Genomic DNA, 144,179 nt, shown 5'->3' with positions numbered 1-144,179 from the left:
TGGTCAAATCCCAGCCGATGGCACTTCCTCCAAAGTCCCATGTTAGTAGAATTATATTGCCTGTTGCACTCATCAACGGCACTCATGGCAAAGAGTTGCCTCTTGTTTCTTGCCAAGAGAAGTTTCCCTTCCCAATGGTCCAGCTTTGACCTACTGGCACGGAGGGGCAGGTTATTGTTAGAATTATAAATGAAGCCAGGGTCATTCCGCCGCGTGGTGAAGGTTTTGCATCGTTCCCGATGTTTCCTGGCATCCGTTTCATACCAGTGGTCAGAGCAGATGGCCACGGCTAGCATGCCCAGAGCACACAAAGCTAAAGAAAGGCCAGCATAAAGTAGCAATCTTCCAGCAGCCATACCTTAGCTTCACAGAAACACCATGGGCATCTTTACTTACAGAGAAAGCCCAGCTCCAGGGCGGGTATCAGAGGGCACCAACTGCTATCAGCAGTTATTACACAGAAGTGAAGACAAAGTCATCAATCACAGTTTTGAGGGGGTGGGGTGGGGAAGAAGAGGGGGGAGATAAACACTTTTGTCCAGAAATAAACAGCCTTGGGCATTCATTCACTCCTGGAGTAAGAGGGTTGTCAAGGGTGGGGCAAAGAAAATTGTGAAGGCTCCACTTCAATCAACAAGGTGCCCAACAAGCCAAGGGTAAGTGGTAAAAAAGCGTGTCCTCTCTGTGGCTGGGCATTTGGATAAGTCCACTCGTGAATTCTTCTAGTTTTCCACGTTTGGAACAACCAGACCAGCAACGGATCTCTCTTTCTTGCTCAGGCGTTTAAGGAGCATCACGTTCCAGGAACACAAGGTCTTGGAAATCAAGGTCCAACCAGCAAATTAAAGAAAGGCCTTTAAAACCTCCAGGCAGCCAATGGTTTAGCTCCAGTCCTTGGAAGAGGATGCGGTGGAAAAGGTGATCGTCCGTTCCCAAATATTGTTTTTGCAAGAATCCCGATAATGGTTGGTAATGGTGGCTCGCTTGCCAGGATGCCCGGAGGAAAGTGGGGGGGAGGGGCGGGGGGAGTCGCCAAGGGTCGACCGCAATGAGAGGCTCAGGAACACACCCACACAAATACCCCTTCCTACCTCCTCCTCCTCCTGCCCACGACCCTAACGCGGGGATCCACTGGGTCCGCAGGCTTCCCGCCCGTCGAGCCCCCAGTTTTTGCGGCAACGCAGGGGCATCTTGGTTGCCTTCCCGGGTCCTTGCCGCCGCCGCCGCCGCCACTCTGCCTGGACCAGTTCAAGGCGCCCCGGAGGCTTGACTTTGCCTCTTCGCCAGAGAGGAAGGCGACGCCAGGAAGGAGTAGCCCCCGGATGACAGGCGATGTGGCTGGCTTCTCAGGGCGTCGGGAGCCGGAAAGACGCAGCCCCGCTTTCCACAGCCTCCCCAAGAGGAGCGGGCGGCAGACGGCTGGGGGGGGGGGGGGGCGAGCAGTACAAGCAGCCCACCCCGGCGGGCTGGGGGAAGAGCTGCGTGGAGCGCGCCGCTTCCTTCTGCGAGACCCAGCCCCGGAATCTTTTGTGCTCGGTGCGCGCCTGCTTCCCCTCCTCCTCCTCTCCGGCAAAATCGCCCCCTCCTTGATGATGATGATGATGTTTTAATACATCTATACATGCACACCCGCTCGCGTTCACAGGCAAGCCGCCGCTTTCTGCGGAGCCCGAGATTGCTGGGCTAAAAAAGAGCCCGATTTGCAGAGCTACGTCGCACACACACACACACACGCACACGTGCCCGGACCGCTGGGGCACGGTTGCTCTGCCGTGCGCTCCTCCGGCGATACAAAAGCGGGGCCTTTTTTTTTTTTACGCGCTAGTAAAGGGGACCGGCGGAGAGCACCCTCCCGGCGCCACGCATCCCGGAGGAAGGCGAGGCAAGGCCCGGGGATGCGATAGCGACGGCGGCGCTGAAGCTCTGCAGCGCTGCCCTTCCCCGAGGCCTGACCTCGGGCGCCGAGCGAGCCTTAGGGGCTCCCGCCGATGAGAGGCGCTCCTCGGACGCTTGCGACCGTTGGCTGGGCTGGAGCTTTGCCTCCATGCATCCTCTACACACACACACACACACACACACACACACACCCGCGGGTCTGGAAGGGGTGGAGGTGGGGGCTCGCTCACCGGCGTGGCCGAGAGAGCCAGGGCAGCCGGAGGCGACGGAGACAGCCCGGCCGCCTCGGGAAAGGCATCGCGGGGGTGAGTGGGTGGGGAAGAGGAGCGAGGGTAGCGTTGGCGGCGGCGGCCGCCCGCGGTTTTAAAAGCTCGGGCTTAATCCGGCGAAGGGATGGGGGGGCAGGTCTCTGCTGCCCACCTGGGAAGCTTGTCTCCGCCCCACGCGCCTCCCGCAGCCTTGGCTGGAACCGACAGCCAGAGAATACCGAATATCGAGCCCAAACCCAGTGATGTCACCTATTAAACGTGAGCCTCATTTCTTATTTCACTTGCCTCCTTAAAGCCACACGCCTTCGTCTTAAATCTGCCCTTCTGCCAGGGGAGCAGAAAGGGGGGGCATCTAATGTGAAGCCACTTACTCCTCCAAAGCGATTGTAGAAAACGAACGTGTGTGTGTGTGTGTGTACGCACATATCCCAACCTCCTGCATATGTGGTACCTTGCAGGCTGGCCTGGAAATGTTATGACTTTGTGTCCTGAAAGGTGCCAATATTCGCCATAAAGGAGCAAATTACGCCCTCCGCTTTATTATGATCTGTGGCTTGCTGTTTATATGTATCCTGTGAGCTTTATACAGCGGAGACAATTCCTGGTGTGTTCAATCACACTTGGCCAATATAAAATTCTATTCTTTGTAGGTGTGTGTTCATATGCGAACACAAATATGAGAATGTTCAGAGTTTCACTGTGGCTGGCTCCATTTCTCAAGCTTAGATTCCCCAGCTGGGGAAAAAAATGATTAATCATGAACCCCATTAGAGTGCTGAAGTCTAAGGAGCATTGCAAATTACCATCTACAGTAAAAGTGTGATCTGCATTATTAATGCCACTGATGCACAAATATTTTCCAGGCACATATGTGGTTACACAGACTTTCTAGCTATTCCACATGTACAGAAAGCACCTTTTATTAATACAATTTTCTTTGGGGGGCGGAGGGGGTATTCTTCAGCATCAAATTGTGTTTAATTTAATTGAAATGGAGTGATGAGAATATTAGGACAATGTCAGGATCTGATTAAAAGTAACCTCAGGTTTTCTACAGACTAGGAGATAAAGCTGGTTTTGTTGACAGTGTGCATTCTACATAGATAGAATCAAATTATTATATAGGTTAGTGTTTGCATCCAGGTCTCCAATGAATAATTTATTCTCTGGAAGGAGGGTAGCCAGTTTTCACACTTAGCTGATCATATTTAGGAAATCATAAAATCCACTAAGTGGAAAATTATGATATGGAATACAGCAAAGGGATTTGCAATGCTTAGAATATTTATTGAACTGTTTCAGGAGCCATAGCCCAAAGTTTTCTTTTCAGTATAAGAATTTATCTCATTTCTTTCCTAAACAATCTCATTTCTGGTTTTCTTCTGCATTTTCCTTTTTGACTAGCTAAGCTGATTCTGTTTATAGTTAAATCACCCAGCTCATTCATGGATTTTTATTCTGGATGCAGATGATGTTGTATTTCCCTTGGAACTCTTCCATGCCTTCTTGCAACTAGTCCTATATATATATATATCCACTCAATTCACAAAACAACTGGGCAATTTGTGCAAGTATAATAATAAGAAACTAAAAATCAAAACACAATAAACATCCAGAACAAAACACACACACACACACAAACACAGAGTTCTGGTGATTAGATAGGCAGACAGACAGACAGACAGACAGACAGACAGACAACTGGATAGATAGATAGATAGATAGATAGATAGATAGATAGATAGATAGAGCTATAGATATATAAATACAAAGGGGTGACATGGTGGCTCAGTGGTTAAGATGCTGAACTTCTCGGCTGGAAAGCCAGCAGCCCAGGTTTGAAACCCAAGTGCCAGGTGATGGAGTGACCTCCCGTCCTTGCCCCAGTTTCTGACCTTCCTATCCTTCCCCACCACCCCCGGGCATGAAACCAACTAGGTAACCTTGAACCAATCACTTTTTCTCAGCCCTGGGAAAGAAGAAATGGCAAACCACTTCTGAAAAACCAAGAAAATGGCAGATTCTTATCCTGTCAATCTCTTGACAAATCAGACACGATTGAAGGGAAGGAAAATAAATGTTTCTGTACAGAAAACATAGTTGTTTGTGTTGTTCTTGTTAAAACATTGGGCAGTCCTGGATTATTGAGTATTGAGTAGACATTCTAATCTGCTTATTCCTACTGTGGAACAGAAATAAGCCACCTTTTGGGCACTCAAGCACATTTGAAATGTTGACTTCTTTTATGGATGCTCTCACAACTGAACTGATAGGAAGAGATTTACCTGTTTACCAAGACTGCCATGTGAATGTGATGATTTATGTTGTCCATTTTAAGCCGGAGATTCTTTATCACATAGATCTTTCTTCCAGGTGGATACCCACATTTCTGGATAAAACATTAGACTGCAGTGATGCATCCAATTTGTTTTCTGATGGTGCCTCTGGAATCTATTTGGGACCTTGAGGCATTGTTTTAACATAGTGGTTGAGGAATCCACCAACATTATTGTTCACATGAGACTAAAATAGAACAAAAGCTTTTTGGGGAGGGTTCAACATCAGCTCTATGAGTTGGTCTTGTCAAGGGCTTGATGATCCTGATCAAAGTAGTGTGACCTGGCAACATTATAAAACAGTGGTTTTCTGATTTTTTTTCTACCATTAATAAAGTGATGTGTATCCCTGCCTAAACAGATCATTTTTAAATTCCCTTCCACCCATCTATCCTTCACACTACCAAGACCTAAGAGAGGAAAACAGGCATAATGGCTCTGGATTAGCAAAGGAATGCAAATTGGGGAAGTACAATGATTATGGAGGAGCTGCAAGGTTGGAAAACCCTTCATATGTGGATTGTGTTTCACACAACATGCAAAACCTGACTTAATAAAAACATAAATGCTATATTTCTATTGCACTTATTTCATCCAAACATTTATGGCTAAACTAGGTGACTGATTCACAAAATATGGTAAGACAATGCCTGGGTTTCCAGTAGTACACTAAACCACTAATAATTCAACTCTATTTTAGACAAATGTGTCATACAATCAGTTTGCTTCAACTAAGAACTGAAACTTGAAACTTATGGCTAAATACCAGCACAGAACAATACTACATTAATTTTTTTTTAAAGGATAACCTGATGAAGAGGGGGAAACATACAAAACTGGTCAGTATTTAGTTAAAACAGCCACAATAGGTATTAATAATCGAAATAATAAAAAGTCAAAGCTACAAGAATATATAATAGCCAAAGTAATTCTGAATAAAGAGAAAATGAATACAATTAAAACAAGAATTATAAAATAGTTTTGTGTGTTTCCTCCTTTTCATCATATGGTACTTTTTAAATTGTAATGTTATATACTGGTTTTGGGGCATAATAAACCATCAGTTAAAAGCTATTTAGAAATCAGCTAGTTTTCAAATCTTTTTAAACACTACAACTGAAGGAGACCCTCTGAACATCATTTGGGAAAGAGTTCCATTGAATAGGTGCTTTCTCCTGCTTTATACCAGCCTAACTTGCCCTAGAGGGACGCGGTGGCTCAGTGGGTTAGGACACTGAGCTTGTCGATCAGAAGGTCAGCAGTTTGGCGGGTCGAATCCTGAGTGCCGTGTAACAGAGTGAGTGCCTGTTACTCATCCCAGCTTCTGCCAACCTAGCAATTCAAAAGCACGTAAAAATGCAAGTAGAAAAATAGGGACCACTATGGTGGGAAGGTAACAGCGTTCTGTGCACCTTTGGCATCTAGTCATGCCGGCCACATGACCACGGAGACATCCTCGGACAAGCGCTGGCTCTTCGGCTTTGAAACGGAGATGAGCACCAGCCCCTAGAGTCGGAAACGACTAGCACGCATGTGCGGAGGAACCGTTACCTTTACCTTTAACTTGCCCTAGAAGAGAACTCTTCTAGCACAAGCAGCTTGGTATGGACATGTTTGCTACCTCAAATAACATGCCCCTTCCAAATTGGCTTAGTCATAAAAAAGGAATACAGGTAATCCCAACTTACAGCTATTCATTTAGTGACCATTCGAAAGTACAACAGCATTCAAAAAAGTGACTTATGACCATTTTTCACACTAACAACCATTACAATATCCGCACAGTCATCGTGTGATCAACATTCAGACTCTTGGCAACTGGCCGCCTATTTATGACGGTTGCAATGTCTCAGGTCATGGGATCATCTTTTCCAGCTTTCTGACAAGCAAAGTCAATGAAAAGCTAAGAAACGACTTCCGGTGGCGGCGCGGCGCCGGAGACAGCCTTCCCGGGCTGCCCACGGCTCAGCTGAGTTATTTTCACCCGAAACAGCGCCGATCAGCTGTTCGGGTGAATTTGAAGCCCCCTCCTCGGGAGAAGAGGAGGGGGTGAGGCCCCAGGTAGGGGTTGAGTTCTCCGGGGCCGCCTGAGCTTGTAGCTTGGGCGGCTGAAGGATCGAACTCCCCCGTAGCCTGGGTTGCTCCCAGCTGGTCAGCGTCTCTGCTCCGGAGTTCATGGAGCAGAGCCAGGCGTTTGCGACCACCCCTGCCTGAAGGAAGGATTATGGAATAAAAGGAGCAGGCAGAGCGGTACAAGAGGAAAAGATGAAGAGGATTATTATATTCTACTCTCTAGCTTGATGGACTTTTTAAACTTAAAGTGAAAGTGCGTCACAAGTGAAAGTAAAAGATGGCGGCTAAACCTCCCTCAAAAACTCTTCGGAGTGCTGGAACTTCTCCGGTGCAACAATCATCATTGCAGGCGTTGCATCTTCCTGATGTATTGACATCGAAGGATTTACAAGATGCTCTTGAAAAACATGCTCAGGTAATTCTGGAATCAATGGGTGATAAATTTGCACAGATGGAGGCGAAATTGGAGAAATTGGAGGAGAGAATGGAAGAGAGGATGGAACAGAAGTTCAGTGTGATGAAGGCAGACATTTTGTCTTCAGTGTATAAAGTGGCTGAATGTGTGGAAGATCTGGAGGAAAAAGTGGAAGATTTGACTCAAAAGAATGCCATATTAGAAGCAAAAGTATTGGAGAATGAAGATTTAAGAGATAAAATGGACAGCGAATTGAGTCTTGCTCAATATTACCAGATGCAGTTTGCTGTTAGAATCAGAGGCTTAAAAGAGAATATTAAGGAAGATCTAAAGCAGCTGATTTCTGAGGCTCTGGAAGTGGTATTGAATCAGCCAGCATCTGAAATAAAGGGAGGCATGGATAAAGTGTTTCGTGTGAATTCATGGATTGCTAGACAGAGAAAGCTGCCTAGAGATGTGGTGGTTTATTTTACTAAGAGGGAAATTAGAGATGAAGTTATACAAGCTGCCTATGATTCTAAAGTGGTGATTGTTGATCAAGAAGTTTTGGTTCTAAAAGAAATTCCTCCAAAGATTTTAAGGAGAAGGAAGGATTTTACATTCCTCGTGCAAGAGCTCAAGCAACGAGATATAAGGTTCAGATGGGAGATTCCAGTTGGGTTGATGGTGATCTATGAAGGTAAAAGGTACCATCTGATTACTGTGATGCAGGCGCGTGATTTTTATAATAACGTTTTAAAAGCAACCTCATTATCACTTCTGGAAGCTGCAAAGGGATCTGGAGAAGGAGAACATCAAGAGGCGGAAGATGGACAGACAGAGGAGAATGGTGCTGGAGGAGATCAAGCTACAATTTCTTTGGATGATCCTGGAGAGCGGAGGGTGACGCGTGCTGCTTTAAAACGATCAAAAAGAAAATAATAAAAGAGCAAGACCAGCAGAAGTCTATGGAACTTCCACAACGAATATCTAGGAAGTTATCGCAATGGACACGTGGGAAAAGATTTGGGTGAGGAACGTAAAATGTACATAAGCTCAAAATTTAAGAGAGAACTTTTATAAAATGCTCTATAGATGGCATTTAGATCCTAAAAAGCTTGTAAGTATGTATCCGGATTATCAGCCAAAATGTTGGAGATGTGGAGATGAAGATGTTACATATTTTCATGTATGGTGGACTTGTAAAAAGATCAAGGCTTTTTGGATAAAAATTTTTGTTGGGGATAATTACGGATGTTACGGTTGTGGACACTAAGTTGATGTTAAATTTAACTATGGCAGCAAGACTTTTGATAGCTCAGTAATGGAAGAAAGAGGAACTGCCGACTATAGGAGAGTGACTTTAAAGATTTCCGACCTGGCAGAGATGGCGAAGATTTTGGCCTATGATCTTTCGCAAGAACGTTATATTATGGAATGGAGAAAATGGATTGAGTTTATCTAGGATAAGTATAGGGTTAAGAAGTTTTATGTAGCATTTGAATGAGTCTTTTTTCCTTTCTTCTTTTTTTATTTTAGTTTTTTTATATATATTTAGTATTATTAAGGTTTGTTTTATCCTATATAAGCTAGAGAGTGATGGATTTTAGAGTTTAAGGTTGTTAGTATATGGTTGTTTATGATTGTTTTTTCTTTTTTTATATATATACCTTGTACTCAGCTCTGGGAAGTCGGGGGGAGGGTGGGGGGGAGGGGGGAGGGCTAGGGGGGGAGGGAGGAGGGAGGGGGAGGGGGTTTTTAAAGAAAAATTGTATGTTAAAACTTTTCAATTAAAAAAAAAAGCTAGATTCACTTAACAATCACATTACTAACTTAACCATTATAGTGATTCATTTAACAACCATGGCAAGAAAAGTCATAAAATGGGCAAAAATTACTTAACAACAGAAATGTGGGTTGTGTAAATCAAGGATAATCTAAACTTTAACACTGAGACTTGTTGAAGCTTTGACCTACCCTCTATTTTGTATATTGTTTGACAATCAGGTCAGTTAGGTTAGGAAGGGATACTATTTTTTTTTCAACATAAATCGCTAAGCTTCATGACTGAATGTGGTGATTATGATATTTTTACATGCTAAAGAAAGGATGGGCTGAGTTTATTCTCCAGTAAGCATCACTTATGGTCTTTCAAGATACATTGGGCACTTTTTAACCACAAACCTAGATTATGGAAAAAAAATAGGTTCTTGTAGACATCCATCATGGATTTCTTTTCAGGCTAAAGTACGTGATTTAGTTGAATAAGCTCTAATATAGTATAAATGGGCAAATCGATCAGACCCAGCTGGCATTTATCTTAAAAGCTGATCTCACAAGTGCACAGAATGTGTCGGTTGGGAGAACTTATATACAAATATGTATATTTTAGAGCCAACTGTGTTAAAATATTATTTTATTTAAGTTTCCTTATGTAGAGAAAGATGTGAAGCTTTTGTTACAATGAACTGACAGTTGAACAGTTTTGACACATGTGATAAAAGGATACTAAAGGCAGGCAAAGAGGGAATTCTAACATTAGAATTGCATAATGCCAAAAGTGACCAGAATTATATATGTTTGACTATATGCACATATGAAGCAAGTTTTCAGTGTGTATGTAAGTCCTCTACGACATGAAAATGCATTTGAAAACCTACAGAAGTCTTCTTGGAAAATAACTGGGTCCACCGGGCTAACTAAATTCTGTACAAATGGGTATAGGACCGTACACTGGAAATGGTTACACACTATGCATATTTACTCAGAAGTAAATCTTATTAAAGTAAGTGGGACTTGCTTCTGAGTAAATATGCCTCAGATCAGGCTGCCTCCATCATGGACTTTCACTGTGTTTATTTTCAGATAGTGCTATGAGCCTAAGCAAATATAGTTTGAAGGGAAACTTATTAAAAACCAGTGAAATTTACTCCTGAGTAAATAAGTTTAGTACAGTCAGAATGTCAGCAGATTTATGATATGAGCTTTTAACCAGAAAGCAAATTTTTATCAAACATCATTTTGATTGCAGCATTAAACTTTAGATTTCTTTTAGTTAACCTATATTTATATATTATTTATATATCTATATATCTATCTATATCTATCTAACCTATATCATCATCTATCATCTATCTATCTATCTATCTATCTATCTATCTATCTATCTATCTATCTATCTATCTATTTCTCTTATACTAAAATGACCTTCAAAGAATTTTTTCGATCTCTTTCTAGCAGTTTTTTTTTCTCTGAAGGAAAGAGTTCAGTGCCATCTAGTGGGGAGGGGACTAGAAAAACTCCACACAGATTTATCTGTCCCCACCTATCCACCCATGGATACTTAGTCAGTGACTGTAAAACAATAGTTTGGCTGTCCCTGCTTGAATTTTTAGGGGGGAGGGAATTAGTTCACCCAGGCACAATGATCTGTAAACTGGGTACCAATGATGCATTTGCAAAAGGGATTTTGATAATCTGGTTCAAGACATCTGTTTCCTGGGATCTATTTGGTATCTCTGCTGTTTACTGCAGTCCCAATGGATGGCATATGGCTTCACACACCTGTATTAAAACTCTTGTAATAGGCTATTGAAGCATAGTGTCAGGATTCCTGGGTTTAAATTTGGCCTAGCCTAGAGAAAGTCAATATAGAGAAAGTCAGCCTCAGGAGTCACATTACTAATTAGACTAAATGAAGGCTAGAAATGTATTTTAACATTTATTTATTTATTTATTTATTTATTTATTTATTTATTTATTTAATTTTTATACCGCCCTTCTCCCGAAGGACTCAGGGCGGTGTACAGGGCAATAAATATCAAAATATAAATACAAAAGTTAAAAAAGAAGTTAAAAAGAATTAAATAATTATGCCCAATATAATACAATAATAAAACTGTGTTAAAACTAAATCCAACCCCAAACCCATCAGACCAGGCCAGATTGTTCCCTCCACAGAAGATTGGTCTGCATAATAACACTGGTGACATTTAAGTATGGGATTTGGTGTTGTAGTCTACATGCAGTAAGCATGTAAAAAAAACCAGACATTATTTGGGAGCCGTGGTGGTGCAATGGTTAGAATGCAGTATTGCAGGCTAATTCTGCCAGCTGCCAGCAGTTTGATTCTGACCAGCTCAAGGCTGACTCAGCCTTCCACCCTTCCAAGGTCAGTAGTATGGGGACCTAAATTGTTGGGGGAAATATGCTGACTTTGTAAACCGCTTAGAGTGGACTATGAAGCGGTATATCAGTCTTAAGTGCTATTACTATTGCTAAGTGCTATTATTAAAGCATGTACAAACAACATTATTAAAGGGCTGAACATTTGAAAATTAGGAGTGTACCTTTCGTTTTTTTCCCAGCTCAACCAGTCTAGAACTTGGTTTAAATTTTAGACTACCTGCAGCTGATTAAAGCTGCAATTGTACAGATGAGCTAAATGGGCTGTTTCCATAACTTCATTTTGTTTTTGTTTTTTTTCATATAACACACAGAACTATAAATTAATCACAGGTTGCTTCATATAACACACTAAATTAAAATACAGTTAAGCCGTCTATCGTTCTGTACATGGGGGGGGTTTCTGAGTAGGTTTATGGTGAGCAATTGTCACTAAGATTGTATCCAGTCCAATTGTATCTATTTAGCCACCTTTGTCTAGAACAGGAATAGGAAATATTTAGCCTGTAGATCTCTAAATCTCACCTGCTAAAGTTCTGGAATCCAAGCAAGCACTATTTTTATTCTGTTTAGCACAACAAAATAATACTTTTGATGTCTTGTTTTGCTTTTCTTTTATTCTATAATGCTTTTCTTTTATTCTATAATGCTTTTCTCCACTGTGCTTCTATGCTTGCACATCTTAGTTTATATTAATGGGAAGTTTGATATCAAAATATATTTTATTCTTTATACTGTTTCCATCTTTCCTTAAAACTTTAGCAGAATCTACAATGGACTGAGAATCAGCGTTTCCACTTGATAATGGATAGTCAAGCTAAAACTAAGTTAATCAAGTAAAAATAGCAAATGGGGGGAAATCTTTTACTCAAACTTCCTCAAACCCCCAAATAAGGTATCCAGACCTAATCCACATATCAAAAGATAAAGTCTATAAACACAAATAGAGTTAATTAAATTGACCTCCCAGCAGAACTCACATGGTGTAACAAGATGGTGGGTTTGTTGTAACTGTGAGTTGGCGTGGGGGGGCACAAAGGGAGGCTCAGCCAATCTCAGTGTATACATGGTTGTACTTTGACAATAAAGGTTCATTCATTTCATTGTTGATGACATGTACCTCCACACACACATACACACCCTTCAAGTGTCACCCTAGAATTGGCACTTATGCACTTTCACACCCAGGACGAGCTCCCCTATAAAACAATCTCATTGTACCCCATTTCTCTGCAGCTGCCCCCAAAGCAAACCCCATTGCTTTTGGGAATAAATATTTCTTCTTTTTTCACAGCTGTCTGGATTTCATTTTTATTTAGTTTTGTGCAACCCCAGCTGGTTATGGAACCCAAATTATTCTTCTGACAGTATGTTATAAGAACTGAAGTATTTGCAAACATAAGTGTCTCATATTGTTTTTTTTTGTTTTTTTTAATTTTTTTTAATTAAATTTATTATTTAAAAACATTGGACACAGTACCAGCGAGCTGACAAACCTTTTTGTCTGCAATGTTCAAATATATATATATATATACATGTATATATGTACATCAAAAATACACTTAAATACACTTAAATTACAAATCGGTGAAATAACACAATATTTAAACCAGTGAGCTAGTCTGTAAAACCTAATAGAGACCTTTCTTTTTATCCATCCAAAGATACAATTTGTTCCAAATTCTATAATAGTCTGATTGATCTTTATTCTTTAGTTCCAAAGTTAATTTGTCCATTTCAGCGCAGTCCCAAATTTTCCTAATAACCTCTTTTTCTCCTGGGATCTCATTCTTTTTCCATTTTTGCGCAAATGATATTCTAGCTGCTGTGATAATATGAATCATTAAATATAGCACATCTTTAGGATATTTCTCTTTCGTAATTCCCAACAAGAAAAGTTCTGGACTAAACTCAATATCTTGTTTCAATATTTCTTTCAACCAAATCCAAATCATTCTCCAAAATTTTTGTGTTTTACTGCAAGACCACCACGTGTGGAAGTATGTGCCTATCTCTTCAGAGCACTTCCAACATTTGGGAGATGCTGTTGTATACATTTTTGCTAGACGGGCTGGGGGAAGATGCCATCGGTAAAACATTTTAAATAAATTTTCTTTATACGATGAGGCCAGTTTTATCCTTTTGTTTCTATCCCAAATTGTTTGCCAAGTACCTAAGTCAATGTTATGTCCTAAATTGTTAGCCCAGATCAACATGGGGTCTTTCACTTGCTCTTCAAACAGCTTATATCCCAAAAGCAATTTATATAAATTCCTTATTTGTTTAGAGTCTGGTCCCAATAATATTTTGTCCAATGCTGTTTCAGAGGTATATATCCCCCATTCATTTTTATCCTTCCTAAATCTCGATTGGATTTGTAAGTAGGCCCACCAATCGAGTTTTATACCTTGTAATTCTAGTTCATTCCTAAGTTTCAATTCCCCCTCCTCATTCAGAATATCCTTGTATGAGATTATGTTACCCAAATCAAATAGATTTGGGTAAACAATCGCTTCCAGGGTGGATAGCCAGACCGGTATTTTAGTGTAATTGTGAGATCTAATTTTTTTCCAAGTATTAAGTAACGCTTGCCTGATCCGATGTTTTTGAAAATGTGAGAAAAGACCTTGTTTCTCTGTCCAAAGGAAAGCATGCCAACCATATTGCAAATCGTGACCCTCTAAAGTTAATAGTCTTCTATTTCTCAAGATTACCCATTCTCTAATCCAACTCAGAGCCGCGGCATGGTAATATAATTCCCAGTCTGGCAATCCAAAACCCCCATTTTCCTTCGTGTCCTGTAAATATTTCAATTTAATTCTTGGTTTTTTCCCCTGCCAAACAAAATTTAATGATAATTTATTCAAATTTCGAAAAAATTTAGGATTGAGTTGTATTGGGATATTCTGAAACAGAAACAGGATTTTAGGCAAAATATTCATCTTAATGACAGCAATTCTTCCCAATAATGAGAGTTTTAGATTTCCCCATCTTTCCAGATCACCTTTTATTTGATTCACTACATTATCATAATTATCTTTTTTGAGTGAGGTGCATCTAGCCGTAATGTTAATCCCTAGATATTTTATTTTCTTGACTATTTCTATATCCATGATTCCGGCCAGATTTTCTTTTTGTTTATTGGTCATATTTTTAACAATCATATTGGTCTTATTTCTATTTATTCGCAGTCCGGCAACCTCGCCATATTTAGATAGTTCTTCCAATAGATTTGGTCCCGTCTGACATGGATCCTCCATAATAAAAACCAGATCATCCGCGAAAGCTTGAAGTTTAAAGGTTTCCTTTTTAATGGTTAATCCTTTTATCTTTGGGTCGTTTCTTATAATTCTCGTTAATACTTCAAGAGTCAATATAAACAGCAATGGTGATAAAGGGCAGCCTTGCCGTGTTCCCTTTTGAATTTGAAACTTCCTTGACAATAAAGGTTCATTCATTTCATTGTTGATGACATGTACCTCCACACACACATACACACCCTTCAAGTGTCACCCTAGAATTGGCACTTATGCACTTTCACACCCAGGACGAGCTCCCCTATAAAACAATCTCATTGTACCCCATTTCTCTGCAGCTGCCCCCAAAGCAAACCCCATTGCTTTTGGGAATAAATATTTCTTCTTTTCTCACAGCTGTCTGGATTTCATTTTTATTTAGTTTTGTGCAACCCCAGCTGGTTATGGAACCCAAATTATTCTTCTGACAGTATGTTATAAGAACTGAAGTATTTGCAAACATAAGTGTCTCATATTGTTGAAGGATATAACACTAAGCACAAGAATTCTGTTGCACTTTTTTTTCTTCCAGTTCATGTTCAGGTTTTCACCACACAGTCACTTGTCTGTGAAATTGAATAAATAGAGATAAATTAACGATAAGTAAATATTAATTAATAGATTATTAAAAGTGAATCTGCTTGTGAAATTATTTCCAGGGGCAAAATCTTGGGAGAGGAGCAGTCAAATCCATGGCCTTTGAGGTACACCTGGGCTTACACTGGGAGAAGCCACTGGTGAATTCAAGTTGAAGTAACATCAATATACTGATAATACCTAGTGATACATTTGTGCCTTGAGCTGAACAAGTGGTGCTGTGGAGGTCCTTACTTGATGCCTAAAGAGTCTGGAGGGAATGAAACAAGTTATGATGGAATGGACATTTGTTGCACAATTTCATGGTGGTTCGATGTGTCTCCCACAGATTCTGGGAAGAGTTGTACTCTCCTTGAAGGAGAAGGAGTGCAAACAGCAATTCTCCTAATTCACAACTGTACCTACATCCATGGGAGAAGACCAGAGATGCTGTAGTGGTACATGGAAATGACCTCAGGAGACAGGACCAAGAGATGGGGGCCTTTAAACTCCCAAGAGTCTGGTAATGTAAAATTAGTTCATTTGGTCATGCTTCCTTTCTGGACTGTCTAGTAAGGCTGACATCAGTCTTGAATTTATTCAGTGAACCACAGTTAATTGTGACGTGAAAGCCATCTACCTTCCAAATGTTTTGGACAATTCCCATTATCTTTAGCCACCAAGGCTAGTGGCAAAGAACTATGTAGTCCCAAACTTGGAAGGAATGAATATCCTTTGATAAAACTATTACTCTTTGGCCATCTATGTATCCTGCTTACCTCACAGTGTTATTTAATTGTATCATATTCCTTTTCCCTTTCAATCAAATAGAATTCATTTAGATTCATCAGCCAACCATACACATTTTATTTCTCTTGAATCTGACATCATTTAGCTTTGTGGATGGCCCCAGGTTCACAAGCTTAGAGAATTGTTTTTAATTAAATCAGCTTAGTGGTCTACCACTGGTTCTGCTGAGCTATGGATAATATGGAAATATTTGCCATTGACCAAAAGGAATTGTATTCTCAAGAGTCATTAACGAGCAAAAGTGGAAAGCATACTGTAAAAATGATTACATGCATCCTGTATCAAACGCACCTGCAACAACAAAGCTAACTGAGAACTGCTTTACTGCTAGGGGTTATCATCCGATGAAATGTAAGCCAAATATTATTTTTAGTCACGACTTAAGAGATGTCAGAAAATTGCTGTAGGAGGACTGGATTGAAGATTAAGGGAATGGAAAGTCCATAGACCTAAGGATATGTATAATTCCAAAGTTATTTATATGTACAGTAGGATAGAACGAAGAAATCTCATTTGTTGCATCATTGCTGGCAAAAAGTCTCAACTGAGTTGCTTCACTCAGTAGAATAAAAATATCCCAAAGAACAGCTGAAGCTCAGATGAAGGAAAAATTCTATTTTAAAACAAGTCCGCTGCATACTCCTATAAGTTTTGTATTTCTTGCTTTCCCCCGCCCAAACTTTATAGCAATATCATTTGCATGGAAATATATTTGGTGGATTTTATCAAAGCAGTACAACTGTACAAGTAGCTTATTTTCCCCACCCTAAATCCTAAATATTGTTTGTGAATATTATAATGATTATTGTAGTAATGTTAGATCAAAAAAGTAGATTATGAATGGAAGAAAATACAGTACATAGAAAGGAAAGAAGTTTGAGGTAAACATCTTTCTTAATAAAATATTCTTGCTTTTCAGATATTTACCATGTTTCCCCACCAATCAGCTAATCTCTTAGCAGTTGAGCACCAAGTGAGAGAGAATTAGTATTGCTGTTAAAAAATGTAAGGCACTGTCCTTAATAGGAATGTGGGGAAACTGTTTTATTACATTCTGCTTTAAAAGGTTTTTATAACAACCAGTAAAGCTTAAAGCCAATATAATCACTGTTGGTTTGCACCATCATATTTACCCATCATTTGTCTAATGGTTGGGTCTGCACTATATATTAAACTATGATGTACAAGCCAAAGTCTCTGGGTTCACACAACGTGCTGTCACACTGAGTCCATATTCCACATCCTTACAATTAGAATGCCATCTTATGGGATCTTGGATGTATAACATTGCTGCTGAAGCACCAGGAAGTCATACTTCCCAAAATTACATTGGCTCCCAACCTTTCATAAAACACTGAATGTAGTCCAGGGTCTGGGGCTAGAAGATTACAGAGCCCATTGAGAGAGTTCTTGATTGTTTATCTGGTTTAAACCTTTTGCCCATTCAGAGTTTCTACTCTTTGTTAATATTGTTTTAACAGGTTGTTAGTTGCTAAGAGACATTTGTGAGATAGGTTGCCATATAAATCAAAGCAAGAAAGGTAGGTACGTAGGTTTTGTGTGCTATGCAAGCCATGTCTTTATGTTTACACATCTTTCACACAACTTGCTTAATCTGTTTAAACTTATTTGCTTGCACAAAACATTCAACCAACCAAAGGTCTACAATCCCCATGTTGTGGAACTGTTAACTAAAATGCTTTGTAGACAGCATAACTCAACGAAAATGATTGTAAAACAAATATTTATTGTCCAGGAACTCTAAGCAAAAACTTACGTTTGCAGTACGTAGATTCTTCTGGTCGTAGAAGCATATTCATGCCCATATGTGTTCATTCTCCTAGTGTAAAAAAGGAGTGATTTCTCCATCTCAGCTAAGCATTGTTATGCATGCACGATGGTTGATTAAAACAAAAGGCCTTTACAACCTGGCACTAGCCAGGATGTCCTGAAATAAACTTTGAAGCTCCTCCCACTGACTAGATAAGATATAGGACTAACTAACAACTAGACTACATTTCCCAGAAGCCATCTCTTAAGGAAACGTTAACCCTTTAAATGCTAAATGTCCTTAAATACAGTACTATTAAGAATACAGCATTAACCCTTTAAATACCAAATGCTCTAACACAGTTCTTAATTCCTAAGCTAGCTACAATCTGGTCCAGCACCCCCCCAAAAAAAGCTAAATCATGAAAGACTCTCAAACCAGGTAAATTCAAGGAAGAATGTCACACTGTGCAGTTGCAACAGCTACATCTTTAATTGGCCTCATTGAGTGTGTTAGGAAAATGAAGTAGTAATTGTGTAGGTGCCATCCATATGGCCCAGCCTGAGAAATACATTGCAAGCAATCTGTTAGAGTGAAAGGGCGAATGAAAGAAAATGATGATTTAAAGCCTAGCAGAGTGGGGCGGGGGAGAATCTAAGATTCTGCAAAAGGTGATCTTAGCTATTACTGTGAGTACTTTATATCTCCATTTGTTTCCTTCCTGGTATTTTTCCTGCAAGAGCAGGGCTTGAATCAATGGAATGTTGATCCATTCATTGCAATAAGAACTGACCTGGCTGAGCCTGATTCTAAGAGACAGTGACTGGCCCAAAAGTTACCCTATCAGCTTTCATGTCTAAGGTGAGACTAGAAGTCACATTGTCCTGGTTTGTAGACTGGTAACTTAGCCTTAACCGATACCTCCAATAAAAGCAACCACTCAAGATACTCAAGCAACTAACAAAGACAGATAAATCTCAAAATAAAAATGTATAGTCAAGACAAGACTTCAGCATTTAGTGACAGCTTTAAGAGCCTTTTCCTTCACAGAGAAAAATATTGCAGTGACCTGAAGCAACCATAACAACAAATCTGTTGTTTGGTTCCCACAGACCTGATCCCAGGAGAGGTATTTGTTTGGGAAAGGAGCCAACTGGAAGGAAAGTTATGTGAATAAAGAACAAGAAGATTACAAGATGCTAGAGTTGGAAGACAATTTATTAGGCGTTGCCAAGAGACTCTGGCTTGATGTTGGCCTATATAGAGAGCCAGCTGAAGTGCAGCGTAGGACACTGAGCTGGCAGTAAAATCATTTCAGACTCTGGAGTGATTTTATTTACTCAAACTGGTTGTTATGTCAATGTTTTTGAAACTTGGCAATTTTAAGATGTATGAATTTCCAATCCCAAAGCCAGCATGCTTTGAAAACAAGGTTTAAGAGTCTCTATAAAGGGGTGGATTGAGTGTAACTTTGTCTAAAGCAGGGGTGTCAAACTCAATTTCATTGAGGGCCGCATCAGCATTGCGGTTGCCCTCAGGGGGCCGGGTGGGTATAGCCAGGATGGGTGTGGCTTACTGGGTGGGCGTGGCTAGAGTGTGTATGGCCTACTGGGTGGGCGTGGCCAGCTCTACATCTTTCGTATGAAGGGTGCCTATGGGGGCCTGGGCAGGAGTGGGACAGATCTGAGGGTCTCTGGCAGAAGGAGGGACTCTGGGCCGGGGCCAAGGCAGTGGGGGCTGTTCCCTCACTGTTTCCAGGATGGCTTCGCGGGCCACATGAAACCACTTTGCGGGCCGGATCCGGCCCCCGGGCCTTGTGTTTGACATGTCTGGTCTAAAGCCACTCCAGCTCTTTAGGGGTGTTTTTGACTTCTGATTACTTTTAACAACTGCCTATTAATCTGCAGTAGCTAGAATTTTTTCTCTCTTTACATTGTTGGAAATTACCACTTTCCATACTACAATTTTTTCAGCTTTATGCTCTCTGCAGTCCCCCCGTTTTCTGGAATGCTGCAAACTGCATTCTAACACATAGGGAGAAGGTCAGTTATAGAAATACTTGCTTAGCAGCCACTAAACAAATATCCAGTCAAATTACATCCGGCATTTCCCCTGATAAAATGTGGCATGATTTCTAGACACCAAGGCTTTACCGTGACAATTTTAGGTATAATATGAATTAGAGACATTAAAAAGTCCCAGTAATGAGTTCCCAGTGGGATGGTATCTCTGAGGGTTCCTTAGTGCTCTCTGAGCTTGGTTGTTTTCTTCAGATGTTTCATTACCTAGTAATGTAACTAGGTAACATCAAAAATGCTAGTGATGATGATGTTACCTAGTTATGGTAAAGAAAAGTCTGCAAGAAAACAACCAAACTCAGAGAGCATCAAGGACCCCTCATTTCAACCCTGAGTCTCCTTTACTAATGCCACTTCTAAAAAGGACATATTTGCTATGGTATATTGCCCTTGAAATTAAAGGAGTAAATTAATTTTAGTTTATATAGATTAGTATATATAGTATTCAGGTAACATACGGGAAGACAGACTTAGAGAAAGCATGTACATTTTTCTGGATCAAGAGACATAACTGAACTTTAACCAATAGGTCAGAAAACCAACACTTCAGGGGAAAAAACACGGGTGGAACACAGGAGAAAAACTACGGTAAATTGTATGTTATTAAAGGTAAAGGTTCCCCCGCACATGCATGCTAGTCGTTTCCAACTCTAGGGGCCAGTGCTCATCTCCGTTTCAAAGCCAAAGAGTCAGCGCTTGTCCAAGGATGTCTCCGTGGTCATGTGGCCAGCATGACTAGACACCAAAGGCGCACGGAACACCGTAGTGGTCCCTATTTTTCTACTTGCATTTTTATGTGCTTTTGAACTGCTAGGTTGGCAGAAGCTGGGACGAGTAACAGGCGCTCACTCTGTTACGCGGCACTCGGGATTCGACCTGCCAAACTTCCGACCTTCTGATCGACAAGCTCAGCGTCCTAACCCACTGAAACACTGCGTCCCTTATGTTATTACATTTACATTTAATAAAAATGAAATATGGGATTAATATAGGTTTATTCTCCCACATGTATTTAATAATTCTCCCTTTCTGCCATATTATCATTACAATGTGGTAATTTTATAAGGTCTCTTGTGGGCTGCACTTGAGACCTTAAAGGCTGTTTGGCCATGGGGCTCTGGGTTGTAGACCTGTGGCTTGGGGAATCCTGTTCAATCTCTTTTCCATGACATTCTCCTGTGTGATTTTGGTTACTTTTTTTGCAAGTTCCCAAATAATACTTAGTTTTTACAACATTTTAAGTACCCGCAGGTTTTAATTAGATCTCCATATGCATTACATTGTTAACACATATCATGCTATAGGAAAGTAGTTGTCTTCCCTTTGTGATTTGACTTCCCAACCATTACCTATGCTCATGACACCTGGGAGTAATTATGGCTCATGATATGCCTTATCTTAGCATTGGTGTCCAAAACTGCTCGCTTCTTTCCTGGCTTCCCAGTCTTTGACAATTGGCTTCTAGATATCCTTGACATGTTTTCCTTGGATGCCTCCCATTGTTACATCAATAGATACTGTGCCCAAAATAATCTGGCATCATGCAACCACTATTTCAGTGTTTAGTCTTAGGAAAGATAAAAAGTCCCCCAGCCCACCCCCTGCAGTCAGTTATCAGTAGCACTTAGAGCCTAAAAACCCTCCTAAGGATACTACATAGTGTTTTATACAACACGGGCAGCCTTCATTTGTTGGTTGAAGAATAAAATGTACTTACCTGAATTCACATTAAAGGTTAAGCTATAGACCCAGTTTACAAATCACAACAGACAATACCAACTCAAAAGCTTTTGGGGTTGGAGTTGTATAAATCCAGTCAGATTGATGCTTTAACAGGGGAAAACATATGCACAAGCAAAGTTAAATATAAGCAGCTTGTTCTGTAAAACCTCCATGAATCAAATTTTTTCAGGGGAATTTTATCAGTCATGGAATTGGTGACTTTTCCATTAATTTTATATTTCAGTCTGCTTTATCATAGATGGCAATGCTAATAGGAAATGGAAATAATATGTTCTTCTACTTGATCTCCTCTTCATTAATTTTTTACATTATAAAAAGAAAGCGTACCTATGTTAAAGATTCAATTGCATTATACAATTCTATGTATGCTTATTCAAGGTCATCTTTGACCTCAATGGCATTTTCTGCATAAAACTAGATATTGGTCAAGGGCTGCCTTTCAGAAAGTAGGCAGAGTCAAATTGTACAAGTGGAAGGATAAAATAAATAAACATATGAGCCAAACGCAAAAATGTAATGTATCTGAAGTCATTAGAATTTTTGTTTAATTAAAAGTTTCTGTTAAATTTTGATGGCAAGCCATTCTATTAAATCTCAACAATAGCTGAAGGCAGGGCTTTTTTTTGTCATAGAACGCTCAGAACGGAGTTCCGGCACCTTTTTGGGATGGAACCTTGTAGGGTAGGCAAGGCGGGTTGTATGACATGTGTGAGTTCCAGCACCTTTTTCTTTTACAAAAAAAGCACTGGCTGAAGGGGACAAGATAAGATCGTGGAATCTCTCTAGGACTGCAGTCTTTATAAAGTAAGCCAAAATAATCCATAGGCAACCTGGAGAAGTCATAGTGAAACTGTACATATTGATGCCAATGCACAAAAGCCATCATGACATGGATATAAGATACCCATTAAGAAGCACCCAAATTTTGGTCACATGACCATGGTGACGCTATGATGTTCATAAGTGCAAGGATGGTTGCAAGTTACTTTGTTGGTGATGTTATAAGTTTGAACTGTCACTAAATGAATGGTTTCAGTCGAGAACTACCAGTTGAGAACTACCTGAGTATCTTGAAAACTCATTTCCCAGAAAATTGGAGCATAGCTAAACCTGTCCTGAGAAATTTATAGACCTTGAGTTCTAGGAGGTTAGTTTTTTACAGCAGAGGAGTAGGCAATCTGGAGCCAAAGAGGCACATAAGTCCTTCCTTTAATTTTTAGTGTTCTTTTTAAGTGAAAATGTGGCTAGATTAACACAACACTGTAACAGTGTAGAAATGTTTCCTTAAGATGTTCTGCAAATCCAGGTCGTGTGATTATTTCAGGATTCTGTGTGTCATATGAACATAAGTAAACTGAACTGTATCTTGAAACTTGCAACGTTGTTCTTATTTACCAGGCAATAAACCCCAGTACATTCAGCAGAACCTCTATATTGTGTAAGCATATATACAAATAAAGTGTCTACGAAGTTCAGTTTGACTGCTGATGACTACCTGAGCACAGCCATGGTGATTTCTTAGCATCTATAAGGCTTGTCATTATCTTTGCCAAGACTAATTTTTTTAATTGCCCAACTAGCCTGTAGCTCTGGGATTCCATGATGCTGTTTTTAACATTTATTCATTTTTGTCCTATTTAGAAGTCACACAAATCCACACCAACAGTTCCGTATGAGAGGGAGTGGGAGAGGGGGAGGGAGGGAGGGAGGGAAGGAGAGGGTAAAAGGTAAAGGTTCCCCCACACATGCGTGCTAGTCGTTTCCGACTCTAGGGGCCGGTGCTCATCTCCGTTTCAAAGCCGAAGAGCCAGCACTTGTCCAAAGACGTCTCCATGGTCATGTGGCCGGCATGACTAGACGCCAAAGGCGCACGGAACGCTGTTACCTTCCCACCGTAGTGGTCCCTATTTTTCTACTTGCATTTTTACATGCTTTCGAATGGCTAGGTTGGCAGAAGCTGGGACGAGTAATAGGCGCTCACTCTGTTACACGGCACTCGGGATTCAACCCGCCAAACTGCCGACCTTCTGATCGACAAGCTCAGCGTCCTAACCCACTGAGCCACCACGTTCCTTGAAGGAGAGGGAGAGATCCCTATTAAAATGGCAAAAAGCCTTGACATTAATAGAATGCACAGCCTGGTCTACTGAAGCTCTTCCCCCTGAATTCGAAATAATCAATTTCATTCCATCAGTAGCCACAAATTTACAAGAATTGTACTATGCAAAGCTGCTATCCTGCCCAGGCAGGTCCATTTGCCTCACTGAACTCAATGAGTCTTATTCACTTTATTAATTTACCATTACATTTTCCTCTTGCCTTAAGATTGTCATGCAGAAAAACTATCTATGCAGTTGCTAAAGGTTGGCACATCCAGCACATAATTGAGTGACTTTGAATCAGTCACTCTGCCATCCAGCCAACCTACCTCACAGAATTGTTGTTGTTATGAGGAAGACAGGAGGCAAGAGTATTAGGTATGTTTCCACTTCAGGTTATATATTTAAAAAGGTTGAATAAAAATATTATTATCCTGTCTTTTTAAATATATAATTCAAGGTAGCAAACATAACTAATATTCCTGCCTGGTTTGTTGCACTATCAGGCAGATGTTTAGACTGGATTTGGTATTTTTGTCCACCTATTGAGTCATCATTATTATTACTTTATATAACAATAATTTTAATTATGTATTGAATTTAGATTTATTTATTTTATTCAATTTTATTCGCTTCCCAACTCCAGTGGACTCTTTTATGTTTTTTCTCTCTCGGAGCTCATGGTGGCGTTATTTAGCGCCGCCGCCTCCTATTTCCCAAGCAAAAACAACCTTCTGAGATGTGCTGAGATGGCGTGGAGTCTGTAAAATCTTGGCTGAAATAAAGCTAACGCTGAATAGGAACGTAACACTACATAATCCCATTCAAGCACCAGTTCCGCGAAGAGCGCATACTCCAAAGGCCGCTTCGATCCCAAACACTCACCAAACTCCCGATTCCGTACAGTGACGTCACGCCCAGCCTGTTCAAGATGGTAGCATCCGTAGAGGAAAAGAAAGTCCGCATGCGTATCAGAACGTACCTTCGCTCACATGTTTCCGCCGTTTCCGCCGTTTGGATTTTATCCGTTGACCTACCCGGAGCGTTTAGGGAGAAGTGCACTTCCTCCGGGTAAAGAGGTGTGCGCGTTTTCAAGAGCTGAAAGGTTAGTAGAGGGGCGAATTGTTTTGTTTTATTTTTTGGGGTGTTTCTTCAAGCTTTTGTAATTTATTTTAAAAGCAACTTGTGCTTCGTTTGGGTTAGTAAAAAAAAAAGAATGGTTGTGTGTGTTTTTGTGAAGACGAACAGGTGTTTTTTTTTTCCTTTTCTTTGTGAACAATTGAGGTTTTATTTATTTATTAATTTATTTTCCCCAGGGAATGATATAATAGGGTTTATTTATTTATTTATTTATTTATTTATTTGATTTGTATACCGCCCTTCTCCCTAAGGACTCAGGGCGGTGAACAGTGACATAAATAATAGAAAGTACAAATATAAATATTTGGGTTTGTTAAGAGATGCTTATATGGGCATTTTCTCAGAACATGAAAACAGTTTGCGAGTGTAGTCGTAGATTAATGTATTGGGAATCCGTTGGCTGAAGATGAACGAATGCAATCTGCTGTTCGCTTTCATAAATTTTGCTGCAGGAGTTAGTCTGAAGTGTGGACTTCCAATTCCCAGAATTGCACATCTTAAACTTGCTGGGATTGAAAAACACCGCTTTAAAAGCAAAGGGAATACGTGTCAGTTATTGTAAAACCAATGCTGTTGTTTTCGAATTTTCCTGCCTGAAAATGTTTGGGAAATGATGTGGTTGATTGGTTAACATTCTTAGTTAGAAGATGCTTCAATGGTTGCCTAAAAGAAAAAGTATGGGGAAAAGAAGTTTGATTCCCCTCCCCCACCCTGTGAGACCCATTTATTTAAGGTGTAGAAACAATACCTACGGTGAAATTGGAGAATCTCCTTTTCTCCCTTCCATCTTTGCAAAAGTCACATGCTCCAACCTTTTTGTCAAAATGATGAAAGCAGTATCTCATCTTGATGTAAGCTATGCCCTTTTGTATGCACATGTGAAGTCATAGCACATATGGAGAAGTGGCAGATCTTATGGCATGTCACTGTTTTCATGATTTGATACATGCAGACACATATACATCTCTATGCAGATACTTTATGTATTATCCAATAGTTCATTCAGACAATTTGGTCTGGGAAATTTCTCCAGAATGCCCCCCCCTTTTTTAAAAAAAAAGATTTGTGATCGAGGGCTTTTCCTCAATGCTTTGTTCCAGTGTTTTGAGTCCCCAGAAAAATATTGTAACATAAACTGCACAGTCCCAATGGCTAAACTTTAATCTGCCTCAGAAATGAGACCAGGAAGTAGTGATATCCTAATAGGTTTGATGCGGGGAAGTTAAAAAAAAAAGCAACTGCAGGATTCCCCAACTTTGTTTTTTTTGCACTGACCATCATTGGCTAATGAGAAAAACAAGCACCAATAATTCTCTTGAACTGCAACAGGGTTTTGTTGGCTCCCTGTGATATAGGTGGGCCTTTTTTTAAGTGGCCTATGTCAGGATGCCGATGACTTTAAACTATTTTTAAGCATGGATCTAATATTCTTCAGAAAGAATATTATCCTGTTCATTTAAACATGAAATAATATTTGATCTGTTATTTAAACATGGAAGAGTGCTGAATCCATGTTTGATAGGTCACATGTATAGTGAAGGGTCATGCACTGAAATGGAAGAAAACCTGTCTGACGGGTGACAGGTATGGGGAGAAGAGGTTCTTTCAGTTGATTGGGAGAGCTACTTCCTGTTCAGCTCAAGTCCTTCCACATTTGTTTGACCTCAGGTAACATGCCCAGCAGAGGGAAAATAAATTATCAGGGAGGGAGGGACCAATAAAAGGATCAATAGGGAATGGCAATGCTGGAAGTCTGGTTAGCAACACTCAGAAGTAGCCCATAGATTATTTAGATGAGCTGTGGTGGTGCAGTGATTAGAATGCAGTATTTCAGTCAAATTCTGCCCACAGCCAGGAGTTTGATCCTGATGGCCTCAAGGTTGACTCAGCCTTCCCTTCCGAGGTCAGTAAAATGAGAAGCCAGATAGCTGGGAGCAATATGCTGATATTTGTAAACTGCTCAGACAGTGCTGTAAAGCACTATGGAATGGTATATAAGTCTAAGTGCTATTGCTGTAGAGTACAAAAATAGTATAGGAATAGGAAAAAATAGCACAAATAATAATAACAAAAATAAACCTGTAAATGTACTTATTTGTGCAGCCATTGGGTTCTAGGGTGGCCCCTTCTCCTTTTTCCATTGATCAATCCCGGCACAATTGACTTTTCGAGTGAGTCATCTCTCATGACATGGTGCCTGCTTATGTGAAATGCACCTAGGGTTATTATCTCACACTAAGTCATGGCTCACTTCATTGTATTTTGTTGAACACAAATATGCAAAGCTAAAACCCAGTAAACTACATTATTGCTTAATATGGTGTATGATCCTAGCTTTCATATTTAAAAAAAAGAGGAAGCAAATGGTAGAATGTCTTAATGCTACCTTCTTCTCTCAGTTTTGGTTGAAGGAGGAGTGCATATGTCCACTTGCCTCGTTTGTACTTGGAGATGTCAGCCCCTCTTTCCAACTATGCCTTACGGATGGCCCGCCTGAGTAAGCAAATATTTGGAGAAGTTGTTCGCCCAACCGATTCTTCATCCATGAAAGTCGTCAAGCTGTTAAGTGAGCAGCCCTTGGCAAAGCGCAAGGAAGTCTATGACTGGTATCCTCCTCACAATACCTACAGTGCTCTCATGTGGAAGCTTCGTTCCTATGGCCTCTACAGGTAATTCAGAGATATGGGAATATGGGGAAGGATAGAGGCAGACTGGCACAGTGACAGTAAATGACAATAATAATAATAATAATAATAATAATAATAATAATAATAATAATAATAATAATAATAAAGTTGGAAGGGACATTGGAGGTCATCTAGTCCAACCCCCTGCTCAGGCAGGAAACCTTATACCATTTCAGGCAAATGGCTGTCCAGTCTCTTCTTAAAAACCTCCAGTGTTGGAGCATTCACAGCTTCTGGAGGCAGGTTGTTCCACTGGTTAATTGTTCTAACTGTCAGGAAGTTTCTCCTTAGTTCTAGGTTGCTTCTCTCCTTGACTAGTTTCCATCCGTTGCTTCTTGTCCTGCTTTCAGGTGCTTTGGAGAATAGCTTGACTCCCTCTTCTTTGTGGCAGCCCCTGAGATATTGGAACACTGCTATCATGTCACCCCTCACCCTTCTCTTCATTAGACCACACATACCCAATTCCAGCAACCGTTCCCTATATGTTTTAGCCTCCAGCCTCCTAATCATCTTTGTTGCTCTTCTCTGTACCCTTTCTAGAGTGATGAATGATGAATCCTCAAGAGTGACTTCTTCTTTTACTTCATGGAAGTATCTGCCAAACACCTAATTAATTTAATTTATTTTTTTGTAATATATTTTATTGATTTTTTTTAAAAAACATAAATCACTTAATAATTGGTGAACAGTGTGTTGTCTGGGTTTACATTTATAAAACAATCATTAACAATTGATTTCCATAATCCACACAGTAAGAATTGTATTAACTCAATGTTTGTAAAAGAGGATATTGTGGGAAAAGAGGAAATCACTCTTTTCCCACAATATCCTCTTTTACAAACATTGAGTTAATACAATTCTTATTGTTTCGAGAGATAACAAATATATATATATATATATATATATATATATATATATATATATATATATATATATATATATATATATATATATATATATATATATTCCTTGATAAGATTAAAAATACGAATCCCAGGCATGTTAAAATTAACAAACGAACACTGGGATAGAATTAAAAACTAAAACAGTTTTTATTGCTGAAAAATCATATATCATATATTCCCAATGTTCCTAAAAATAATAATCTCATCAGTATAATATTTCTTTTCTATCCGATCATTCTGGTTGTTTTATCATAGATCCTGTTACAGTCCTTATTTTAATTTATTTCTCCCACCCAATTCTAGGTATTCTTATTGGTAAAGATTTTCTTAAAAAATTGATTACATTTAAAAATTTGACTCTATTTTTCCCGTATGAACCATCTCACATTTTTGCATTTCCTAAGGGATAGATAAAACAATAAAAAAGAGCAAGAATAAAGAAACATAAAAAATAATGTACTAAAAATATATATCCCTCCTAAGCTAATATATATTTGTTTCCAAGATTTCTTATTCTTTATTAACTATAATTAAAAATATGTTTAACCTTTATTCCAATTAATACATCTAATCGTCTAATCCTTTAACTCTTATTCAAAACATTTTAATCCATTATAATTTTCATAAATTCAATCACATTTAAATATCTAAAACATTGCCTTTATCTAAGCTATTTCAACTATTTTTATATTACTCATATCAAGAAAGAGAATAAAAAGGGGGGGAAGCATATTGTTTAGGGAATTCATCCCTCTTAGAATAACATATATATTCCAAATCCTTTCTATTTCTTTAACCATATTCAAACAAATGTATCTTTTTAAAGTATTCTCTCTGGTAAGTCCCATCGTCTGTTTTCTTGGTTTCCACTTTAATCTTTTTCCTTTGCCCAGTATCTTTCATAATCAGTGTATTTTGCTGAATCAAAAGGTTTTTCCGTATGTTCGTAAATGTTATTGTAGATATAAAAAGTAAATCAGGTAAAGTGTCTTTCTACAGGGCTTCTGCCTTTGCATGTTTATTGAAGATCTTTTTCTTTCTCTCCACTTCTCTTATCATTCCCTTTCACTCTTATGTTCCTGACATCTCTACAGTCCATTTTATCCAATCTGTTTTCTTGTCCTCAGATTTATTTTGTAGTCTTACGGGATAAGTTGTTTTTTCCAATTCTTGCAAAAAAAAATTCCACTAGAATTAAGTCATGTTTCTTTGTTTTGTTAAGTTTCATCTTTAAGTCTCTATTCTCAATTCTGTATCCATTTATCTGTTCTATCTGCTCCTTCTCAGTTGTTTTCTGGGAATTTTTTTGTTGTAGAGTTAATTTGGAAATAGATTGATTTATATTTTCAAAGTTATTTTGAATTTCTTTGTGGTTTAAAGTCATTGTTGTTTGAATTAGTTGCAGTATATTATATATCTCCTCCTGTGAGGTATTTTATGTTTTCTTGGTATGTTCTTTCTACATATCTAATCCATGATGGCCAAGAATTTAAGCCCTCGGCCACTCCTTTGTGAGACAACACAGGGCTCGGTATTGTCCCCACTCCTTTTTAACATCTACATTAACTGCTAGGTGAGATCATATGGGATGAGATATTATCAGTATGCTGATGATATACAGCTGTACATCTGCATCCTGGGTGATGCTGTGACTGCCCTTTCTCGGCTGAACCCAAGCAAGATGGAGTGGCTGTGGGTGCAAGGAACCTCTGGAGCTGGCGGTTTATCATCATTAACTCTGGATGGGGTTGCACTACCCCAGACAGATCCGGTGTGCAAGTTGGGGGTCCTCCTGGACTTATGACTCCTGCTCAAAGGGCAGGTGGTAGTCGTGGCTAGGAGAGCCTTTGTGTAACTATGTGTTGTGCACCAGTTGTGCCCTTACATGGATCCCGAGGCCGTGAGCGTGGTCACTTGTACCCTTATCATCTCATGGGTGGCTTACTGCAACATGCTCTACATAGGGGTACCCCTGAAGAGTATTTAGAAGCTTCAGCTAGTGCAGAATGCAGCAGTGTGCACAGCCTGGGAGCTCCTAGGGCTGAACATGTAACACTATTACTACGCAAGTTGCATTGGTTGCCGGTGTACTTCTGGATCCAGTTCAAAATGTTGATCATTACTTTTAAACCACTACATGGTCCAGGCTCCAGGGTATCTGAGGAGCTGTCTCTCTCTGATGGGACAAGCCCACCCCACGTATGCCAGCGGAAGAGGCCTACTACCGATCCTGTCTGCTAAGGTATTGAAGCAGGCAAGATCAAAGAGAAGAGCCTTTTCTGCTGTGGCCCCATCTCAATGGAACATTCTTCCACCAGAGATTAGAGTTGCCCCCTCCTTTTGGCCTTCTGGAAGGGAATCAAAACCTGGCTTCGCCAGTTGGAGTCCTGAGGAGGGCACTCAACCTCTGGAGGTGATTGACGGGGTAAGAAGACCTCATCCCCATCCCATCTGGCTCTTCGCTATCTTAGCTTGGTTTTAATATAGTGCTTAATAAGGTTTTAACTTTGTCCCAGAGGTGCTTTTTCAAAAGCCAACTGGACTTTTTTGGCTCTTTCCTTTTCAGGCCTTTCTGAAAGTCCAGGAAGTTCACAATAAAGACCAATTTATTTATTTATTTATTTATTTATTTATTATTGGGATTTATATGCCGCCCTATCTCCCAAAGGACTCAGGGTGGCTAACAATAACATACAATAATACAGAAGTTAAAAGAAAAATTAAATTAATGGCCCTGTAGAATAAATTAAAATTAAAATAAGTTAAAAATTAAAGTTAAAAAATTGAAAACATAAATTAAAATCCCTGTCAGTCCAGGTCAGCCTGGTGGAAAATGAGTGTTTTGAGGCCGCGGCGAAAGGACTGGAGATCTGGGGCCATCCGAAGCTCAGGGGGAAGCTGGTTCCATAGGGCTGGCGCTCCCACAGAGAAGGCCCTCCCCCTGGGGGTCGTCAGCCGACATTGTCTAGCCGACGGTACCCTGAGGAGGCCTTCTCTGTGTGAGTGCACTGGGCGATGGGAAGTCGTTCCCGGCAGCAGATGGCCCTGCAAGTATCCCGGGCCTAAGGCATGTAGGGCTTTAAAGGTAAGTACCAGCACCTTAAATCTCACCCGGAGGACAACCGCTAACGAATGCAGCTCATGCAGGAGGGGTGTAATATGGGAGTATCGGGGTGCTCCCATCACTACCCGCACGGCCGCACTCTGCACCAGCTGAAGCCTCCGGGTGGTCTTCAAGGGCAGCCCCATGTAGAGAGCATTGCAGTAATCTATACAGGAGGTAACGAGTGCGTGGGTGACTGTACGTAGGGCATCTCAGTCCAGAAAGGGGCGCAACTGGCGTACCAGGCGAACCAGGTCAACCTGGGCAAATGCCCCCCTAGCCCAAATGCCTTTTGAAAAAGCCCCTTTGGGACAACCATGACCTGGATGATTGAAAATCTCCACAGAAATTTTTAAACTTTGTGTTGTTTTAATCTTTTTTTTTTTTGCTTGTTTTGGTAATTTGTAAGTCACCCAGAGTCACCTTGTAAGGAATATGGGCTGCGAAAAAATAATAGCAAATAAATAAATAGAAACACTGACTGAAAGGAGAAGATGGTTTACTCTCTGCTAAGTCTCTAATTGTTTAACTTCATAAGATTCTAGCAGTATCCATACCATGCAAAATTTTACATACAGTACCTCTATCATGTCTTCCTTATTAAGTTTGTTCAGCTAAGCTGTTCTGTGTGTTGTGGCTGTTCTTCATGTCAGGAATTATTTTGTAATAGTTGTGTAATTTGTTTGGCTTTGATTTAATGTGTTGTGTGAACTAAAGCACAGTGGATTGTAAACTGTGGATTTGCACGTGTGGTTATTCAGCTGTTCCAAACCTCACATCCTATCCTTTTCTACATGGATTGATATTACCCATATGTACAAAGGGGTGACACTTTGATAACAATGTTATACCTGCATTCTTGTAGATTTTGATGTACATGTAAGTGCCTATGCTCATATCCTACGAAATAAATGTAAGACAAAGTGCTTTATTTATTTATGCGCTCTTGCCAGCCAAAATATCATAAATCTGTGGATCTCATGGCATCTTGCAAGGTTTTGAGATCCTTGCCTTAGAATGATAACTAAATCCAGCCATTTATTCAATCCAAGTTAAGCAAACTATGGCTTATGCATGAACATAAAGAAAACCCCAAAGTCTTTTTTGTATTTATTAAAAAACAGTTTGTTCAGGCTTAAATGCTCACTCCTTTCTAGGATTTCAGATCCTGGTTTGTTTCCTAGCTAAAGTTTCAAAAGTAAACCCCCAAGTTATTTTATAATTTGTTAAAAATCAGGAGATGCTTCTAATTTCCTTTTTCTGACATGCACAAAAATAGGAAGTGTATAGATATGAGGCTTGTTATGTTTTATTCATATGGCAAGAAATTGGTTTCATGTTAAGCTAAAAACTTACAACAATACTGTCATGGTTCCGACAGATGAAACTAACTTGGAGGCATTGTTTACCTTAAAAAATCTTTTATTCAAGAAACAAAGTATTGGCACTATATAGTTAAAGCCAAAAACTGGATTCCCCTCCCCTGGGCACAAAATAGCAAAGCACAATTCCCTCCTCCAATTAACAGTCATAAATCACATTCCCCAATTAGCTGGAAGTGTGGACTTTCTCCCCAGATCTCCAGCCCCCCAAATCTTTATCAACTCTGGGCGGCAAGAACCTTGGACTCCCACGGCTGTGTTATTATTGTTATGACTAACTGGACTCTCATCCACATCCCCCCCTCCCAGCATCAACTAACTAAAAGCGAAAGAGAAAAATGGCTGCATTTCCATCCGTTGTCAAAGCAAGAACATCCGATGTTAGCGTTGACAAGTACATTGAGTTAACAAATGCAGCATTTCTTACATTTAAAACATCCTGAATGCTGCTATTTTTAAAAACCATATAATGGCAATCTAGATGTGCTCTTCACTGTTGGGGAGATAATGGCAAAGCAAAGGGGCTTCCCTTTGACACAGAAAAATATAAATTATATGCTTGAATTTTACAAGCTTCTTTATTAACTGATCCCTTTCTCAGAAAACCTGCAAGGGCTCTCAAGCTGAAATATGTTTGGCTGCAGGCAGTAAGCATTTTATGGAAGTGGAACAGAATCAAGGTCTGTGTGGTACTTTGTGAACAGCTAACAATATTAACAGCTCTACAGCGTTGAGGAAATGATATTATCTGGCTAATGGACAAATAATGCAACTGGGAAATATAAATCAGAGTTAAATCCCTAATTCAATGCATGGCTCTTTAATCAGACTTGGCTTTATTAAAAGGTTTTGTTCATTTTGTTAGTTTAAGCAGAATGCTCCATTCAGTTAATCAAAAGATGTGAAAGGAACTCTTGGTAGTCTTATTTTAAGTTCTTTAGAATTATGTATATGGTCTCTAACAGATTTAATTGTACCATAAGCAATTTAAAAACATCCAGTTGTGCACAATTAAAAAGGTGGCTGGGATAGATTAAGGAGAACTTTGCAGGACATTCAGAGAAAAAAAGTATGGTAGGATGTTTGGGTTTTGGGGGTTTTTTTTTAGCAATATTGGGAATTTACATTTGTGTTTGACATTCTGTCAGTGAGACTTCATATACATAATCCTACTGTTAAAAAACTAACCTGATATGATTATGACATGACATTTTGAAAAAAAAAATGTATCAAGAACTTTCTAGTGGTTTCAGAGCTACTTTTTCCTACATGAATGTGCAAAACAATTCTGAATTAGTTTATCCCAGTGTTTCTCAATTTGGAAACTAAGATGTCCAAGCCTCAACTCAGGAAACCCAAATAGGTTGACTGTGGAATTCTGGGAGTTGAAGTCCACACTTCTTAAAGTTGCCATGGTTGAAAAACACTAACCCAGAGTTCCCCAATATTTCCGGCTTTGCAGACCGTCATGGTGGGTGGGAGAGGGGATGGTTCCGTGTGAGCACCCACAAGCACATGTGTGCAGCTCCATTTGCACAAGTGTCATGTACATATGCCTGCCGCTCACTTAAATGGAGTGTGAACAAGCGCTCACCCCCTGCTCCCTCAAGTGAGGATGTGCGTGTGCATGCTCTCCGGCCGTTTCTGCGGCCCAGTTGCAAACCCCTTACAGCCCTCTAGTGCAGAGGTCCCCAACCTTTTAGGCACCAAGGACTGGTTCCGTAGAGAGAGGTTTTTCCACGGACCAGAGGGTGTGTGGTTTTGTGTGCTGCCTGCATCTCGCGGATGGTGCTTTGCTTGTTTGTGTGGCCCGGCTGCTGGCATGCTGTGGCCCGGTACTGGTCCACGGACTGGGGGTTGGGGACCCCTGCTCTAGTGGGCCACAGACCACAGTTTGGGGACCCTTGCACTAGTCTATCCCTTCTTGGAGCTTTAAATGAGTCAGACTATAACTTTCAGAATTCCCAAACAAAATTCCCTACATTATAGAATATTTTATTCCAAGGCTGAGATAAGTTGTTCTTGGTCCATCTATTTCATTCATAAATTCCAGAGGCAGACTTTCCATCACAGTTGATTTCATAAAAGTTATCAAACTTTTCATACTTACGACCACTGCAGCATCCTCAAGGTCACATGATCAAAATTTGGTTGCTTAGCGAGTGGTTCACATTTATGAGCCTTCCATCCTTCCGAGGTAGGTAAAATGAGGACCCAGATTGTTGGGGGCAATTAAGCTGACTTTATAATAATGCCGCTTGGGGGGTGTGTGAAAGCCCTAATAAGCAGGCATATACATAGAATGAAGGCTACTGCTAAGCTTGTAAGCCGCCCTGAGTCTTCGGAGAAGGGCGGGATATAAATGGAATTTAAAAAATAAAATAAAAAATAATGATGGCTGCAGTGTCCCAGGGTCATGTGATCACTTTTTGCAACCTTCTGACAAGCAAAGTCAATGGGGAAGCCAGTTTCATTCAACAACCATACTACTAACTTAAAAACTGCAGTGATTCACTTAACAACTGTTGCAAGAAAAGTCATAAAATGGGACAAAACTCACTTGACAAATGTCTCAACTACTTAAATTTTGAACTCAATTATGTTCGTAAGTCGAGGACTATCTATAGAAACTTAACAATTGCTGTGCATCTGCCAGTTTGCCTTTCGACCTTCTGGCCATCCAGAAATCTGATAGTCCCCTTTGAGAAGCCTTGTAGCGCAGTGGTTAGAATGCAGTATTGCAGGCTAACTCTGCCAATTGCCAGGAGTTTGATCCTAACCGGCTCCAGCCTTCCATCCTTCCGAGGTCAGTAAAATGAGGGCCCAGACTGGGGACTCTATAAACTGCTTAGTAGGGCTGTAAAGCACTATCAAGTGGTATATAAGTCTAAGTGCTATTGCCAGTGCTCTTTGCTCATGACCCGCCCCCCAGTGCTCTCAAAATGCTCATGACCATTTTGAGAGCTCCTACCATAGCTTAGCAATTCCTATTAATGATGTGCAGGAATAACAAAAAACATTACCCAGCCCCAAATCAACTAGTAAAGATAATGTTAATTGCAGCAGATGGTTCCTATATTATTAGAAGAGTAGTTGACCAACAAAATTCCCTACATTATAGAATATTTTATTCCAAGGCTGAGATAAGTTGTTCTTGGTCCATCTATTTCATTCATAAATTCCAGAGGCAGACTTTCCATCACAGTTGATTTCATAAAAGTTATCAAACTTTTCATACTTACGACCACTGCAACATCCTCAAGGTCACATGATCAAAATTTGGTTGCTTAGCGAGTGGTTCACATTTATGAGCCTTCCATCCTTCCGAGGTAGGTAAAACGAGGACCCAGATTGTTGGGGGCAATTAAGCTGACTTTATAATAATGCCGCTTGGGGGGGGGTGAAAGCCTAAATGGACTCCAGAAGATGGTAGAGGACAGGAAGGCCTGGAGGAACATTGTCCATAGGGTCGCGATGGGTCGGACACGACTTCGCAACTAACAACAACAACACAACAGTTGACCAAAATTATTACCTCACATAGCATGTATTTTATATAGCCCCTTAGCTTTTTGTAAACTGGGTGTTAATGTTAAGCCAGTTGATACCAAATAAATATTTTATTTGTGTGTTTTTTTAATTTGTTGCTTTTAAATTCAATTTACTTTTCTCATGTGCTTAATTTGGGCTCTGTATCCATATAGACCAGGGGCGTCAAACTCGCGACGTCACCTGATGTCGTGCGACGTATCAGAGCTTTTTCCCCATTGCCGGCAATGGGGTGGGCATGGTTTTGTTGTGACGCATCCGGCACGCAGGCCGGCAATTTGACACCCCTGATATAGACCATGGATCCAGGTTGTCAATTTTATGTGTATTCCATTGGCATGGTTATGGCCACCTTTAAAGTTATTTCACCCCTTCTATTCCTGAGTTAAAGTCAAATAAATGTGATATGCTAAAGTCGGTCCTGCAGAGAAATAATATGTGCATGTACCATAACAGTGCAAAAAGTGTGTGTATGTGCATGCATATGTGTTACAGCCTGACACATCTGTAGCTAAAGGGTTGTGGATTGGATGGTAGGAAAATCAACATTTGATTTAAAATTAGGCCACAGAAATTCAGCAATTAATATTGAAGGGAACACATACTATAGAATCTTATAAACCTTTTTCAAAAAGAAAAGGGAGCTTTTCAGAATCTTGTAAGTGAAAATTATAGGGTACAATCAGTACTTTTCTGCTGGTGAGAATAATTATGCTTTAATGAAAAGATTCGCACTCTAGGATATGTTTTTCATTATATCTGCCTACTCAAGTTGACTCTTGGCATACACTTCCTAAACGAGGGCATGAATAATTTAAGAAATCGTCACTAAAAGTGAGAGTGGTCTTCTGTTTCATGTTCATATCATTTAACTTGGCTTTAAATCATTTACTAGTTATCAATTGATGTTCCATTTTAAAAAAGAAAATATTGTTAATTATATCTGACTACCAGTAGTTCCAGGCTGGTTTTCCTTTTCAAAAGCTTCTCTGTAGATTCACGAAGGAGTCCATGAAGTGTTATGGTTTCCTGTGTCATAGGCAAGAACCAGAATTCAGTGGTTGAATAGGTTCTTCATATGCCTATCTTCAGTTAGATCTGTGTATCCTAAACTCAGCAAATTTAAGATGTATGGACTTCAGTTTCTAGCATTCTTAGTAATAGCCATCCTATCATGGGAGTTCTAGAGACTGGAGTCCACATATTTATTTATTTTTTTATTTTAATTCCATTTATATCCCGCCCTTCTCCGAAGACTCAGGGCGGCTTACAAGCTTAGCATATCATAAAGTGGCTGAGATTGGGAAACAGAACCAAAGCTAGAAAAAGCTTTTAAAAGATCTAGAAATCTAGGGCTATTTGGGAAATAGATTTATCCCTAAATACAGTTGTTAGTGTGTTGGATTAAGATTAGGGAGACCAAGTACAAATCCTGTTAGCTCTGAAGCTGACTGCTGGATTTGCACAACACATTGATGTAGAAACGAATCAATCTCATGTTACCCTGGAATCCTTCGCCGTTCCAGTTACCTGTTGGTTCAGTAAGTTGTGCAAATTCAGAAAATGTGAGTCAAGGAAAAATAAGTAGGCATTATGTACAAAACTACAGATTGGCATTACAACTGATGTTTAGAAAAGAATCATAGGTTAATGATTCATTCCATAACATCTCTGTAACTGCTGCCAACTTAGTCAGATCAGTTTTCCTGTATTTCTAAAAGGCATCATACTGAGGTTTATCACTCTTATCATCATGTTTGCTGAAGATGAAAATTATACTCCAGTAGATCTAGAGGCCATCAGAATGCAAATGACCCACTGTCTGTAAGGAGTATCAATCCTTTCATTCGTCACCATGCAGTCAGAGCTAAAGAAGCTTCTTGGATGAGAAGCAAAACATCTTTAAAGAAAAACAAGAAAGTCCAGTTTCCTCATGAAAAAAAGCATCTTTGGGACAAGTTGACCCACTGTTCTTTGTTCACCCTCAAGTACTGTAATACTGCTATGTCACCCCTAGTCCTTATTTTCTCTAGACTAGCCATATACAAATGCTGCAACCTTTCTTCATATGTGTTAGTCTCCAGGCCTTCAATCATCTTAGTTGCTCTTCTCTGCACTTTTTCCAAAGTCTCAACATCCTTTTTGTAATGTGGTGACCAATACTGGATGCAGTGTTCAAGGTGTGTTCTTACTAAGGCTTTATAAAGTAGTACTAATATTTTCACATGATTTAGATTCCATGCCTCTGTCTATACAACCAAGGATTGTATTAGCTTTTTTGGTATTTCACATTTAAGTATTTAACATTTAAGAAAATTAAATACTGTATGTTGCTTCATCTCAGCTTGCCCGTTGGTTAAAACTGGAAATCATTTTAATTTGAGATTAAATAAAGCGGATGTGTACTTTGACTCATTCCTTGTGTTTGCCCTTTTGATTTAGGGATGAACATGCAGATTTTAAAGATGAGATGAAACGATTGAGAAAGCTGCGTGGAAAAGGACCCCCCAAGAAAGGAGAAGGAAAGAGAGCTCTGAAGAAATAGAAGCACTATTAGGCAACAAATATATTTAATAAAACATCTTGGAACAGGTGGCACCTTTATTTAGTACTTTAGTTTGAAGGGGATTTTTTTCCATCCAATAGAAGGTTCCTTCCCATTTCAGGACTGGAATCTTTGCCCTATGATGTCAGTGTAATTAATCTGTATTATCAACATAGATACCAAAACCACAGAGGTGAGTCCAATCATTTCAGTCTTTCCAAACCATTTTTTTCTCTGGTTAGGAGGGAGGGTTAGTATTCAGTGGAAACATTCCATACAGTTGGCATTACCCTTATAAGACTAGTATTTACATCATGGGTAGATGTAAAAAAAATTGTTAGTCAAATGTAATAAAGTTTAAAAAAAGTACAACAGTTGTGATACAGTTAGAAAAAGTGATTGTTTATTATTAAAATAAACTAAAACTTAAAACAAGATCCATATAATTTTGAACTAGTTCAGCTCTTTAATAGTCTTAAATCTAGACCACATTGAACCGTATTACTTCATTTTCTCAAGACATTACTATCTAAAGATATTTCAAAACTTGATGTGAATTTCTTGAGTTCTTTAACATCCGTACTGCAGATTTCATTCTACCAATGCAGGATAATTTCATTTTCCTAACACCAGGGTTCATAGAGCCATAGTTCATCATAAAATATTAACTTCCAAATTGTTGGAATATAATTCAACATCACATACGCATCTTTTATTGCTATGTTTTTCCCAAGGGTTGCATCAATGTACATAATAACCAAGAAAGAGCCATAAAAGAATATGGCCAACTCTTATGAGTCAGAGAACTCCCAAATTTGTTACAATGCTAAAAGAAGACAAAACTGATATTCAGCATTTTTTCAAATATTTTTTCCAACCCACTTTTTTCTCTGGTCAGGAGGGAAGGTAAGTGTAGACCAGAAAAAGACCCATGCAGATTTTTTTTTAATCATGGAATTCTGGGACATATATTGGGGAATAGAAGCTCTGCTGAACTCTTCCTCACCATGTCCAAAAAAATAAAAGATTGGGGGAGTTGCAGTCTATTATCTGAAAAGTCATAAATTTCCTCTTTCTGGTTTACATTCATGCAAAACACCGCAGTGTGTTTACCCAGCCTTTGACATAGTCTATCTAAGCTACAATTAGTTTGGTTCATTCACAACCAAACAAATCACAATATGGTACAAAAGTGCATTGAACTAAACCATAGAGTTCTTCCTAAAAGATACCTAAATATTCCTTTAAATAGTAAAAAGCATGGTTCTAAAAGAATAAATTAATTAGATATACCAATGGAAAAAAAGTCTGGTACTGAAAATCCATATACACAAGGATATTTCTATAAATGTGCATCTTTCAGGCTAGCCTTACAGTGCTGGATGGGTAGCCTGCTTTTTGATAGGAATATGTGTCTGAATAGAGCCAAAAGTTACTTGTTTGTCTATCTTGTAAGATGCTTATTTCAACCAACATGTTGCAGTTTACTCAAAATCAACACAATGAAACAGGTAATATAATATTACACAATATAACAGAAAAGCAACTATGATGGTGTACAACCATACAAATTATTAGATTCCAAATGCCTATGAAAGAGCTCAGGGGGAGATTCCTGAGCCTCCATGCATCTCACTTGACAAAGTAAAGTATCCTAAGCTTTGCCACCTGGATTTAACATACAGAATGGTAGGTTCTGCCTCGAAGACAGCACTCAAGTACCTTAACTCAAGGAATATAGGGCATTAAGACCATCTCTTACATTTGTAGCACGAGTGTTATGTAGCGTTAATGATTTTCACCTGTCAATATTCATGTTATTATATTTTGTACAAATTGCAGATTTGAGTCTTCAAAGGCAACCTCATATTTAGCCCAGTGAGGTGGTTCATATGAGTACAAGAACAATAATGTATGAGTTACCGCCCCGGGGTTTCTTGCTATAGGTAGGGCTATAATTGGTACACCACCTAACGATTGGTAACAGTTCCTAGCCACAGCACACACATTTATAATTAAACCCTCATCCTTCCTTTCCTGCAGGTTTCCATCAATTTCTATGCATTGGCAAGAGAAGGAAAGTAACAAAATGTATGTCATATCATCATATGCAAAGCTGTGATTGGGATAGTTTTGTCTAGTGTTGAGATACAAGTACGAAAGGCTCAAGTTTGCATCTTTAGGTTGCAATGTATGTTTTGTCATATTGTTTTAATTTATTAAAAAAATTAAAGGGACAGAATAAAGAGTGTTGTATAATGGTGTCTTCCAGAGTTATGGGAGGCTTGGGCAATATATCACCTTTAGACCTCCATATATTTCTTCATGCTATCCTGCTATCTGCCAGGCAAGAAATGGAAAAGTAGCAATTAATCAAGATATCTCTGCTAAGCAAGAAGAAAGGAAATGCCAGCAAGGGAGAAGAGAAAGTGGGGAAGGGGAGTGGTGGTGGGCAGGCTGCTGATCAAGGTAGTGTTAGTGATGGTGAAAAGACTGAACTTTAGGCAATTCAGTTAGACAGATGGGTGGATGGATGGATAGACAGACAGGCAGACAGATAACTTTATTGTCATTTTTTATTGGCATAATGATACATATTAAAAATGAAATTTAGTTGCTTGCTCTCAAAGTGTACACATACATAACACACATTTAAACATATTATAAACAACATATGTATAGACCTAAACCCTTACATACAAGTAACATATAAAAATTAAATACTAAAGGTGGAGTATCATATAGGGCCAAATGCTCTCAACTGAGTTATTCCACCAGGTCTTTGGAAAATACTGTGTTTGTTTGTGGGGAAGGGGTTGGTACCCCTTCAGTACCACTTAACAGAATTCATTAATTTGATTATCCAAGTTCTATATGACCTCCAAATAATATTTGGATATTCTTATGCATAGTTTTTACTGTTTTGTTTTACTTAATGTATGGCCCTTGGAGTGTATGCCACTTAGGGACATTTGCACCTGGAGTAGCCTGTAAAATGCTAATAATTCATGCAGTACATGCATGCATGGATCTTTTCTTAGCTATGTATTTAAAGTATCACCTCAAACACAGTATTTTTCAAATAAACAGTTCATCTAGGGAATAGTTTATATCATGTAGAATAATCAAGTACAGAAAGAAGACAATTATGAACCAGATGAATAAATTATTTTCTCATGCTTTAAAATTGGTTTAAACATAAAATATTACTGTAATCTTCATAAGAATAGGACACAAATGACAGAAGTTAATCTAAAATATTTTATTTCCACATAGCTGAAGATCAGTTCTTCAGATCATGGAGACTAGCTAGGAGGCTGTTGAGGCAATATTTATAAGAAAACTCAGGTTTTTCACTAATATTCTCATTTCAGAGCGTGGGAGATTTGATTGCCATGTTTCAGAACGATGCTTATTTTTTATTTTGCCTTTGGGAGAATGCTCATTCTTTTAGCTTTACTTGTTAAATGTTGGCTAAAGCAGCGCTTCCTTACTAAGCAGCATCTGGTGTGATTAGATCCGGGCTGCGAAGTTCTAGATCAGGGGTCTTCAAACTTGGCCCTTTTATGACTTGTGGACTTCAACTCCCAGAATTCCTCAGCCAGCAAAGCTGGCTGAGGAATTCTGGGAGTTGAAGTCCACAAGTCATAAAAGGGCCAAGTTTGAAGACCCCTGTTCTAGATGGCAGCAAAGAGATACGAACACCTCAAACTCTTTGCTGCCCTCCAGGGGTGGCCCAGATTTCTGCATTCCAGATCTGGTAGTTCTAACAACAGCTTGCCTTTAAACGCATCGGTGTAATTCAGCCGATCGGAGGGTCGAGGGAGGAAAAAAAAAAGACACCTATCCCAACAAACGCGACCCGATTTTGGGAGAGGGGGGGGGGCCGTGGCGAAGCCATTCCGCGCATCTAAGGTTTCCCTAAGATCAGCGTTTTCCAACCTTAGGAACTTGAAGATGCGTGGACTTCAACTCCCAGAATTCCCCAGCCAGCATAGCTGGCTGGGGAATTCTGGGAGTTGAAGTCCACGCATCTTCAAGTTCCTAAGGTTGGGAAACGCTGCCCTAGATGACGTAAGAGAAGAGGGGGCGCGTCGTGATGTCAGGGTGTTTCCCGGTGACGTTCTGCTGGGCATGCGCACCCGCGCGCGCGCGGCGATTCTGGGTGACGTCACGCTCGGGGCGTGACGTCGCGCTCCTCCCTCCCTGCCTGGAAGATTGGGCGGCTTGGGAGAGCTCCTTCTGCCCCTCGCTCCGCCCCGCCCTCCTTCCTTCCGCTACGGGTGGCATCTGGGGTCAGCCGGGTCGACAGGAGCGACACGGCTGGGCCTCCCCTCCTCCTCCCCGCCCCCCCTCTTGGCCCCCTCCTCTCCTCAGCGCTTCGTTCCAAGATGGCGGCGCTGAGTAGCAGCGGCAGCGCCGAGGGGGCCTCGCTTTTCAACGGGGACATGGAACCCGAGCCGCCTCCGCCCGGGCCCTCCTACGCCGGGGGTAGCGGCAGCGCCGGAGGCGACTCTGCCATCCCGGAGGAGGTGAGGGGCTGCCGGACCGTGAGGTGCGCGGGAAGTGGGGAGGGGGGGGCGGGTGTGAGGCAGGGAAAGGCCGGGCTTGGCATCTCAGCGCGCCGCTTTCTCTCTCAGCCTGTGGAGAGAGTCCCGGGTGTGGAAGCCAAAGCTGCCTGAACCGCCGCGCCCTGGGGCTATTTGCAGGGGCTTAAGCCGTGGAGCGCCGGTGAGGCGTCCCGAGTGAGTGAGAGAGAGAGAGAGGGGGAAGGATGTGGTCCGAAGCCCCGGACGGCTTTGCGAGGCGATGAAGCCCGAAGCCAGAGGTTAGGCAGCCCGAGATGCTTAGGCTGAAGGGGGTGGGGGGGTGGGTCGATGTCGTAATTTGCCCCACTTGGCCAGCGTGAAAAAAGGTCCTCGGCCTGATTTATAGAACCTCCGTGGCAAGGAAAAAAAAACCGTCTCTTGCTAATACAGCTTTTCTCGACCTAGTAGTGCCTTCCCGTTTTATTGCACTGCAGTTTCCATTAGCTCTCTGCAGGATGACAGGGATGGTGGAAGCTGTCGTCCAATTTCACAGGAGGGGGGGGGATCAAGTTGGGGAAGACTGCGGTAGTGCTGTCCCACTGAACTGTTGGTACAGACACAGCTTAAACCAGCGTTTCCCAACCTTAGGAACTTGAAGATGCGTGGACTTCAACTCCCAGAATTCCCCAGCCAGCTGGCTGGGGAATTCTGGGAGTTGAAGTCCACGCATCTTCAAGTTCCTAAGGTTGGGAAACGCTGGCTTAAACTAAACAGCCCCTGGTAACCTTGGAAAACCTGATGGTGAAAATACAATCGTGAAATCCCCCCCAAAAGTTTAATTCAGCGACTTTCCATCAGAATCACCAGCCAGAGGAAATACTGCTGAATTGTTTTATTTTCTATAGAGTAGAATACTCTGGATTTCTCTTCTCTTAAGTCTTTTCTTCCCTTTGCTTGATTCTTAGTAGTAATTGTCTGCCAAGAATAGATGTAACTGCAGGAACTCTGTCAATATTATCCTATCACTTCTTCATCCCTTTTCCTCACTAGTGCCATAACGACTTCTTTTGGCCCTAATGCATTACCCCAAGAGGGCAGAAAGTGCAAGGAGAGAAGAGATACCTGTCTGTGTTTTGTATAGCTGTCTCAGATAAATAGGCAGGGGAGGGGCTGTATTTCAACAATTTATGGAATTAAAAGAAAGGTTGAACTGCTACCTTTTAAGTCAGAGGCATTAAAAGTTACCAGTGGATTGCACAAAATTTTTCACACACAAGCATACTCAGGACCTTAGCACAAATGGGACAAGTCTCTTGGTGTTTGGTTTCTTGTTGACAAAAGATGCAGCAGATTGTTTCTTAGTACCAAAACTGGATTCAGTGCAAAAATCTGTAATGCTCCTTTTAAGGCAAAAGTTGACTATTTTATTCATCTGAATATTTTTACTAACTATCTAGCTCTAAAATAAAATACTAGGGTAGGAATAAAGGTGAATAGTTTTATAAATACATGCAAGTGTGATTTGCTGAATTATTTTTAGGTACATTTTACTTTTTGCATAACTACTTAGTATGAATTTCATTTGTCAAATATGCATTAGTTATTTTTGTATTGTGCTGTATAGTGTTTCTGGAGAAAACCAGCGTAGCTTTTAAATTGTATGCAGAATATGGTTGGAAAGAGATTAAGCTGAAATAGGTTTTTGAAATGAATATCCACAATTATTGTATTTATAATTTCATTTCCATAGGAATAATAGCAACTTGAAGATAAAGATATAATAAAGCAGTACAATATCTTTTTAGATATGATACAGTTCCATAAGAATTACTCCAGGTTGTTTTGTATATTTGATATTTTAATAATAATTTAATAACAAAACAATCTGTACTATAATAGGCTAAAGATAATATTCATCCAGCATTTTCTCACAGAAGCTTACTAGCCTCTGAGGTATTAAACAACAGTAGACGTATTTCTCTTCTGCAAAATAATATTTGGATCTGTGCTGTCCCAGCCCAGTGGTCCCATTAAATCTTCAAAGCTAAAAGCTCTCAGTAGGCCTGTCCTTGAATTATACAAACTATTTTTAAAGTCATCTGATGAATGGTTGTAAATATAGGTTAATTATGCACTATGGAAAGTAATTTTTCTGTTGAAAATATCTTCCTTTCAGTTTCATTGGATAATCCCTGCATCTAAGGGTTTTAAAAGAGGAATAAAAAATTTCTGCCCATCCATCCATGTTTTCCATATCATGTATGATTTTATACAATTCAACCATGTATCTGGAGGAGGTGGATGGCACACAAATCTAATAAACAAATCTTGTCTGCCCTTAGTTAACTTTTCTTTAAACTGAAGTTCCAGACTTTCTAGATTTTCTTGTAAAATGTTTGAGTTCCTTGATGATTTTCATTGCCCTCTTCTACATTTTTTCCACGTTGTTACATTGTGTTTTTTAAACTATTCCACATTCTGTATACATGTACTATATCATTGATAGTTTTGTTTTAAATTCCTTTCCTGATGAACTGTTCCATGGAATTTGCTTTTTGCCGCTGCTGCAAATTGATCAGCATCTTCATTGAGATATCCACCATTACATCAAGATCTTTTTCCTGTTTTTTAGAACAGGAAACATGAATTTGGCTTTTGCCCCTCTGTACACCACTCAGCACAGATAAATTGAATCATATTTGCTGTTCAATTGATCATTTTCTCAGTCTAAAGATATCTTTCTGGAGTTTCTGATGATCATTTTGGTTGTAATTTTCCTGAATAATTTAATATCATATATAAACTAACTCATTCCTTTCTCATCAGTCAAAATTATCTACCAGCTAAAAAGCATCTTCAACACAGATTCTTGAAAAATTCTCTTTTTTAATTTCTTCATTTCAAAAAATAGCCTATTTCTTCCTACCCCTTGGCTTTGTTTTATCCATTTAGAAAGTCATAAAAGAACAAATCATCTTACATCCAAAGTGCCAAGTTTACTTAACAGCCTTTGATGAGGAACTTTTGCAAAGAGTCTCTGAAATTCCAAGTGCACAATGTTGACAGGTTTGTCTGCATCTGTGCAAAATCATACACATTCTCAAAAAATTTAGAAATTGGTGAGGCAAGATTTAGTTTTGCAGATTCCGTGCTGATTCCCTTAAGCAAGGCTTCTCCATGTGTCTAGCTTATTTGTTTTTTTATGTTAAACTAACAGGTGTATGATTTCACATGTTAGTTGGCTATTGACCAGGGCTTGTTTTGGTAAAACAATTTATAATTATCCATAAATACTTCCCATATGACTGTATATCAGGATTATTTTACCTTTCAAGAAAGTTCAGCTAATCTTTTGTTTTGAAGCTGTGGATGGATTATTTGGGTAGTAAATGCATGTGATTCCAGACGATTTTGCTTTTTTTAGTTATGTTATATGTCTGTTTTTTGGCTTGATTAATCAATATGGTGATTAAGAGTGAACAAGAATACATGATTTGAAGAGGACATCTTGATTCGTTTGTTTGCATGTGTATTCTATATACTAAGGATTAATCTGTCTGGATGTACTGCTGGTAGAATGTTGTCTGCCTGGTGTTTGATAGTTCACTTACTTATATAGCTCAGATTTGTTAGCAAAACCAGAATGCTTCTCTTGGTGGCTTTCGCTTGTTAGTTGTGAACTATGTATCCACAATGGTCTCGTCTGAGAAGCCTTTATTAAACAGAATACAGCTGGAAATGGATTGAGCTCAGCCAGGCAGTTATTGAAGGGCCAAGAGCAAATTCAGTAACCTATGTCTTGGAATGAATTTCTTGTAGTTGATACCACCTGAATAATATCTAAACTAGGTTGGTAATTGAAAATTACATAGCTTGCCAACTCATCTTTTTGCTGTAGGGTTATTCAAGGAATACGTATAAAGTTATTATTTCATAATAAACCTGGCATGCACATGATGGAAAGTACCTTTCCCTCCCAAATTATTGCAATAATTGAGAAAAAACTAATTTATTGTTACAGTGTATCTGTTTATGTAATGGATAGAGCTAGTCCATTATGCCATTAAAATTAAACAGCTGTTTTTTAGCAATTCAAGACTTGTTTTACTCTCTAAATAACTGAATCTTGTCTAGGATTCAAATAAGTTTTTGGAGAGCAGAATAACCAGTGCTTTTTTTGTAAAAGAAAAAGGTGCCGGAACTCACACATGTCATACAACCTGCCTTGCCTACCCTACAAGGTTCCATCAAAAAAAGGTGCCGGAACTCCGTTCTGAGCGTTCTATGAGGAAAAAAAGCCCTGAGAATAACAGAGTTGGAAGGGACCTTGGAGGTCTTCTAGTCCACCCTATACCATTCCAGAAAATTGGCCATCCAGTCTCTTCTTAAAAGCCTCCAGTGATAGAGCATCCACAACTTCTGAAGGCAAGTGGTTCCACTGATTAATTGTTCTCAGTGTTAGGAAATTTCTCCTTAGTTCTAGGTTGCTTCTCTCCTTGATTAGTTTCCATCCATTGTTTCTTGTCTTGTCTTCTGCTGCTTTGGAAAATAGGTTGACCCCCCACTTCTTTGTGGCAGCCCCTCAAATATTGAAACACTGTTATCATCTCACCCCTAGCCCTTCTTTTTACTACACTAGACTAACCCAATTCCTGCAACTGTTCTTATTCTAAATAATAATTAGAACCAAATGTGTATAAATATAAATACTCTTTATCTTATTCAGTTTATTTAATAAAATAAGCGTTTTAAATGAGGAGATAATACATTAATAATAGTAATAACTAATAATACATTAAACTCTTGATTGTTGTATCAGACTTTGAATGAAATAAAAAAATTGTGATTACCTTGTCATCGTGCCTCGTATACACTTCCTATAAATGGTAACTTGTATAAATATATTAGAACTACTGATTCAATATTGGAAATATTACACTTGTTTGGGGAAGGGGTTGTACTCTCCTTGAAAAAAGCAGGTGTTTCTCAATGACTAGCAGCAATGGCTATAAGTCCCTTGGTCCAACTTGTATTTTTGTACTAGCTGTTTTGAGACTGTGCTTATTTTGACATGATTTCTTCTAAGTTTATTTTGGGGGTAAATATAACTTTAAATATTATTGCCACCATCCTCAAATGATGGAAGTCTGTTCTTTTAAATTTTATCTTCTCTTTTTTCCCCGCTTCCTGATAGTGTTGTACGCAAGGGAGGGGAGCATTATATAGTGTTGCTCATTTATTTGACAACTATTTATAAACAGTTTCAATAATAACCTTTGAACAAATAATATGGGATAGAAGTTTAGAGGTATAGAAGTAAGAAAGTTACGGTAATTTACCTTTTCACAAAGGCCATTGATGTCTTGATCCTCTTTCCTTTCCTTTCCTTTCCTTATTTCATAGCGAATTTCATAGTGAATTTTGCTTCAAATATGAGTTTCTTATTCTTTACCGAAAAGGTTTAGTTTTAAAAATAATCATTCTGTCATACGGTCCTAAGTGGTAAACTGTTTTTGTTTCTTGCAACAGAATTGGTATGTATCATTCAAATATTGAATCTTTAAGATACCTCAGAAGTTTATTGTAAGTTGATACTGTAACTATAGTGGAGGGAACAAATTTCCATTTTTAATATTTTATTGTTCTGCTTCCAACTATCATAACTCTTCATGCTCAAATATTATTCCTGGAGTAAATTATGAATTATTACTGAACATATATTTGTGCCTTCACTTTCTTAGAAAGTATTATTTCTGGATTTCTCTAAATGCCTTGCAATGTAAATGAGGTTTGCAGAAAAATTCAAGCAAAATTATATTTATGTATACTTATAAACATATTTGAGACTGCTAACAGAATGATTTGCACTGAACAAAATAATTATTGAGGTTTTGATAAAATTGCTGGCCACACATTTATTCAGATTTCTGTTTTAAAAGTTTCTTTCCTTCCCTAATTGCCTAGAATATAGAAAGAGTAATAAAAACATGTGAATCAAAATGAAGTTATGTAGTCCACACATAATTAATGGTTCAAGTATTTTTCTTCCTGCAACAGCTGTTCCATTTTCTAGATGCCCACATTTTCTCATAATGATACTGAAGTTTTATTTCATATAAATGTTGAAATAACTACTTACTAAGTTATTATGGTAAGAGTATCACATGGCATGTCCTTGCAGTAGAAGTGAACAGTACTAGTTACTGAGGTAAAAAGTGAGCGTTTCAATTTCCAAGCTATTATTAGAAAGCCTCCCTGCATTTTGTTTTACATATTTTATCGCTATATTAAAATGCCTCAATGTGCAACATTTAAAATTTATAATGCTTCTAACCGTATTGGTTATCAAAAATAGGAGCTGGACTTCTGCAAATTCTGGAAATCTACAGGTTCTCCTACATTTGCTTTAGCTTACAGCCATACTTCAATAAGCCTTCATTTTCACCATTAAGTTCAGTATAACCTTGTGATGATATGGAGTATGATAACCTAGCTCTTAAATTTGATTTGAAAGGAAGAGCAAATATTATTCACAGTGGATTTCCAAGAAAGAATAAATATGAATCTCCTTAAAATGTGTTTAAGTATTTTTGTGGCTCAACTTTTTACCTTTCAGATGCCATCTAAGAAAAGTCAACATAATAATAATGTGGCCCCTCCTTACCTGAAAAGTTGCTGATAAAACATTTGTTATACAGAATTTCAACCATAGTAAAAGCATTGAATTTTCATATACCACAAAGATCTGGTTACTCTCCCAGGTCTGTCTTCTCCAAATTCTGTAGGCTTTTTTAAACTATTATTCTGGTCCTTTTTATTGGGACATGTCCCCAGAATAGGGGACTATTAATTGACACTTAGAACTTTGAGGTATGGCCTCCCAAAGGAGGCTTTTAACATTTACATGAAGCTGTTTGAGTAGTTTGATACATAATGCCATCAATATGTTGATGACAGCAGCTCTATTGGGTTTTCCATTCAGTCCCCTTGAAATTTGCCTTAGCTCAATAATTCGTTGGAGAAGAGAGGACAAAATTAAATTAAATCTGAATAAGATGGAGGTTGACAAATAGAAAACTGAACTCGAGGATCAAGGATGGCTTATACTTTTCCTGAAAAAGCAAATTCTTAGTGTGGAAGTACTTTTTAATTCTCAGCTGACGCCGGAATCAGAAGTGATAGCAGTGGCAACTGTGAGGTTGTCATGAATAGTATAGAAAAGTTGAATGGTTGTAGAATATTCAGTAGTCAAATTAATATACCGTAAGTTAATGTTGCTAACCAGTCCAAGGTAGATGAACGAAACAATTTCTGCACAGAATTATATGTGCTGCTTGTCAGTGACCAGTCTTCCTGATAGAAAGATGCAGGAATTACACTCAGACTAGAGAAGGCACTCTGTCAGGAGTTATGTTTGAAGGCCACTCTCAGAGTTTTGAAAAATTGGAAAGTATCAATAAACGAGAATATTTGTAACTCAGGGTTGAAATGAGAGGTCCTGGGTGTTCTCTGATATTGATTATTTTCTTGCAGGTATTTCATTACCCAAACTAGGTAACACCATCAGTACTACTACTACTACTACTACTACTACTAATAATAATAATAATAATAATAATAATAATAATAATAATAATAATAATAATAATAATAATAATATAATAATAATAATAATAATAATAATAATAATAATAATAATAATAATAATAGAAATATCTGCAAGAAAGCAACCAAGCACCAAGGATCCCTTAAAATTGGAAAGATTCTTATCTTTCCCCCAGGCTTTTTAATTGGTAAAATAATTGATTCCAGTATGGTTTTTTTCATTAATTTTCAACTGCAGTTTTAAAACTATGTTCTCTTTTAAAATAATTATTAACCATCTTTAGTGCTCATCAGAACTGAAGGATAAGATGTTGCTAAGCACATTGATTTGTGCTTTAGATTGTAAGCCGCCCTGAGTCTTCGGAGAAGGGCGGGATATAAATGGGATTAAAAAAAATTCCAATAGAAAAATAGTTCTAGAGTTCTGTTCTCCAAATTTTGACAGATGGTTAAGTCTCTAGTGATTGCATGAACATTCAGTGTATTGTCTTTTTTTTTTCAGAAGCAAGTACTTAAATTCTTAGGTGTTGTTTTTGGCTCATTGTTACTGCTTTTATATGTATTTTATAAATAGCTCCCTTTACAGTACCAAAGTAATAATCATATCAATGCTGACAAAAGAATAGAAGCAGACATAAGATAGCTTACGTTGTTTCTTACAGAAATTTCTTGCAACACAGTTACAAAGTTATTCATGCTTTGGACTCTCAGATCTAGTCTCAGTGATTTCCATGGACATATCTATATAGGTAGTCCTCAATTTACAACCATTCATTTAGTGACCTTTGAAATTTACAAGGGCACTGAAAACAGTGATTTATGACTATTTTTCACACTTCCATTGCAGCATCCCCATGAACACATATCAAAATCTAGATGCCTGTGTCCTGGACTCATGTGATCACCTTTTACGACCTTCAATGCCAATGGGAGGCCAGATTTACTTCACAACCATGTCATTAACTTAATAACTGCAGTGGTTCACTTAACAGCCCTGGCAAGAAAGGTTATATAATGGGGCAAAACTCATTTAACAGCTGTCTTGCTTAGTTATGGAAATTTTGGGCACAATTGTGGTTGTAGGTCGATAGCTATCTGTATAGTTTGCTTGGCAACAGCAGGGAAATCATTGGCCATAGCTGCTTTCTGACATTTTTTTTTACTTCTCACGGCAGCCTACAACCTTCCAATAGTTACCCATGCTCTTGATCATCTGTGCCACACATTTGCATTATGCCCTTTTATTGAGTAGGCATCAGGTCTTACTCCCAACCACTAAATATATTCCTGGTTGTATTGTGTGCTGTATGTTGTTAGTTGTGAAGTGTCCGACCCATCGCGACCCCATGGACAACGTTCCTTCAGGCCTTTCTGTCCTCTACCATCTTCTGGAGTCCATTTAAGCTCATGCCTACTGCTTCAGTGACTCCATCCAGCCACCTCATTCTCTGTTGTCCCTTTCTTCTCTTGCCCTCAACCTTTCCCAACATCAGGCTCTTCTCCAGTGAGTCCTTCCTTCTCATTAGGTGGCCAAAGTATTTGAGTTTCAGCTTCAGTATCTGGCCTTCTAAAGAGCAGTCATGGTTCATCTCCTCTAGGACTGACCGGTTTGATCGCCTTGCAGTCCAAGGGACTCGCAGGTATCTTGTCCAGCACCATGCTACATAAGTGCTAGTTAAGTGAAGTTTAAGAGATAGAAAATTATTGAGCAGTTGTTTTAGGTTGCATTACATATGTAGTGACTACATAGGTGCACACACATCATAGCTGACAACATTAGTAAGTGAATTGGTCATTAGCATGTATTTGAGATACTAAGTTTAAAAATTTTTAATATATTTTACTAAGTATATTGAAATATTTCCTGTTTTTTCTAGGTGTGGAATATCAAACAGATGATTAAGTTAACCCAAGAACACATAGAAGCTCTACTAGACAAGTTTGGAGGAGAACACAATCCACCCTCAATCTATTTGGAGGTAAGTATTCAGTTAGAAATCATTATTATTGCTATTATTATATAAGTTTTCTGCTTATTAAAAATGTCAAAGTACCTATAGGTTTATGTTGTTAAAGCAGGTGGCTGTGCATGAGTGATAAAGCAGACAAAGTCTAACAACTGTCTAAGCTTTAGCAAGAGACTTCCACACACCAAAGGATATAAAAAAAGATTTGAATATGAATCAGGCTTGGGCTAGTCTAAATCTGCAGAATCAACTATCACAGGGCTAATTCTTTCCTACTGTCTAGTGAGTTCTGAGCATTTACAGGTTTTGGGCCACTTCCCATGCTTATTCTTCTTGTAAAATGGCACCCAGCTGTCCTGTCAAGAGGTTTTGATGTTGAAGTAATGCGTAGAATGAATAATGAAGGAAAAATAGGACAGAGGGTGAAGGCAGTAAGAATCAGAAGAGTTAAGAGAACGTTAAATGGCATAAAACCGATAGGCGGAATAGGATAATAACAAAAATTAAAAATGGTTAAGAAAAAAAGGAGCTGATAAGTGATGTGACTTGGTGTTGACATGGAGTTGTCCTTCCATAGCAGCAAAGGTTGACAAGAGAACAGAAGTAGAAATAACAATTGCCTTTGGCTGGTATCTTTTGGGAACTATAAGATAAAGCCGCAGCTGTCATCTGTGGCTGAATAGCTGCCGCTTTATCTTATCTGCTGGAGAATGGAGGCAGGAATTGGAGGGTCTTGTGAAAAGCAGTAACAGAGGTAGAAAAACAAAGGTGAGTGACATGGCAGATATGGGTGACCTGGGACGTATGTGAGAACATGGAGATGTGCTAACTCAAGAACTTTGTGCCAGCAAAGTTATCTCAAAGCTGATCTGTAGGATTTACATGGAAGGTATAAACAGAACATCAAAACTTTTGGCCTAAGGGTCTGTTTGGAAGCAAAAGCAAACTGGATACAATGTAAAAACTCTGTGTGAGAATTGATTCCTGGACTGGGACAGTAGGGGAAGGAATCTCCAAGTGAGATGCACGGTGAATAATTAAATTGAAATTGCAATAGTTGAAATTGAAGACAGGTAATAAATATGTATTGTATGACTGGGAACTCAAAGAATTGTTGGGTTTGATGGGTTCAATAGAGTAGCAAAATTGGTCCACGTACTGTGTTCTGACAATTAAAATGATGAGCATACAAATGCAGAGAGATACAAGTGTAGGAGGCAGGAGAATGGAGAACCATATTGATTCAATGTTTTACAGAGGAAAGTATGGCTGAGAGAACTAGGAGAGCACCAGGGTTTCAGGCTGCTGCTGAAATGCAAGATAAAATGCATCCACTCATAATCTAATGTTGGATATGTTTTTAGATCTTGTATTATTGAGATCTGGCTTCATAGCAATGGAGATATGGTCTGTCATAGATGTGCCTTCCTGGGTTTCAGGTCCTGTAGCAGCCACAATGCTAAGATCTGGAGAAGTATTGCTGTGAGCATTCAGAAGACCTTAGCAGTGAGCAAGAGCACAATTCTGGCAATAACTGGATGTGAGTGTCTGTAAATGACATTAAGCCAGCTCTTAGGCTTCTGCACATGGTCTGACCACTCTGCTATCTAGCAATTGCTCTTCAAAACTTTTAGACTTCCTTCCTAAACTGATGCTAAGGTCATTTGATGTTTTAGGGGGACTTCAGCTTCCATACTTTAGATACGGAGCTTGGATTCGCTTGAAAATGGCAACCATGGGCTTGTCCTGGTAATCTTAACAAAGGTAGACTCACAAAGGTAGATACACTCTTTAATTTTTGCTCCAGGGCAGATGAAACTTGATTGGAATATGGGGGACATTAATTTTGTCCTTTGCCATGGCCAGAGCACTTTCACGGTCAGGCTGCAGATTTTGAGCATCTTGGACATTTGTGAGAGCAGTAGACCTGTTAAGGTGGTTTCTCTCAAAATCTTGATGAAGGCCATGACATTAATGCTAGATGAGCTTCTGACAGTCCTCCAAATCATGGTTTAAAGATCTAACATATGCTTTCTTTCCTCCAATTAACATGTGATTCCCACATGCTCTATTTAGTGCTTGTTAATTCTATCATTTGAATTGGCAAACCATGATAGAATGTATTTCAGACTCTGATTTTGTTTCTGGTTTTGAAGATAAGTTGCTGATGTGGACATTGCCTTTCAGCAAAAGTAATAGTTTCTGCAAAGGAGAAAGAAGAGATGCCTGGAGTTACCAGTGGAGGAAGGCAAAGAGTGAATCCAATTGAGCATGAGTAAGAACTTATATTAGGGCTTACACTGTGGCAATAAGGATAGCAAAATTATTTTTTCTTTGCCCTTATTGCTGGTAGCTGCACAGCAACCTAGTTCAGGGAAAACAAATCCCTGCTGAGCAGGGACAGATTGCAGACCATATGCAGGGTTATTGTGAGGAATAGTTTTGCTATTTGGCAGATAAAATAGCTCGGATTCACTCAGAGTTGGATTCTGACTGGACAGTGCCCAAAACAAGGCCTTTCGTAGTTATGTAGAGCAAGTTTTATTCTGTGACTCTCAAGGAAATGGACAGGAGTTTTCAGTTTTCAACTAAGCCGGAGATCCCCAACCTTTTGGGCACCAGGGACCGGTTATGTGGAGAGAGGTTTTTCTGTGGACTGGAGGGGGCGTGGTTTTATGTACTGCCTGCATCCCATGGATAGGGCTTTCCTTGTTTGTGCAGACCGGTTGCTGGCATGCCACGGCTCGGTATCGGTCCATATTCTACAGATATCAGTTTGATATAATAATTTTTAAAAGCGAACTGGGGTCCTGAGAACAAAGACTTTCAGAAACATTGCAGCTAGGTCTAAGTAGGAAAGGAGATAAAGCACAATCAGACTAAGTGGCTGTGTCTATTTGAGCCCTTGAACCCAGAGGTACTCCATTGTTGATTCTCAATGGGGTATTAGCCTTATGAGATAGACCAGACAGAAACATGACCAAATGAGCTAGTTCTGCTTTATTGTAAGATCACATTAATAGAAACTTGCAAGTCTGAAAATACTTCCTTCCCCTGTCTCCTTTATAGCCCCAAATAGCAATCGCACTTAGACTTATATACTGTTTCATAGTGCTTTACAGCCCTCTCTAAGTGGTTTACAGAGTCAGCATATTGCCCCAAACACTCTGGGTCCTCATTTTACCAACCTCAGAAGGATGGAAGGCTGAGTCAACCTTGAGCCGGTGAGGATCGAACTGTCGAACTGCTGGCAGTCAGCAGAATTAGTCTGCGATACTGCATTCTAACCACTGTGCCATCACTTGGGAAGGTCCCATTTGAGACTCTTGCCCCACCCACATTTCTGATGTAGGCTAAACTGCCTTGTATCTGAATTGTTGCCTTGTCTTCCGAAGTCATTCCAATATACCATTACAGGGTACATTTCCACATTTGAGACATGTGCAGTCTGGGGATTCTCTTGGATTCTCAATTCCTACTTATAGAGCAGATGGCAGCTCTGGCCAAGAGGGTCTTTGCACAAGTACAGCTAATATACATGTTGCCCTAGTCACCATTGGATTACTGCCATGCATTCTACCTAGGGCTGCCCTTGAAGATCATTTGGAAGCTACAGCTGTGCCAAAATGTGGCAGTGTATGAAGTGTTGAGGACACCCCACTGTTTCATGAGCTACAGTGGTTAGCAGTATGCTCCTTGGATGTAATTCAAATTTATCACCTTTAACGCCCTTCATGGCATAGGATCCTGCTACCTGAAGGACCGTCTATCTGCAGTTTTCTCTGCCTGTCAGGTAAGGTCAAACAGGGTGGATAATTGGTCCCATCAATTAAAGAATATCATTTTGCAGGACCCAGAAAACATGCCTGCTGTGTTGCAATTCCTGCCCTCTGGAATGATCTTACCTCCAAAATTAATGTGATTCCTCCTCCAATGTTGTTGAAGAAATTATTAAAAACCTGGTTATTCTCCCCAGGCCTTGAGAATAGGGTGAATATGGAGCCTGGTTTGGAGTATTTTACTCTGGTTTGGAGTATTTTACTTTACAGAAGAGTATTTTACTCTTCTGATTGGTGTATTCTTATATGTTGGTTGTTTTTACAGACATTTAGGAATATTTATTGGGAAAACAGTATATGAGTTGGCAGCTCATTCACAATGTTTCAGGCAATAGAGAATGAAAATCATCAGTCATTTATCTGTTCAGCTGGGGTGATCGTTTGACTTTAATCCAAAATATATATTTTTTTATGAAGAAGTGCACTTTGTATGTATCCCCCAAATATTTGTTTGCATAAATCAGGGACTTTGCAGAAGAGATCAACTGTCAGTGTCTAGGAAAGACTGCCATAAAATCGCTACATATCTCTTAATTGTTTATGTTCCTACTGGTGTCTGACAGTTGGTGACATAGCCCACATAGCTGTCTCTTCATTCTAGCAGGAAGAGCAGAGAAGAAGCTTTTGGTAGTTTCTGGGTTTGAGGGACTAATAGTGATATGTTGAAGAATGGAATTAAAGTGAATGGTGCAAATATTAATGCCCAGGAAAAATATTGATGCCAATGTTGTATGTTAAAAAATGTTAAAGACTATAGATTACATAGAAAAATATCAAATTATAGAAGTGTTTGTTTACAAAATGAGTGAATGATTTGTTTAATGTTTGTGTTAAAATTATTTCCCTGTCTGACAATTGAAAAAATATTGTTATTCTTCCCCTGTAGAAAAAGGGATTAAGGCAAAAACTACAGAGAGATTAATTTGTGAAGGGTGCTTGGTAGCATCTCATTAAATGTGTATAAAAAGTGACAATAAACTCTATTTGGTAGAGATTTATATTAGGCAGAAGATGAACAAATTTGGTGTTTGGCCTGCATAGGTTATTAAGAAATGCATGCGTGTAAAAAAAGAACAGTTAGGCAAAGCATGTGATAAAATGAATAGGTTGGATTATGGACATTTCTGTATAAAATTTGGAATAAATAGTTGATTTGGAATAAATAGGTTAGGAGCAAGTAAAGAATGTAAATGGATGCTTAATGATGGTTAGTTGAATGCATCAGCACTGAGTAGGAACTAAGACAAGGATTTGTAAAGCTTGCAGTGACCTTACAATGGGTTGGTTGGGAATATAAATGTGTATGTACTTTTGCATGCAAACAATGCTGAGGTGTAGGCTGAAAGCCCAAATGATATATCATGAATGTTATATAATGTGGCAAAGAATATGAACCAATATGATATCCTAAAACAGTGGTGGCGAACCTATGGCACAGGTGCCAGAGGCGGCACTCAGAGCCCTCTCTGTGGGCACCCGTGCCATGCCCCGGAGGTGGCAACTGTCCCTCTTCAACCAGCCGCCTGCTAATTTGCCGAGGTCCCATGTGGCTGAATACATCCCGGCACGGCTGGTTTCTCTCCCCCCCATCCCGTCCCTCCTGGCCTCGCATGCTCTCCTTTTCCCAGGCACGACCCACTGCATCACCTCCTCAGCTGTTAGCCGACCATCCATCTTGCAGGCAGCTTCTTTGAACTGCTGGCAATGGGCTGCGGAGCCCCAGATTGCGCCTGTCGAGGGGCCAGCAGGCTGTGGCTACTGATGGACACCGTTGGCCCCCATGCACTCGCTAGCCTCTGTGTGTGGGAGCCGATGGTGTCAGGCAGCAGCTGCCCCAGCCCTTGCCTTGCCCCATGGCAATGGCACCCCCATCCTGCGTCTCCTCACCCCACAGGATGAGTCTCCTGCCTACCGCCCCACCTGCCAGAGACTGGAGCTCCCCCAACCCTGCCCACCCCCCACGGGTCTCCCTCCCCACAAGCAACATTGAGGTGACCACACCCACCTTGGCCACACCCACCCAATCTTCCATGACCACCACAGCCACACCCACCCAGTGGGCCACGCCCACCTGGCACCCAGCGATAAATAAGTGGGTTTTGGGTTGCAGTTTGGGTACTCGGTCTCTAAAAGGTTTGCCACCACTGCCCTAAAACAAGGTAATCGTGTTTGAAAGAGAAAATTGAGTTATACATAAATGGTGGAAAACAACTTTTTAGTACAAATGAGTACATTTTTAGTACAAATAAGTACATTCATGGATTAATTCTGATATGCTAATACTTCTAAAGTAATAGTGGGTTATATATCATCATCACTGACATCCTTCAGTCTCGAGAGACTATGGTATCATGCTCTGGAAAGAGGTCCTAAAGCAGCGTCCGGTGTGGCCAAAAAGGCCAATTCGAGAGTGGCAGTCCCTTCCACACTGAGGGCAGATACAATCTGTCCCCTGTCCAGCCCCCAGATTTCACTGGTTCCGGGACTGCCTCTTTGCCTTAGCCTGCCGCACTAGTTATATATAGTCTATAGCAGGGCTTTTTTTCTCATAGAACGCTCAGAACGGAGTTCCGGCACCTTTTTTGGATGGAACCTTGTAGGGTAGGCAAGGCGGGTTGTATGACGTGTGTGAGTTCTGGCACCTTTTTCTTTTACAAAAAAAGCACTGGTCTATAGTAAAAAACGTTTTACTGAAGAAATGGAAATAGTTGTACGTAAGAATAGGCTTCTGATCATTTTAAAATATAGAAGAAAGAGTATAATAGGAAAAACATAAAAGTAAGTTGAATACATTGAAAATTAATTAAGAAATTGAACAAACATTTAAGAAATTAAACAAAAAAAAAAACTAAGAAAGAATGGGTGTTAAATACATTTATATTAAATATAAATTACCAGTATTGGAAACGACTAGCACACATGTGCAGGGGAATCTTTACCTTTACCTTTTATTGCCATTATGAGTTATTTAAGCTCATACATTCAACTCCTACCCTCCATGCACCTAGCTTTCCAAGTTTCCAAACCATAATACGCTTTTTGCAATTGCCAGTTAAAGAAAGTTGCATGTGGTTATGAGGCTTCAATCAGAGAAGCTTCCGCCAATGATTTTTTCAAAAGACAAAAAAAGAAGAAGGAAGCAATACAGTGCCTACTCTTACTTCTAGGCAAGTTTTCTAGTACATATAGATCACTTGGGGCAGAATAGCATTATAAATAAAATAAATTAATCCTCAGCAGATATCTGTACTGTATAATAGTAATGCAATTTTCAGATTAGAAGAAGTGCTTCACCCTTCCCATATAACTGATTCTTTCCAGTGGTTCCTTCACCAACACTTTTCTCCAGCTGGACCTATTTTCAGCCTCAAAGCCTGCTTGGAGGAAGAGGGATAGGACTCGGCTGGACTGACCAACTTTTATTGTCCTCAAAATATCTTCATCCACCTTAAATTAGTTTTGTGTTGTCTCATGCAAAATAAATCTGTATATTATTGTAATACATAATTTTGCACTGGATAAAAATGTATATCTGGGTAATTGGCTGAATTTCCCATTAAACGTTGGTGCTGCATGTGTGGATTGCATAGTACTGTCTTCTTCAATCTGATGTGTAAAGCAACTTTGCTGTCATCACTTCAGCAGAAGTGGTCAGTAGGTCTCAGGAGATAATGAGAATTATATTGTAGCACATATGGAGATGCCACATTGGGAAAGGTTAGTACTATATTTAGAAGTAGATTTGCAAATTAGGTTAGAGAACTATTTAATAATTCAATTTTTTTTCTTATAGGCATACGAGGAATACACCAGCAAGTTAGATGCATTACAACAGAGAGAGCAACAGTTGTTGGAATCAATGGGAAATGGAACTGATTTCTCAGTCTCTAGTTCTGCCTCAACAGAAACAGTTACTTCATCTTCTTCTTCTAGTCTTTCTGTAGCACCTTCATCTCTTTCTGTGTATCAGAATCCTTTAGATTTATCACGGAGTAACCCTAAATCTCCTCAGAAGCCTACTGTTAGAGTTTTCCTACCCAACAAACAGAGGACTGTGGTAAGACCTGAACAGCTGTCAATATTTCTCTTTCTAATATTGCCAAATAAGGAAAGTATTGTCTAGAAAAAAAATCCCAAATATTGTACTGGATTAGAAATGCAAATAAAGGGCTGGAATACATTATTGGTGGTAGCTTTGGAAAAAATATTTTAAATGGGGTAACATTAGCAACTTCAATTTTGTATAGTATATGTAAGCTTTTCTCATTTTTTCTTTATTCATTTACTTGTTATCAACAATAGTGTTGTGCAACATGCAGAATGGATGTATGTGATCCTACTCTTCATGCTCAAAGGGCCAAACTATAAAGTTCTTGTCAGTTTTGCTCCAGTTATGCTAAGTGGGGGGGAAAAGAGGTTGAGAAAGTCTTCTTTATCATCATCATACTTCCAATAGTTTGCCAGAGAGCTGGATGATAATGAGATTAAAACCTCTCTGCCTAGCAATTAAAAATTAAATATATTCCATTCCTAGGACTATTATACATAATAGAATAAATATGGATGTTGTTGATGCATTTGTGAATCTTTAAGAGTTCTGCAATCCAGTATGGCTCACTAACCCCAAACTCCAACATGTGGGATTTTTTTAGAGAGTAGAACCTAACCATGGATAACCTTGAACAGAACAATGGAGAGCCAGCTTGTGAGAAGAAGGGATTGTAATATAATATATGTTGAGGGTATCACACTAGTGATATCTGTGTTGGACTTGTATTAAATGGGAAGTGGTTTTGATAAGCAGCAATGACATCAGGCCCAGTGGTAATCCTGTCCCGCTTTCTAATAATTTCTTGCACATACTTAGTCTTGTTACCAAGGAGACCATGGAGACTAGGAACAAGGGAGAGGAGTTAAGAGAGATTGAAGTAGTTCTTTTTTCAGTGGGAAGGACAGGCTACACTAAAAATATGACATGACAGGATCTGAAACAGGAATTACCAGGAGTGCACATAATTACCAGGAGTACACATAATTAAAGGGGGTGGGTATAGAAACAGTGTCATTTTAGGAATGAGAAAATTAAGCATAATAGCACGAAATAGAAGGGGACTGCAAAAGGAATATTAAATGTAAAGGCAATTATTCAAAATTCAGATTTCAATTTAGCACAGTCTAGTAGAAGCACTTTTTACCTCTAGTTCATTTCAGTGGGAGAATTGAACACATGTTTAACTCTTTCCATGAAGCCAGAATAACTTAGCAGTACTTGACTGTACTACAGTCCTGTAGGTGTGTCTATTCAAATGTAGCATCCACAAAGTTTAGTGAGATTGAATTTCAGATATGCAGTATAATTTTAATTGGATTTGTATCTGTTGTATTTAATTCTCAATTGTTTTAGTCTATTATTATAGTTTGAATATGTCTCATTTTATATCATGTGCATGTTAAATTTTGATCTGTTTTTGGAAGGGTAGATATAGTGCTATATTTTACAATAAATGGTGGGTTGTTGTTTTTTTACAACTCCTTAATAACTTAACCTGGATTTTAAAATGGTTTAAAATATTACATTATATTTATAAGGGAGAGTAATAAAGTTACAGAGTGGTTTACATCAAACTTCTAAGTAGCTAAGTATTTAGAGAAGCAATCAAATGAATTAAAGCTGTTCTCCAGTCTTTGGGAATTATGCTCCAAAATTCCTTAGTATGAGAATTGATCCCATACATTTCTAATGTTATGCTTTCAAGTAGTAATTTTACTGCTTGAAAACCAAAGCTGAGGTTCACAATTTAGGACTTAGAACTTCTGAAAATGACAAAACAGTTCTCAAAAAACTGATATGTATTCAGGTATATGATGTGTATACTTTGTGATGTAATAGTTGTTTTTCCAGATTAAAATTTGTTTCTTACTAGTATCTAAAATAAAAGCTAAGAAGGGAAGATGTGCCAAAACTAATTACTAAGAAGGGTATTTTGCAATTGCAGTGCACAAACAATTTCCTGAGCATTAGAAAATTGTCTATGCAGCATACTGTTAGTACTGTCTTCTGCAATACTTTGCATATACCATTGCTGTTCCCAGCGCAAGATTCTTCTCTTGTCCCCTAGAAGAAGGCCTTATATAGTAGTAGCTATGATGGCATGTAGTAAGGAGGTGGATTCCCAGGAGGAGGAGATGCCCTCCAGAAAAGTAAGAGGCAACTCAGTCTAGATATTATGTGTGTGAGAGAGAGGGTAAAGATAGCCCTTCCCTAATACTTCACAGAGTATATTATAGATCAAGGATCTCCAACCTTGCCAACTTTAAGGCTTGTAGATTTCAGCTCCCCGAATTCTGGGAGCTGAAGTCCACAAGCCTTACAGTTGTCAAGGTTGCAGATCCCTGTTATAGATGCCGGCAGTAGAGTGCTCAGTCTGGCAAGATTCATTCCATTGGTGTGAAACAATAAAGAGGTCCACTTGGAAGAATCACCATGTGCGTTTCTTGGCTTAGGGCCTGACAGTAGCAGAATCACGTACTAGTAGGAAAGATGCAATCAGTAGGGCAGGCAGACTGAGGGTAAATGGTTCTAGGAAACTTACTTTTTAAAATAAATAAATAAATGTTTTGTTTCCAGTAGCTTTGTATTGGAACCTCAGCTGTTAAGATTTCAATACTTGTAAGTTATGTTTTGCATGTAGGTGGGTGTGAGCTCTATATAGCCAACATACCTCAGAGGAATTTATGTCTGGAACAAGTGATTGAAACTACAACAGCAGGACAGCATTGTTAGCTTTTCTTCTCCTTTTATCTTCTGAACATCCTATCCGTTTGGTGCTATTCAAAGATAGGGTAGAAATCTCAGTCTTCATAATTATGTAAATAAGTATACAGTATACAAAATTTAAGTCCTAACGGGCAATCTACTCTGATTCATAAGTGTGCAGCCTAGGAATCTCTTGATTGTCCCATTGCTGCAAATGGGCCTTTAGAGATAAATAAAATTCTGGTAAAGCATTAAAGATAAAATGTTTACAATTTGTCCTTCAGTTTAGATTAATGAAGGACTAGATCCAGAATATTAATAAAAATCCAGATGGATAGGGAAAGATCCTCTCTCAGATTTTAGAAACCATCTTCCTTTCATATTATGCTCGGTATTTTATATCTTTTACAACAATGTGGCCATTTATGTATTTTATTCATACTATTTGTATTATTTCCTATAGCAAATAGTTTAAAATTTGAGCAAAAGGGTTTGGAATTTTCAAAGTGAAGGAAACTATTTAAAGGAAAATAATCTTTTGAACAGGTATAGAAGAATAAAAAGATTATTGCTACAGTTACATAAAAATATTTTCTTTCCTCACATTCTCAACAGTATCCAGTTAACGGCAACTGAACCATTTTTATTATAAACTAGCAAATGCCTGTTCACAACAAAATTTTGCAAAGTTTTCAGATTAACATATTTTCTCCTGCATTTATTTTGTCTCAAGAGTTCAGTCAAATGTATGTAGGACTGACATCTGAATACAAGTATGTTCCATTTTCCTCAAGAATAAGACTCTTGTTTAGTCCTTAATTCCATTCAGAATCACCCAGCTGGTTTTTTTTCTTGAATAAATAAAATAGCTTCAGAACAAATATATGTAAATAGTGATAATGACAGGGGGTTTGTTTTGTTTTGCTTTGTTTTGTTTGCAAAATGGTTTACAGGATGATGGTTTCTAGTTATTTTGTGTTCCAGCAGAACTGAAGAAAAATGTATCATAAGACAATTAATATATTTTAATGTTATAAGTAAGAGGGAAAGAAATGAACACAAGTCTCTTAAAAGGATATTTGTCTGAAATGTCAGCCATATCATTTGATGTGTACTACAGGAATATTTAAGAACTTTGGAAAATGTATACGTTATAGTAATGATACTGATTGGCAATAATTACGCTTTGGGAGTTTTTGTAAAACATCTTCAGGAAGCATTCTAAGGAGCTCACAAAATTGTTAAGATCTGGCATATTCTCAAGAGAGATTTTTCAGTATCTGTTATCCATGACAGAAAGATTTTGATTCTTTATATTCAGAACCAGTAGATTCCTAAACACTACTTGGTCTGTTTCAGCAGAATTCTTAAAGTTTGTAAACATTAAAATACGTAAATTTCGAGAGAGTACATTTTTTTTAGAGTTTAGAAATATCTCCCATGATACTGCACTGAAACCTAAAGCAGTGATTTTTTTTTAAAAAAAAACTTTGTAGGTTCCAGCACGATGTGGAGTAACAGTCCGGGAGAGTCTAAAGAAAGCTTTGATGATGCGAGGTCTTATCCCAGAGTGCTGTGCTGTTTACCGTATACAGGATGGGTATGGTTTGATTGTAGTGTGGCTTTGTGGGTGGTGATCACTTGAGAGAAAAAATGCTAAAGGGGTTGTTTCCAGGTGTGGCTGAGAATATTAGCTTTCAGTACTTCAAAGCAGGCGCTTTCACAAATATAAGAACTTCCCAGTACCAGCTGATGAGATTGTGGAGGGCAGTTGGTAGGAGGAGAAGAATATTCATTCTCTGGATTCATTAGTTGATTTACTGGAGGATGGTTCAGTGTGATCTTTACACTGTAGTGTAGCAGCTTCCAAATTGTTTCTCTCTCTCTCTGGTTTTCTGTAGAGACTAATCTGGCACTAAACTAATGCATTTTTAGTTCTGGAGGAAATTGTCATTTGACCAGAATGAAGCTTCCTTTAAAAAAAAAGGAGCTATATTAAGTTTCTATGAGGAGAGGGCTGGGAAATAAACACTAAATATTTGGTGTCTCCATCTTCTGACAAGCACATCTTCATCATTAAGACTGGAGTTTAGAAATTGCATTTAACCTCAAAGAACTTATTTACGCTTAGGGAAAAGAAGCCCATTGGTTGGGACACAGACATTTCCTGGTTGACGGGAGAAGAACTACATGTGGAAGTCTTGGAGAATGTGCCTCTTACGACACATAATTTTGTAAGTCTTCTCTTACAATATCTGCTGCTCTTTCATTGACTTTTGCAACTTTTAATAATCACATTGGTCTTAAACTTTCCAAGCAAAGTATTTATATTCTTTGTGATAACTTTTCCAAATTGCAGTCATAGGGCACTCATGATCTTGTTTTCCAGTATCAGGTGTTCTTGAAACATAATCATGGTTCACACACTCCAGTTGCTTAAGATTACACCATGTGGCTTACAAACCACAATAACTAACTTCAGCCAAAACAAGGATGTTATGGTAGAACAATCATACTATGACCTAGCAGGCTAAGAAACAAAGAAAACTAATCTTTGGGGGGGGGGGAATCTTGAAAATACCTAGGGGAATAGACATGTTGTGAATGGTTTTCTAAAAGAAGAAAAGTTGAAGGTGTGTGCTTCTTTTGGTAGGGAGTTCCATTATCAGGTGCTGTCACTGAGAAAATCTTACTTCTGGCCATTATTATATTGTAAGTTGGACCCGCCAATAGAGCTATCACGAAGGTCCTCCCGACTGACTAGTGCATGAGTTGGATAGTATTTGTGGGAGAAAATCTTTAAGTATTAAGTATTTGATACATAAGTTCTTCATAGCTTTTTAAGCTATATCAACACTTTAAATGGTAAAAAGTTCATTTTCTAGAACTACCTGATTTTATTTAACTAACCCTTGGAAAAAAAATTCTGCAGTAAGCCCTACAAAATACTGCAATAAAGAGTGTCCAAATTTGAGAACATGCCATGTTCACCATTAACTTAAAAATGAATCTATAGATATAACTTCATATAAATAAAATGTAAATATTCAAAGTTATTAGAAAATGTATTAAAATGTGTAGAGGTTGTTCCCGTTTTTGTTCAGTTAAGAGATTTATTGAAATATACAATTAGGCTGCATTTTTTAAAAATGTCACTATTCTCATTATTTTTTACTTGTTTAAAATATAGAGTTCTGTGTGAAAAATACGTTAATATTGTTTTTAGAAGAATCAAAAAGAAAATATTTTGCAAATGCATCAGTTTTAACTTTTAATACAGTAAATATTGATAAATATATACAAACAGAGTAAAAAGTTTAAGAAACATTGATATAGGTGAAAATAATGCATTTGGAAAAGCATTGTAAATATAATTTGAATCTGAATTTGAATTTTATTGAATTTATATATCACCCTTTCCTGTAGGACTCAGGGCGATTTACAGGGTACTTAAAACAACGATACAAAAATTAAAAACAATTTTAAAAGATTAAATTAAATCCCTGAAAAATATAAAAACCCCAGTTAATAAATAGCAGGAGCTAATATTTTTAAAGATAGGAATCCTTCATTGTAATGCTTTTTAAATCTCTTTGTTTTAACCTTTACAGCTGGAAAAAATAAGCCATTTTTAAATACTGATTCAGTTAAAATATATTTTTTCAATATTTCCTGTTAATCTGAGAACTAATAGGAATTGGGTCAGTTTCTTATGTCTCCATTTTGCATGCTGAATTAACAGCAGAATTAATTGTGAAAGATTGTTGGGTGATTTTTCCCCAATTTCTTTTAAAATTTGCAACCAGAAGGACTCCCTAATTAGAGATTGTCACGCTTGGTAGAAATAGGTACCAATTTGCTTGCAATCTGGCTAACATAATCTAGAGGTACTATAATTTATAGTGTTTAAATTTAGCAAAATGTAATTCTGCCTCTGCATGATATTCAGGTCAATTCTTGATGCTCTCCAAAAATTTTATATCCCTAATCCTTACCTGGTTCCCTCTCCCTGACAATTAGGTTGTATTGGTTCAAGAGATAATTGCAGTTTAGACAGATACATTTAAAATTACATATGGAATCTCATTTTGCTTTCATAAATATTTGTATATGTATTTATACATATTCACAGACACCCACATACATACATATGTATGCTTTAATATGCATAAATTAAAGTTCTATTTGGTGTTTAGAACCCATATTTCTTAATAGTGATGGCTGCCTCTGTACAGAGAAGTAGAAGGAAGTAGGCCAAGGCAGAGTTACATTAGAATAAAAAAGAGCGGTAACATCATCTGTTTTTCCATCATTGTATGACTTCTTCAATGTTTGAATAAAACTTCAGCAGTTAAACTGTTTTAACTGAGTTATTTTGTGTATGTGATTTTCTTCAAACTTTGATCCCATTTTCTTTCATAAAATATCATGTATTAAAAGACAGTAGAAAGTCAGAACATGAACTTGCTAGTTTAGGCCTGAAGGCAAATAATTAATTAGTGGTGAGAAAAATACCTCATTATCTTGTGTGAATGAAAATTGTACTTTGCTTTAAAATGCAAATATTTAATGATACAGTACTTCTTTAAGCAAGTATGCTGTAAAGTTGTAATATCGATAATAATGTCAGATATTCTTTTATGTTTCTAAAGCAACTTTCCTAACTTGATGCCAATGGGCATCTACTGGCAGGAGGAAAGAGAGGACATAATGCAAATTCTTCCCTTTAAATACTTCTGTGTGATATTGCAATACAAGTACGAAAGGGTGAATTTTGCACTGTGCCATCATAATGGACTTTTCATAACTTTGGTGTCATAATACTTATAGATAGATGCTTATGTTCCCTAGAAGGGTTAAATTATAGGTCCTAGGATTTCCCTAGTCAACATGCTCAAAGACCAAGCTAACTGGAATTTTTGGAGTTGTAGACTAATACACCAGATTTGTTCTAGGTTCTGAGTTGTTGCTTTCAGAGTTTCAACCACAAACTTATGATCTTCACAAGTGTACTATTTATAGAGTAGCATTGAAATGAACCATAATCAGAATAAAACATAAACAGTTCTTCTTTGGTAAGATCATATTTAACAAAATAGGACATCTCTTTCTTTTTTTATGGCGTAGGTACGGAAGACATTCTTCACTTTAGCGTTTTGTGATTTCTGCAGAAAGTTGCTTTTCCAGGGATTCCGTTGCCAGACTTGTGGTTACAAATTTCATCAGCGTTGCAGTACTGAAGTGCCACTAATGTGTGTGAATTATGATCAGCTTGAGTAAGTAACTGGAACTCCTTTGCATTTAAATGCTCTAGCCCTAAAACATAGATGTTTGCCAGTGCAGAACTCTAGGAATTACTGAGATATAATGGCAACTTTTGTAGTACAAAAGGAAACTTTGTCCTCTGATGATGTCTTTTCCATAAGGAGAGGTGCCTGCAATATAACTGAGAGTCAGTTTGATCTAGTACAGGACTTTTCAAATGATGGTGGTACGCGAGCACCTGGCTGGTGGTATGCGGCGTTGCCTTCCTCCCCCCACCACTTCCTCCCCGCGCTTTGCTCCTTCCCCACTCACTTGCTGCCGGAAAGCATACTGCTTGGCAGCAGCCTGCAGGAACCCTACAGAGGGCGCGCGCAGGCGCAGAGCAAGGCCCCTCCTCCCCAGGGACTCGTTGTGCAGCAATTGGATTGACTTCTGATCAGCGCTTCTTCAGGACACACATGGCTGGGAAGGAGCGTCGGAGTCCCAGGTACCGGTAAGGCGATTGGCCTACTCCTTCCCCATCACCTGCCAGCCCCGGGAAAGCCCCACACGAGCACCTTGCCGGCCGCCGAACCCTGCCTTTCGAGCAGGAATGGCCTTGCCCTGCTTGCCCTTGGCCACCTCTGCGGGTGCTGCTCTAGCGCAGAGAGGGGGAGGCTGGTCCCCGTTCGGCCTGCCAGCCCCGGGAGAGCCCCACGCGAGCGCCTTGCCAGCCACCGAACCCTGTCTTTTGAGCAGGAGCGGCTGTCAAGCCCCGGGCTTGACAATCAACTGAGGGGGGATCTGCGCAGCAACCTGGCTACCTGGCTTGCCAGCCCCTCATTGCTCCACCGATCAGCTGGGAGGCTGAGACTCCGGATTTGAGCCACCGACCAGAGGAAGGCACTGCTGATCAGCTCGGAGGCTGGGACTTCGGATCCGACACTGCCGGCCAGCTGGAAGTCCTGGTGGGCGGCCCCGACACCGCTGAAGAGTGTGGGTGGTTTCCGAGTGGCGCTGGCTTCTGAGTGGGTGTGGGCGGCCTCCAAGTGCCCTGCATGGGTGGCTTCTGAGCTGCACCAGCCTCTGAGCAGGTGCGGGTGACTTCGATGCACCCCGCGTGGGCGGCCTCCAAGCGCCCCGCACAGGTGGTTTCCGAGCGGCGCCAGCTTCTGAGGGGATGCAGGCGGCCTCCAAGCACCCTGCTTGGGTGGTTTCCAAGCGGTGGCGGCTTCTGAGCAGGCACGGGTGGCTTCCGATGCGCACTGCACAGGCGGCCTCCAAGCAACCTGGGGGTTGGCTTCTGAGCGGTGCCGGCTTCTGAGCAAGCGCGGGCGGCCTCCAAGCAGCCTGCGCGGGTGGCTTCTGAGCATTCTAAGCGGGTGTGGGTGGCTTCTGATGCGTCCCGCGTGGGCGGCCTCCAAGCACCCCACACTGCCTTCCAAGCGCCTCCTGTTTCCGAGCACCCCGCAAGCAAGTGGAAATCAAGCAAGTGAGCGGGGCAGGAGTGCAGGATCGGGGTGTGCAAGTACAGCTGAGCCACGCTTCGAGCAGTTTTGTTGTTTTTTGCAAGTTGCCCCAGGTCAGTGGAAAAGCCTCCAGTCTCCCCGCTGCAAGCATGGGAAGCACCAAAGCTCCTGATGAACCGCGTTTAAGGGAGAGAGAAAGAGAGCCGAGTTTGACCTACGTGGCTGGGCTGTTTCTGCTTTTCCTTTGCAACTTGGAAGAATAACAGCAATAATAAGAGGAAAAGTTCTTCCATGGATTCTTCTTCGTGCCCACCCCACTCCATCCCAAGAAGCAGTATTTGTTTCTGGTTTTCCTTTGCAACTTGGAAGAATAACAGCAATAATAAGAGGAAAAGTTCTTGCATGATTTCCAGACGTTTCCTCTCCGTCCCCACCTCACTCCATCCCAAGAAGCAGTATTTGTAGTTTGGACTAGCAGGTTGCTTGGCTGCTCTCCTCCTTTGCTCTCGGAGCGTGCACACTGCCCTTTGCAAAAGATGGAGCCTCCGCGGTTTTGTATTGCAAGAGATTACTTCGCCTGAAGGAAGGGTGACTTGGTGGCGATTCGGGTTTGTCTTCCTTCCTTTGGAGGAGGGAGAAAAGCATCGCTCTCTTCCTTCGGGCGGGTGAAAATTAACTTCATAACAGTAGCAATGCGGCCAGAAATGGGCATTTCTCGACAGCCCGGGGAGCGCTATGGGAAGAACGATGTACACACAGAGGATCGGGAACGCTGGGCTCTGGTAAGGAAAAAAGGACTGGGAGAAGTAGCCGGTTCGTAATGTTGTTGTTAGTTGCGAAGTCGTGTCCGACCCATCGCGACCCTATGGACAACGTTCCTCCAGGCTTTCCTGTCCTCTACCATCTTCTGGAGTCCATTTAAGCTCACGCCTACTGCTTCAGTAACTCCATCCAGCCACCTCATTGTAATGTACGTGCCTGAAAATGGGAGATGGGCAGGTTGTGTGAGGTGCAGTATTTGTAGTTTGGACTAGCAGGTTGCTTGGAAGGGAGGGAGGGAAGGAAGGAAGAGACAGAGGGAAGGAACGAACAAACGAACAAACGAACAATGAGAGGGAGGGAGAGACAATGGAAGGGAGGGAGGGAAGGAGGAAGAGACAAAGAGGGAAGGAAGGAAGGGGAAGGACAATGAGAGGGAGGGAGAGACAATGGAAGGGAGGAAGGAAGGAAGGAGGGGAAGGACAATGAGGGAGGGAGAGACAATGGAAGGGAGGGAAGGAAGGAAGGGTAAGGACAGTGAGAGGGAGGGAGAGACAATGGAAGGGAGGGAGGGAAGGAGGAAGAGACAAAGAGGGAAGGAAGGAAGGGGAAGGACAATGAGAGGGAGGGAGAGACAATGGGGGAGAGGAAGGGGAAGGAAGGCACCCACTCCCCTCCACTAGAGACCCACGGATCCCCCCCTCAGGTCCCTGGCAACCTGAGTGATAAGCTGGCCATGCCACGCCTCCCCCAGCCATTGATCACATGACCCAGGGACACTGTGAATGTCATAAGTATGAATCAGTTGCCAAGCATCCGAATGTAAATCACATGACCCTGGGGATGCTGCAACAGTAATAAGTGTGAAAAATGGTCATAAGTCACTTTTTTCAGTACCGTTGTAACTTTGAATAGTCACTAAGCGAATTGTTGTAAGTCGAGGACTACTTGTACTTTATCATTTTTTTACCTTTTTTTTTTTTGGTCAAGTTTTTGACACCTTGCTGGGCGACTGGTGGTATTCGGATATTGCCTTATCCTAAAAGTGGTACAATGGGTGAAAAGGTTGAAAAGCCCTGGACTAGTATTAAGACCTCAGACTAGAAATCAAGTTCAAGTCCTATCAGTCACTCTCTGTCATCCCAATTTATTTAATAGGGTTGTCGTTGTGGAGAAAACAGGAGGAATAAGGAGTATTAGATCTGCTTGCTGCCTTGAGTTGTTTATAAAAATCATAAAGATGGGATATAAATAAAACAATACTAAACATCTGACTGACTGCAATGAACCATAGCAATAACAAGGGTTGTGCAAATTTTAATTTAAAAGGGATCAAGTACAAACATGTTTTTGTATCATTAAAAGATTTATATTGGACCCATTCCACTCCAGCTATATTTCATATGCAGTGCTCACAAAATCCAAGGCAGACAAGTCCTTAAAATGTTGTGTTCAATAAAGTGTGACTTGCTAAACCAATAGTTGTCATTTGAAAGTCTTTGTATAAAATTAGGGTTACATTGACAACATTCATTTATGTAATTATTTATTTATAAAATTCCTATCCTGCCTTTATTCACCACATATAAAATAAAGCATTTAAAACTCTTGTGGCATAAAATGCTGAGTTTTAATACAGGGTTAATATAAATACTGAGAAAAGCTTAACTTTCATTCTTAGAGCACAAAAATTTGTTATGAAAAGAATAATGCCTTTTCTTCAGATTAATCGGAGGAAGAGTCTTAGAAAATCAGAAGCTGTGCTTAAAAAACAAAATGTTTATTGATGGTATTTCTGTGATTTAATAAGCACAGGTATACAGAGAAACAATACAGTAATTAACTCATATATCCTTTCAGCTGCCGGCTTATTCTTTAGCAGAGGAGATTCCTTTATCTTATACATCTTGTTCTCCATGAAGCTGAGACCAATAAAATTATTTTAAAGACTTGTTCATTTGGCAAAAGAGAGCTTTAAAATGTCCATGGGGTAATTTATCTCCATTACAGATGTAATGTAGTATTTTCTTTCTCTTATGTTATTATTTTTTTCTTGCTCCACAGTTTACTTTTTGTTTCCAAATTCTTTGAACATCATCCAATATCACAAGAAGGAGAGACCACACCAGCATCTGGATCATACCCTTCAGTGACCCTTTCAGATTCTCCTGTGTACGTTTTTAAAATCTTGGCTATTCTAATCATATTAAGATGTTAATTTATAAGTTGCCCAGTTCAAAATCCTGTTTTGCAATCTTGACTTGGTAGATTGTGGTTTGCTACCTTTGTACTTAACAGTTGAGCATCTTATGCAGAATTGGATTGAAATTGGGGACTTTACAGAAGATTGTTGTTTTTAAAAATAAAATCTCAGGTTGCAGGAGAAAATGGGTTAATACCTCACCCTGAACACCTAGATGACCTCTCCCAGGATTTCATGCAAATGTTGAGTAGGATAGGGGAAAAGACCGAACCTTTAGGCACTCCATAGCAAAGTACCTGTGAGTCTGACCTCTTCCTACCCCAACCCACTTCAGTTATCAAGTGCATCTGCCTGCTCAGGTAAGAGCAGACCTGCTATCCCTCAACTCCTAACTCTTGTAGGTGGTCCAGAAGAATACCATAGTCAACTGTATCAAAGGCTTCTGAAAGTACTAGAAAAGGAGTGGTCACAGTATCTCCCAACTAAGCTCTCTCCAATTGCAGCTCCATTCTTTTCTCAATAACTAAGTGATAGGGAATAGTTTTCCGGTTTTGTTACATTCAGACCTGACCTCTGCCACTTCCCCTTCTCTCGAAAGAGTTGTTGATTATACCCTGGATCCAGTTTCTACACTCTTTCCCTGCTGCTTTCAGTAACCAGGTGGGGCAAGGTTCAAATTCCCAAATAGCAGAGCCAAGATCACAGTGGTCTTTGCCTACCTCCTTGGGATCCTCTCTGAAAAGTGTGAGTGTTTAAATTCACCAAATGTTCAGCCTGGCCAACACCACTTAGATTGATTGGATTTTCTGGACCATCCTTCCTCCAGAGCAGACATGTCAAACTCGCAACATCGTGTGACGTCGTGCAATGTATCAGAGCTTTTTCTCCATTGCCTGTAATGGGGTGGGCGTGGTTTTGGGACCTGTGGGCCGGCAGTTTGACACCCCTGCTCCAGAGTGTTTTGCACCCTTTGAAAAGTGCAGCTGCTTGACATTCTGCAGGCACAATAAGGATTGAGGAGTAATTACACTTCACTGTTTTTATTGTTACAAAGTAGGCTGTCATTTGAGCTCTTGCTCATGTCCAGCCATATTTTTTTTTCTTTTCCGCCAGTATCACTCCAGGTGTCTCTTCACCCACTTTGTTTTCTGGAGGCCCAAACAAGGAGATACACCATAGACAATTTTATTGAGCAGCTTGTTTGCCTCATTGCTGGCAAATTCCAGAGGTCAACAATATGCCCAACAAAATATCCTTTCAGATCACTGGGAAATTCCCTCAAGCTCTTTTAGAAAGGCAGCTGGATCCATCAGATGATCCATTTTAATCAGCTCTGCCCCCTTGCAGATATTAGTTAGCTCAGTTAACCCTATTGTCCCAACAAAGTGATTTATCCTTGAGCTTCTTTGAAAAAAACCCTGAAAGCATGTCCCAAAGTATTTCTGAATCTAAATCATATTCAAGTTCTCCATATGGGAGAAGGCTTTCCAGCAGGATGGAAAACACCATCGTGAAATACATATATAAAAATAAAGAAGATTCCCCTCCAGTTCTTACAACATGTGAGTCTGAACACAGTATTCAAAAACATTATTTCACAAAGTAGGTAACACAACATAAGTTAAGCTGGGACCCACCAACTAAGCAAAAGTGCAAATAAAGATAGTTTTCAGCTTCTGAATTTCCTGTTTAAATTTCATGGTTATTGAAACTTCACTGAAAACAGTGTTCTGATCTCAAACAGAGTGATTTGGGTTAGGATTCTTCTAGTAAGGTTGGAGTAGTGTCTGAGTAATTATGGTAAGGTCAAAGCAGATTATTTGAAGCTTACAATAGTTCAGATTTGAAATATTTTGCATATCTTTAGGCCCATCTTTATGATTTTACAATTCTAATTATTGGACTTTTATAATACTTTAATTTCCATCAGTTTACCATTTATCTGTGTTTGTTTCTTTAATTCTGAAGTAACCACATAGCAAACTTCATAATTACTGGCTTAGATCTGTTTTTTGTTTGGTTTAAAAGAACTTAATATGCCTCTGTTAAGCTGTGCTAGAAATCTGAAAAATACTGTACACATTTTTGTACAGGATTACTCTCCTTAGATTTCCAATACTTTTTAAAAGGGAAATCAACCCTATTATTTTAATCCTTCCTTTAATAAGAATCGCTGGTGGCTGTATGAACACAACCATGTAGTATGCTTAGCAACAACATGTAAGTGATTTTCCATTGCCTTTTTTTAAGATCATTTTTACTTACCAGTATTATCTGTAATTCTATTATTTCTTTAAATGACTCCTGTCCAAATACTAATACATGCAAACATACACACATTTCAGTCCTAACATTCAAAAAGGACTATGGCGATCTGGATCATAACTATGTAGAAGATGAGTGTAAGGAAAGAAAAGCTTGATTTCAGCCTCCTGCTATTACTGTGTCTCATACGTGGAATCAAAGACCATATAATATATTGGCCTGGTGAATGAAATAGCTAAGATACAATTCCAGTTGTAGTTTTTTTTTTTTAAAAAAGTCCTCCTATTCCATACATAGTCAAAGTTATGAGTAACATTATATGTCAGTTATGGCTTTTTTTTCAAGATAAGCTTTATCTCCAATCAAATGCACCACTTTGATAATCAAACAATATTTGATTTCTAAAGAAGATTGTCCAAACAAAAACCCTTTTCTCAGACCAAAAAGTGTTTCCTAATAACTTCTCTCTTTTTATCAGAGAATGCACAATATTTTATCATATATGTTCTCTCCACCCTGTTAATTCAACAAATCATACTAATCACCAGTAAAACCCCTCAGTAACTTCTCTTTTGACTAATGTGTGCTTTGGTTCCACATTTTGGACTATTCTAGTAAATTTCATGTCCCATGGATTTGTATTTTACATCTACGTATATCATAAGCTTGTAAGTATTTGTATCTTAGATTGCAAATGCAAGAATATTAGTGCATTAGGGCATCCTATTTTAAAATCTCTAGTCAGACAATTGAGCAGGTGAAGGAATAAGTTTAACTTGCACTGGAGTCTGAGTAGTACACTGGTCATAGTCCTGTGTCAAAAGCCTGTAAAACGAATGGAAGGTTATCCAAAATATGCTTTTTCATGAGGCAACTGGACTTTTTTGTTTTCGTTTGAAGACTACTTGCTTCTCATCGAAGAAGCTGAAGAAGCTTCTTGGATGAGAAGCAAAACATCTTCAGAGGAAAACAAGAAAGTCCAGTTGCCTCGTGAAAAAGCATCTTTGGGATAACTATGACCTGGATGACTCAGAATCTCCATAGACATTTTGCATGGAACGTCCTTACGGTTGCTGTGAGATTCGGATCAGCAGGAATTGTTTTTGTCACATCTGTAAAATGAAGCCCTGCAAATCATATATATATATGTATGTATGTATGTGTGTGTGTGTATGTATGTATGTATGTATGTATATATGTATGTATATATGTATGTATGTATATATATATATATATGTTTTTAATGTCTTCACTTTCTCAGCCTACCAATTCTCCCCAGTCCATCTCCTTCAAAATCCATTCCAATACCCCAGCCATTGCGACCAGCAGATGAAGACCATCGAAATCAGTTTGGTCAACGTGATCGCTCATCATCTGCCCCCAATGTGCACATCAATACAATAGAGCCGGTCAATATCGATGTAAGTTCCAAATGAATCTTTGTCTTTATAATTAGTGTATTTAATCCTTTATCCTGAACATTTGGAGACAGGTATATTAAGAAAAATTCTACAGACAACTGAGTACCTTCTTTCAATTTACAAATAAAATCTACTTGCTGTTTTTCCATAGTGGCTATGAAAAATGGAAACAAGATTTACTAGTCCAGGAAATGATCACAGAGACATACACTCTCACCAGCCTCTGAACCTGAGAAGATTTAGCCATATACATTGCTAGAATTTAAGACTACTTTAGAACTCCTATAATCATTCTTAGTTTCTTGCATATATTAAACTGTTAAACAAATACTATTTAGGGATCATATATTGCCTATATACTGTATTGATACTAATAGATCGTGCTGTTTGAAGTTGCTGAATTTAAAATAAGATATTGATTCTAAGGGTAAGTTCACATGACCTGTTTTTAAATTACAGCTAGCTCTTTGATAAATTGTGGATGATGGCATAAATAAGCAAATAGGTCAAATAAGTTTGCATGCAAGCTATCAAGAGCCTTCAAAACAAGAGACAGAAAATTATAGAAAGAGCATTTCCCTCCCAAAGCTGAATAAATATAATTAGTATATAGTTCTAGATAAAAACTGCAAGTGTATCTTGACATGGTGAATGTCTTTTGATACATCACATACTATAAGAATCATAATTTTTTATTTACATAACTTCAATTATTGCAGTTTCTCTAATGCAGGGGTGTCAAACTGCCATGATGAAATGACGAAACCGCGCCCACCCCATTGCCAGCAATGGAGGGAAAGCTCCGATATGTCACGCGACGTCACATGACGTCACGAGTTTGACATGTCTGCTCTAATGTAATGTAGCTAGTGAGAACATAGGAGTTCTTTGAAAAAGTAATAGTAAAGGGCTTACAGTTGATTGGCATTATTAGATGCTACATCTATCTCTCCCCAACTTAACTGTTGCTTTTATTTTGCCTGATAGTTCAGTATTATTAAAAAGCTTGCTACTTTTCCATTAATGGAAGTTGGTCCATATGCTAACACCTTGGCTATTTAACACTGCTAATGGATGATCACTGTTTCCCTGTATCTCCAATCAGTAGGCTTCATTTTCCACCTTGCATCTCTAAAACAGTATTTAAAGTATCTATTAGACCTAGCCACCCTCCAGATTGATGCTTGATAGTTCACTTCCAGACCCAAGAAAGCTCAAACAGCCTTTATTGGAAGCTCAGGTATTGGCAGATAAGGGAAATGTTTTATAGCTTGATGGTGAAGTATTCTGTATCTTTGCAGCTGCTTTCAGTCTGCTTTTCTTAGTTAAAGGAAAGAAAAAAAACACTTTGCTCTATCATCAGTCCTCCTGACAAGCAACATACATAACGCATGAATAAGGTGCATATAGTTTTTGTTTTTGGTTTGTAGGACTTGATTAGAGATCAAGGGTTGCGAGGCGAGGGAGGTAAGTTACTTTGTTCTCTTGCACACCCAATACATTGCTTTGCCTCCCCCCCTTTTATACAGCCTCGTTGTTGTTTTTTTGCAAAATACAGATACGGGAGAGAAATTATAACTAATGCAATGAAATTCATTTGCTTGTCCATGACATTTAGTGTCGTCTTATAAAAAAAAATTCACTGATTCACATTTCAATGTGGGTGAAAGGAAGATGAGAACAACATGCAAAGTGGTAGCCAGTGTTTAGTTTTGTTTAAAAAAAAACAGATAATCGGAGATAATAGAAGGCAACAGGCCTTCAGCTGATCCTCTTCCTCCTTTCACCATAAAAATTTTAAACCTGCCATTTTGCCGTATTAAAAATGATTCTTTGTTAAGAAGTCTTGTCAGCTAGCACAATTTCTAAATCAACCACTTAAAGAGCATACAATAAGAGCATCTTAGAAAAATACCTGTATTTCTCAAAAACATAACAACTGGAGATATTATGTACATTCTTGCTGAAAAAGAATTGGGTATTGCCAGGCTACTAGAGTGTGTGTTCATGTATATACATATACTGCATATCTTTAGATAAATTCCATTATTTAAACTGGCCAATTAATCAATGAAAAACTACTCGGGGCAACTCTGAGCAACTCTTCAAAGAGAATCCCTAACAAGCATTATCAGTTGCAGGCGCTTACCAAATAATAAGCATGCAGGAAAAAGAAAGATATGCTTATATATTCTGTGCTTTTAATCTGTAGAATGATATGAATGATATTACGAATTCATTCATCTGTAGAATGAATGATGAATGTTAATTAATGCAGATGTCCTCAATCCAGTCATCATGTTTCTGGCCCCTCTTACTTTGATATGTTTAAGAAACGTGGACATGTATGTTGCTCCCATACTCTAAGAATTTACAGCAGTCTTCTCAAGCTTGGCATCTCCAGATTGTAATGTCAGGATCCATGGGCAGCCAATGCTGGAACTTTGCCAGTTTGGAAAAAGTTGCTTCAATTTTTATCATCAGGTCTAGTAAAGAGAAATGTCCTTGGCAAAAGTCATAACTGCAGAAATGTATATTTTTCCCACCATGTTACATGCACACATAGCTACAGATCCTGTTCAGGATAAGCTTCATTTAATGCTTTGACTTGGCTATTATCATTTGAATATATGGTGCAGGCTGTACCATGCAGTACAGGAAAGCATGTGTCCTTAATCAGCTGGCCATTTTGCTTTCCATGACATTTGTTTGTTTTCTTTCTTATTTTTAATACATTTGCAATCGAAGCCTTCACTATAACATTTAGTAGAGACTCAGTTTTTAGTCAGGATTTTGCTTCTCCATCTCCGCTTTCCCAGTTACCTCTAACAAACTGGCTACTACTTTGCAAACTGAGACTGCAGGTATGACTTCAAGCTATGAGTGCTGCCCATTACATTGCCCATTTGACAATTGCGTATGTCTAGGGAGCTGTGGCTTTTGGAACCGTTTTGCCCATTCTGTCCAACATTTAAGTGTCGTGTATTAGTATGTCATTTTAAATTCTGGTCAGTAGGCTCTCTTTGGGGCTTACCAATTCCCAGCCTTTTGAATATATGCTGTATTTTGTTTTTCAAATGGAATCACAAGTTTCTGCCCTGCAAAATCATAAGCAGTCTGTGCATAGGAGTCTAAGCACCTCAGTTATGTCCCATGACTTTCATTTCTTCTGTGTGTCTGTCTTCCTGTCTCTGCCTGCCCGTCTCTTTCTCTCTAACAGCCCCTATGAACCAGCTGATGCGCTGCCTTCGGAAATACCAATCCCGGACTCCCAGTCCCCTCCTCCATTCTGTCCCCAGTGAGATAGTGTTTGATTTTGAGCCTGGCCCAGTGTTCAGAGGTAGTTGGGCTCTTCTTTCTCATTTTCACCCAAATCAAACTAAATAAAACCACAGATGCTGTTTGTGCCTCACCCTCACAGCGTGTGTATGTAAGTGTGTGAGTTTTCAAAACATTATCATTTTTATTTATTTATTTTTGGCTTAGCCTGGCTGGAATGCTTTGAATGTGCTTTTTCACTTAATAGTCACTCACTCTTATTAAACTCACAAATTATTCTGTGTTAAACATTGTCATAAAGCTGCTGGAGCATTACGTTATAGAGATAAGGTTTTTTTTAGACTATCTTCTTTTGAAGTATTGCTTGTTTTCAAAGTCTCGAGTTACAGTATGAAAACGAGGACAGGACAAGTCCTGCAGATAATTAACATCTATGCAAAACTTCAGATTTTTTCTGAAGTAAGGTTGCCAAATGACACAAAACGACACAAAATTGGCCAGGTTTCTTTTTTAAAAAAGCAGATACTCTGTAAGATAAAACTTATTGCATTTTGCTGGCCCTCCAACCAATTCATAGATCCTGAAGTGAACTTCAGTACAGAAATTGACAACTCTACCTGGATTCCAGCAGGACCATACTGTTGTGCATGATCTTGAGGCTTTCCAGGATTTAGGAGTAGTTTGACATTCCTGATTTTCTTGTTGGTCAGTTTTAACTTAATGCTTGAGCAAAATCCTATTTAACACTGTCTTTCAGAAATCTGTTGCAGAGCTAATGATTTTGGTAGCAATTTTGTTAATTATCTGGAATATGATTTACTTCAATTATATATTACTGCTGTGACTAATCTGTAGATTAAAAGGATATATCAAATGGCTCAGCTAAAGTAAAGATCAGTTTAAGAACTAAATTATAGTAACAGTCCACATTACCTGAGATTATTGATATAAAAAAAAACTTCTGGGCAAAACAACAGAACCACAATTTAGGATTGGAATTAGACATGAAAATAATCTTGCTCCCTTTAATTGAACTATAGTCCAGAAATTAAACTGAAATATAAGATATTGATATAGTGATGTACTATGGTGCATCACTGCAATACAACTTGTACAAAGAAAGGCTTGTAAATGTAGTTCTTCAATTTATACAATTTATTTCCCAGGAGAGTCTCTTCATCTTTTTAGTTACATAATTAAAAATAAATAAATACCTTTTAAAACAAACCAGCTTAAACAATTAAACCAGGAACAGATATTCTTTAAGCATACTTTCTTGTTTTGTCAAAGATTAAAATGTTTCTGGTTTCTATTATTGGAAAAGATACTACTTCGTTTAATAAATTAGTATAAGCAGATTTCAGCTACTGTAGTCTTTATTTACTGGTATAGTTTTAGTATTTAAATATCACTTCATTAACACAGCATCTTTCAGAGGTCTTGGGGTTCTGTCTTAAGAATTTCCAAAAAGTGTGGCCTAAGACTGATGTCTAAAAATTTTGGTAGTTATGCTCTCTGGACATCTGGAAGATGCTCATTTGAGGAAAACTGGCATAGATAAACATGTACTGTATCGTATTCTAACATTTATATCCTTTTCTCCATGAAATATCAGTATGGCTGCTTAGGAAACTAAGCTTGTCTTCTACATGCCAGCTTAAATGACTTGGAAAGGAGAAAGAGAAATATTCTTCCCTACCATGCCTTTGAAGTTTTAAATTCCAGTAAACCCTGTTTTACAATTATAAAAAGCATATATGCCCACCCACCCAAACATGCAAATTAACATCTGTACAGCAACAGGATATATTCTTGAAATCTGAAAATATCTGGGGAGAAAGAAAGCTCCCTTTTTGCTACATGGACATTGGGAAAATAGGCTAAAAGAAGTTGCAAAAAAGGAAAGAAAAACAGTGAAAAAAAATAGTTTTCCTAATATTCAGTCATAAACATAAGAGAGAGGTCTTAGGTCTTGATTTTTTTAAAAAAAAAATTCTGCTTAGCTCCTTCAGTGTGGGCCACCAAAAATGTCTCTTCACTATTGTCTTAAAATTTACCTTATTTTCTTTTAGTACACCTAGCTTCTTATATATTCCCCTTTGGCATAAATACTTTAAATAAGGAAATAAATAAAAACAAGGAAAAAGTAAAGTAATATAACAAATAAGAACCCTTTGAAAACAGTGTAAAGAACTATACAGTTTTCAGAAGTTGCTAAATTATAAAAAGATACTGAACCCAGTATGTCTTTATAATTTAGCAACCTCTGAGAACTCTATAGAGTGCAAATTTGTTCTTTCCTCTTTTGTGAATTAGAGTCACATTCTAACTCCACAAGTTGGTAAAAGTTTTATAATTAAATCGAGCTAGAACTGCACCCTGTAATATTTATTAAATGCACCTGGTTTGCAAGTCTTAATCCTTATGCTTAATTGTCTGTTATGTTTGGAAATACTGCATCTTTTACACAATTTTTGCAATTACTGTTTTTTGTAAATTAAGTCAATGTATTTTAGTCCTAAAAAACCTGGAGCTGTTTTTTGACCTTTAATTACAAATGTAGGCTCAACTACAGGATTGTCTGCCACACCACCTGCGTCTTTACCTGGATCTCTCACTAATGTGAAAGCATTACAGAAATCCCCAGGGCCTCAGAGAGAGAGGAAATCCTCATCATCTTCTGAAGACCGAACTAGAATGGTAAGAACAGAATTAGCTTATTGAACCAGCACTCATTTTTGATTCACCATGTAGGCCAAGTTTCCTGATCTCTTAAGTATGGATAGGAGATCAAAGGGGCCCCACAGCCTTTCCTTCTTCGTGTATGCAGACTCCCCTGAAATGTTCAAGGCTTGATGTCCTATAACATGGTGTGCTATGCTTATAAAATGAGTTTGCACTAATCGGGGCTTTTAAACAGGGTAAATGTAAGGCCATTTCACATTCACCATGCATAAAATTTGTACTAAAAAGATTTACGGAACTAAACACTTTTCTTGCAGAAAACCCTAGGTCGACGAGATTCAAGTGATGACTGGGAGATACCAGATGGCCAGATCACAGTTGGACAAAGGATAGGCTCTGGTTCATTTGGGACAGTCTATAAAGGGAAATGGCATGGTATGTAACTACTGCAGCAACTATTTTTCACCAAAAGTATTTAAAACAATTATTGAAACTTCAGCAGATTTCTTTGTGTTAAGGATTTGAGAACCTATAATTCTTTTTTTTATAGATTTTACTAATTTTAAAAAATTACAATCTTTAGAGGTTAGTAAACAACATGTTGTCTGGGTTCACATATTTAACATTAACGTCTTCAATCTAAATCTATTCAGTACTGCACAATCCAGTATTTTTTCCTTGATCTTCCTTTCTTCTGCATTTTTCCCCCTCTTCCCCTCATTAAACAATTACAATTCTTAGTACTATCGATGTATACAAAATTAGATATAGACATCTTCATCATATTTTATTAATATTATAGAAATAATATCAATTCATAAGTCAATATCCTGTTTTTCGTACTCTTATTAAAGTTTCATTTCCCATCAATATTTAAAGTATCTTTGTCAGTTATGATTTTCTCAATATTAATTAAATTTATATAGCTATCAATTTTGTTGATACCAATCCTCCTCTTATTTTCAAATTTCCCATATCAAAAAAAGAAAAAAAAATGGTATTTTAATTTTAAATCATAAATCTTTTGATTTATAATGGAAGATTTTTATAATCTTCCATTATAAAAATCTAGTTATATCTAAGGGTCATCCGTTCTTTTAATCATATTCAAACAGGTATATTAAACAGGTAGTGCCCACTCTGATAGATCAAATCCTCTGTTTTTTAAGTCTAACTCTCGCTTTCTTTCTTTGCCAAGCAGCTTTCCAGGCCAAGGCAATTAAATCACCCAAGAATTTTCTTTCTATTTTTTGAAAGTTGCTTGACATGAGAAAGACACTTTAGGTAGAGGTTTTTGGGTTTTGGTTTTTTTTGGGGGGGGGGCTCTGCCCATCCACATTCCCTAGAGATTTCCCCTGCCTGCTCTGTGTTCCATTTTCTAGAATCTTCTTCCTTGTCATCAGGTGTATTTTGGAGAAAGGAATAAAGGGTCTTTTGTATTTTCATTGTTATAGGTAGGTCTTGCGGTATTTTATTTGTGTATGGCAGTCCATATTTCCCTTGTCCTATCTCCTCCATCTCTAGGTCCATTTCTTCTGCTTCACCCTCTGATTTCTGGTTTATTTGTTCATACTTTGTAGTCATTATCTGGAAGCTTTCCAGTTGTAGCTTCAATTTGGATATGGTCCTTTATGTCATCTAGGTTATTTTTAGTCTCATTATGGTTTCTTTTTATGTCCTTTTTTTGTGCAACAATTGTTTGATGAATTTGCTGTAGCATCGAGAGTATTTCCGTCTGAAAGGTATTTGTCTTTTCTTGAGGCATCATTCCTAGAAATCCTCTAGTATCACCAGTCTCAGTAAGAGTGGAACAGAATTTCCTCTAGTTTTCTGATCTTTATATATAGCCTTTATAATCCAGTCCTAATAGCAGTTTTTTATAGTAATCTTTTGTCTCAAGTATCCTGAAAATTATCAGTCGGGCAAGGTTGTAATCCACAGTGTTCCAAGTGTTCAAAATGTTCAACCTCCCTGCAGCCAAACGTACTCAAAAGTCACATTTTTCTTTCTCTGCCACTAGCTCTTAAGATTAAAAGTCCAAGCTCCATGGGTATTTATAGTCCAAGAAGATCAAGATGATAAATATGCCAAAATATTTTCCTTTATTGCCAGCCCTTAAGCTGAAAGTCACCAAGCAACTAAGGAGCTAGTTATAGTGCTATACTCAAATCCACCACTAGATGTCATTCAAAGTCCATTTTCCACTCTTAAAACAAAGGGTTGATTTCTTATATTTCACCTTGATATTTTTTTTTCCAAAGTGAAAGAACTTAACAATTATCTCAGTTCTCAGATTTATCAAAACTGTAGCTTTAAATTACTTTCACTTCAGTATTGTGTATTTCGGTCCCCCATAAGAAATTTAAAACACCGCTTCTGTTCACATCCGGAGGTTTTAAGCTTCTTGGGAGCCTTTCCCAGGAAATTCAGTTGTAAAATAGTAAAGAAAGGATCAATATTCTCACCTAGTCCAAGCATGCTGTTTACAATGTGCTAATTAAAGCTTTTGTTCTTTGGTTGTCAGCAGCTAATGGCCGGCTGCAGAGGTGTGGCTGGTCTTTCCCCTGCCAGTTTAGAGGGCTTTCCTTGGATCGAACAGAGAGACCACCATCTCTTTGTGATCGACAAGGCACCCCTCCTTCTTCATCGCCTCTTCGGGGCGACTTTAGCCCCTTTTCAGGGCCCCAGCAAAGCTAAATCAGATGCAGAAAGCAGAGCTCTGCCTTCCTGCGTCCCATCTCACCACGACGCAAAACCAGAAGTCTCTTGAGAAGCTATAATTCTGAAAGTTACCAAAAATATTTTTATCAGATATATACTATCTTTTTGATTAACGTGCATTTGTTAGGTTCCGGATATTTTTATTTATTTTTTATTCCACCTTTATTTTCATTTACAATAACTCAGCATGACAAACATACCTAATACTTCCTCCCTTTGTTTTCCCCATAACAACAACCCTTTTCGGTGGGTTGGGTTGAGAATGACTGACCCAGAGTCACTTAGCCAGTTTTTCATGCCTATGGCAGGACTAAAACTTATGATCTTTTGGTTTACTGAAACCCCCCATTTCAGTAGTAGTTAATAGGTACTTGACCACTACACTGGCTTCTCCTTTTCTGGTTAAAGAAAAAGTTGCAACAAATATTCCCATGGTACTTTGAGCTTGTTTTTTGAGCGGCTATTTTTTGTGCTGCACAGTAAAATCGCATCAAAAATGGAAAAGGACTTCATAAAAGGGTTTCAGTGCAAGAACAGAATGCCAGTCAGAGTTCTTAAGTGAGCCTTCAGTAACTTATTTTTTTCATTAGCATGTATTGTATGATGAGACTTTATGGGACAATCAGTATTGCCCTGTTATGTATAAACACTTAATCATTTTATGAGTGGCATGCTTAACTCATTTTAATTTTTGAGCAAAACATCCATAGTTCACTTTTTGAAATTCTTTTTTAAGGTGATGTTGCAGTGAAAATGTTGAATGTTACAGCTCCCACCCCTCAGCAGCTACAGGCTTTTAAAAATGAAGTAGGAGTTCTCAGGTAAGATTATTCGAATTATGTACAGATGACACAACCAGAAAAACCACTAACTTTTAGGAGTTCATTTACACCAGGTGTCTTCAAACTCGGCCCTTTTATGACTCATGGACTTCAACTCCCAGAATTCCTCAGCCAGCATGCCTGGCTGAGAAATTCTGGGAGTTGAAGTCCATGAGTCATAAAAGGGCCAAGTTTGAAGACCCATGATTTAGACAATAGCAATAACAATAACACTTAGACTTATGTACCGCTTCACAGTGCTTTACAGCCCTCTCTAAGCAATTTATAGAGTCAGCATATTGCCCCCAACAATCTGGGTCCTCATTTTACCAACCTCGGAAGGATGAAAGGATGGAAGACTGAGTCAACCTTGAGCCAGTCAGGACTGAACTCCTGGAGTGAGCAATGAGTTAGCCTGCAGTACCACATTCCAACCACTGTGCCACCACAGTTAGTAATTCAATATGACCTCTGACTTTCCTGCCCAGTTGCTTCATACTCCCTAATAATGGATCTTGTCCTTCTGGTCCATCTTTTTTTAACAAAGAATTGAGGGGTGATTGCTCAGGTATTTTACTAAAATGGGGCTACTTACAACAGAGGGACGTGGTGGCTCAGTGGGTTAAGACACTGAGCTTGTCGATCAGATGGTCGGCAGTTTGGCGGGTAGAATTCCGAGAGCCACGTAACAGAGTGAGTGCCTGTTACTCATCCCAGCTTCTGCCAACCTAGCAGTTCGAAAGCATGTAAAAATGCAAGTAGAAAAATAGGGACCACTACGGTGGGAAGGTAACAGCGTTCTGTGAGCCTTTGGCGTCTAGTCATGCCGGCCACATGATCACGGAGACATCCTCGGACAAGCGCTGGCTCTTTGGCTTTGAAATGGAGATGAGCACCGGCCCCTAGAGTCGGAAACGACTAGCACGCATGTGCGGGGGAACCTTTACCTTTACCTTTACTTACAACAAGAAGAAATGAGTTTTATGTCTGGATGGCTGACCTTTTAAAACCGAGGAACAATGAAAAACAGATCAAGTATGTCCATAAATGAAAACCATGCAAGATAACAGTGCTAGAGTTCTATAACCACCAGCAGGAGAGTTTTATTCTTTCATCCTTTGTTTACTGACATTCTAGTGGCATCTAATTCGGTATAATGTAGAACAAAATGCCAGACTGGATTTGATTTGATATTTAAATGAGTGCTGATTTAAAGCTTTAATCTCTAGAATAGCATGTTATTGCTGGATTTTTTTCCCCAAGTAATTTTAAGTTTTCCTTTTTCCCCCCAACACCATAGGAAAACACGACATGTGAATATATTACTTTTCATGGGTTATTCAACAAAGCCACAGCTGGCTATAGTTACGCAGTGGTGTGAAGGGTCGAGTCTTTATCACCATCTACACATCATTGAAACTAAATTTGAAATGATCAAGCTGATTGATATAGCACGCCAGACAGCACAAGGAATGGAGTAAGTTGGGTATCATTTGCTGAACAATATGGAGAAGGAAACCTGAATTAGTTCTCTATACTGAAATAATTCATAGGAAGTTTCAACCAGTGGAGATTATGTTTGTTCAAGATGATATTAAAAAATCAAACATACCGTATTGATTTTTCAAATTATTGCTGAGTTAAGGAAATTGATTTATAAATATAGAACACAAACACAAGTGCTAGAGACTTTTAATCTGTGCAATACATTAAGTTTTGCTAGATGGTCAGAGACCAAATAGATGATAAATAAAAATTCATACAACATGACAGACATATAGAAACAACTAAAACTATAAATTTTATCTTTTAGCGAATATTGCTGTGACAAGTTAAATAGCTTATGCAGGGATTAATGAAATTTAAAAATAGGCAAGAATAGAACAGAGTCTAAACTTAATTCATTGTTAAATACCAAATGATTTCTAATGGCAATAGCAATTTAAATCCTAATTTCACAAGCTAAAAGGAGTACTGTATTAATTAGGTGGAAGTGTTTATATGGCAACCTTTTCTAATTTAATCCAAGTTGTAGGCTCTTCCTTCCAAAAGGAATTTGTAGAAAGAGCACAAAATATGTTCATGGTAAGTATATATAGGATTACAATCCAAGAGTCTAAAATTGTGAGGAGTGGAAGTTATTTATTTATTTATTTGATTTGTATACCGCCCTTCTCCCTAAGGACTCAGTTGATGATTACTGTGCTGTAACAAATTATCTTTCTTATGACTTAATTTCACCTGGCTTTTTGATGATTCCTTAAGTAAGTGGCATGATCAATTCACTGCCTGTTTTGTTACTTTGCAGTTACTTGCATGCCAAGTCTATCATCCACAGAGACCTCAAGAGTAATAGTATCCTTTAAAAACACTAACTTTTATCATTCACCTTCCTTTTTTTCAAAGTGAGTAAAAAAAAGAAGGGAAAAAATAATAGTTGGGAACAGTTGAGGATGCATATGTAAATATTGGAATAGTTACTTGTCTCAATTTAACCTTAATTATTAAAGAAAGCAAATATATATTCTGTGCCTAACTAATTACTGTACTTCTGAATATGTATGGAGATGGGCATCCAGATTCATATGTCTTGGGAACAATGTGAATAGCATATCCATTCTAAGTCATCTTTTGATTCATTCAAATCCAACAGTCAATGTGTTGATTTCTTTTGATGAACTTCTGTGCATAGGGTCATAGGACTTGAATGCAGAAGGGCAAAGTACATCAGCATGCTTCATGCCAGTATATTTCATTATATAAAATCAACTACCTCTCATAAAATATATATGAAACTTTCAGAAGCTTTGGACTCTCAGCGTCTGCATGGACATCCATTTTGTAACCACATCGTTTTAATTTATCATTACTAAACTAAACCATTTAGTTTCATTGGTAACAATATTGAAGTGGTTTGTTGTTATCTTCTTTCAGAATGGCTTTTATTTTTCGTTTTCTCTATAAAACTTCAATTCCTGGTGGCCTCCCATCTAACCGCCAGACAAATCAGATCCTGCTTAGTTTTTTTTTTCCCTTTACATTTCCTGTCAGATATATTTCTTCATGAAGACCTCACAGTAAAAATAGGCGATTTTGGTCTAGCAACAGTGAAGTCACGATGGAGTGGATCCCACCAGTTTGAACAGTTGTCTGGATCAATTCTATGGATGGTAGGTGAAGGGAGTATTTTCTAAATTGTTCACCAAAATTGCACAGTTCCTTTTGCAGAGAAAGGAACATCTCCAATGACTAGGATGGAGATAAATGCTTGGCTTTGCTGAGCAGAAGCCTTTGTAATGTGTAACGGAATACCACCTCAGGTGGAATGATGGAAACCTTTTGCTGTCTACCCAGGACTTTCTCCTCTCACTGAATGTCTCTGCCCAAAGTGGTCTTACGTTTCCCCCCCCCCCCATTATATCAATACTCTTAATATCAATGAAAGGCTATCAACTACTATAAAGGTCATAACCGTATTGCATACAATTTGACTAGCTCAGTGTCTGGTTAGAAATTACTTAATTTCTACTAAGTAGAGGATAAATATGTAGGTTTTATTTATCCTTTTATTTATCTTTTTAGATACTAACTTCATTTTTGGGGGATCTGAGATATATAGATAAAGTGCAATTGCAATAGAATAAAGCAGTTGTTTTCTATGTCACAGGCACCTGAGGTTATTAGGATGCAAGATAAAAATCCATATAGCTTTCAATCAGATGTGTATGCATTTGGAATTGTCCTTTATGAACTGATGACTGGGCAATTGCCATACTCCAACATCAACAATAGGGACCAGGTAAGTTGGGATTGGGAAAGTGTTATTTCTAAATTATAGGAAGTCCTTGACTTATGACCACAGTTAGAACCAGAATTTCTGTTACTAAGCAAGTTGGTTGTTTAGTGAATATGCAGTTTTACAACCTTTTTTGGCACAGTTGTTAAGTGCAGTTATTAAGTGAATCATATGATCATTAAGCAAATCCAGTTTCACCCGTTAACTTTGTTTGATGGAAACTACCTGGGAAGGTTGCAAATGGTGATTACATGACCCCAGGATGCATGCTGGTTGTTGAGCACCTGAATTTTCATTACATGACTGTGGGGATGCTGCAACAGTAATAAGTGTGAGGATGGGCCATAAGTAATTTTTTCCAGTGCTGTTGTAACTTTGAATAGTCACTAAAGAAATGGTTGTAAATTGAGGACTACCTGTACCCATCCTTTCATATTGTAGTACTGTGGTACTGCAGATTATTTCAGCCTTTGTCATGTTGTCTTTTACACATTTCACTGCTTTCAGTTTGGGGTAGACTGGTATGTTAGGTGACTGAAATATCTATATTTAGAGAACAGTGTGTCTTTTGTACAAAATAATGTGATAAATTGTAATTATTTGACATATCTTTCCATTCTTCAGAACTTTCAGTGCAGATTTGCTTTCTTCATTTGAGAATCAGCAGTATAATCGTGTAACTTCTTATCTGGGTTATTCAGTCATATACAGATTTCAAGATTACTTGAAGAAAACGGAATAGTTTTAAATATGCTGGGAAAAGGACAAGAGATGAATATAACTAAGGCAACTTTGTTATCCTGTTAGCAAAAAATCCCCAGCCAGTACCTTCTAGATATGTTGGCCAAAGTTCAGTATTTTTAGCTTAGAGTTTGGTACCTAGTTGCAAAAAGCTAATCTAGAAAAGTAATATTAATTTTTAATATATTTTTGCCTTAAGTTTAAATCTTGGTTCTTGGGATACTTGAGTCATCTTGAGGTCTAGGATTTCAGAAGTATATTTCTTTTCTTTGAGCGTATAAGTGAACAACACGATCTCCTAATTTAATGAACAGGGCAATTAATTCAGTGTACCACAAGAGAGAAAAGTGGCTTATTGTAACAGTAGCAACTTTCATCCTATACCAAATGATGGTCTTTGAAATTGGGAAGATTTCCAAAATAATTAGCAAGGTTGGGCATGCTCCTGCTTTTTAAACAAGAGCTTAAAAGTCATGTGTGTATGCTCAAGTTAGGTTTTGCTTTAAGTAAATGTGAATCCCAGTGTTGTTGAAATATAGTACAGTATATTTCTTTTGTGTAATAGTATCAAGTAGGCACCTAGTTTGTAAGTGCAGAAACAATAATTTTGAGACTTAGTTTGGTAATTTTTTTCTGAGTACTGTAGTGAATTGTGGTGGGTATTGACTGCCTAAATGGTCCTTCCTGTTTCAATTATTGTACTTGCTGTAGAAAAGGCATAGATCAATTTGGTGTCTATCATTGCTTCTTTAGAGTTATTGAGATCCTGGACCAAAGTATTTAACACAAATGCCACTTTGGGAATTATATGCAATGGATGCAAAACTAACATTGACAGACATGTTACATATCCTGTCAGCCTTTTACCTTCCAGTGTGTAAAAGAACTAAATTGGTTCTATTAAACTTTTGAAATATGCCTAAAAGTTTTACATTTGTGCAGCGCTTGCATTCAGTGTCTGAAAAGTGCTTTGCCATATGTAGCAATACAAACGTGCCAGGAAAATATGCAATTGTTTTAAGATGTCGCAGTCAGGTGCCAAAATCACAGTCCTATGCATTCTGAAGCACTTTTGTAGGAGATTTAAATTCAAAGCACTGCACACCCATATTTAAAAATCACAATAGATGAAATTTACTTTTCCCTTTTTCACTCTCTCTTTCTGCAAAGATTATATTTATGGTGGGACGAGGTTATCTTTCTCCGGATCTCAGCAAGGTGCGAAGCAATTGTCCCAAAGCCATGAAGAGACTAATGGCAGAATGCCTGAAAAAAAAGAGAGATGAAAGACCTCTCTTCCCCCAGGTAAGAATTTCTCATCTTTGGATTAGCATTTAGCAACCGTAGCACAAGAGCACCACAAGAACTAGCTGGCAATGCAGCCAGTTAGGTTGGCCTTTTAGAAGATAATAGCAGGCCCACATTATCTAGAGTTTCTATTCAACTCAAACGTCAACCTCATACCCATTTTGTACAGGGAGTGTAGAATTATTAGGCAAGTTGTATTTTTGAGGATTAATTTTATTATTGAACAACAACCATGTTCTCAATGAACCCAAAAAACTCATTAATATCAAAGCTGAATATTTTTGGAAGTAGTTTTTAGTTTGTTTTTAGTTATAGCTATTTTAGGGGGATATCTGTGTGTGCAGGTGACTATTACTGTGCATAATTATTAGGCAACTTAACAAAAAACAAATATATACCCATTTCAATTATTTATTTTTACCAGTGAAACCAATATAACATCTCAACATTCACAAATATACATTTCTGACATTCAAAAACATAACAAAAACAAATCAGTGACCAATATAGCCATCTTTCTTTGCAAGGACACTCAAAAGCCTGCCATCCATGGATTCTGTCAGTGTTTTGATCTGTTCACCATCAACATTGCGTGCAGCAGCAACCACAGCCTCCCAGACACTGTTCAGAGAGGTGTACTGTTTTCCCTCCTTGTAAATCTCACATTTGATGATGGACCACAGGTTCTCAATGGGGTTCAGATCAGGTGAACAAGGAGGCCATGTCATTAGATTTCCTTCTTTTATACCCTTTCTTGCCAGCCACGCTGTGGAGTACTTGGACGCGTGTGATGGAGCATTGTCCTGCATGAAAATCATGTTTTTCTTGAAGGATGCAGACTTCTTCCTGTACCACTGCTTGAAGAAGGTGTCTTCCAGAAACTGGCAGTAGGACTGGGAGTTGAGCTTGACTCCATCCTCAACCCGAAAAGGCCTCACAAGCTCATCTTTGATGATACCAGCCCAAACCAGTACTCCACCTCCACCTTGCTGGCGTCTGAGTCGGACTGGAGCTCTCTGCCCTTTACCAATCCAGCCACGGGCCCATCCATCTGGCCCATCAAGACTCACTCTCATTTCATCAGTCCATAAAACCTTAGCAAAATCAGTCTTGAGATATTTCTTGGCCCAGTCTTGACGTTTCAGCTTGTGTGTCTTGTTCAGTGGTGGTCGTCTTTCAGCCTTTCTTACCTTGGCCATGTCTCTGAGTATTGCACACCTTGTGCTTTTGGGCACTCCAGTGATGTTGCAGCTCTGAAATATGGCCAAACTGGTGGCAAGTGGCATCTTGGCAGCTGCACGCTTGACTTTTCTCAGTTCATGGGCAGTTATTTTGCGCCTTGGTTTCTCCACACGCTTCTTGCGACCCTGTTGACTATTTTGAATGAAACGCTTGATTGTTCGATGATCACGCTTCAGAAGCTTTGCAATTTTAAGAGTGCTGCATCCCTCTGCAAGATATCTCACTATTTTTGACTTTTCTGAGCCTGTCAAGTCCTTCTTTTGACCCATTTTGCCAAAGGAAAGGAAGTTGCCTAATAATTATGCACACCTGATACAGGGTGTTGATGTCATTAGACCACACCCCTTCTCATTACAGAGATGCACATCACCTAATATGCTTAATTGGTAGTAGGCTTTCGAGCCTATACAGCTTGGAGTAAGACAACATGCATAAAGAGGATGATGTGGTCAAAATACTCATTTGCCTAATAATTCTGCACTCCCTGTATATGATAATATTGATAGGAGAACCTTCACACATGCATCCTAGAGCAGGGGTGTCAAACTGCCGGCCCATGGGCCGGTTGCATCCTACGGAGGCCGCGTCCACCACAGCTCCAGCAATGCAAAAAAAAAGGTCACGATACATCAGGACACATCCCGTGATGTGGCGAGTTTGACACCTGTGTCCTAGAGTATCCACAACAAAAATACATATTTAGCTCTGCACCTCACAGCAACTCCAGCCAAGAATAGTCTTATCTCTGAAGTCATAGGCCCATAAACAAAATGGTGTAACAAACATATATAGAGGTAGGGCTTTCTAGTTTAAATAATTCTGTTGCTATAGCTTTAGTCCACTGGTGGTGAAGTATGTGGTTCCATGATAATGGAACCAAGGTTTGACTTTAATCCTTGACTAATCCCTCCTTGATAGTTAAAGTGCTGTTCTATTTAAAAGAGGCTGCTTTGATAAATAAATCTGTCTCCACTCTGAAAATGTATGTTTCCTATCCACATATTTGGACAATCAATCCCAAAGTGAAAAACCACAGGTTAGAATCCTTTGGATTTTACTGGAGATCCTGCAAAGTTGGGAAGAAAACAATCAGACTTAAATAATTTAACCACATCCATTTTTTTCAGTCAAGATTTCAGCAAAATGTAGCACCTTCCAACTCCTGCCTTGCCTTTGTGACTGTTGTGATTCAGGGTCAGCCTGTGGGTTTGGCAGTTGGGTCGGACGACTCAGAGGAGGAGGAGGGGGGTGTTGAAGAGCTTGCTGAGGGGTTTGGACAGCTTGATGAGAGCCCCCAGCCAGGCCCCTCTCATCTGGTCACGACGCAGACCCAGCTGTGTGAGCCTGACAGCGTGGATGAAGATGACCCACAGCTGGCCCTGTTCAAGGACGCCCGACGCAGGAGGCAGTCAGTCAGGAGTAAACAGAGGAAGGCAATGGGGCACCTCGGAAGGAGGCAGAGAGAGGCCACGCCCTGAACTGTATTTAAGGGGAATGTGTGGGAGGGCTGGTTTGCTGAAGGCAACCGCTTGGATAGTTCCTGTTTCTTAGCTCGTGTTTTATGGTTGGTGTCTTGTCTTGCTCTGTTTTATGTGAATAAATTTGGCAGGCTTTATTCCAGCCTCTTGCCGTTTGTAAAGGGGTTGTCCCTGCTTTTGCTGCAGGGCCGGTAGCAGGCTGGTACAGAACAGTGACATAATACAGTCTGTGAAGTATTTATACTTGAAATTTTTGTAAAAAGCAGCAGTTACAATTTCAAGGATGTTCAGAATGAGTTTTTAAATGGTTTCAGTGCTTCACTTGGGTTTGGCCGTTGCAGCATTCCAGTTGTGCTTTAGGCAGTACGCTATCTCAAAAGCCTTTGACTTTCATTGAATTTTCGTTGAAAAGGGGCCATAAGTTAAATTAGTCACATTATCTCCATCATGTTTGTAGGAGAATGGAGTTAGTTCTTAAAATGGCAACTTCTCTATTTATTAAATTTCACAAGATTTATTAAAAACAGTACATCTAACAGGATTGCAACTTTAAATATTGTTGTTTTATAATTTGTGATACATTGTGTCCATATAAGTAATGCTAGATTTTCCTTTGTTTTCAGATCCTTGCATCTATTGAGCTTCTGGCCCGGTCGTTGCCAAAAATTCACCGCAGCGCATCTGAACCCTCTTTGAACCGTGCTGGTTTCCAAACAGAGGATTTTAGCTTGTATGCTTGCACGTCTCCAAAAACACCTATCCAGGCGGGGGGATACGGTGGGTTTTTGGTACTGAAAATTAAGAATGATTTCTAATTCCATTAAGCGATTTAAAATCATTGTCAAAGATGGACTGACCGACTAAGGGTTTATCTAATCCTGGGCTTTCAGTCTGCTCAGATTAGCATCTGTTGCTGGCAACAGAGGGTCCTCAGAATTGCCATCCTAGACAGGCTCAGGAATGCCTCTTCAGTAAAAAAGATTCTCAGAAACTAATATGTATCTGTTTGTGTTTGGGTTATAGGTAAAATGTTTCTTTTTTATTTGTTTCATTGTTATGGTTTAATTTGATCCTAAGTAGAGTTTTGTGTTTGCATCATAAAAGGATTCTGTCATTCGATAGCAACAATTTTAGCTCAGCAACATTGATGACAGTGCAAAAAAGGTAAAAGAATATAAAAATCAGGTGCCTCTTGATTTATTTGTCAAAGTTGAGCAAATATCATAGAATATCAAAACTCTGGCCAGTAGCATGTTTTGTTTTAACTTCCTGCTCACTCAAAACCATTTTTTCTTAATACATAAGTCTTTGTTTTCTTTTAATATTTCTTTATATTGCTTCTGTTCTTATCCTACTGTTGACTAAAGTACCTTCATCTATTTTAAATTATCCCAGTCTTGTTTTTGTCTCTACAGTTGCGTGTTGAAATGGTTGCTATGTATTAAAACAGTGATGCCCGTAATGGGGTAAAATAGTTTTGTAAAAGCAGAGTGGTAAACTTTAAAAGTTGTTTAAAGGTGGGATATAAACGGTTCACCATCAGTTTTCTTTCGAAAGTCAATGGCTTTGCTGTTGTTGCTCAACTTTTTGTAGGTTAATGTTTCTTCTGAAATCTCCTTTCTATGGAGAAAATGTTTCATGCTTTTGTATGGAATTTATCCAGTTAGGCTCAGATCTCCAGTAAAGCAAATTGTAATTCAGAGTTTCTTGGACAGAATTCTTCCATTTTTCTCTCCTCCCCACCATTTTAAAAAATTTGATATTTTGATATCTTATCTTCAAAAAGTAAATTCTCATACTGCCATTGTTACTTTTCCCTTGGCTTAAATAATAACCTTTGTTATTTTCAGCATTGAACTTTTTGCCTACTGGTAGATCTGTCTTTCTCAATTTTATGCCCCCTTAAGATCTCCAGGATGAATCTTGGAGATAGGAAATCTGATAGGTGGATTGATATTTGTTGTACTTTATTGTTCATGACAAAGAATTGGGAACCTTTCTATATCTCTTAGGAGCTGCCTTATTTTTTCTGTCTGGTAGAAGCATTTGATTTTCCCACATAATATAGCAATGATTGTGTTGGCTAGGATTTCAGAGAGTTACAGTCCTAACAAATCTGGGGTTTGGATAAGGTAAGCATTATTCTCAGAGACTGGGAGATAGGTAGCATAACCTTGTGCTAATAAATAGCATTGATTTTTAATCATGCTTGCTAGGAGGAGGGAGATTCATCCATAGAAGGCAGCCCATCTGTGGTCTATCAAATGGCCACTTAGACTTGGAGTCACCCAAAGGCAGACATCTGCTGAGCTGATACTGTTGTGATTCAGGGTCAGCCTGTGGGTTCGGCAGTTGGGTCGGACGACTCAGAGGAGGAGGAGGGGGGTGTTGAAGAGCTTGCTGATGATGGCTTTGAGGCTCCGCAGAGCCCTCAGCCAGGCCCCTCCCACCTGGTGGAGACCCAGCTGTGTGAGCCTGACAGCGTGGATGAAGATGACCCACAGCTGGCCCTGTTCAAGGACGCCTGACACAGGAGGCAGTCAATCAGGAGTAAACAGAGGAAGGCAATGGGGCACCTCAGAAGGAGGCAGAGAGAGGCTACGCCCTGAGCTGTATTTAAGGGGAATGTGTGGGAGGGCTGGTTTGCTGAAGGCAACCGCTTGGATAGTTCCTGTTTCATAGCTCCTGTTTCATGGTTGGTGTCTGTTTTATGTTAATAAATTTGGCAGGCTTTATTCCAGCCTCTTGCCGTTTGTAAAGGGGTTGTCCCTGCCTTTTCTGCAGGGCCGGTAGCAGGCTGGTACAGAACAGATACCCCTTTCCGATCCTTTCTTATATTTTGTATGTAGTTGGTTTAGGTCAGGGGTAGGCAACCTTGGCTCTTTTATGACTCATGGACTTCAAGTCCTAGAATTCCTGAGCCAGAATTCTGGGAGTTGAAGTCCACGAGTCATAAAAGAGCCAAGGTTGCCTACGCGTGGTTTAGGTAGTAGTAAAAAGTTGCTTAAGGTTTTTAAAAAACCCTCTATAGCAGAGTAGTTTACATCACTACCTGATTGGGATTGCTGGAGGCATGCACTAGCATGTTCCTTCCTTGTTGGGGCAATTTAATTTATAAAAGAAAGTTAAAGTGCATGTCATCTCTCTCAGCAGTTGCAAACCTGAATTCTTTAGCAACATTAAACAGTGATAGTTCAAAATAACAGCTAGGCACAATTGCAACTAAGCAAAGAACAAAAGGAAAGAAACTTGGTATGTTTATCAGAGATTGTTGGGAGTTAATGGTAGCAAGAGGTCTAGTATCTCAACATTTTGGCTGCTTCTAATCATGCAACAGTCATCCAGCTTTGCAGTGCATTTGTTTTTGTTTTTTTAATGACATTTTACTGTACATATATTAAATTTACATTGCCCTTCATTTTCACATATCACCTAAGAAATGATTATTGAAGTTTTGGCAGTTTTTGATTTCAGGTCCATTTCCCATGCTTGCTTACATACAACAGTTTGGAAATACTGGGTTACATTATTCTTACCTGTAAGGTACCATTAGATAATCAGAGGGGTTTCCAAGAAACTATTTCTTGTATAGTTCAGGAAATTTCAGAATATAGTGGTCTGGTTATCTTTCAACAGCCATTTAATTAAACTTTCAAATACTCTGTTCTTGAATCTGAAACCAGAACGGCTTTTAATATGACTTAAACTGGCCCTCATGCTTTGAGAGGAGGAACTGACCACCGTGCATGCTAAGCTTATATGACTGGATGAAATACGAAACTTTTTGTTCTTCCATCTTGCCTCTATCATTTCCTATCACCATTCGGAACTGTTAGTGTACAACAGCAATAGGGACAAAATTGTTAATATAAATTAATTGTTAACCATAAGCCTGTATACATGGACTCAGGGTGACTGAAAAAAAAATACAATGGAAATGGGTAGGAGAACATAAATGTTTTTAAATTTGGCCTCAAAGCATGTTATTTGCTCCTTATTAATACAGTAAGTTCAGAAGCTGTTTATGTAGAAAGGTTTTTTTTTAAGCTAGGGAGGGAGGAGTAGGGAGTCATCTAATCAACTAAAAAAGTAGAGTGTATATGTAAAGCATTCTTGCCTTTTTTGTAATATTAATAGACTAGTAACATTGTAAACTATTTACATTTATGCTAATGGGTAGCTGCCATTCTGGAGTCAAGTTATTAAAAGCTGCACTCTCGTAGGTTTGCATAAATATCGATGAAGGGACATTCCATCCACTTTCTGTCTCCTAAATTACTGACTGAAATGTTGGGAGTTTAGGCAGCTCCTACTAGTCACCCTCCTTTTTTAATATTTGGCATTGAGTTCTTTAGGCTTCAGCTATCATTATGTTACATCCTTACTTTATAAGTTAAAAACACATGAATAGGAATCGTGGAAATATATAGGATAACATTTTCTGCTTGCAAACTGATTAATAGAACCTCTTTTACAAGTTTTTGTAAAATGGGCCAGATTTATTTTACTGATTTTTAAAAAGATTTTGCTTGAATATGCTTTTATTCCATACGTTCAAAAGATCCCTTGGCACAATTAACTATTAACAGTTTCATTTCTCCCTAACAAGATGTCTGGTATACAGCATCAAATTTATACTGGATAAAGTTTCTGTCTTCCTGATGAATTAAACCTAACTTTTAAACTTGATTCTTATCCTCCCTCTACAGGCGAATTTGCAGCGTTCAAGTAGCCACAGCATCATTGGCAGCCAATCCACTCTTATTTTTAAAGTCTTGTGTTCCGACAGTTTCTTTTTAGGATATTCAGACTTGCTTGTGCTCCTCTAAACCCTGCGTTTAGAAAAACTATAGATCTGTACACTTAGATCAGATCAGAAGGGAGATCCCAATCCAACCTTGGGGTGGAAGGGAACAGCTCTTGTTTGGGACAAGTGCTTTCCGCTGCCTCTGCATCCCCCTCCAACAAAAGTCATGTGCGTTTGAAGATCTCTAGTGGCTGCCTGTACCGTTGGCATCATTCCCAGGAAAGAGGGAGGGCTGCGCTCTGACTTTCTGGTGCTGTGGCATGATGAAGTTGGAACTCCTTCTGCATCATAGGCTTGGGATGATCTGCTGGCCGGCTTTCTCCCTCTAACAACCGATTCATCAGAGGCTGAACATCTGATGAGACAGAGCTAATCCAAACAATCATCTTCTGGTTTGATTTTATTTGGGGTGTGTTATCCTTCCTGCTCAACAAAATAAGTGCGGTGTTTCCTTTTCCATTGAATTTTGCTCTTTTGATTTCGCAAAACAAAAATTCAGTCAGAAGAGTAAGTCAGAGGCATTTGAAAAGGTAAGGCAGTTCTGCACTTTCCAGAATTGCTTTTACCTCCTATTCAGAGCCATCCTTTTTTCCCATCTTTTCCTTTTGTATACTTTTGGAACGGGTTAGGAACCCCTTTTTTTTGTCGGTCCAGCAACAAATGTTTTTACAAAACTGTAGCAAAGCTCAACACGCGTGGCTTCCTTTCATTTTGTATTGAGAATCTGAATCTTATGTTTTAGTGTGTTGAACTTTTTGGGGATGCCCAGAAAGTCTTAATACAGACTATGAATAACAAGCGTACCTATTTTAAAAGGTACAGGGTAGTATCAGGTACCTAACGTTTCATAAGCAGACATTCTCAGGTTGAATTGAATACATTTCAAAAATGAAACCCAGCCACAACCTTCCCAAAAATTAGACATTCCAAAAAAAATGTGCTTTGGTACTTTTTTTTTTTAAAAAAAGCAGAACTTTTAAACATGTTAACTCAGCAAACTGTGAATGAACACTGTGTGCACGAGAGAGAGAAAATGCAGCAAATTAGCTTTAATGGCACTTTGCTGTTTCTTTTATGGTTTTTCTATACAAATGGTACTTGCTGGATCAACACTACTCACCTTGCCTATTCTCACCTTTTCCCATGCAACTCCTTTTCTTGCCCTTATTTTGTACCCTTGGTGGTTGCATTTTGCTTTTCTCTTTATGCCTTGCCCTTAAATCTAATTTGCAAAATGGTTTCCGGTTCTTATTATCCAAACAAGATAAAATGATACAAAAATCAGATGCTAGGTTATCTCTAGTAGAATTATGAAGCTATATGAATTATGAAGTAAGAGGAATTCTCTGTGGCGTGGTGATTTTCTTTTTTGGAAAAGGGTAGTTGTGTGCCCCTGGAAGAGAATTCATAAGAAGAGAAGCCTTATTACTGTATCCTGTATTGATAGATAGGAAGCTGGAAATTGCAGCCCCTGTGCTAGTGTAGTTTCTAGTGGATGAAACTAGATTATTTTGTGAAAAAGTCAAAACTAGAGTTAACATGTTGATTCTCCCATACTCAAGATCTGTTACTAAAAAAAACCAATGAAAGATTATTTTTTTAGCAAAGCTTTGTTCATAAAACTTGATTTTTTTAAAAAAAAAATATTACCTTCATGGTAAAGGAACTATTTAGTGTATTTGATTTTTTTTATTGAACCAGGGTACTTACAGAAATGGGAGCAAGAGGCATAATTAAAAAATAATGTGTATTCAGACACCTAACAGAATAGTGAGTGAAACCGCTTGCCATTATTTCAGGGAAGATGCATTTCTGCATACAGTAAGCATTAGTGAAGGGATGCTGGAAGTCATAGATGTGTTCTTGGATGATTCCTTTTCACTTCAGTTATTGGTCTGCTTTGGGGAAGCTTTCTAAGTATTTATTCAGAACAATGAGATTGAATCAGCTTGTGTCATCTTACAAAAAGTGTAAAAGGTATGTTACAAATGTAAAGCACAACTTTAATAGTGGTCTGCAGTAATTGTTAAGTTTTCAGAATACAGATTCTCTTTTCAACTCTTACCAGTTCCACTGCCCTCCTCACCACCACCCATCATCAGTAATCTATCTTAAAAGGTGAATATCATATGCAGTATGTTGAAGCATGTATATTGTGTTTTGAAGAGAGGAAAACTACAAGTAATCTTCACTGTCCTCTTAAATTCATGCAGAGAAAACATGACAAAGTAGTAAACTTTTCAAAGCCAATTCTTCTCCGATACAAAAACATTTGTTTATTATAAGATTTATATCCCACTTTTATTTTATACAACTCTAGACATATAGCATGCTGGGCAACAAAGAGTACTTTTGGCTCCCTAACACTCAATATAGACCAGTGTGGATCATTTGCTAAGGAATATTCAGTCCACTCATATTGTGTCGATTGACACCAAATAAAAGCAACATTCTTTCGGACTTCTTTCCTCCTCCTCCTCCTCCTCAGATATTCTTCATTTCCTAAGGAAAGCTACCCACTAGTTTATGATTTGGGGGAGGGGTATTAAATATTGGCATGAATAAAAATATCTGTGTTTTTGTTTAGATGCCATTAAAAAGTCTGAAAAATATAAGTAAAAATTCCAGTTGCTTCATCAAACTATGCAGTATTGTGTCAGTGAATAAAAGCAGTTCATGAAAATTTTAATTACACTGACTGTATTATTGCTCCAAACGAATAAATTTAGGATAACCATTTAGCAATGCCCCTTCACTCTTGAATCCCAAATTGTTTGATTTTAGATATTTTACATTTGCATCAAAAAAAGCAGGACCATACACCAATCACATTTCTGTTGATTGGATGGACTGGCTGTACTTACAGCCTTACTTTTTAAAAATATTCCTGCATTTATGTCTTCTGTTTCATCTTTACAATTGCTAGCATTTATAGCAATTTTTTTGTTTCCTCCAAGCAGCATATCCATGTCATTCCCATAAACTTCTCTAAAATATTGGATGTTGACATCTCTTCTATACAGAATTCCAGTATATTCCTTCCATCTTCACTGGATCTAGTCTAAATTAGTTACTGTCTATCCACTGAAGTCTTTTATGTGTACCTATTTGGAGTCTGAATTTCCTCCTGATTTCAGAGATCCTTTGGAAAACTTATTTTTTGTGTTTGTTTCCATTTTCATTGTCTTTACAAGTGTAGTGATAACACTCCTTGTCTTTTAAAACAGCTCTGTAAAATTCTTTATTAAGTTTCCTGAGATTTTTATCTTGGCTTTGGATTCTCTTGGCAAGTCCCACCATTTGTTTTGACACTTCATGTTTTTTTGTTCTTTCTTTCTTTCTTTCTTTCTTTCTTTCTTTCTTTCTTTCTTTCTTTCTTTCTTTCTTTTTCTTTCTTTCTTTCTTTCTTTCTTTCTTTCTTTCTTTCTTTCTTTTTCGGCAGTTTCTTTTCATGTTCAGTAACCTTATTTCATTCTACAGTTCCTCCAGATCTGTATCAGTGGGGCTCAGGATTTCAAAGCAATTTCTAATATTCTCAATTGAAAATAATAGGTACATGCCCCAAATCATTTTTTCAAAATCTAGCTGTCTTTATTCTTCCACTTTATCCTGGCTTGCAACAGTGTGTGATTTGTTTTGTAGTCAGCCTCTAGCTATGCTGAGCTAATTCACCTCTTTATACCTCCAATACAATCAGTTTGATTTCTTTGTGTTCTCTCTAATTATGTCCATATACATAGGAGAGGATTTTGTTCTTTGAAGAATGTCTTAGCAACAAAGAAATTGTTGGACTGGCAGAAACTACTAAATTATTTTTCTGTTTCAGTTTTCTTGGCCATAGAGTCTTTAGTTTTCCTCACTGTTGCCAACTGTGGCATTCGAGCTTCTAACCTTAAGCAGTACAACTTCCTTGCATGTTCTAACAGAATAACAGAGTTGGAAAGGACCTTCTCATCTTCTAGTCCAGCCCTCTGCTCAAGCAGGAACTCATTAATATCCTTTTCTGTATCACTGTTTGATAACCATGTTATAAAAGGGCTGTCTATGAAGACTAACTTGTATTATTCAGTCATTGCATTATATCCAAGTACTGTCTTTGCTTTCCTTCTTTGTTTTTCATGGGCTGGGTGATAAATAGATCATCTGACTGGAAGAATCCAAATCCTGTCCATTTTAACTCACTGATGCTTAGGATTTTAGTGTGTAGTTAGTTCTCTGTGTTGACCTTTTTTCCATGTTCATGCTTTTTACATTCCATATTCTCACTGTAATTCTATCTGCACAACTTTGGACTTTCCTTTCCTCCATGGCAACATCTACAACTAAATAATAAAGAAATTATGTTTGTTGTTTTCACTAAATCAGTCATGTATTTCTAGCATCTTCCTATATTGCTGCTCCCTGACATAGATATTTGTTTTAGCTAGATGACTTCCACACCTTATATGACCCTGCTAGAAGTATAAAGTTGTGGGAGAATATGTGAATAGATTTTTGTTTAAATCTCATGTTCAGACATTTTCTAAGTAGATATCCACCATTTTTATTCCTTATGGCATCCCTAAAGGGCCCAGTCTCTTTTGTGTATTCTCTCACCCTCCATTCATGCTACCCAAAAATATATTTTCCCCCAGTTCCTCAAACTCATCCTTGGTTCTGAGTATTCACTGGTACATAAATTTATGGACTCATGTTTTTATATACATCTGCAATAACACAGGTGGTGCTAGTTCCTACATGATAGCCCTTTAATTCATAATTAAACCCATCTTTATCAACTCCACAAGATCACACACTATTCAAATCTACATCATTCCCATTTTTCTTCTCATTCTTTTCATTTGTTAGTTCATGATCTTTACAGTTTACTCCTTAATTCCAAGTTTCAGTTTTTCCTCCTCATGGTATTGGACTATCTAGGATACTTTATAATGAGATAGAATAAGACTAAAACACGTGTATTAATTGTGCCCATGTTACATGCACCTTTTTCTGCTAATAATAAGAATACTTCTGGCATATGGGTATGTTTTGGTCAATATTCCAGAAGTGTAACCAGATTCTAGGTTTACTCCAATGCAAGTAAGATCTCTAATCTAGATACTGCTTTGCAAGTCATGTATAGAGGAATTTAAACATGGATATATATGCTTTGATTTTGTCCATCTACCCATAAGGCAAGCCATTGATTTTTGTTTATCTTCAATGTTTATCTTCTATTGAATGAACTTAACCCAGTTAAACACAAAATTGGGATGGGAATATGGGAGTGATTAATGTCCTGCATTTAAAAATTGTGTAATTTGAAGCAGTTATGGCAGATTGGTAAATTAAACTCCTACAGGAATCATTGCCCATCCAGAAAGATCTACTTCAGACATGGAATTTTGATTTTCTAGCACAGTGTGATCTTGTTTTCGGGACCCAGTAATTAATGTACACAGTAAAATCATTTCAGTGTAATATATTCTTTCATCAGGAGATACATTATAATATCCCTCCAATTGACATTTGAAAGATAGTTTTAATCCTTTATTAGAATTTGCCATTAGAGATGCCATTCTAAACATTCCTAACCTGAGAATAAGTTCAGTTGAAAACAGTAAAATTGATTTCTGAGTAAGAATGTTTACCATTTTATTTTAATGTTATTACATTAAAAAGAGAAATCATCCTGGTCTTTTGAATGAGAATAACTGCATTCAATACATTAATTCCAAATTAAAATTTCCTAGAAAACAAACAGAGACTATTATAACAGGAATGTGTATAATAGGAATGTGTCCTTATGCACATTTTTTTTTTGGCTGAACAAAATGGAGAGTTACCTATTCCAGAATAAATTTTTCCTTAATATGCTGTATTGAAATTGTTCATCAGCTAATCATCCCAGTAACAGCACTTATAAACAAAGGCTTATCCGGGTGAGAAATTGTACAACAAAATGATATAGTAATAACATTCCTAGACTTTTCAACATTATGATATTATTGGCAGTACTTCACCATAAAGCTTGACAGCTACCTATCCCAACATCCAGCTGATAGTCTTTGTGAAAGAAATTTCTTTCCAGTCTTAACGCTGTAATTTTCACTACAAAACTTCATTATGTTTTGGTTTCTAGTAATTTTTTAATTATATATTTCAGTTTTTGCTTTGCTTTGGGGGAGGGGAACAGTTTAGGTATGCACGCATATCATCTATCGTATTCTTTTTTGAAAGATGAATCAAGTACATGTTTCTAAGACTAAGCAACTTTCAATCCATTGGAAGAGAGAAACTTACACAGAGAGAATAAAGGTAAAGGTTCCCCCACACATGCGTGCTAGTCGTTTCCGACTCTAGGGGCCGGTGCTCATCTCCGTTTCAAAGCCGAAGAGCCAGCGCTTGTCCAAGGACAACTCCGTGGTCATGTGGCCGGCATGACTAGACGCCAAAGGCGCACGGAACGCTGTTACCTTCCCACTGTAGTGGTCCCTATTTTTCTACTTGCATTTTTACGTGCTTTCGAACTGCTAGGTTGGCATAGCTAATCCTGAGAGAATTTATTCTGGATTTAATCTAAATAATTTATTTTACTAGAGAAATTAAATCTAGTCTAGATTTATTCTATGAGTTCCATTTCTTTTGTAAGCATATCACCCACATTGGATAGGAATTTGTATTGTTAAATATAATTCATGTTCAATCACCAATCATATATGGAGGAGAAAGGCACCAGTTTTTCAATTAAGTTACTGTACACTAAACCAGTAGACTTTTTATACTTTAGAATGTCATTATTTCACCACATTTGCAGTAAAAAAAATCATCAAAGCATTGCATATTTCAATAATACAGCTGAAAGTTATATATTAACTTACAAATTAACTATAAAACGGTTAGTAGCCTTTCAAAAAGAAGAGGATGGTGGGTAGATTGTGAATTATTTTATTGAGGTTTGATTCAATTTTCCAACTGTGGGCATAACTAAAACTGGTGCATTATTCTTGGTTTCTTCATGAAGTTTCACTAAGTTTTATTTGCAGAATTAGACAATAAGCAAAACATTTATTTTCCCTTTATTTTTGTATTGTATCAGCCTTGTCTGTGCTTGCACAAATGTTAGTAAACACATTTTGCTTCATAATGGATCTCACGTTTAATCTGGGAAATTTCCTTAGCAATTTGCCAAATGTTTGTGCCTTTTAAAAAGCAAGAAAAAATGACAATATTGAGATGCTTATATTATTGGATAGCAAATTTACTTTGACTCCCAATACACTACAGTTTCAAACTTGGGTAGAAACACAGGAAATTGTGCACAAAGCAAAATCTCCTTTTTAAATCCCAGTAAAATGAATTGGATCTCCATGACTGCTATTTATCTTTTCTGGAGTATTCAAAATATACTGTGTTCATGTGGTATTTACTCCCCAAATGTCCCAAGCTAATTGAAATAATAAATATTTTATTTATAATACTGTAGGCAAAATGGAAGAACCATTTTATAAAAGACAACATTAAACGTACCTTTGAGGAAAGGTAAAATAGTTAACGCAGTTGTCTATGCTATTATCCCCTAGATATGTTGGGATATAATTCTTACTATGTTGATCGAAAATAGTCCGGAGACTACTATGCTAGTTGAGTTACCAAGACTTAGTGAGAAAAGCATCAAAGATTTGGTTCAGTTGTTCCTCAGGCAACTTGTTGAACTGGAAATCTGTAAATCCCAACCTAGATTCAGTTACAATTTTGAGATGATAAACTTGAAAAAAATATGGATAAATAGCTAAGAAACAGTACAGGAGCTAATGTGAGTTGGTATCCTGTTCCAAATTTATATCTGCAAAGACAGGGATTATATAGTTTATTGATTGGTCCTTCCCACCTTAATATCTCCCACCTTAAGAGATATTAAATCCACTGGGATGTTACTTTACAAATACTTAATATCAACAGGCCAAAATAATCTTAAGCATTTCTTAAAATGTGGAAGTGAAGCCCACTATGTTCTTAAAGATCTATTTTCAGATAGATTAGCATAAAATTGCAGCAGTTACATATTATAATCCCTATTTTGGCAGATGGAATTCTGAAGCTGGAGATTTATGTTGTAAATGCCAGAGTGATCACGTTCATTAGATTCCAGTTACGATATATCAAAAAGTAAATCTGTTAGAATTTCTTCTGCTTCCTTTCTGGATTAGAAAAAAAAATAAATGGGTGAATGTTTTGAACTGTTAGGCTTTCCAGATTCTGTATTCTACTTGTTTATGCTCAGTCTGGTTATAGCTGTCCACTATTTTCTGTAGTGTGTTGGGATTCTGCTAGGATGTTAGTATCTACATACATTAGAGAGGGTAAGTTTATAGGGAAACATTCATTCAGGCGTGTGCTGAAATGGAAGAAAAATGAACCAATAGAGGAAGAATGGGAACAGTGAGAACTATTATTTGCATTCAAAGTAGGAGTCTGAGTTTAAGTAACTTTTGATTTAAAAGGTAAAAATAAAAACTTAAGTGCAATAAGTGTACTTTGAAATTTAAAGCTGTGAATGGTTAAAGAAATCCACCTCATTCCTTCCAGATTGTTTTTCCCCTTTTGTTTTCTGTGAGTAAAGTGGCAGTGATCAATATTATTTAGGGTCATTCTCTCCCTTCTGGCTTTGAGGAGAGTTCAGGCATTCATGACAACCAAACTCCTTGGCTCACCTGTAATCCTTGCTTTTTACTTTTTTTATGAAACCAGTTTCTGTATGATAGCATCTATAGTCCCAAATAATTGCTATATTGTAAAGCTGACTTTGCCTGTTGGTTGTCAAGAATGTGCTGAACACCCAGTTTTTACAGAATAAAATTGAGCTTCTTCTATTCCTAAGGAGTGATGCTCTATATTTCAGTACAGAGCATATGAGGATATATTGTGACCGAATTACGTAGTCATTGAGACTGAGCACTAGATGCCCAACTACTGGACTGCAATAGCCCTTCTAACCTAAGTAGAGGAAGTTTGCTTTTGTAACCAGCACCTCTTTGGGTTATTAGGGACCAGTGATGGGTAAAAAGATAAAATTCCCTGAATTTCTGTTGTGTCTGGAATACAAAAAAGGCGTATCTTTTATCTGCTTTACACTATTTTCCTAAAAGAATTTATATAAACTGTTAAGTGCTTGATATGGGTTGACCTTTTCCCTTTTCAACTGTGCTGCTTCTCTAGGTAGGGAACTTGCACTAACTGGATATTCTCTCCAATGCATCATTGGAGAATTTCATTCCAATGACTTCTTACCACATGCACTAAGTGTTACTCTCTGTGTATTAATCATCACTTCAGGGATTTGCAGTCGTAGAGAACAATAGAGTTGTTCATGATTAGGATTCTGTTGTATTGATAGGAAATGTCTATACAGGAGTGTGGAGATGGTATAGAATCAGGGGTGTCAAACTGCCGACCCGTGGGCTGGACGCGTCATGTGGAAGCTGCGCCCAACCCATTGCCGGCAATGGCAAAACAGTCCCGATACATTGCGTGACGTCACGAGTTTGACACGTCTGGTATAGATACTATGTTCTTTCCATAGGCTTTCCCTTACAACCTTTAAAGTGATGAGCAGGGAACCTTTGTGTAGAATTTGTCCAGCCTAAAACACTGTAAAGTTAAATCCTGTGGAAGTGACTGCAATGATGAACCAAAAAAACAAAAGTTGAGTAAGGTTATTCTAGCACGTTACTGAAAAGGAGAATGTGTTTAATTAGTGCAGTGAAAATTTATCTCAACATTGTATTCAAGATTTCCCACAAATGTTTCATCCTCCGACTTTGCAGTTTTGACTCTTCCTCTTTAAGAGACAATATTTTTTTAAAAAAGTAAGTTAAAAACAATGTTTATAAGGACTGCATTTATTTTTAATTCACAGGAAAATATATTTTCAGCTTTGTTTTATTGATCACTGCGTTTTCCCATCACCCAGCCTTTCCTTTTCTCCAGCTGTTGACTGTAAAAGCTTATACAGATTTCAGTTAAAATCCTCTAGCATAAATTCCTTTCATTTGTATTTTGAGCTTTTTTCTCTCATGTAAATTTGTACAGTGGGAAATATTGTCCAGTTTGGTTTAGCGAGCATGGAGACATAAAATTTTAAAAAAAATGACAGCTGAAAATTAAGACTGAAGAACTATTTGTGTAAAGTTATTTAAAGAACTCTGTATTATATAAAAGGTTAAAAGTTATATGTATTTGATGTGAATATTGCTATAATAAAGATTGACTGCATGGAGAACACTTTGCATGAAATCATTAATAAGAGTTATATTTGCAGCTACATTACATGCTTTGCAGCTTCAGAGCATGGATCAGATCTGGGGAGATCTTATTCAGCAAGTAAATGAGGAAAATCCAGAGCTAACAATTCTAACAACTGTCAGACTTTTTCTTGAAGAGCTCCAGCAATGAAATATTGACTCCTATCCCTTTTAGGTGGCTGATTACACTGCCAAATCACTCTTAACTTTTACTGCCACCTGTAACTGAAACCTCTCTGACTTAATTCTGTTTTTTTTAGAAAATGAATTTTGTTTAAATAATCTGGTTATCATGTAGGAAAGGGCAATAACATTCTCCTTTTTTCCAGGGGTAAATGTACCGTTTCTGATTTGAAACCCCTTCCACTTCGTTTATATTCTTTGTCACAAGTGCTACAAAACTACTTTTTTTTAAAAAAAAAAAAGGATAAGGACTGCTTGTTGGATTTTGATTATAAATAAAGCACAAATTCTCTCTTGCCATGAGTTTTGTCCCAAAGCCAAAATGCCAAAATATTTCGCTTTTTGTGTACAGATGATTGAAAATAACATACTCATGATGTAACCTGGACAAATGCGCTGAGCTTGAAGTTTGGCAATGCAGTTTGGTATAAGACTTCATAGCACATTTTTGCTTTACTCAGCAATAAAAATGTGTCTTTTAAATTTTAATTTCATTTACATTTTAAATTAAAGTCTTATACCAAACTGCATTGCCTTAAGAAACAACAAATGAAGATAAAACAGGTTGGTAGTTCTTACTTCAATGTCTGTGGCAGTTCTTATTCCTCTTTTATAAGAACTTTGCATAGAATTCTAGCAAGCAGACCGTAAAGAAAAGAAAAAAAACTGGTCTGGATAAAAATAGACTCATGTTCTGGTTTCTCCATAAGGAAAGCAAACAAAAGATGAAGTAAGAATATGGGTGGGGGAAGTTCCTGCTTTTAAAAGAAACTAAAGCCGAGTGTTCCCCTGAAACCCCTCAGGCCTGATGAGAGAGCCAGGCCATAAGGGACTTCGGAACATGTTTCACAATAGTAAAATGCATAATGAACAGGAAAACATAAGATATTACAGTATAATGAGTGCGTCTTAATTATTCTTCTGAGGAATATTTATAATAGAGAAGCTACCACTATGTCCCCTTAGGGAATATTTCACTATATAAAATAAAAACTACAAAACAGAATTTGAAGAAATAAGAGACTAGTTTAGAAGAACTAGTGAGACCAGTTATGTACTGTAATTAATTTGAACAGCAAATATAAGAACCACCTGATGGAGTTTTAGAACTAGAAACCAACACACTAAAAAACTGAAATATGCCAACGACTCCACGCTACCAAAATAAGCAACACTTTGAAAAGCTTTTTCATGTAAAAAGAAAGCAAAAAAACCCTAGTTAAGAATAAATATCATATCAATTGGCATAATCAATTTAATAAGGTTTTTTTTCTTCCTTGGGCTCAAGAATAAAGATAGTATGAGATTGCCCATATGGAAGAAAGCAATGATAATTTTAGTGAACTCCATAATAGTACTTCAAATAGTACTATTTGTAATCTGCAAATAGAACTGATTGTTTCATGAAAAACTAAGCTGTTGAATAAGCAGACATGCACTGTTTGGACACAAGTAAAAATGAGTACACAAAGAGTAAAAAACAGTAATTTATACAGTGAATGGATGGAAGAAATCTCTAGTCTGTCATTGAAAGAATTAGTTCTAGTATTAATCGATCCTGTGACTCTGGATGAAGTGGACAAGATCATGGGGAAACTAAGTGCCGCCACATGTTTGTTGGACCCTCTTAATTGTGGAGTGCCTCAGGGTTCGGTGCTCTCGCCCCTCCTGTTCAACATCTATATGAAGCCGCTGGGAGAGATCATCCGTAGCTTCGGGGTGAAATATCATCAATATGCTGATGATACCCAGCTATTCATCTCCACCCCGAACCAACCCAGTGATGCCCTCGATGTGATGTCCCGTTGCCTGGAAGCGGTACAGATTTGGATGGGAGAAAACAGGCTTTGACTCAACCCGGCCAAGACTGAGTGGCTGTACATACCGTCATCTCGTTTAGTCCAAGAGGTTCCATCTCTGACTATAGGAGGAGAGATGTTACCTCCCATTGATAGAGCACGCAATCTGGGCGTCCTCCTAGATTCACGACTCAGTTTTGAAGATCATATTGGAGCCGTGGCTAGGGGGGCATTTGCACAGATTCGTCTTATATACTAATTGCGCCCCTTTTTGGACCGAGATGCCCTACGTACAGTCACCCACGCACTCGTTATCTCCCGTATTGATTACTGTAATGCCCTCTACATGGGGCTGCCCTTGAAGACCACCCGGAGGCTTCAGCTGGTGCAGAATGCAGCTGCACAGGTTGTGATGGGAGCTCCCCGATACTCCCATATTACACCCCTCCTGCGTGAGCTGCATTGGCTACCAGTTGCCCTCCGGGTGAGATTTAAGGTGCTGGTACTTACCTTTAAAGCCCTACATGGCTTAGGTCCGGGATACTTGCAGGACCATCTGCTGCCGGGAACAAATTCCCATCGTCCAGTACGCTCACACAGAGAAGGCCTCCTCAGGGTACCGTCACCTAGGCAATGTCAGTTGGCGACCCCCAGGGGAAGGGCCTTCTCTGTGGGAGCGCCAGCCCTATGGAATCAGCTCCCCCCTGAGCTTCGGATGGCCCAAAACCTCCAATCCTTTCGCCGCGGCCTCAAAACACTCCTGTTCCACCAGGCTGACCTGGACTGACAGGCATTTTAATTAATTTATATCTAGAATTTTTAATTTATTTTTTAAAATTCTCTAATTTTAATTTATTGCACAGATGTTCTCAATTTTATTTTTATCTTGATTTCTGTACTTATTATATGTTTTGTTGTTAGCCGCCCTGAGTCCTTCGGGAGATAGGGCGGGATATAAATCCCATCAATAAATAATAAATAAATAAATAAATAAATAAATAAATAAATAAATAGATTGATTAATTAAAGCCAAGACAAGGCAAACATAGGATACCTAATTACAGTAGTGGCCAAAATTGTGGAAACCTTTTGGAAAAAGTGTACGGTAGAAATGTCACCTTTGGTTAAGTTTCCACCAATTTTTCTTCAATTTCTTTATAACTATAGCCTTGTTCACTTAATAATACTATTTTACATCATTTTCTGGGCAACTAGTCAACTCTTTGCACCATTACTTTATTGTTTTACAAGCTCACTAAACGAAAGGAAAAAAAACCCAAACAACTTGATAGTGATCACATAACACACTGACAAATCTCCTCCTCTCAGCTTCAATAGGTAAAGGTTCCCCCACAAATCCAAATTCTTTGAAGGTCATTTTAGTATAAAAGAAATAGATGGATGGATGGATGGATGGATGGATGGATATAGATATATAGATTAGATAGATATAGATATAGGTAAAGGTTCCCCGCACATGCGTGCTCATCTCCGTTTCAAAGCTGAAGAGCCAGCGCTTGTCCGAGGACGTCTCCGTGGTCATGTGGCCGACATGACTAGACGCCAAAGGTGCACGGAACGCTGTTACCTTCCCACCGTAGTGGTCCCTATTTTTCTACTTGCATTTTTACATGCTTTTGAACTGCTAGGTTGGCAGAAGCTGGGACGAGTAACAGGCGCTCACTCTGTTACGCAGCACTCGGGATTCGACCCGCCAAACTGCCGACCTTCTGATCGACAAGCTCAGCATCCTAACCCACTGAGCCACCGCTTCAATACATGACATCAATAACTGAATCCTACTGTGATCTGACTGGCTCATTGCCAAAACAAGATGACACCTGATTGGCTCTCTAACACTCATGCTCACTGGCTACAAGTAGATGAAGGAAAGCTACCTGATATCAACCTAAGCAAGCTGTGCTTCCTTTTTCTGGTTATTTGGCTATAGCTTTTTATAGAATACAGTACAGATAATTGAACAAACTTTATGTTGCATTACATTCTTGATTAAATTATCTTTCCATTGATATATAATTTTATGGCATTACTCCAAAAAAATTGTGTTATTAGCCATCAAACCTCAAAAATGCACTTTTCCCAAAAGGTTTCCACAATTTTGGCCACTACTGTATGTCAATGAAACAGTTCTTAAGCAGGAACTGGATGTATTAACAGAGAATTAGCTCTGAATATCTTTGTTTTTAAATGCAACAGTGATATATTGGGGAAAACAGAGTGTGTAAAATAAAACATGTGCTCTGTCTTTATAATTTATTAGTTAAAATTCATACTCTTATGTAAAGCAAAATATTTTCTGTGTATATCCTTCCAGAGGTCTATAAGCAATGAATACAAATAAATTAGTTGAATCTGCCATTTAGGCACATTTAAATAACTATTCAAACTACATTTAAACAAGACACACAGTCTACATAATACAATTCCATCCTTGAGACCAGATTCTAAATACTGCTTCAAGTGTTTTTTTAAAGTCTGCTTACTGTTATTTAATTTTTTAAAAATGTAGTTGTTCCACATCTGAATAATTCCTAGTATTATTAGAAAAATAAATAGGCTGAAACAAAATACAAGGTGAAACAGGATGGTGAAATATGCCCCTAGAAGTGGGTAATAAGAAATAGCACTGCAGACATTTCTGGTGTAGTTCAATTTTAATGTGATATTCCTTATTTTGCAACAGTAGATCTTAATTAATGCTTTCTTATTAAGCAAAGTAACCTATTTAAAGAGCCACTTTGAAATCACATGTTTATTATTCATCATCTGGAGGAATTCCTAGCTCTTCATCTGTCCACAAAGAAGAATCTGGGTAAGGAAAGTGACCCTGTTAGGGAAAAATAGAAAAGTTGAACATTTTAGGTTACTTTCCAAACAGAAAATTGTTTCACAGCCTTGAGTCAAGCACTTCTGCAAGCAGACAAAATCAGATAATCCCAGTTTTGGAGCATAGCTGTAATCCAATAATACTCCAGGGACACATAAAAGCTAATATACAGCTTTCTTCCCCTTCCAAATTCAGCCTCCCAAAGCTGATTTTTTTTTGAAACTGTCAAAAGCAGATCACTCAGTATGACAGAATTGGTGTTTTGAGAAAAAATAAAATAAATCTGAGTAGAATTTTGCATTCCAATTTTAGGATACCTAAATAATCTTAAAAAGCCATATTCAGCACTATTAGGAGAAGTATAACAATTCTCCAATTTGTCTTTAATCTTGTTTAGTCAGTCTTGGTCTGAACAGGCTACATTATATACATTCTATGGAGTGGGATTTTTGGCCGATTCCAATTAATATTGCAAGTGTCTCAATGTAGGATTACAAACAATTATTTAAATGTTCAAGTCTCTGAATGCTATCTGTTGAATTCTGCCATCAATAAAGATTAGCAAACACAATCCAAGCCATATTTAACGAACACCACAAAAGAAGCTAGAAGCCATCACTATAGCAGATAGGAAGAATAAAACGAAATACTAGCTGGCATGGGAATAATAGTAAGAGGACATGCAAAAGTTGGAAACACGCTTTGTCCAAGGTTTGGTATCTTGTACAAATTCCCAAAGAAGCAAGAAATAACCATGTATAATCAAGGACAAGACTGCTCTTTTCCTAAATCTAATACTGTTGGTAATACTGTACAATATGCAGGAAAAAGTAATCTTATGTGCACAAATCAATATAATAAATTACTTGTTTGCCATCTCTAAGAGAACAAGTACAAAGTACTCTTCAGCTGGTTGGGATTTTTTTTTCTATATACTCCAGGTCACTGTTTCTTCTACTCTTCTACTCTACTACATAAGTGATTCACATTTAATGACCACTCGTTCAGTGACCATTCAAATTTAAGATGGCACTGAACATGCAGTAGTTATGACTGTACCTCATACAGGCAGTTCTTGACTTACAACAGTTCATTTAGTGACTGTTCAGTTACAACAGCAGTGAAAAAAGTGACTTATGACCGTTTTTCACACTTAACAACCATTGCAGCATCCCCATGGTCATGTGATCAAAGTTTGGATGCTTGGCAACTGGCTCATACTTATGACAGTTGCAGTGTACAGGGTCAGGTGATCAACTTTTGCGACCTTCTTATAAGCAAAATTAATGGGGAAGCCAGATTCACTTAACAACCACGTTACTAACATTTCAGCTAAAGTAACCTTTCTCTGTTTGACTTCCAGAATTTTTGACAGACGAATAACAAGTCTTCAACATTGACAATCCTGGTTGAAGCTGATGACACTTGAAGAATAGAACATCTAGATGGTTTAAGTTGGGGTAAACCTCACGAGACAGTCACTTGTCTGAAACGGTATAGGTTCTCCTGCTCCAGCAGGAGGCTGGACTAGAAGACCTCCAAGGTCCCTTCCAGCTCTATTCTATTCACTAGAAAATTGTCTTTAATGCCCTAAAAGTCCTCCTAAAAAGACTGTTAATGAGGAATATATGAGATTTGGTTGGAGATGCATAAGGATGATTATTATTAGCTTGATGCTCCAGATAAGGTTAAGTAGACAACGTGTTACACTAAAGTGAGCTCCTAGTCTGGGCAGCAGGATTCTACAAAGCTCTTGCATCTTGAGAGATAGAACATGCTCCTGTGGTTCATGTGTGTTAAAATAAACATGTGTTCATGTGTGTTAAAATAAACATGTGAGACAAGTGAAACAGAATGGCCTTTCACCCAGCTGTTATATTACAATATATTCTGTGTTAAGAAAGCTATTCCTTTGCAGTAGTTTCCAATTTAACAGCTCTTACCAGCACTTCATCCGAGTCATGCCAGAAGCGCCACAAAATCCAGAACCACATGAGACTACTGGCTGTTTCACCAATTATTACTGAAAACTGTGGTGGTGGTAAAAATTGACGGTAGTGACTATTAACATGTACACCTTCACTTGCCCTGCAAGACAAATACAAAGCAGCCAGCAGTTCTTTAATCTCAGTTGTATATGTTTAGCAGAATAACAAGGAAATTGGAAAATAAGGTACTGAATGCAGGATTTTACTAAATGGGAATCCCCACTGTACTGCGTCATGGGACAGATGAGAAAACAGTGGCTTTCTGTGACAGATTTGACTGGAATTAACAATTTCAATACAACATATTCTGTATTTTGCCATTTATAAGCATACTCCCAAAACACAATGCCACATTTCTAAAATGCTTTAGAGCATTCAGTACATCATACATTAGCTAATTAATCTTTGCTATCACTTAAAGATGGTTTTTTATTTTTACTATGATGGAAGAGAGAGGAGAAAAAATGAGAGAATTTAGAGAAAAAGAAAGAAATATTTTACAAGTATTTACTTCTGAAAAAGGCATCAAAATAAACTTCTGTAAAGTAAGAATATCCATTCCCATTTCACTGACGCAATAAATGTTTCAGAACCTACTAAGCCTCACTTCCTTGTGCAAACCAAGATCTTTCTTTCACTTTGTGGCTACCTTGGATGCAGATAACTAGGCTTGTTATTATCTGCATGATAAAGGTAAAGGTAAAGATTCCCCCGCACAGGCGTGCTAGTCGTTTCCGACTCTAGGGGCCGGTACTCATCTCCGTTTCAAAGCCGAAGAGCCAGCGTTTGTCCGAGGATGTCTCCGTGGTCATGTGGCCAGCATAACTAGATGCCAAAGGCGCACGGAACACTGTTACCTTCCCACCGTAGTGGTCCCTATTTTTCTACTTGCATTTTTACGTGCTTTCAAACTGCTAGGTGGGCAGAAGCTGGGACAAGTAACAGGCGCTCACTCTGTTATGCGGCACTCGGGATTCGACCCGCCAAAATGCCGACCTTCTGATCGACAAGCTCAGCGTCCTAACCCACTGAGCCACCGCGTCCCATAGATCTGCATGATAGGCAGGTATATTTTTCTCCATAACTTTGGCAGAGAAACAATCACCACATATCTGAAACCCAATACATTTATGCCTTTTAATATTATTAATGAATGTATTTGTGTATGTGCACCTTCAAATCCAATTTTGATTCCTGCCAATTGCCTGGACTAGTTCCTGAAGAGTTTTTGGCAAGGTTTTGCAAAGTGGCTTGCCACTGCAGGCTCCCTAGAGCTGAGAGAGTGACTGGCTAAGGTCAACCAGCTGGCCTTGCATCCAAGACAAGTCTAAGACTTCTGATCCCCCAGTTTCTAGCTTGGTGCCTTAAACATGCACAAAACATGCACAAAGCTTTTTCATAGGAGAGTAGAGTTTCCCTTCTTTGCAAGTTTGCATGTTTTCCGTCTACAACAGGGGTCTTCAAACTTGGCCCTTTTATGACTTGTGGACTTCAACTCCCAGAATTCCTCAGCCAGCATGCTGGCTGAGGAATTCTGGGAGTTGAAGTCCACAAGTCATAAAAGGGCCAAGTTTGAAGACCCCTGGTCTACAATATGCTGTGGCTTTTTCCTTTCCCATCGGAAGTGTTCAAAGTTAATCCCTTCAAATGCTAGAAAGGGTGCAGAGAAGACCCACTTATGCCATTTTATATGCCTTAGTTCAGGGGTCTTCAAACTTGGCCCTTTTATGACTTGTGGACTTCAACGCCCAGAATTCCTCGGCCAGCGTGCCTGGCTGAGGAATTCTGGGAGTTGAAGTCCACAAGTCATAAAAGGGCCAGGTTTGAAGACCCCTGCCTTAGTTAATTGTGAATCTGCCTTTGCGCCTCAGGAAAGCTTATTAGGCCTTTTGATGAAGTGTGCTCGCTTGGAAAGGGGCTACCAGAGCCCGATTTTTCCCTACAGTGGAAAGGTGAACTCAGGCAACAACTCACCCGGACACGCCGGGGCTCAGCCTTTTTCCCTTCTCTCACCTGCCCCAACCCCCGGGCTCGCCAAGCTGCCTCACTCACCGCCGCACTCCCGGGCGCGGGCCCAGCTTGCTTCCGGCGCGCACGAGTCGACTCAGCAAGCTCAGCCCTCCCGCCGTTCGGCACAGAGGCCCGGCCATCCCGGAGGCCGCTAAGACCTGCAGCCACCACCAAGGTTATTTACGGTTGTCGGGCTGACGGAAGCTCCCGGTAACCCGCGCTCTGATTGGCTGGAAGGTGTGCCTGTCTTTTAGCGCGCTCCAATGGGAGTCCCGGAACAGTTCCCCTGACGGAACTGGATACGGGTTCTTTTAGAGCAGGAGGGTCTTCAAACTCGGCCCTTTTATGACTCATGGACTTCAACTCCCAGAATTCCTCAGCCAGCATGCCGGGCTGAGAAATTCTGGGAGTTGAAGTCCATGAGTCATAAAAGGGCCGAGTTTGAAGACCTCTGTTTTAGAGTCTGGTCCAGGAAAAAAAGAGGGTCGTGTTTGGTTATCGCTCGCAAATTGTCCCCCGTGAGTGGAACCGGAACATTCACTGATAAAAAGTGAAACAAAGATTCTTCCAAGTTGGGCTGGATTCCTGGAACTGCATGGACACAAAACTCCATGAAGTCTACACCAAAGTCCAAGTATATATTTTTTTGGTAAATAATTTTTTATAAAACCACCTCCTGTCATTTTTTTTAAAAAAAATACAATTTCAATTCAGCCCGGGTACTTCCTCCCATCCCACCGCTATGTCAGTCCTATTCTGCTCTGCTCTTTTGAGATCCGTCGAGGCTGACTGCTGCGGGCGGGACATGTTGCAAACGTGCAGCAGAGGGTTGTCCTTCCCAATAGAGGTGGCTAGAAATGGTTTAGTCCAGGGGTAGGCAACCTCGGCTCTTTTATGACTCATGGACTTCAACTCCCAGAATTCCTGAGTCAGCTATGCTGACTCAGGAATTCTGGGAGTTGAAGTCCATGAGTCATAAAAGAGCCGAGGTTGCCTATCCCTGGTTTAGTCTGTGGTGCCTGGTGGTTGCTAGGCAGCGAGGTGGTGATTTGGATTCTGGTGAGTTGGGAGACAGGCAGAGGAAAGGGGTGACCGGAAGCAGCAGCCTACAAGAAGAAGGTGGGAGGTATGTGCAAATATGATGGATGAACAGTAAGTACAGCAGAACAAGATACTGCTCTGTTTCTTAGAAATTAAAAAGACAGGGATATAGCATTGCTATGGATAGGGAAACTTCCCAGTAGTATTATCATTTGCTCTTTTTTGTATTTTTGTGTTTATATGGTTAGTCTGGAGGATGAAACATACAGGAACTGGGTATCGTCTAGTACAGGGGTAGGCAACCTCGGCTCTTTTATGACTCATGGACTTCAACTATGCTGATTCAGGAATTCTGGGAGTTGAAGTCCATGAGTCATAAAAGAGCCGAGGTTGCCTACCCCTGGGACTCTAGTACTTTAACCAGGAGAAGGACTAGGAGCTACTTGAGAGCAGTCTTCCAATATTTGAGGAGCTGTCACAGACAGGAGGGGGTTGCCTTATTCACCAAAACACCTGAGGGCAAGACAAGAAGTAACAGATAGAAACTTATTTAGGAAAGTTCCAACCTAGAACTAAGGAGAAATTTCCTGACAGTGAGAATAATTAAACAATGGAATGGCTTGCCTCCAGAAGTTGTGGGTGCTCCCGTCACTGGAGGTTTTCAAGAAGATATTGGGCAGCCATTTGTCTGGAATGGTGGTATAGGTGGAATAAGGATCTTGTTTGAGCAGGGAGTTGGGAGTACAAGACCTCCAGGGCCCCTTCCAATTCTGTTATACGGTTACTGTCTTAGTTAGCTAGTTAGTTGGCATGTTTGTATATTTCGAAATTATTTTTGGTGGCTTTTCAAAAATTGATCTCTAAGTGTTATTATCTTTAAATGGAAGTTCCTTTGGGTAACCTACTTATAGGCCCTGATTTCCTTGTGGAAGAGATGGTTATGGATTATGGCGTCGGTAGCACCCAGGACCATTAATGACTACTCTAGTCATTTCCGACTCTAGGGGCCGGTGCTCATCTCCCTTTCAAAGCCGAAGAGCCAGCGCTTGTCTGAGGACGTCTCCGTGGTCATGTGGCCGGCATGACTAGACGCCAAAGGCGCATGGAACGCTGTTATCTTCCCACCGTAGTGGTCTCTATTTTTCTACTTGCATTTTTATGTGCTTTTGAACTGCTAGGTTGGCAGAAGCTGGGACGAGTAACAGGCCCTCACTCTGTTACGTGGCACTCGGCATTCGACCCGCCAAACTGCCGACCTTCTGATCGACAAGCTCAGCGTCCTAACCCACTGAGCCACCGCGTCCCTGACTACTCTATAGTGATTCTAAAAACATCCAGGCAGGTGCCTTTAGAAGCTTTTAAACAAGACATGATAATGAAAGATGTCCCCATGCTATTGACTCACAGCAGTCGTGCCCCTGCCTCTAAGGTTCCACTTATTTGATTGATAGTTGTTGATAAATGGAGCAGTCCTAACAAAGAATCAAGTGACAGATTCAGAAACAACCTACGAGCTTCAGCTGCTCAGGTCAAGAATTTCCAAACATAAGGAAATTAATTACAATAGTTTCAGAGAATGTGTAGAGGTGCACAGTCCTGGTCTCCCTCTTGAGGGCCAGCAGATTCAAGGCTGACTTCATCCATGTTTCAGCATTTACCAATGGCAAGAAGCTTTATATCTGTGCTGCATGAATGCACCAGATTTAAACCAATAGCATTCTGTTCTGGCTCCCTAACTTGAAAATAAAACAGTATATAAAATCTTAGTGTCTTGTGGCAGCAAATTTCAAAAGTTTATTTTATCATTCCATGATTCCATAATTTATATAGATTAATCCAGAAGAGACCATTGTTTATCACTATTAGTATTACAATTTACCTAACTTTTTTGGTATTTCTTTTTTGGAAGAAGGAAAAAAAAAGCATGTGAATGTCCTTTATATTTCGAGAGAAATTATTTGGGGAAATCAGGAGAGTTTATACTAATGTAAATAGACAGGAAATTTAGGAAAATCAGAAAGCAGCAATTGAGATTTAATCTTAAGCAGAGAAATGTGTAGAAACTAAGTTACAGTTAAGTCAAATTCCATGAATTTCAACAGCCCTTGACTAAGCCTGGATTCATCCCACTGTTAGAAGCAAAAACATTGTGCAACTACTTAAAACATTAATGAAATGTTTATGCATTCACAAATTTGTCATTAATTGTTATTTTGTGTGATTAATGTTTGCAATCTAGGATGCCTCATCTCTGTCAGACTATTGTACCATTATTGACTGGCATTCATGAACACAACGTGATTTTTGTTGTATATACTTCAGAATGTAATCCTTCCAATCCACATATCATGAAAGAACTTCTTATAAAAACTCTATATTCACTGGGTAGCAGACTAATGGATTCGATGTTCAATATCATCTGGTGTTCCAGCAAGGTAATGAAAAAGTTGTGAAATGGAACAAAAGAGCTATTTCACTCTAGAGTGCTTCCACATAATGAAGTTTGTGTTGATTAGCACTCCAAATCAAAGAAATGCTGTTTGTTAGTGCAGGGAGAAGGGGGCCTCCATTTAAAAAAGATTTTCAAAATATAGCAACATTTATTCAAAGGAGTAATGTTTGAAAGATGCAATGTTATAATAGCATTTCTGTTTTGATCCATTGAAGAGACAACCCATTTCTTCTCCAGGTGTTAAAATGGCAGAATGAATTGGTAGAATGTTCCCTCATCAACATTGTGGGTGCAGCTTCTTGGATCAGAACTCTGCAAATGAATAGCAAGGCAAAAGCCAGTGCTTGGAATGCCATTGAAGAAGCATTAGAGGATCCCAGCTGCCAAGCAATATATCTGTTCACCAGCGGTTTGCCCGAAGGCTCTGTGGAAGAAATCTGTAACCGCCTGAAAGAGTCAAAGCAATTGTGTCCAATGCATATTGTGCAATTGGTAGAAAATGGAGAGGACAATAAAATTAGCTGTCAAAAGCTATTGGTGAATGTAGCCAAGATGTCTGGTGGTACTTTCCAAGCTATTGATGGAGCTTCCTGTGAGGTAAAATGACAAATGTCATTTTGAATCTGACCACTTGATTTGGGGGATAACTACTGTGATTCTTTGGTTAACCAAAGAAAAGTAGTTTGACTTGTTAAACTATATTTGTTTGATCACATGAAAATTCAGTCTGTTGAGTTACTTTTACAAAGACTCATTTTTTTTCTTTTGTTGATTTTTTAATGCCTTTATGAGGCACCCATCTCACAGCAGTTTTAAAGAACAAAAATAACCATTATTAAAGTAGAAAATAATGTCATAATTAATGAAACATTGTAAAAGCTACAAAATTCATATTTAATAAAAACCAGATACTGTATGTGTATTAAAAGGTGGAAAGAAAAGAGGAGGACAAAATTTATAGTAATGCTGTAGGAAGCTCTGGTTGAAGAAGTAAGTCTTTAGTAGGCACCTATGAATCATAACAGAAAAGTCTTCGTAGGCATCAGGGAGTTAAGCATTCAGTTAAGCATTCAGTTAAGCATTCAGACATATTGAAGAGAAGAATTGTCTTGCCATTCATAGTATGACTCTTTGATATTCTTAGTCATGAAGAAATGAACAATCTGTAAAGCAACACACGAAATCAAATTGTTGGAAAGGACCCAAATACTGTGTAGTTTTACCAATCTAAATTCCCAGAAGAATGTCAAATTATTGCTCTCTAATTTCTTCCATCTTTTTAGCATAAGACTGGCTGTAATTTGGGTTTTCATTATCCTGGTAGCATCGGCAATCTCAGCTTCCCTCCACTGACAGATCATTGCACAAAACTGTAAGTTTAGGTACCAATGGATTTTAATGTTATTATTGATCATTTTACCAATGTTGGAATAAAGACGTAAGTGCCAATAAGATTGATACTTATCATTAATCCATTTGTATCAGTAATCCCAATTCTCTGGTGAGCGATCTTGCACTTCCTAAAGCCTGTTGGTTTCTTCTTTTACAGGTTTCCTTTGGGTGCATGGAGTTCAGATACTTGTAACACGTGTTTAAGAAGTTCCGTGCAAGAGAATTTAGAAGACTGTTCCACAAACAGCCATCATTTGCTGAGAGGGATTCGAGTCCTTGCCAGAAAACAGACAGATGGCTATTACTATCTCAGTCATATTGTCCAAAAAGTGAAGGTAATCACTAATCATCTCAATATATAATGGGTTGAGGATCAATAGATATTGCTGTATTGACTTCTTCCACCATTGGTTTTATATGTGCAGTTGGACTGAAACAGGTAGATTCTAAGTGGGTTTCATCACACCTGATTTTTAAAATTCTGGGGAAATTTTCCCATGTCAGCCAGACTTGATGGTTCATTTGGCTTGTGTCTTATACAAGAGTACCATTTTATAGGTGTCTCTTTGAACCAGAGTGGTGTGATTTTAAAGGTCATGAATTAGCCATTATCTTACGGCACAACTTTCTTCATAGGGCTGTCACTATGGAAATCAAATTGGAAATGGGAGTGCTGTGTGTACAATCTGGAGTTCCTGGGATAGGACCATACAAAGACGTATTATAAAAGCTTTGGGGGACTGTATTTGTATTAAAGGCCAGGCTAAACAAAGCTTCTGCTACTATGGAGGAAGGTGCAGCAGGAAAGTTGCACATTGTCTTTTCCTCGAGCTGCCATGGGCTATTCATGAGAAATAATCTTTCTGAAAAGACTGCAGGATAAAGTTATTTGCCAAGGCTCTGGTGAAATGTCATCTACAGTACTGTTCTGTACCAGCCTGCTACCGGCCCTGCAGAAAAAGCAGGGACAACCCCTTTTACAAGAAGGCAAGAGGCTGGAACTAAGCCTGCCAAATTTATTAACTTAAAACAGAGCAAAGAGAGCAAAGAGAGCAAACACGAACCATGAAACAGGAGCTATTCAAACGGTTGCCTTCAGCAAACCAGCCCTCCCACGCATTCCCCTTTTAAACAGTTCAGGGCGTGGCTTCTCTCTGCCTCCTTCCGAGGTGCCCCATTGCCTTCCTCTGTTTACTCCTGATTGACTGCCTCCTGCGTCAGGCGTCCTTGAACAGGGCCAGCTGTGGGTCATCTTCATCCACGCTGTCAGGCTCACACAGCTGGGTCTGCGTCGTAACCAGGTGGGAGGGGCCTGGCTGAGGGCTCTCATCAGCAAGCTCTCCAACACCCTCAGCAACCTCTTCAACACCCCCCTCCTCCTCCTCTGAATCGTCCCACCCAACTTCTGAACCCACAGGCTGACCCTGAATCACAACAAGGACTCTGTTTATATTTATTCAGTTTGATGGTTCTGTTGTGCTGTGCAAACCACTTTAAGAATAATGTACTGTAAAGAACAAGACAAACTTAGTGTCTTTGAAATGGAAATATAGACATTTCTATATAATGGAGACGTGTCCTTCAAAATGAAGATAGTGATTATAAGATGACTCTATACAGATTTAGGGGGCACGATGGGTCAACGGTTAAAGATGCTGGAAAGCCGACAGCCCGGGTTCGAGAGCCGAGTGCTGCATGACAGGGTGAGCTCCGGTTACTTGCCCCAGCTTCTGCCTCCCTAGCAAGTTCGAAAGCATGCAAATGTAAGTGGACAAATAGGTAGCACTTCAGTGGGAAGGTAACCATGTTCTGTGTGCCTCAGCGTATAGTCATGCTGTCCACATGACCACGGAAGTGACAATGCTAAGAAAGGCTAAGGAAGAGATGAGCATTGCCCCCTAGAGTTGGACAGGACTAGACAGGGGAAACCTTTACCTCTGCCTTTATACAGGTTTGAAGGACAGGATTTCTGGCTTCATTTCACAGGATTCCAGTGAACATGTTCTAGTTGAGTTTGAAAGATGCCAGCGATCACGGAAAGGTAAGGCTCCATTTCGAAGGCAAGAAACGCCTCTCTATGACATCATCCATTACGATGATGCCAGGTGGCAGCCATTATCTGCAGGAGATGGGACCCTTGCTCCATGGGAGAAGAACGGCAGACGGTATGGCCCAGGCATTGTTCTCCAAGTAGCAGAAACCAGGTCAGATTATTCAGGTATGGCTTAATTTGCCTTCTTTCCATTAAACATCTATTGCATTTTTGCAATCCTTGCTCAGAAGACAAAGGCATACCACACTTGCCTCCTTTCAAAAGGGGAGGAGGTGTGCTTGGAAAAATAAAGTAGAGGGAGGAGGGGAAATGGGGCTGCAGCTGCTACTTTCCCTCCTTTTAATCTTCCGCACAGCCATCCAAAATGCATTAGGTTTATTAAGGGCATTCACAAAAGGATGGTGGTGTTTCTTTGCAAATATTACATGGATTTTAGAATAGCCAACTGAGTATTATTATTATTATTATTATTATTATTATTATTATTATTATTATTATTATTATTATTATTTGCAATTAAGCATTTAATTATACAAAATATCCTTAAATAGAAAATACCAGTGTTAACAACAATTATGCTCTAAAACAGTGGCAGATAGTCTGCCCCACCAGGGCAAAACTACTCAGCCTGTTTCTTGTTGGGGAGAAGGAATTAGCAAGTTAATGACTAAAACGGTTGACTTAAAACTTGTGAAAACTTAAATCAGTTCTGAAGACACACACCCTCCTTCCCTCCAAATTGCCTATTCTGGTGACACAAATTTTGGGTGGAAAAAAAATGTTACAGTACAAGATGGCTGCCTATTCCTGGCTGCCTATCCCTGCTTTAAATGATTTCCATAGGGAAGCCTGCCAACTGAAACAAGAATCCACAGAGGAGCAATATCTACTGATAGCAGCGGCTGGAGTTACCCCTAGCATAGCAATGAGACAGATGTTGTTTCCTTCTGAAATACGGCTCCCTTTGTATTTCCCTTTACAGCTTTTCAAAATAGCAAAGTGCTGATTAACTTCTGGAATGGCCAGACCAAGACAATATCAGCAGATGTTGCTGTGAGGATCCCTCTTTTGTTGTATGAGCGCATTGTTCTTGAGCTTCAGATGCCACTGACAGCCAGGCAGCTGTTGGTGGAACAGAATCCAGATTATCCTTCTGCTGTGCCACCTGGATACCGAGCTTCTGAACCTTGCAGGAATAACCATTTACCTTGGATGCCTTGGCCTCAGACTCTAAAGATCAATTGTATTGGTGTCTGTGGTAGCAATACCCATTTTTCTCCTTGGTCTTTCTGCTGTCCACTACAGAATCATAGTATATCTCCAATAGGTTCAACATGGGCAGACGATACTTTGATATCAAAACTCAGCCCATCAAAAGAGGAGTTGAGCAAGAAATTAGAAGGCCAATTTTCAAAAGGCAAACCTCCCACTTTGGAAAATGATAAGGATGCAAAAGAAGATAGCAGCAAACTAAAGAAGGAAACAAATTTAGCAGATGCAAAATCTTGGGAAGAGAAGGAAATCAAAGTTGCAGAACCCAGTAAGGTACAAGATTATGTTGATTATAGCTTATAGCTCACATCTCTGGCAAGAAATCTCTCCACGCCCTATTCCCCAAAGCAATTATAAGCTATTGCCAAATATTGTTAAAAAAATTTCCTAAGCTGAACATCATAGGATAGCTAAGTATTTCCATCCTTATCATCTTTACTGTATTCAGTGGGGCTTTTTTCTTGATTTTGGGTAGGACCAGATAGCGATGGATTCGGAAGATACAACAAACCATACTGGCACCGTGGTTGATATAGCAACCAATACAAGCAAATGGACAACTCAACCAAAACAGAAATGTGCGTAACTATATTAAAAGAGATGTGGGGTGTTTTGGTGACTTGGTGATAGACATTGAAACTAATGTATCAGCATAGTTTACCTTAACCTTTTGGGCACATTCATGGCATGGGTCCGGAGTACCTCGGGGATCACCTGCTGCCGGCGTCAACTTCCCTCCGCCCTGTGCGTTCCCACAGAGAGGGCCTCCTCAGGGTGCCACCGGTCAGAGAATGTCGGCTGGTGGCCCCCAGGGGGAGGGCCTTCTCTGTGGGCGCCCCGGCTTTATGGAATCAGCTGCTGGTTGAGCTCCGGATGGCACCTGACCTTCGCTCCTTCCGACGTGGTCTGAAGACCTATCTATTTGAACAAGCCGGCCTGGCCTGATGGGGGATGTGTTGGGGTTTTTATTGTGGATTTTTTATTACCATCTATTGTTTTAGCTCGGGCTCCTATTTAATTCTTTTTTAATTTTTGTATTCTGTATTTTTATATGTGCCCTGTTCACCGCCCTGAGTCCTTCGGGAGAAGGGCGGTATATAAATATAATAAATACTAATACTAATACTAATAATAAAGAGAAGGTCAGGAGATCTGGTGATGTCACTGATCAGCAGATGGGCCTCTATTGCCCTCTCTCAGGAGAACAGTATTTCTCTGTATCTGGTATGAATGAGGCTCCAGGGATCCCTGTCTTTGGATTTGTACATTTACAATATTGCCATGGCTACATCACATACAGTATTGTGTCATTGTGATAAGGATGTGATTCTTTGTACTCATTTTCTTTTCTGATGAATTCTAAGTGCGATTATCCTTGAGAAAAAGGTTATTGTCCTTAACCTCAATGTTTTTAGAGACATCAAGTGAAGGAAATTGCATTAAAAACATAGAACATAGAAGAACAATGAATAGAAGCATCCTTGTTTTTTTTTTTGTTTTTTTTTAAAAGGGGAACTAAATTAAAGAGATCACTGTAAGCAAGGGTGAGGGACACACGGCCTTCAATTATCAACTAAATCCTGAGATAGCAAAACCAAAGAGGAGGAACGCTGGTGGTTGCACCAGAGTAATATCTGAGGAGCCAGATTTTTCATTTTTTCAGAGACATCAACCACATAAAAGGAATGTAACTTAGGCCAAGCAGCCATCTATAGCTACGTGATGTTTCCCCTTTTCAAATCAATGTCTACATCATATCTATACCATTATTATTATTTACCTCTGCAGTGAAAGTAATTATCTCATATAACAGGTTTTTTACAGCCCAGCCTGAGTGGATCTTTAACCCAGCTTTCCCAAAGAAATACTTCTCAGAAAACTTACTTTGCTAACAGTTCCAAACTCCAGGCTAAGCTTGACTGGGTGGACAGGTCACTGAAGAAAGATCGTTTAGCTGTTGAATCTGTTTTGCACATGAGAAGGAGCTACAGTGCACCACCATCTGGACAGGTGAAAATATTCCTCCTCTCATCTATATAATATTACAGGGAAAGGCAGCTTTTGAAGACCATAGTTGTGCATAGCTCATTTATGAAGTACTAGGCCTAAACTGTCTGAGGGACACCTCAGCTTTGCTTTGAGGTGAAAACTAACAGACAGACTTGGAAAAAAACTTACCCCAATATAAAGGGATCTTTTTTTCCAGAGATTAATAGAGAAGGAAGCCCCTTGGGATGGTCCCAGAGATGTGGATGCCAACTCAGCTAAGATAAACTTCAAACGACAAAAGTGGGAGCAGAGACAGCTTAAGAAAGAGCAACAACAGCGGGAAAGCCATCACAAAAGAGAGATGCGACTTGAAAATAAGAGGTAATGGACTGCTGTATCTCCAGATTGGTTAGAAGAGAATATAAACTGAAGCTACAGAGGTCTTCTGTGACTTTTGCCTTCAGTTCTTGTTACTTATGGGAGATAATTTTCTTTACAAATAGAAGGTTCTTGCTTCAGCCACAGAATGAGAGATTAAGTTCTCTACCTGTGTCAAAAACCTGAGATCTCGTAGTCCTCATTGTAAAAATCAAAATAGTATTTATCACACATCATTCACATGTTGATAAAGTATATGAAAATGGATCATAATTGTTAAAAGAAATAGTAACAATTCCTTTTTTTCAATTGCTGTCCATGAACAGAGTTGTTATGATTCTGATTATGTTAGATTTCATCTGTTCCTATTTAGTATTTTCCTACGTATGCTTTCCTGGGATTGTATGAACCCCTGATCATGTGAAAAATTAAACGTGCCTAATTATTTTTTCTGAAAATGATCTCATATAAGCCTAACTCAACAAAGGCTTGCAAACTTAAAATGTGAATTCGGAAGTAAAGTTTTGTTGCTCATTGTTTTATTTAGCATGCTGGGATGTAAAGAAATACGGTCTTTTTAAAAAAAACAGGTTAAAAGCTGAGCCTCATTTCTTAAAACAGGCAGCAGTTTCTCCAGCGGGCATTGCAAGGCTCACAGCGGCTGCAGGAGCAGAGTGACAGGGCTGAGCGGCATCTGGAGCAGCTGCGAGAGGCAACAGCAGAGAGGAGAAGGCAGGAGTCCCATTTGTGGGAAGAAGAAGGAAAGAAAGAGAGCCAAAGGAAGGAATTCTTCAAGGCACAGCACAAGCAGAGGGAGAAGCAGCTGGCAAAGTATAATCAAATGATTGATGACCAGGAAAAAAAGAGGCTGGTGAGAGCATGAGTCTGTTCTACTTTCCTCTTTTTCCAAATTTCTGGAAAAAAAGGGGGGGGGGAAATAGGGGAGATGAGGCATTATCAGGAAGAGTTGCCACCTCCACCAAAGAAAATGTAACTTTCTGCTGAGATAAACGTTACGATGTAAACATATGGAAGATCAGAGTCATTTGTGTAGTTTATTCTGGCTGCATTTGAGGGCTCAGAAGTTGAAAGTGGGATGGATTTCAAATGTAGGAAAGAAATTAAATGATACGGATATTTAAAGAAGCAAGTGTTTTCTTCATTTTTAATCAGAATTTCTGCTCAGAACTCTATGCTTGGAAATGTTGAGGGTTAATTATTCAGAATTAAGCAAAATAATCAAGTAATCTTATCTTCTTTTTCTGTAGGCACTTCTCAGGAATAGAAAAGAAGTCATGCAAAAGAATGCAGAAATTGCCCTGAAGGAACAGGATGTGGAAAATAAGAAGAAGGAAGCTGCCAATTGCCAGGAGTTCCAAAAGCGAGAGCAGATTTTACAGAATAAGGAAAAGGAGAGGCAGATGCAGAAAGGACTCCTACAGTATCTCAGGGAACAGGACCTGTTATTGCTCCGTGCTTCTATGCTACCATAAAAGTTAAAGGTAAAGGTTCCCCCGCACATGCATGCTGGTCATTTCCAACTCTAGGGGCCAGTGCTCATCTCCGTTTCAAACCACTTGTCCGAGAACGTCTTCGTGGTCATGTGGCTGGCATGACTAGATGCCAAAGGCGCACGGAACGCTGTTACCTTCCCACCGTAGTGGTCCCTATTTTTCTACTTGCATTTTTACATGCTTTCGAACTGCTAGGTTGGCAGAAGCTGGGATGAGTAACAGGCGCTCACTCTGCTACCATAGAATAAAGCAATTTCTGCAGCCAAGGCACTAAGAGTGTTCACAGATATGGTAATACCTTGCAAAATGGTTCTTCTGATTCGGAAGCTGAGTGCTTACCCGAGAACTGGAGATGGTGTAGCAAATGATCACTGCTTATCATCCTTGTCTTCATTTTCATTTTAGTTATGTTCAAGCCAATTTTTCTGACTTTCATATTTCATTTCAATTTTGCTTCAGCTTATTTCTTGAGAAACTGCAAAATTTCCTGGTCTTTCCAATACTCCCTGAAGCATCTTTGAAATGTATACTAAACTTAGAAGTGGGATTGCACCAACCTCTTGAAATGTGGTCACGCCCACAACTGTATCCCAATATATTTTTTTTTAAAAAAAAACCTTCAGATTTATTTAACTAGATCAAGTTTAACTATTTTCTCCTTTTTAAAATTCTTCGGGAAGAATGATCATATGAGCATGTGCAGGTAGAGTTTTTAAAAATGTATTTCCTTTTCCATTCTCATATTACATTAAAATTCTTTCTCCCCTTCAGATTATCCTTTAATCATCAAGATATTTTAAAATAACTTGGCTGGAATAAAACTGGGTGATTAAAAGATATTCACTTCCAATCACTAAGTGCATTAAGCAGCGTTAAACTTATTTCACCCTCTCAGCCAAACAGCAGATAAGAGAAGGGCAGCCTTAAAATGTACTAAAATTAACAGTGTACGCCAGGCCATATGCTTGATGTTAACCTACAAAGTTCTTAATGTTTTGGGATTAGAAGCACCTAATGGACTAATTTCATCACCAGTCAAGACATTAGTCTAATGCTCCTGCATTTTGGAGATTACTCAGGGTTTTATTGGCAACAAGGCTTTACGCTGCCTTCTGAGTTGGAATTGTTACAGATCTCTAATGATGTTCATCTTGTTCTCTATTTTGTAGGCTAAAAGTAAAATCCGCTTTGCTGCAATGACACAACTGTCAGGGAAGAACATGCTATACTTGTAAGCAGGATCACACACAGAATTCTACACAAATAAGATTGACTGTGAGCAAAAAGACATAGCCCTATCCCTAATTCTATAGGCCAGTATTCTTCAGGCTCAATAACTTTACAGAATTCCCCAGCCAGCATTGAGTTTCCTAGTAATTAGGTGAAACTGTGCTGCTCTGGTTGTTAATTGTGTCTGTTATGGGTAATAATAGTCTGGACTTAACCAGTGTGTACTTTGGGCCTTTTGAGTAGTTTCCTGAAAGCCCAAATTCAGATTAAGGACCTATAAGATGATTACTCCCCTAATATTTTATAATTTTATCCTTTCGAAATATATGTGTATTACAGTTTGGGGACAACTTAGAATTTCTAGGGCGGGATTTATCAGACTGAGACGAACCACTCTTAGGGATGGAATGGGAGAAACTTAGTTGTGCACTGTTACAATAAAGCCACCTTTCCCAAAATTTCTTTCATACTGTTTTCATTGTAGATTTGTGTTCATTTTGACTTTTTAGGGGAAGCGCAATGGCAAAAAAGTTTAGGAATCCCTGTTCTAGGGCCCCCAAGCTGTGTATCTGTGTTGTTAATGTTTGCAGTGCAGTTTACTATATTGATCTTATCTTCATGGGCGCACATTTTTAGGTTTCTATTGTCCACCTGAAATGCACATTTGGGCAGAAAGATGGAATATTCATTGCCATAGGTCTGGGACTTGTTTGCAATGTCACGCTTTTGACCTGAACAAGCAAAATTCAAAAGGAAAAATTTAGAAAACCTGTTTCTTTCATTTACACAAAACCAGTACAGAAGCAGACTGAAAAACCATTTCTTGCCAAAAGCTTTTTATTAATTCATCCAACTTTCCCAATGTCAGTAGTTAGAAGTATATTCTTCTAAAATATGACTATATTAGTAAAAAGGAATGTGGCTAATAATATTTTGGAACATATTAATTCATTGGAAATTACAGTAATCATTTTAACCATGTTAATTCTTGATGCTTTCCAGAGCAGTCTCTCCACAGCTAAGAAAGCTGTATGCTGATACAAATATGAGAGAGAGAGAGATGATTGATACATGCTATCTTTGTTTTCTATTGTCCATTTCCGTTGTCTAGACATGGGAGCTGGACAAGTACTGAAGCTGTAAATGGGTTTAGTACAACGTAATGGATTTTTTGTGTACCAGGAGACAGAACAAATCATGTGTTGGCAGAAGGACTACAATGCATCTAGAGATGCATTTAATATCAGCATTTTGAATTGAACTCTTGCAGTTCTTTCTTACCAGAACAGTCCTATTCATTCTAACTGAAGCAGATGAGTACTCCTTAAAGCATTAGACCTTAATTTCCAAATTCAAAGGTCAAAGTGCATAGCATCTGAAGAGGTTCTCAGTTTTCAAATATAAACTCTGAAAACAGCTTCTCACTAAGGGAAGGGTTCTTCCTAATTTGGTGGATTGATGAGAAGAGGTTTAGCTGCCTTCAGAACATCCAGATCAGGGTCTAGGGAGCGACCGAGACCTTCCAAAACCATTATGGCAAAAACAACACAGGCAAAGTTGCTTTCCAATTTTACCTAAAAGCACAAAGATAATAAAACAGGTGAAAAAAATGCAACTATTTGTTATAAATAAAAAATTATATTCACATTTTCAGACTGTTTTTTATAAAAATGTTTACAATAGGAATTAAAACAAATACAATAGTTTGTAGCTGACTTTCTGAAAAAACTGACAGAGAAGCCTGCTAATAGTGATCAGATGATCGTGGGGTTCTTAGTAACTTTATAACAGAGCAAAAGAGTTGGAAGGAACCTTGTAGGATCATCTAGTCCAGGGGTAGACAACCTCGGCTCTTTTATGACTCATGGACTTCAACTCCCAGAATTCCTGAGTCAGCTGACTCAGGAATTCTGGGAGTTGAAGTCCATGAGTCATAAAAGAGCCGAGGTTGCCTACCCCTGAATCTAGTCCAACCCTCTGCTCAAGCAGGAGACCTTGTACCATTTCTGACAAGTGGTTGTCCAGTCTCTTCTTGAAAGCCTCCAGTGATGAAGCACCCACAACATCTGAGGGCAAACTGTTCCATTGGTTGATTGTTCTCACTGCCAGAAAAATTCTTATTTCTAGGTTGAGTCTCTCCTTGATCAGTTTTGTATCTACTTTCTACTTGCATCTACTTGTCATACAGTAGATGCAAACAGGTTCCCAAGCACCCAGACAGGAAACATTTGACTACGGGAAATGGGCTGTAGAGTGACATTTTATGTCAATCAGAAGTACTTTATGGCCCCTAAGGCACCTTTTTCCAGGCCTTTGTAACTTTGAATAATCATTAAATGACCAGTCATAAATTGAGGACTACCTGTATTGACTATTTTCAACAGTCAAAATTTTCTGAGACTTTGTTTTTGTACTACAGCATCCAGAAACACTAGATATGCAATGCTTTACATGAGATACACATCCTGCTTGTTACATGGCTTTAAGCCACTGTGAAAAAGTTCTTACACGTAAATGAACTCACCTGATGGATCATAAGTAACCTGAAAACACTGGATAATAAGCTTGCAACTTGAAACTGTAATAGAAAAAAATAAAATAAAAAATACAATTCAATTGATCAGGGCATCCTAATAAGGAATCATCAATTCAAATATAGCTTAGAATCATGCCAAGGACTGGAAAACAGATTGTCAACATTACTGAAGTGTGTTTAGAATAAGCATCTATAATTTCTGTCAGCTGAAGAGCCAAATAAGGCTTCCTGCATCATTCTGAACAACTGAACTCAACTCCCAGAGCAGGACCCAAAATAAGCCTGGTGTTCTTTGGGGGGAGGGTAGTGCTAACCTTGCCCCTTAAATCCCTCTCCTCAAATGAAAAAATCGGACTCTAAATCTCTGTAATGGCAGCCCCTGGTGTAATACTTTTGTATCCCAGACTTGGATTATAGGAAGCTGCAGTATACTTTTATCAGTTCATATTCTGTGTACTCCTGCGTTACTGACACTGACTGGCAATGATCCTTCTTAAAACATTCCTACTGGAGTTTAAAACTATGAAGATAAAAAAATACAAACTAAGAAGATTATAAATAAGAATAAGTAGAAAGTACAAAAAGGGAAAAAAGATGGAGGAAAAATATGAAAAATTATGGTGGAAATATGAAATAAAATTTACCAAGCCTAGGCAAAATGAGGATAAGAGTTTATGTCTGGTTCCCTGGGAAGCCCAAGCCTCATTATATAACCAAGTCTTGAGGGACTTTCAGAATATCAAAAGGAATTAATTAATTTGGGAAATTAATTAAATTAATTTGGGAGGGAGGCATTTCTCCTGAGAATCACCAAATATGCTGTAGGTCTCTGGCTGATTGTACCCAGAGCATGGCTTCTCTGCCCCATGTCATGGGGCAGGCCATACACTGTGCTCAGAGCACACTGAAATAGAAACTCACCTTCTCCAGTGCAACAGCATTGCTTCTGGCCCTTGTCACCAATTCTGCCATGTCAGCCTTGAATTTCTCCACATCCTTGCACTGGTTAGCTCTGGAGTGATGAAGAATCAATTCAGCCACTTTTTCTCCCTATGGAATAAATTAGATTTTATGGAGGTGGAATCAAGGCATGATGTTTGCTAAGCAAACCTCCCCACTTTCAAGGAATTTCTCCCCGAGCCCCTGCTGCTTTCCAATATTTGTCTTTATTTGAGCTGTTATTCCAACATAGTTGAGATCAAAATCTAACAGGCCAAGTAGAACCTAAAGTCTTGGTGCAAACATATAGCTACCCCTGATTTTTTTAACCATGGAGTAAATCCTGATCCAAAATTCATGATTTCTAACTCTAAAGGATTTCTGGTTAATACAACCATAATTAGTACTCATTGAGATTGATGATGATGTCAGAAGGGACCTTGGAGGTCATCTAGTCCAAACCCCTGCTCAGGCAGGAAGCCCTATACCATTTCAGACAAATGGCTGTCCAGTCTCTTCTTAAAAACTTCCAGTGTTGGAGAATTCACAGCTTCTCGAGGCAGGTTGTTCCACTGGTTAATTGTTTTAACTGTCAGGAAATTTCTCCTTAGTTCTAGGTTGCTTCTTGTCCTGCTTTGGAGAATAGCTTGACTCCCTCTTCTTTGTGGCAGCCCCTGAGATATTGGAACACTGCTATCATGTCCCCTTTCGTCCTTCTCTTCATTAGACTAGACATACCCAATTCCAGCAACTGTTCCTTATATGTTTTAGCCTCCAGTCCCTTAATCATCTTTGTTGCTCTTCTCTGTACTCTTGCTAGAGCAGGGGTATCAAACTGCCGCCCCACGGGCCGGACGCATCACGCGGAAGCCACGCCCACCCCATTGCCAGCAATGGCAAAACTGTCCCAATACGTTGCACGACATCACGTGACGTTGCGAGTTTGACATGTCTGTTCTAGTCTCAACCTCTTTTTTACATCATGACCAAAACTGGATGCAGTATTCCAAGTGTGGCCTTACTAAGGCACTGTAAAGTGGTATTAACACTTCATGTGATCCCTCTGTTAATGCAGCCTAGCACTGTGCTGGCTTTTTTGGCAGCTGCAGTTGTTGGATCCTCATCTTTTAGTAAATTACCACATCACTTTATTTGCTTGATTTTCATTAGCATGTTTGGAAACCCAACCAATGATTCTGGAATTCAGGAATTGTCATGTGCAAACCCTGCAAAATATAACATACTCAAAAACCTGTGTCTCAATACAATGTGTGAACCATGTCTCAACATAATAGACCTTTTATGAGGCAGAACTGTGGAGAGATGAATCATGAAAAGCATGCTATACTTATCAAAGAGTAGATATTTTCTTCTGAACTTTTGAAACTATGTAAGTCACAGCTTAAACTCAGGACTCACCTGCCCTAATACAACAGCAGTGAACACTGCCCGGAAGTTCTCCAGATCTTTACTCTGCAACTCAGCTACAATCCCTGCATCCAGAAGCACTAGACGGAGTGGTGAGGAAGAGGGTTGTAATTCTACAATTAATGTATCCAACAGATCCACTATGACTGCCCCATCTTCAGGATGATCACCAAACTGTTCTGCTCCCTGTACCAGGATATTCCCAGGATGCAGATCAGCATGGACAAAGTTATCAACAAACACCTGAATGATTGAAAAATACAAGTTCGTTAAAAAAAAAAGTTACACCTTCTCATGGGAAGTAATTCATATTAAGAAGCCATTATCTAGCATAGGATCACTGTTTTCAACAGCCTCCATTGCCTCTGAGTGCAGTTGATTTGGCGAGCCCCCTCTTAAAAGATCTTTGCTTAAGGATTTTTGCTAAATATTTTATGAATTTAAGCAAGTTTCCTGGGGAAAATCAAGCAATTTCCCTCAGGCCTCTATCTCTTGTGGGTGTAGGTTTAAAAGGGGTTATTTTAGCTACATAAGCAAGACCACACTTACTTAAGCAAGGCTAGCAGAGGAAACACATGGGAGCCACAAAAATGTCTTATTTCCATTTTGGATTCCAAACACTGTTTTAATCCTTGCCCTTTCAGTTTCTCTTCCCACCTAGCAACATGTTCCATTTTCAGTGGGCTGTTTCTTTAGGAAGGCTTTACCAGTTCATGTTTTTGTTCCCAAACAGGGAATTATTGCTTTGTCATTCCAGCTCCCAGACAAGCTCTATCATGCCTGGTCTTCACTTGCCAGCAATTTTAAGAGCAGAATTCATTATCTAGTATAATTTATTCAGATTGCACCATTGGGATTACTTGGTTTTTAAAAACAATATTCCATATGATTTTATTACAGTATAAGCTAAATTGAAGAAACTGGCCAAGCACAGCTTAACAATGTTCTCTTACCATCTTTAGAAGCATATCCATTCCCATCTTGGCTATTTTTTGCCGTAGTTCCATTTTGGTATCTATGTGCAAATACTGGGATATGGGTTTGCTCTCCTTAAACAAAGACCAGGAAAATCAGGAAAATCGGTATTTGCATGCCAATAAATCTTTCAAGAATATGCTGTATGATGAAACATGAGGTCTAAAAGTCTTACCTAGTATAAACATTATCTAGTATGGGCTGCAGGCTATGACCAGGCTTCTGCATTAAGATAGAAGCCATTAATTGTCAGCACTGCAAAGATGCTGCCTCTCAACATTACACCTATGTCGTCATAATGGCATTCATGTCCAGTGTAGAAACACAGTGTGGTTTTGTAGCCTTTAAAGCTTAAGCACCTTTAAGGAATGCAGTTATCTATAGATCTGCTTCTGGAGAAGTGTTTTTCTTTCATGTACCCCTTAGTCCTGTGATCCTCTTTCAAAGGGCTAAACCCAGGGTAGGCAACCTTGGCTCTTTTATGACTTGTGGACTTCAACTCCCAGAATTCCTGAGCCAGCCATGCTGGCTCAGGAATTCTGGAAGTTGAAGTCCACGAGTCATAAAAGAGCCAAGGTTGCCTATCCCTGGGCTAAACCATTATTTAGTTCATCCTGAGTAACAGACATCCAACCCTCAAATCCCAAATTACACATAATGAAAAGTCTATGTAAGCCAAGAGTGTACCGATGTCTGTGGAGATTCTCAATCATCCAGGTCATGGTGCTTTTTTATAAAAAAACAACTGGACTTTCCTGATGTTTTCTTTGAAAACATTTCACTTCTCATCCAATAATTTCTTCAATTCTTCAGAAAAAGCTTCTTGGATGAGAAGCTAAATGATTTCAAAGAAAATACCAAGAAAATCCAGTTGCCTTTTGGAAAAATAAAAACATCTTTGGGCCAAAAGTGTATCCTTTGAGGCCAAGGATACCTTGCTTCCGTCAAAAACTTAGGCACAACACACTGATGATCTTTGAAAACATTGCCACTGAATAACCATCAAAGTGACAGAAGAAAAAAAAAGTATTAAATAATGTAAGATAATATTCATATTTAATAAAACTTAATTGAAATTAAATATTTAAATTTTGCTGTTGTTATTTTTCTGGCTCTGCCTCTGTTTTTTGAAATAGTCTCCAGCTTAGAGAGATCTTCCATCAAACAAAGTTGAACACAGAACTAGTTAAAGTATTTAATCAGCACTCTTGTATTTAAAATAGAGGGAAGTTTTTAAGTTCTTCTCAACTTTTTGCAATCTTGCCAAACTTTACCCCCTCAGGCAGGTAAAATTTGGGGGGAAGGGAAGTGAGAATCCATTGATACCGATGAAGTGATGAGCTTTCCTGACTCATGATATTAATAATTTCTAACTATTCATAAAATCAGTTAAGATATATTTTTTTGTTAACTGACAGAGATGGAAAAGTCTCAGTGGAAATTCCAGATGTTGCTGAACCAGAACTCTTAGCAATTCTATTAGACTGGGTAGAGGCCTATCCTTGCTTCATCTAACCAGTATTCTTACCTCAAAAGTTTCCACCAGGATATTTTTTGTCACAAATGGGTGAAGAGGAAGGGGAAACCTCACATAATCTGTACCTTGGAAATTCAGATAGAAGTGTTCTAGGTTTTTTGCTTCATAGCGTAAGTCAATCTAAAAGAAGTGGGGGGAAAAGGATACGTACAAGGATCACACATTCTTACTACACTAAGATAACCATATTCAAATCCTCATTTAGCCATAAAACTATTCAAGAGCTCTGGGCCAATGCCTATCTAATAGCCTAAGCTTCTTTAGAAAATTGTTGGGTTTCCTACTTAATAATAACAAAATAAATAAATGAAAAAGTATTGTGCTAAAATCCATAATAATACGGATGACAAAGCTGTTCAGATTGCTGAACAGAATACATCTTGATAAAAGGTTACACCTGGAATAAATCACCTGGATCATAGGCTTCTCTTTCCATCTACAGCAGAACCAAAATCACTCGCATGCATCATGAGGTCGCAACAAAAAATCTGCCTTGTAACACATCTGGATTACAAGTGTCAAATTGTCCAAATGTCTTCCCTTCTCCTTTCTAGAGACATTTATAGTTGTTTTTGGTCTCACACAAACTAATACTGTATTTGATCATATTTTCTTACTGAAATCTTAAAATATTTTTTTAAAATATGACTAAGGACGTGAAAAGTTTAAAACACAAAAGTTGCATGAAATAAAATATTCAGTAATAAAATCAATCTGGGGGAAGCTATAGGTTTGCAGGATGCCAAATTTGTATTTATTTACTAATAAAAACCCAATAAATAGGGATGGAAAGAACAGCTAAAAAGTTGATACAAGGTGCTGGTTGATGGGGAAGATACAGAAAACCAAAATTAAGGGAGCTGGAGTACCAAACATCAAATTCTTCTAAAACTTTATAGGCCCTACTTATTTACAAATATTAATCCTATGTCATTTGCAATAATGTGAAATGAAATTCCACAAATTGAAGGCTGTGAGGTATAAATAATGCTTCCCATAGAGCAGTGTTTCTCAACCCCAGCAACTTTAACACATAGTTGAAGTCCACACACCTTAAAGTTCCTGAAAATGAGAAACACTGGCTTAGAAAGACATGAAGGCAGAAAATAAAATAATAAAACAAAATTATAAGCCATAGTTCAAGGCAAACTGTTTGTACCTGCTGAATCATGAGCTTCTCAAACTCTTCCACAATCTCAGTCACACTGAGCCACCTAATTCCAGGGAAAAGCTCAAGAAATCGACTGCCAATTTTCATGAGAAATAAATCCATCTGGACCTGCTGAACTAATCCAGGATGCAGAACCTAAGCAAGACACAAGACAAACAATCTCTTATGAACAAACACCCATCACTGTCAACAATTCAGGCATTGTGATGATATGGTCCTTACTTCCAGATTTTATTATTTATTGTATGGGGGTTGTAATACTGTCAGGAAGTGTCTCTGTTCTTATGAATTCTGGTCTTCATTATCTGTGGGACAAAGTCTCTCAACCTTGGCAATTTGAAGTTGTATGGACTTCAACCCCCAGAATTCCCCAGACAATCCAAGGTTGAAAAACACTGCTCTGGGCTATTGAAATAGATTTATAATTTTAAAATGAGCTAAAAAGGTGCCTCTGAATAAAATGGGGAGATTTCAAGAACATCTTATTTTAAATCAACACCACCACCAACATAGACAAAATTTTTAGAATAAACTACTTGCACAAATACAGTTGCTTTGCTGGCCTGGCATTCAGAAACGGTGAAAAGGATATTGCTGGAGTGATCAAGTTTGGAGAAAATGAAACATACCAGAGGAACAAAAAAGATTCTCTTTTTTCCTCAGCCATCTTGTCCTTTTACTCATCTGCATATTTAATTAAATCCCCATTACGCTGGGATAATAAATCAAGGCTTTATTCCTGTTACATCAATTGTTCTGGGCATATTAAATCCTGAATTCTACAGAACATAGTTCTGAGTACAGACACATATTATCAAATTATAACTTATTTTGAGATAGGTATTTGAAATTGCATCATTTCACTAAATATATTATTACAGTTCTAGAACTGTAACATTTATTTTAGTGACAGAAGTATTACATTGCCATTTTTGGAGACTTCTCAACCCAGTCTAACTCTGGGATTACTTGATAGCCCCATCATCAACTAAGCCTCACCAGACACCAAACAGGGCCTGAGCGTGCTTAGCTCTTCAAGTTGTGCTAAAATAGATTAGTTACTACAACTTACATTTCAGAAAAAAAAATTGTGAATTGTTTTTATGCTTTAAATCTTCCTAACTGAATCCATCTATCCATTTTGTTATGTTCTTCTAAGTAGGAATGAACAGTTGCATGACATTACCTTAATGGCTACTGGGAAAATATGGTTCCCCTTGGAAAATAAGGGTGGGCTTAGATTTCCAGAACTGGAATTCTGTACAACGCTTTCATAGAAATCATATTTGTGAAGAGGTTGATGGTCACCTTCCAAAACATCTTTGTGCTTCCTCCACCAGAACCATCTTAAAAGTCCTTTAAGACCTGAGGTCTTCCACACCTCCAAAGCAGCATCAAACACAAAAATCTTTGCCTGTTCACTCAGCACTGGGTCTCTTAATATGGAATTATCTACATAAGCTTTGTACACTTGAGCCACACAACCAGATCCAATAGGTTCTCTGCTTTCAAACATGAATATCTTCTCCCAGACTTCTCCAAAGGCTTTCTCTAAGGAGTGTTTGGTGTAATCCCAAGAGTGAGGAATCACTTTGATGTGAAGCTTGGAGAACTTGACACAAAACTCTTCGGAAAAGAGGTCCCGTCTAGTGCTTGCCCACTGTCCCAATTTAATGAATGTGGGACCAGAGGATTCTGTAATCTTAAGAAGCAGGTGGAGCCAGAGTGAGGCAAAGCTGGGAGAAAAATAGGTAAAAGGATAAAACCAGATCAAAGGGCTAAACTTCAACAAGAGGATGAAACCTCGGATAACTGCAGAGAAGGCAAATCCAAGACCCTGAAGGAAAGCCACTGAAGAAAGCCTGGCTTGACTAAGAAGACTACCAATATTGGTCTGGACAATCTTACTAGCTACACCTTCACACTTTGTCTCCCGTGACAATCTTTCAATCCCCCAACATACAAATAGGATCTTGGCCACTGCTTGGCATTCGGACCAATTTGGAATATTAACAGGAGTGAATCGGGTCGCACGTGCCTTCCTCCATTTTCTTACAAAACACAGGGTTTTCTTCACAGTGAGGATTCTGACACTGGGAAAGAAGTTCCGGGCAGTGCAATAACAGAAAATACTCATCCTTCCTGAAGTGGAGACATTAAGGCTCTGAGAAAGAAGATGGATTCATCTCGTGGACTTGAGGAAACCATCTGAGAAAGTAAAGGTGGAAGTGTTCAAGCTTTCCAAGAGGGAGGCCGTCTAATACGGGAGGACCAGAAGAATCGGCTTTCCCCTCGGAGAGCCTACGACGTTTGCAGGATGGGGCATCAGCCCTCCACTCTCGTGCATCCTTCAGACACCCAAGCAGAGCAAAGGCGGCGTGTTTCGAGATGCAATCTCCTCCGTGTTTCGGTCATCACGGGGCACGCAGCGGAAATCCTAGCCAGCTGTGGCTAACGGGAATTCGCCTGCCTCCGACTGCTCACTTCGGTTGTTGTTGTCGTTTTTGTCCCCCCCCCCCCCCCCGATTGTCGTTTCCTTTTCGCTTTACAGTAATTTGCAAAGCGACGTCGCTTTCATCTCCGGCTTCTTTCGAGAGAGAGAAAAAAAAAACGATTCATCGGCTCGGCGAATTTTCACCTACGGTGGCTAACCGTGAATTTTGCCCGGAGGGATTGGGGAGGCCGCCTGTAGAACCCCCCCACCCCAGGTATCGCCTTCAATGGGACGGGCGTTCCGTCGAATCCGGCGGGAGGGCAGACGGAACGAAAACAAACCACAACGTTCCAATTCCAAAGGCTTCCGGAACGCCCTCCCACCGCCGGCCAGGGTGAAATTCCCGCCCCTTAAAGAGACAAGGTTGAAACTAAACATTAAGAAAACCAAGATCATGGCATCTGGCCCTCTCAATTCCTGGCAAATAGATGGGGAAGAAATGGAGGTAGTGACAGATTTTATTTTCCTGGGCTCCAAGATCACTGCAGATGGGGACTGTAGCCAAGAAATTAAAAGACACTTGCTGCTGGGGAAGAAAGCCATGGCAAATCTAGACAGCACACTAAAAAGCAGAGACATCACCCTGTCAACAAAAGTGCGTATAGTCAAGGCTGTGGTCTTCCTAGTTGTAATGTATGGCAGTGAAAGTTGGACCATAAGAAAGGCTGAGCGCCAAAGAATTGAGGCCTTTGAACTATGGTGCTGGAGAAGACTCCTGCGAGTCCCTTGGACTGCAAGGCGATCAAACTGGTCAGTCCTAGAGGAGATCAACCCTGACTGCTCTTTAGAAGGCCAGATCCTGAAGCTAAAACTCAAATACTTTGGCCACCTAATGAGAAGGAAGGACTCACTGGAGAAGAGCCTAATGCTGGGAAAGATTGAGGGCAAGAG

General features: G+C 38.9%; 6 protein-coding genes across 8 annotated transcripts in view; 3 read left to right on the top strand and 3 right to left on the bottom strand.

Annotated features, from left to right (window-relative positions):
• TMEM178B (transmembrane protein 178B) overlaps nucleotides 1-356 on the bottom strand; it is a gene marked incomplete at its 5' end in the record, with an annotated part of 326,288 nt that extends 325,932 nt beyond the window's left edge. Inside the window, one exon of the mRNA XM_083366506.1 lies at nucleotides 1-356. This exon is cut by the window's left edge and continues 26 nt beyond it. Within this exon, the coding sequence (XP_083222632.1) occupies nucleotides 1-356 (356 nt within the window).
• Nucleotides 357-24,490: 24,134 nt separating this feature from the next.
• On the top strand, nucleotides 24,491-40,186 carry MRPS33 (mitochondrial ribosomal protein S33; the record flags this gene model as incomplete). The annotated part of the gene is given in 4 exon segments (XM_083366845.1): nucleotides 24,491-24,502; nucleotides 24,504-24,631; nucleotides 27,078-27,335; nucleotides 38,735-40,186. Coding segments are annotated over 4 exon segments (501 nt in total). The 3' UTR covers nucleotides 38,838-40,186.
• A 2,929-nt stretch (nucleotides 40,187-43,115) lies between these two features.
• Nucleotides 43,116-105,739, top strand: BRAF (B-Raf proto-oncogene, serine/threonine kinase). 2 transcript variants are annotated; one of them, XM_083366502.1, is made up of 20 exons: nucleotides 43,116-43,369; nucleotides 52,849-52,950; nucleotides 60,571-60,834; nucleotides 65,031-65,134; nucleotides 65,666-65,768; nucleotides 68,662-68,810; nucleotides 73,071-73,178; nucleotides 76,736-76,895; nucleotides 78,326-78,362; nucleotides 80,116-80,235; nucleotides 82,738-82,874; nucleotides 83,177-83,294; nucleotides 86,317-86,401; nucleotides 87,702-87,878; nucleotides 88,710-88,756; nucleotides 89,453-89,571; nucleotides 90,069-90,200; nucleotides 92,109-92,243; nucleotides 95,590-95,754; nucleotides 99,676-105,739. In XM_083366502.1, the coding sequence occupies exons 1-20, from the start codon at nucleotides 43,229-43,231 to the stop codon at nucleotides 99,793-99,795; spliced, it is 2,523 nt and encodes an 840-aa protein (XP_083222628.1). In that variant the 5' UTR covers nucleotides 43,116-43,228; the 3' UTR covers nucleotides 99,796-105,739. The 2 variants fall into 2 exon arrangements, with proteins under 2 accessions (XP_083222628.1, XP_083222627.1); XM_083366501.1 differs by lacking the exon at nucleotides 80,116-80,235 and having other exon boundaries at nucleotides 95,590-95,743.
• Nucleotides 105,740-114,697: 8,958 nt separating this feature from the next.
• Nucleotides 114,698-119,130, bottom strand: NDUFB2 (NADH:ubiquinone oxidoreductase subunit B2). The gene is made up of 3 exons (XM_083366508.1): nucleotides 118,930-119,130; nucleotides 116,833-116,977; nucleotides 114,698-114,889 (listed from the first exon to the last, which is right to left on the bottom strand). Exons 1-3 carry the CDS (start codon nucleotides 119,025-119,027, stop codon nucleotides 114,818-114,820), a joined length of 315 nt encoding a protein of 104 aa, XP_083222634.1. The 5' UTR covers nucleotides 119,028-119,130; the 3' UTR covers nucleotides 114,698-114,817.
• A 3,042-nt stretch (nucleotides 119,131-122,172) lies between these two features.
• Nucleotides 122,173-132,666, top strand: LOC310642395 (uncharacterized protein). The gene is made up of 12 exons (XM_083366074.1): nucleotides 122,173-122,363; nucleotides 122,618-122,977; nucleotides 123,664-123,752; nucleotides 123,930-124,107; nucleotides 125,759-125,990; nucleotides 126,808-127,370; nucleotides 127,573-127,675; nucleotides 128,911-129,107; nucleotides 129,304-129,467; nucleotides 130,086-130,335; nucleotides 130,733-130,966; nucleotides 132,148-132,666. Exons 1-11 carry the CDS (start codon nucleotides 122,277-122,279, stop codon nucleotides 130,955-130,957), a joined length of 2,448 nt encoding a protein of 815 aa, XP_083222200.1. The 5' UTR covers nucleotides 122,173-122,276; the 3' UTR covers nucleotides 130,958-130,966; nucleotides 132,148-132,666.
• Nucleotides 132,667-133,027: 361 nt separating this feature from the next.
• On the bottom strand, nucleotides 133,028-143,559 carry ADCK2 (aarF domain containing kinase 2). 2 transcript variants are annotated; one of them, XM_083366075.1, is made up of 8 exons: nucleotides 141,981-143,559; nucleotides 140,783-140,929; nucleotides 139,615-139,743; nucleotides 138,065-138,160; nucleotides 137,103-137,354; nucleotides 135,666-135,794; nucleotides 134,733-134,786; nucleotides 133,028-133,782 (listed from the first exon to the last, which is right to left on the bottom strand). In XM_083366075.1, the coding sequence occupies exons 1-8, from the start codon at nucleotides 142,929-142,931 to the stop codon at nucleotides 133,651-133,653; spliced, it is 1,890 nt and encodes a 629-aa protein (XP_083222201.1). In that variant the 5' UTR covers nucleotides 142,932-143,559; the 3' UTR covers nucleotides 133,028-133,650. The 2 variants fall into 2 exon arrangements, with proteins under 2 accessions (XP_083222201.1, XP_083222202.1); XM_083366076.1 differs by having other exon boundaries at nucleotides 142,266-143,559.
• Between the last annotated feature and the right edge of the window lie 620 nt (nucleotides 143,560-144,179).

Source organism: Vipera ursinii (assembly GCF_947247035.1).
Source record: "Vipera ursinii genome assembly, chromosome: 6".
In the NCBI taxonomy this organism is placed as follows: domain Eukaryota; kingdom Metazoa; phylum Chordata; class Lepidosauria; order Squamata; family Viperidae; genus Vipera; species Vipera ursinii.
Note: the sequence above shows the minus strand (reverse complement) of the source record. Positions and strands in the feature narration are given on the sequence as shown.

Coding starts and splice junctions, on each gene's coding strand:
- BRAF (XM_083366502.1), top strand. CDS start 43,229: ATGGCGGCGCTGAGTAGCAGCGGCAGCGCCGAGGGGGCCTCGCTTTTC. Junction 60,835..65,030: donor CCAACAAACAGAGGACTGTG/GTAAGACCTGAA, acceptor AAAACTTTGTAG/GTTCCAGCACGATGTGGAGT. Junction 86,402..87,701: donor AATGAAGTAGGAGTTCTCAG/GTAAGATTATTC, acceptor CCAACACCATAG/GAAAACACGACATGTGAATA.
- NDUFB2 (XM_083366508.1), bottom strand. CDS start 119,027: ATGGCCGGGCCTCTGTGCCGAACGGCGGGAGGGCTGAGCTTGCTGAGT. Junction 116,978..118,929: donor CCGCGCCCGGGAGTGCGGCG/GTGAGTGAGGCA, acceptor TTTGTCTTGCAG/GGCAAGTGAAGGTGTACATG. Junction 114,890..116,832: donor ATGACTCGGATGAAGTGCTG/GTAAGAGCTGTT, acceptor TTTCCCTAACAG/GGTCACTTTCCTTACCCAGA.
- LOC310642395 (XM_083366074.1), top strand. CDS start 122,277: ATGAAAGAACTTCTTATAAAAACTCTATATTCACTGGGTAGCAGACTA. Junction 123,753..123,929: donor ACAGATCATTGCACAAAACT/GTAAGTTTAGGT, acceptor CTTCTTTTACAG/GTTTCCTTTGGGTGCATGGA. Junction 127,371..127,572: donor AAGTTGCAGAACCCAGTAAG/GTACAAGATTAT, acceptor GATTTTGGGTAG/GACCAGATAGCGATGGATTC.
- ADCK2 (XM_083366075.1), bottom strand. CDS start 142,931: ATGAGTATTTTCTGTTATTGCACTGCCCGGAACTTCTTTCCCAGTGTC. Junction 138,161..139,614: donor TCCTGGTGGAAACTTTTGAG/GTAAGAATACTG, acceptor TCTTTGTTTAAG/GAGAGCAAACCCATATCCCA. Junction 133,783..134,732: donor GGTTACTTATGATCCATCAG/GTGAGTTCATTT, acceptor TTGTGCTTTTAG/GTAAAATTGGAAAGCAACTT.